This window comes from Lepisma saccharinum, chromosome 12, assembly GCF_977018435.1.
Source record: "Lepisma saccharinum chromosome 12, izLepSacc3.1, whole genome shotgun sequence".
Classification (NCBI taxonomy): Eukaryota; Metazoa; Arthropoda; class Insecta; order Zygentoma; family Lepismatidae; genus Lepisma; species Lepisma saccharinum.
The window spans coordinates 41,972,615-42,116,793 of NC_139240.1; the positions used below are offsets into that span (position 1 = coordinate 41,972,615).

At 38.2% G+C, this 144,179-nt stretch overlaps 3 protein-coding genes and 1 long non-coding RNA gene across 5 annotated transcripts in view; 1 reads left to right on the plus strand and 3 right to left on the minus strand.

The window, feature by feature from the left end:
* The first annotated feature begins 17,254 nt into the window (after positions 1-17,254).
* Rpt1 (26S proteasome regulatory subunit Rpt1) lies at positions 17,255-39,415 on the plus strand. Its single transcript, XM_083132206.1, has 9 exons — positions 17,255-17,432; positions 21,931-21,968; positions 22,278-22,451; positions 23,277-23,416; positions 27,562-27,730; positions 32,470-32,634; positions 34,078-34,269; positions 35,937-36,132; positions 39,178-39,415. The coding sequence occupies exons 1-9, from the start codon at positions 17,360-17,362 to the stop codon at positions 39,333-39,335; spliced, it is 1,305 nt and encodes a 434-aa protein (XP_082988332.1). The 5' UTR covers positions 17,255-17,359; the 3' UTR covers positions 39,336-39,415.
* A 2,167-nt stretch (positions 39,416-41,582) lies between these two features.
* LOC145996450 (uncharacterized) lies at positions 41,583-110,083 on the minus strand. 2 transcript variants are annotated; one of them, XM_083132939.1, is made up of 7 exons: positions 109,976-110,083; positions 53,637-53,703; positions 51,758-51,819; positions 50,307-50,342; positions 46,989-47,076; positions 45,066-45,127; positions 41,583-41,717 (listed from the first exon to the last, which is right to left on the minus strand). In XM_083132939.1, exons 1-7 carry the CDS (start codon positions 110,024-110,026, stop codon positions 41,691-41,693), a joined length of 393 nt encoding a protein of 130 aa, XP_082989065.1. In that variant the 5' UTR covers positions 110,027-110,083; the 3' UTR covers positions 41,583-41,690. The 2 variants fall into 2 exon arrangements, with proteins under 2 accessions (XP_082989065.1, XP_082989064.1); XM_083132938.1 differs by lacking the exon at positions 109,976-110,083 and adding an exon at positions 77,657-77,759.
* Positions 110,084-125,795: 15,712 nt separating this feature from the next.
* Positions 125,796-129,066, minus strand: LOC145996315 (uncharacterized). The gene is made up of 3 exons (XM_083132748.1): positions 128,793-129,066; positions 126,998-127,154; positions 125,796-126,255 (listed from the first exon to the last, which is right to left on the minus strand). The coding sequence occupies exons 1-3, from the start codon at positions 128,971-128,973 to the stop codon at positions 125,796-125,798; spliced, it is 798 nt and encodes a 265-aa protein (XP_082988874.1). The 5' UTR covers positions 128,974-129,066.
* A 12,585-nt stretch (positions 129,067-141,651) lies between these two features.
* LOC145996451 (uncharacterized) overlaps positions 141,652-144,179 on the minus strand; it is a 9,659-nt gene continuing 7,131 nt past the window's right edge. Inside the window, exon 3 of the long non-coding RNA XR_014442772.1 lies at positions 141,652-141,763. This is a non-coding gene — a long non-coding RNA (uncharacterized LOC145996451). The remainder of the gene's footprint in view (positions 141,764-144,179) is intronic.

Sequence of the window (144,179 nt, forward strand, 5' to 3'; positions counted from 1 at the left end):
AACTACCCTACTTTATGCACATCGTCTTTTGAAACTCTTTTTAGTAAAAATTTTAACAATACTCATAATTACATACTTAGTATATAGTAATAAGTCATGTGTTTTGCTGTCTCTGGACATAGCCTCCGCAAAGTTGATGGTTTAGCGGTCTTAGCGTCCCAAAGTTGATGGTCTAGAAAATTTTAAATGTGTATTTAAAGTTAAGTTCATGTGGCACAATTCAGAGTAAACTTTACACGAGAAGCAAAATAATACATTAGATCATCTTAAGCAAAATTATTTGGGGGGCTCTACCCCCACATCGTTAATATTGGGGGGGCTCGAACCCCCCCAAGCCCCATGGAGTCGGCCCCTATGTCCAGAACCGTAACAGTAGAAACGAATGTAAAAACAGAACAGTACAAACGAAGGAGAATCATCTCATTCGTTCTTTTTTTTTTTGAGGGGGGGATGAGGCACTTCACAAGAGCCACTACCTTTCATACCCGAACATGACACATCACTACTACGATGCCAGGGGTCCCGGGTTTGAATCTTGGCCTGGCCATAGATATTTGAGAGTGTCCACTCATGAATTTCATCATATCATCACTCATCCCCATCTTTTATTTATTTATTTACTCAGAGTTTCAGATACAGTCTTATTTGGCCATTTTACACTGAAACAACATAAAGTAGAAACAAAAGATAAAAACAATAACAAGATGGGATAGATTTACATGTTCCTGGTGAGTAATATTTAAAAATTATGTTCTGGAAGGAAAATATCTACAAATTAGCCAAAAAGTGGCACGAAAAGCGAAGTAAAATAAAGCAAATCAAAATTTAAAAAAAATCTGACCCGTTATGGGGAGTGAAAAAATAAAGAAACAGCCAAAAGAATAATGTTTTTGAACTTACCACTCCAGACAATGCATTATATTTGGTCTTGTAAGACCTTTTGGACCATGCTCCGTCAGCCACTACAGTAATCAGTGGAGTGCCATCTTTGTCGACGTCTCCCGCTTCTCTTGCAAGCCTGGCCTCCTCTTGTCCTGCTTCTTCCATCTGTGCCCACGCTGCTTTACTTGTGGCTGTACCAAGTTTTCTGTGATATTTGGCGTAAGTGTTCTTAGCCATGCACGGAATATCCAGAGCAGCAGTGAACTCTTCCAGCTGAGAAAAGCCTCCCCCGGTTGAAAGGATCCCAGACACTGCTGCTGCATTGACGGACATGTATTTATCTGTCTTGCTTGGATCTTCCGTGGATACCTCTTCAGACACACCGCACATTTCACACTGAAGAAAAATTATGCTGGACAACCCATTTCTTTGTTCCTTCACAATTTTCATGTCAGCAACGCCACACTGAAATGGATCATGACGTATGCTCATGATTCTCTGCAGCAAATAGCCAATGTCCACAATCCGCCTTCCCTGGAGAACCTCATTTGGCTTTGGTGCATTTTCACCTGATAATGATCCTTCAGGTGGATCGTTTGCTTCCATAGTTCTAAAAAATTAGTGAAACATAAAAACAATATTACAACAAAAGGACTCACACTCTCTCTCTCTCACACACACACACACACATACACAATGATGTCGTAGTTGTAACATCGTCACCTTTTAATCAAGGGGTCCCGGGTTCGATACCCGGTGGATGCCCATTGCATAGTGGTTCGGATCCCACTTTCAACTATATGTCCAATCCCGATTACCTATTTGTGCATAAAGTTGACTTAAAGAATTAACAATATATACCGTATTTACCGGCGCATAACACTAACTCCCTATTTTGTACATATTTTTGAGGCAAAAGCTTTATCACTGAATATTATAATTAATTTACAGTATTTCAACTATAAAGTAATATGTAGATCTACTTTCAACAAATAACAGATGCAGATTTTTATTCAGTGGAGTAAAGATGACATGGCAACACGGCACACAGCGATATCCTTTAAATCATGGAAACTGCAGGCTGTCACTGCAAGCGGTGTTGGCACAGCAGTGCGTACAGCTTTACTCCTCTGAATAAAAATCTGTATAAAATCTGTTTCTCAAGGTGAATTGACAACGATAATGGATTTTAAAACAGATTCAAAGAGCTTCCAAACAAGACCAATATTGTATTTGTAAGACTTCCCAATACTAAGAAAAAGTTGTTTTTCAAAATTCATGATTACGGTTTTTTGACAAATTTTAAATACGTTTAAAAACTTTCTGCCTGCACCATACCAAAATGTCATCACAATCGGACAAACAGTTTTTTATTTAGAGAATTTAAAAAAGAGCGATCATTTGCAAAACTAAAAAAAACTGCCCTTTTTTAGTTCTCACGACTACTCGAAAAAAAAATTGGTCATAGATTAACGCAGAATTGAAATAGTTAAATTTTGATGTAACTCGTTTTATTGTAGGTCTACTGGTTAATTTTTAATTGCAGTCTAAACTCGAGTATCTATAATTTTTAATCCGATCGTAGGCCGAAATTCGAATGATAATTCTTGAACATATCAGGAGGCAAAGTGCCTACCATAATTTTCACAAAGTCCTCAAGTCCTCAGCTCTTTTAACTAATAGATGACATTATTTTTCATTTCTTAAACCCCACAGTGAGTAAAATAGAATTTACTTGCTTTCTTTCCTTTTTTTTTTTTTTTTTGGCGGCGAACTATACTCAGCCAATACTATGATCGAATTAAAGATAATATGTTAAGGAATATATTTCAAGAAAACAAGAACAATTAGCATATATCCAGACAATCATATAATAAAAACATTACTGTTACTATTTTTACTCTTGTTATGTTTTCTTCCTAACTATTGGAGTAATCGCGTTTAGGGGATAGTAGCCACTAGGCTCTCCTAGGTTATAACCTAGGGGCCGCACAAAAATTAGACGCTAAAGAGGAAATAGTGACAAATTTCTTAATATTGTGAAATTAGCAAAATAAAACATGTCAAGATCTTTTACTTGCTTATTTCATGAATGAAGATGGAAGCAGTTTAAATAATTACATATTAACCCTATTTTCAGTACTGTATTTTAATCGGAGTGCCACAATTCTGTGTGGCAGCCTGCAAAGGAAGGTCACGTAACAATGCTCGAATATAAATTGTTCCTCGAAGAAACTAATGTAAAATAGAATTGAATGTCAACAATTGAAAGTCAAGTGGAGGCATATTGGCGGTGGAAATCAACATCCTTGTTTCTCAGTTTGGCTACCGTAATATAGTGTCGGTTTCTTTCCCTTTGATGTGTGTGTGGGTGTGCGTTATTAGTGTTGTGTGGCGAAATGTATCATGAAAATGACACTTTTAAAAGAAAACAAAGTTCAAGGAATATTTTTTCATCAGATGCGTTTACATTTTCAAGTTTACAAGTGTTATTATTGGAGAGCATGCAATTAGTGGAAGTGTCACGATAAGAGAACCGTTGTCAATAATTGTAGTAATAATAATGTCGGCAGGGTCCAAAGCAAAGAATCGCCTAGCGACCCAAATTTTATAACACCCCCCTCTCCCGATAGCGTTGCGAACGACAATCATGAAAGATGAAGGGATGAAATAGACGATGGGAGAAATACACATGCACGGTTTACCTGAAATTCGAACCAAGAACAACTAGATCATACCTCGATCACAGAGGCCGATTATTATCCGTGTTGCCAATTTACATGGGCCCGTGCTCACCCAATAATATGGAATATTATTATTATTATTGTCACCTTGATTTATGGATTCCATATTGAAATAAACAACTAACACATTTAAAAAATAAGTGAGGATGATTGTTGGCGTGCACACTTTATTCGTCTCTCCTACTATCGCTAATCAGGTGGCTTGTGTTTGTCATTTTCGACAAGCCAGCCTAGTCTGTCGTGTCTAGTTCATCTGGCGCGCGGAGCGGCTGCGACAACAATGAACAAGTGTCGATCAACTCACAAGGAACGAATCACTTGGAGAAAGTGGAGAATTAAAAAATAGTGGTGCTATGTAAAGTATGCAAGGAAGCTAATGATAAACTACCAAGTATTTCCATCAAAGGGGACCATTCTTTAATTTTTCTGTTTTCTTTTTCAACTTCAGGAAAATTCAGTTCCCATGAAACCTCTCAGCGTCGCTGTTAGGAAGTGAGGATCATTTATAGAAGATATTTTGTTTGAGTTATAAATGTTAATAAAGTATCGACCCCCTATTATTATTATACCATATGATCAACAAACATAAATGTGTAACAAAAGCTTAATAGACACGTGTATAATAATGCTGGATCAGGACATTATAGTATTACATGTAATACTAAAACAATAAAAAGACCGCCCTGTTTCCAGAAGAAGATAAAAAGGTTTCTGGCTTTGGCTCTAGAAGACCTGTTTCCAATACCCTTCATTCTGAAGTTTGGCCTTGACCATTGGCGGTGACAAACACAGAGCTATTTGAGGGAGAGTCAAGGAACGGTAACAGTCCCCCTTCCGGCTATTTTGAGGTGAAGATTTCGCGGACCTATGAATTTGCGGCCGGAAATTTTAGCGTGACAATTACACTTTCTTAGGAAACTGCTAAAAGATACAGTTTTACTTACCTAGACTGCTTTTGTTGTTCTCGCCAAACTTTCAAGTGATTTGCTCGCCTCTTCTTTCTTCTCTCTGATAGAAACAACCCTCTCTTCTTTCTTGGCGGTGACATAATTTCTTATTTTATGTTTACAACACAACACTCCAGCGAGACTCGACAAATTTTTAGCTAGCAGAAGCTGTCCAACTCAAATATCCCTCCGCCTGCTGGAAGTTCCAGGCAGTATGGTAGGTGGCAGCACAATTTGCCATGAAAAAAAATCATTGCAGACATGGAATATTATTATGATTGTGTAATAATATGCAAATTTTCCAGTGACCAAAGTATAGCAATCGCTGCATAAATGTTTCATCTAGTGAACCATTTTGTCGGTTTTCTCATATTTTTCTTATGAAATAAGAAAATTAATTAGAAAGGTGTGTCAGCTGTATTTTCTGATATTTTTATTATTTTACGCGTAATATAATTATGCAAGTTACTCTTCGAAGTAATAGCACGCACGGGACGAGTACGAAGAAAAAGGTTCTAAAAGCAGTTGATCGAAATTGTATTCCAGGGCAACGCAATCACTGTAACAATTTTCCATGTAAATGAATGGGACGATTTTTCAAGATGGCGGCCATAATCCATCCCGTTAAAACATTAAAAAATTATCAAAAAATAAAAATACCTGTTATGTAAGTGCAGTCTTTTCATATAATATTAGCATAAAATAAATGAAAACTTAGAATTTTTCATAACTTCCAAGATAATTAGACTGTGAAAGTGTCACATGGTACTTTTGTGGACCCTGTGAATAATGAAAACACCAGAAAAGTATCGACCAGTATTGTTAATAAAATCCAACCAATACATTGGCATCGGTATAAGCTCAGCACTAATTTGAACTTAATATTCATATGAAAATAGTGGGTATCGAAATTGAACCTGAGTTCTTTGTATTCTGTGTGAAGGTGTTCGCACTACCAAACAAAGCTCCTGGGAGAGGTGTAACTACAGCTTTTCTCCTGAGATTTTGGCCTGTGTATGGGACCAGTGGCCACCCAACATCGTGAGGAAATTGGGGAGCTACGAATGAGTAGCGTAACCCGGTCATAGAAAATCTACAACAGCTGGGAGTTCATCACATGTCACACCATAACTGGTTGGTGGGAGTGAGGTTGGCAGTCGGTAGGTAGACACTGCCCGTCACAAGCTATTACGCCACGAACAGTCGTCAAAACACAAATCCAAGGTTTTCGGAAGTTTTACATTCATGATTGTGCTTTCCTCTATTTTGTCCAGTTCCTTTGAAGTAAGCAAGCAAGATATGTCCTGTTGTGGCAAGAATGTATCAACAAAACATATAATGTCATATAGACAACACTGTTGTCATCTCAGAAACAGCTCTATTTTTATTTTATTACAAATCTAATATGAATAATTTTATGTTCGTACCTGAAACTTATATTTGAAACAAAAGTATGACAGAAAATTAAATCAGTGGTGCATACTTTACCACTTACAGAGGTCTAAATGTTGTCAGTCATCAAGGTGGATTGATTTAAATCGTGATTTAAAAAATCAAAATAAAATATATGCAATTTTGAAGGAAAAAAACACTGATTAAATCATTTTAAATAAATAATTTAGAGAATAATGTATGTAAGGATTGTGTAGATATCAGAATCACATTTGGTGAAAGTACATTGATTCCATAATGGCCTTTATTAAGCTCTAAGAAAGGAAAGAAAATAATTATGTACTGTTGGGGTATAGCTCATATGAAAGGAAATGTAATATCTAAACTGCAAACACACTAAAATTCTATCGGCAAAAATAGCAAATATTTTCTGTAAAATAATATACAGAATACTAATCATGTTAAACCATAAATAGTTTCATTATCATTAAACTGGAAATAAAAATGGCAGTTGATATTTTGTAAACTATCATTAAAAAAATTAACAAAATTCAGCTACAAAGACTATGAAAAATATTTTAAGTTACAAAAAGAAAAGTTACTGAAATTATTATAACACACACGACAAACATTTCCATAGTAGGTTCATATATAGAGTATCAGAAACAGAGAAATGTATTGTATATTAGGCACACACAGGAGATATACTACGTAGCGAAAAATGCAGGCTCGACCAGGACTCTAACCTGGCAGCATCGAGGTATACTGAGTTTCAAGGGCAAGAGATCCAGCTGCGGTAGAACTGGCAGAGACGATTCCACGCAGGTAAAACAGTGACAGCGAGAAATCAGGCAAGGCCAGACTGGCTCGGTAGCTCAGTGGTTAGAGCAATGGCATGGTATGCCAGAGACCCGGGTTCAAGTTTTGGTCGAGCCTGCATTTTTCGCTGAAAATTTCTACGTAGAGAAATGTATATTTACAAATAGTTTTCTATTTGCTTTAATCAAACTGTTCAAATATTTTACAGGGTCGTTTACCAGAAAAAGCCTTTCTATTGAAAAAAAACATGTTTTTATGTATGGTGCCAAAAACCATACAAGCAATTTTAAGCATGTTTTTTTTAAAAAATCTATTTCAATAAAAAAATCATCAAAAATGATTTTAAAAAATGAAAATCATTATTTTTATCCACCCTGGTTGTCAACAAATTTTAAAAAAACATTACCTGTGTTCCCACCAAGTATCATTTTCAGCATCAAAGTGTTCTACAGAAACTGTGATTGCAATCATTTTTTAATTGTTGGCAAGTGATATTTGGCATTTTAGTGACGACAGTTATACCTCTTTAACTACTCAAGTATGCATGCAATTTTGAAGGAAGTTTATTATTTTCAAATGAAGATTTGAAACATCCAATCAGTCAATCCAAGGTAAAAGAGGTAAAGTGCTCCCCTGTGCTTAGCACCATGCCATGAAGGCGAAAAGGGGGTGTGGGAGTAACGCCCCACACTTTCTTGATCCGGTCGTGAGTGGGGATGATGTGATCAGCATCATGCCCCTGACCGCCTTTACCCCTCAGGGTTTCCCCCAGGTACCCATGTCATTCGATGCTGGGTGGGTGCCGGGCCTGTTTCCAACGTTAGAAAAGTTCCCGGATTTGAACTGGCTGGTGATCAAACCCGGGACCTTTAGCATGGTAGTCAGACGCGTTACCGACTGAGCCACCGCAGCTCAATCCAAGGTCCAATAAGAAATACAAGGGTTGATCAAATGAAAAGGTACGAAACGTCGTAACAACACAATCGTTTATATAATACCGATGCCGCGATGGGAGAACGTAGCGTGATATGTAGGGGTGCGATTGGAGTCGCCACGCGGCATCGGAGCATGCAGGGGAACGCGCATGCACAGGAGAGAGCAGAGGCTCCGATACAGAGTGCCGTCCAAGTGACGCGGCAGTTCGTGTTCGGACAGGATGGCGTTAACATTGGCAAATTCGACTGTTGAGGAGCAGCGAGGTGTTATCCGTTATCTGACAGCGGAAGGTGTTAAACCGGCCGATATTCATCGCCGGATGGTGAACGTTTACGGGGAAGACTGTGTCTGGCAAATCAGTGAGGAAATGGAGTGCCCGTTTTCGTGCAGGCCGTGAGAGTTTGCTTGATGACCCGAGACCAGGCTAGGGTCACACACGCGGAACTGGCCAGGTTCAAGTGGGAGCAGCTAGACAATTCGCTCTACAGTCCGGACTTATCCCCCTGTGACTTCCATGTGTTTGGTCCCCTTAAAGGAAAGTGCTTCACCTCGGACGATGAACTCAAGGACGCTGTGAAGGACTGGGTCGCGTCACGGCCAAAGGAATTCTGGGTAAAAGGAATCATTCGGCTCGTTCATCAATGGGATCAATGTGCTCAGGCCTATGGAGGATACTTTGAATAAAGTATTCATTTACACCGACAGTGTTGTTTTGTACCTCTTCATTTGATCAACACTTGTACATAACTTTGTTCTGAAGTGCCAATACACTTTATGTTGTATTCCCAACATCGTACCTTATATTGTTTACCTTCTTTTACTTTTTCTAAAACCCTTTCTGACAATGAATCTTTTTATCTTCTTGGCGAAACAGAACATCTTGCTTTGCTCTCAAAATATTTCCATTGTGGATGTTAGTGGGCCTCCCCGATGGCGCAGTGGTAGCGTCGTCGCCTTGTAATCAAGGGGTCCCAGGTTCGATACCCGGTCAAGGCACAAGTGGTTCAAATCCCACTTTAAACTGTAGGTCCAGTCGCGATTAGCCTTTCTGTGCATAAATTGGACTTAAAACAGCATATCAATCAATCAATCATTGTGGATGTTAGTATAGTTAACAAAGTTTCACAAACACACAACTAATTCCTCAAATTGTTCACTGTCAATTCTTGCATGAGGTTTTTTAGAAGCTGGAAGAGAGAAGACTTAGGCCATCACAAGGGAGGAAGTTTGCAAAGTCCACTTATGATGATTATAAAGTTTCCGTACATAGTCTATCAACAATTTGTGTAATTCAAATGCTGAAATTGTAGCAATAACCGTTTTCTATGGCTTACAGCTTGTAGGTTAAAGCAATTACTGCCATCTTTTCCTGCGTTTGATGTTCCTTTTTTAGGAATACTGGGCCAAAAGGGGAGGTTATAACCCCCACCAACCCCCCTTGGGCACGCCACTGACTGCCATTGCCATAACGAGGGGTGTGTGGAATATTTGGGTATGAATTGACAATATAGAGAAAGTCTCCGATTTTGTTAATTTTCGGTATACTAACTAATTTTGGCCTCCTAATCACGAATCTGTTGTAAAAAACCAGGGGTCACGTCTGGAAATTGTACATTTTGATGAAACATTGTTCGTTAGCCCCAAAAACCCTCCACGGGTAGCCCCACAAACCATTGACATTAGCCCCAAAAACCATCCATGGGTAGCCCCACAAACCATTGACGTTAGCCCCAAAAACCATCGACGTTAGCCCCAAAAACCATCCACGGGTAGCCCCACGAACCATTCACACGAGGTTAGGTTAGGCCTGTTAGGTTAGGTTCTATTAGCACTCATTTCACCTCTAAATTCATCGAAAAAATAGGGTTCGTTGCCACGTCCCTCGCGTAAACACATACCAGCTTAGCACAGGGGAGAGACAATGAGATACCTCTGGGCACAGATCAGGGTTACTAACGCTACAAATATATGGAAAGAAACAACAGATTTAACCCACTACTGAGGGTACAACTCGTACTATATTCTTGATTAATTATGTACAAATATTAAATAGCTTTTGAAGTCTTTTCATACAGTAATTTTCTTCTATTTTTATTTTTTATTGATTGTAACCAATCTTCTTCGGGCTTCTTCTTTTTATAATCAATATGGCATCTTCTTCTTATGGTCTCTTCTTATAATCAATATGGCATCTTCTTCTCATGGCCTTTTCTTCTTATGATCAGTATGGCATCTTCTTCTTATAATTAATATAGCATCTTCTTCTTATAATCAGTATGACATCTTCTTCTTATAGCTTCTTCTTCTTATAATCAGTATGACATCTTCTTCTTATAATTAATATGGCTTCTTCTTCTTCTAGTATTTAATAATTAAATTGCCTTCTTCTTGCAATTAATAAGGCTTCTTCTTCTTATAATCGCTAATATTCTTTCTTCTATATATTTACATCTTTATTCCTCATCCTTTCTTTATTCTTTATTTACATCTTTTGTTTCATTCCTTGATTTTTTCTAAGAAACATTTTATATCCTGGCTATCTTGATTATTGCGTGGATTCTTTAGATGAGCTTCCCTTGACGTAAATATCAACCTTTCACCCAAACAAAGAGAAAAGGGTTAGTTAAAGATCGCCGCCTAGCCGGCGCTAACCTTAACTTGGAGCTACAATGTATGCTCCTCCAAATGTGCTTGGGTGCTGCCGTGAAATGGCTCTACACCTGGGGAAAACAACCCAAAAGCCGCACGAAACTCTCAGTTCGTGGGAAATGTAATAGACACAGAATCGAAATTGCAATTCGACTTCGTTACTTTTGTATATTAATCGCTTATGTCATTACTGAATGATAATTCCCCTTTTCTCCTTATTTATATCCTGTTATTATTTTAAACTTATTTATTTATTTCCTTATAATTAGTATTAATATATACAATCGTTATTTCATCACATCTGCTCTTTCCGTTGTCTCTATTTACAATCGTATAAGTTCTCCTGGGTGGTGCCATCTCTTACCCACTTTCCAAACTGATTTATGCAGCATCTTTTATAACCGTTGTTCCTCTTGCCTGCTGCCATCTATGGTCCTTTATTTTAAAGAATAGCAACGCAGTTTGTGTACGTGACATCGTACTAGAATTGAACATGATAAATCATTTTCTTGTAAAACAACGGCATGGTTGGAAACAATGACAGGAGATTACATTTTCGTTTGTAAAACTATGCATATATACCTATACATATCAAAAATTCAATCGGCTTTTTTTTCAAATTTTCAGATGTGACCCCCGGTTTTTTACAACAGATTCGTGGTTAGGAGGCGAAAATTAGTTAGTATACCGAAAATTAACAAAATTGGAGACTTTCTCTATATTCAATTCACTCCACATTTTTTAGTAGTCAGCCCTCATTTTGCCATCTTTTCCTGCATTTGATGTTTCTTTTTTAGGAATACTGACTGCCATTGCCATAACTAGGGGTGTGTGGAATAACAACTTCTGGTTGGGAGAGGACAGGAAATTTTTGGGACCCGAAACTTTCAATTTTTTTACCCACATGGTGAAAATCACAAAGTCTGCACTAATCCCCCCTCTCCCTTTCTGGAGCAACAACTGGTAATTTCAAGAAATGGCAGAAACAAATAGTGCAGAAAATACCAAGAATTAACTTTTAAGTATGATCATTTGGTATTTCTAAACTATTTGGGATCCTGAAAAGCCTGGAAATTATTTCCTGAAGTCTGGATCTGACCTTGACACATGCTGTCATTTTGATTTCTTGATTTTATTAACTACCCTTGTAATGTAAAAACATGGATCCGAAGTGAAATGAATATTGGAAATTAAGGGCTCTTTGATACCTGTACATTGTGAAAGAGACAAAGGAACAATTCAACAAAGTGATCAATGTTTATGGAAAGGAAGCAAGGCGAATCCAGTTCTTATTTTTTAAATAGTGGACTCGTCAACAGAACGAAGATATGTTCAATGTAATGCTTTGTAAAATAATATGAAAAGGTAAAATTAAGTTTCTATGACCGAAGGAAAAGGTATGAAATATTACTTTGTCCCCGTGAGAAAAAAAATATCCTGCAGGCACCCTTGGTGTAAGGGTTAACACACCCAAATGTCCAACTCTCTTCCATGTAGTACACCTTTGACTGCATTTTGCTGACTAACGAGGCCCTGGAGCCTGGATCCAATGCCAGCATAATCCTCTGTAGGGTTTGTGTTTTGTTCTTTCCATATATATATTCATCTATTTCATCTTATCACACCATTCATTCTCATCTTTACGATTAGCCTAGAGGTCAGGAAAGCAATGTAAAAGAAACTATCATATCAACAAAGCCTAATATAATGATTTTCAAATTACTTTTCTAGCACATAACCTTAAAAATTCCATTGCATGTGGATATGACTATAGTAAAAAAGTATTATGTTGAGAGTCTGGCCAAGCTAAGAACAAGTGCGAGAACCACCTTTATGGCAGTGACCTACCTACGAAGAAACTTGCGGTCACCTATGCTGACCCCCCCCCCCCCCCATAGACATACTACTACAAGATGTTACAGCTGCGGGTTAAAAATGGTTGACAGTATGGCGGCACTGGAAGGTCGTTTCCTCGCGACCACCGACGGCAGCACCGTCGGGGAAAAAACAGAAGACGAACGCTATGCGCAAGGACTCGCGGATTGCTCGAAACGACAAAACACTATCGTGTTCCGTACCATTAGCGTTCCGATACTTTCTAACCGCTTCAGCCGATTTGCGCGTATAATAAATTATAAAATTGACTAAACGTAGTTAGAAGTGGCGGAAATTAATTATATGCAATGTTTTCGTTTAAGTACAAACTTTTCGCATTAAAATTGATTTCTATCACAAAAATAAAAGTATACGAAAATTATATGGAAAACGTACTATTACCAAAACTTCCTGAAATTGCACTCTTACTTTAAGTGGAAATATATAATTTCCTCTAAAGGCATTTTTAAAAACATTCTTCATCATACGAAAATGACAGTCTTAAAATAGGTGACTTTTTTTTTCTTGGGTGGAGAAATGGAATGAAATAAGTATACAATAATTCAGAACGATTTATGTCATGCTAATCCATATTTGCAAAAAAAAAAAAAAAAAAATCCTGACTGATCCTTCCGCTATACAGGATTGTATTGCAAGATATTACACCGATCAATAAAACATTTTGTTTACCACATATTAAAACGAAAAAAATAACTGCCTACAGCAACTACGCTCCATTCGATAATAAAAATTTCAATACTGTCAGGGATCAGTTCACATACCTTATGGCCATGGACGTCCGAAAGGGGGGCGGGGCACGCCCTTCCCCCTGGATAATGAATGTCTGACAAAAGGTATATATTTCACACATAATTTTATTTCAGTCAGTAATTTATGTTAATTATTATAAGGGCGTTGAAGAACATGATAATTTCAGACTGAAGCAGTGTTTTTTGAAGGGACATCACTATTATGGGGGAAAATATGACTCCTTTGCCCCCTGGAAAAAAAAATTGCCTTACTTGCCCCTCCCTGGAAAAAATCCTGTGGACGCCTATGCTTATGGCACTGATTAGAAATAGGTTAGTCTGCACAGAAACAATATAATAATTACCAAGAGAATGCTCGGAAGTTTTCTCAAAAATCAAATCAATAAAAAGTACTAGGTTGAATGCTACGAAAAGGTTCAGCCTCTTAACACAAATTTACTGTCATGACACTGACCATTAAGTTGAAGTGAAATTTCATACCTTATTGTAGCAAGTGCAGCAGCACCTACTATACATATATGCTTTTTACACTGAAAGAAAAGTATGAAAATATACTTTGGAAAATTAATAGTTGTTCCTTCTTTCAGCATTTAAAGCAATTGAAAGAATGAAAACCCCTAATATTGAAAATTAATATTTCTACTTTAAAAAAACAGAAAATATTAACAAAAATAATATCTACACACACACATATATATATATATATAAAATGATATCTACAATATCTCTTACATAAAACATCTTATTTAAAAACCAAATACTCATCATTTACTAAATAGCTGAACATGAATGAAGAAATGTTGATTTATTTCCCTCCACGATGAACTTTGTGCCAGCTGATACGAGACTTAAACAGAGAAGTGCCATATTTATTACACTTCCCACGTCCAAGTCCCATACCGGACTTTGCATTTGTATCTCTTCTATCTTGATGTGTGCATAAAACACGCACACAGGTGGATAATTCCTAGAAATTAAATAAATGCTCTACAGTGCCGTACAGTAGGATTCATTTTCTTGCATTTTCATCTTCAAATACTATGTACTGGGAATTGCCCAATGGGTAACATAGTTTCCCTGGTGACACTAACATTTCAGTAGCCAACATGCTAGAGTGCTCACCACATAAATGAGAGTACACTTTGCAAAAATAAAGTCGACCGAAGCTATGGCAAACAAAAATAATGTACTTAATGTACTCACTTTAAGAAATGCATGACTTCATTATCAACTTTGGCTGCTTTATCCTAAGGACATACGAGCACCATTACAAAAATAAAAAATTCATATTGGACCTTGCTACTCCATACCTCCTTTCTGTAGTTATTACGCATAGTTTTATAACATGAGCAACTAGTATTTAATGAAGTACAGCATAAACAGTGTGCAGCAGAGACTACTTACTTTCATACATCTCACTGGACTTGATTAATCTGTTATATCAGTAACTACTGTACTGCGTGTATCATGATACATGCATGTTACTGAACACAAAAATGTTCATCAAAATAGATAAATTGTGGAAATGATCACACTCTGAAGTGTTGTTTTTTTCCCACAGAAAGGTTTCTCCGAACTGCAAAGTTATTCCCACAGTTTGCAGTACTGAAAGCACCTTTTCATTCTCTTGTTATGGTAACAGTTTCATACATCGGAGACACATTTCTTCATTTTTACAGAAGAAACTACTTATGGAAATGAGTTTCTCTAAGGTTTCCAACGTTAGTAGAGGTATTTTCTTTCATCATGGTATCTATTTGACCGGGAAATCATGTCAGTGTTTCCAACCCACCCTTTTTTTTAACTATTCTTGCCTAACCTAACCAAACCTAACCTTATCGGAATGGTTCGTGGGTCTGTCCGTCAGCTACCAGTGCATAATGTACAATTTGCACACCTGACTAACACAATAGTAGGTATTTTTCGGTGAAGGTTGGAAAACACTGATATTCGAAAACAAAAAAAAAACGATATCATTCATAAAGTAAACGATATAGCACCGTTACGTGCGTTCAGCAGCACTTAGATAAATTAGTAGAAAAAGTGTTTGTTTTAGTGTAAAAAGCATATTGGCACCTTGAACTATGTTCCACAATACACAATTGGTAAGTACGAACCATGCAAAACACAAAATATCTGATTTTAATGTGTCTCGGATCTATGAAACTGGTACCTTTATTATTAAGTACAGATGCTATTATATTTCACACATTGTCAATTTTTGCAAGTTAAATCACTCAACTTACCACAGAGCTTAACACAAATTAAAAATGATGATTATTGATTATTATTACCACTTTTTAGAGAGAGCAGTGATATCACATGGTATAGATGATTATTTTTTGAGACATAGAACCTAACAAGCAATGCAAAACAAAATCTTACAAGAGAACGTGACTGTTTTATAAAATAATTCCCACATTGTGAGGAATCATGAGTTTAGGTGAAAATTGCACAAAAACGAGGTTGACCACTTGGTGAAAATAGTAACTGAAAATATGTTGCTTTCAATACAAAGTTGCATTTACCTCAAATGATCCTTAAGCATTAGCTACATACAAATAGAAAAGGCTGCGACTATTTTCAAATAATTACCAGAATCATAACATAAGTAGGATAGGATCATTAGGTTTAATTATCTGATTATTTCCGCGCGTGTGTATAATTATAAAAGTAAGAGAACCAAACCTGGTCCACCTAAACCATTCAAGCAAGAAAATACGAGAGGAATTAAGTTATTGTAGAAGCATAACATCACAGAATAAGTTATACACGTGGAACTTGGCCCTTACAGAACAGTATATAATATTATTACCATTTCATTAAAATTCCTGAGTTTTTATTTTAAACAACAAATGATACACAATTACAATCAGAAAGTTCGATTTCGATACTGAATGCAAGCCTGTACCACAGAGATGAAATGAACGGAATTTGGTTCGCGTTTGGCGATACTTCTTTATACTTTTTGAAAAAAGCTTTGATACGTATTACGCAGTGATTTCATACAATGTTAAATTACGATTTCATTAACTACATTAGGCAACACTTATCGCATCCCCAAAATAATATTCTAATGACAAGAATCAGACGACACAATTTCAAAATGTAAATAGACTGGTCGGCCGGATGAAGCTACTTATCCAAATTAGAAACTAAATATTGTGTAAATGAAAGAGTTGTAGAATACGTACATTCCTGGTACTATTTGTAAATATTACACGTATTCTACTCTCATTCTCGCAATAAAATTTAGTAGAAGAAAAGGTTCGTGAATATGGACACGAATTTGACTTCAGCCGGTTCGCGAGGAACAGTAGAAACACAGAATACTAACTACGGTCAACCAATCTCCCATAAGACTGAAACAGCCCTGCCCCCCCCCCCCCCCCCGTTTGGGTAACAGAATCCCTCCTCCACTAAGTGGCCATCAGGAAAACAGATTTTGTCAAAATAACTGTTCTGCGCTGTGAATGGGGCCTGGGAGATGTCCTATTTCATGCTTTCCTTTCAACATAGTATGTGCCGTTTTGACGTGAGGCAAAAAATTTGCACTTATCCAAAAATTCTTGCTGAAGTTTAAAGAAAACCCTGAAACCGAAAAGCAGACAATACTGTTTATGCAATGATGGTGCAAAAGAGAGATGTAGAAGAAAAGGTTGATAAATAACAATTACTTACGTCACAATGGGAGCGAATTAAGAATGCAGAGAATGTCTCCAATTTCGTTAATGTTTGGTATACTCTAAATTTGGTCCTCTAATCACGAATCTGTTGTTAAAATGCGGGGGTCTGGAAATAGGGAAAAAAGCCGATATAAGTTCAGAATATATTTTTTAAATCTATATCGTATTGTTTTACGAACAAAATGTTAAGGTAGTGTCTGCTGCCACATTCTTTTTCTGCTTTAACCTTAAAAGAGACATCTTTCATTGATTACCAATACCAATTAATTTCGTAGTTCCCTCTTTGCTTAAAATTGTGGTGGTGTTACTAATTATCCCGTGATGTACAGCGAAAGATAGAAATTCGATTGGTAGAGAAATAATAAATATTTTGTTGATAGGATTGACTAAATATAAATTACAACATTAAATAAGCCCATTAAATATTAAAAAGCAACCAAATTTTATTAAAGTATATAGGCAATTACTGACAATTATGTGCTTAGGGATAATTTTGATATCCCGTGCGTGATGAAAGTATACTGTGCTTTTCCGAGCCGAATGTTGGCCGTATAATTATTTTTGGCTGTGCTGTAGTCTGTGCGTTGAAACTTCATCGTAAGTGACAAGGAAATTTTGGACTGAAATTTGAGAGTAAATAATAAAGTACCACAACCACAATGCCAGACTACTTGGGAGATGATATGCGTAAAATCAAAAAGGAAGAGCAGGAGGAAGAAAAAGAAATAAAAGGTAATATAAAGATAATACTGCCGAAAATGTAAGGTGCCTTACGTCATTTTTTTCAAACTAATATGGGTATGAATGAAGATGACCGGACCCCTCTCCGATTTTCTTCATATTTGGCATACTTACTAAGTGAGGCCTGCTAATGACGAATCTGAAGTTAAAATTTGTCGGAAACGTCTAGAAATTGCAAAATAATTGCGAACCATTAACGCTACTCCCACGAGCCATTGGCGCTAGCCCATGGAACCATTGACGGTAAGATTCTACTTTACGTCCGTTTCCTAAGGAATACGTGTCATATGTCGTTGGAAATCTTATTGTATAAGGAATTCAACAACGTAAATCCCAAAGCGAGGAAAAATTACCTGGAGGAGGAAATGGATAAAAACCGATGTTGTCCGGATATGCGTAATTGAACGTACTAAGGAATTTTTTTGGGTAAATGTCTGTTATATCGGAGACACTTTTCTTCAAATTTACAGGAGAAACTACTTACAGAAATGCGTTTCTGTTGCATTTATCAAACTTCGTGGGGGTATTTTGTCACTATGGAATGCTGTACAACAGAAAATAAGCACTTGTGATGTAATAAAGTAGCCTTTTGTGCGAAGCGACAACATTATACCGTTGTTTCCATTATAAACCTGCAGATGGCGCGAGGGTCGAAAGTCACGCGAGAGGAAGAAGTGTTTCCAAACATGCCTTTTTTTTACCAGAATTTTTTTAATTTTTATTTTAACTATGCTTACCTAACCTAGCCCAACCTAACCTAACCTTGCCGGAAATGGTTCGTGGGGCTAACGTCAATGGTTTTTGGGGCTATCGTGAATGGTTTTTGGGGCTATCGGAAATGGTTTTTGGAGCTATCCGTCAATGGTTTGTGATGACATAATGAACACGAAAGTAGGTATTTTTCGGTTAAGATGGTTGGAACACTGCATGCCCACTCCAAATCGACAAAACACAAGCACGACGCGTGATGATCCACAGCTGTGCGCGAAATATTCTATGTTCCGCAACGGAAGAAAGGACCCAAAATAATTACTCGTAATGTGAAAAATTGAAGTTATTTTCGTGTACAAAGCATAATGGCACCTTGAAATAGGTTCCGCAATACACAATTGGTAAGTACGACCCATTTGAAACTGAAAATATGCGTTAGAAATGTGTCTCCGATATAACAGACAATTACCATTTTTTGATGATGAAGCACATATTTAGGGGTGAAATGAGTGCTAATGGAACCTAACCTAACCTCATAGGCATACCTCGTCCCCGTGAATGGTTCGGGGGGCTATCGTGAATGGTTCGTGGGGCTACCAGTGCATGGTTTTTGGAGCTAACGTGAATGGTTTGTGGGGCTATCGTGAATGGTTCGTGGGGCTACCTGTGAATGGTTAGTGTGGCTGCACACACATTCACAATGCGGACACAAAGACGAGCCTGCAGTGTTGTTAATTCCCATCAGTTACCACCAAAAGACAATAAGGATGTAAAGTAGAATCTAGCCCAAAATAATTGCGAACCATTGATGCCAGCCCCACGAACCATTGACGTGTGGTTAGGTTAGGTAAACAGTTAAAATTTGGTGTCGTGGTAGTATCAGGAATATATATATTTGCTTGTGAAACAAAAAATTTCGCGAAAATCGACAGTTTCCATTCCGAAAACTAACGCCTTATTTTGCAATTTCTATACGTTTCCGACAACTTTTAACGGTAAAAATGTCATAGCCTGGAAATGGATTTCTTCAAATTTACAGGAGGAAGTACTTACGGAATTGAGTTTCTGTGTAATTTCGGAAGGTCCTAGAAGTATATTCTGGCATTTTTCAATGTATTTGGCTGCTAAATCATGTATTTTTCAATAATAATGTCCTTCCGATGCACGAAAGCTGTTGCTTGCATTTCCATCCATGTACTTGAACCGGATGTTGCGAGCATCTGATGACGTAATCTCCGGTAAGTGTTTCCAAACACACAGTGAAAAAACTGTGTAAACTAAAGCAACCTAACCTAACCTTACCATGATGGTGCATGGGGCTATCGTGAATGGTTTTTGGGGCTATTCGTGGATGGTTATATGATCCAGAATGGTTTTTGGGGCTATTCGTGGATGGTCATACTATCCCGAATGGTTTTTGGGGCTATGCGGGAATGGGTTTCGGGGGTATGCGGGAATTTTTCTGTTAAGAAGGTTGAAACACTGCCTTGCCGTTTGAAACACATCATATCGACAACGTTAGTCAAGATTTGCCCGCCATTTTGCATGTTCATGAAGCGAGAAAAGAACGAACAATAATTACTCGATATGTTGACAATAGATACTAATTTCGTTAAAAAAAAGCTAAATCCCTTTTTAAACAATCTTTCACAATGCAGAATAGGTAAGTACGAATACCAAGAATTACAGAATAAACAAGTTACAGACATTTTCCGGCTGTGATAGTTTTACCCTTTTAACTTCAGATTCGTGATTAGGAGGCCTCAATTAGTGAGTATGCCTAATATGAAGAAAATCGGAGAGGGTACAGGTCATCTTAGTCGTTCCCTGATTTGGATGTCCGATTTTTTTATAGGGGTTTCTCTATAGAAAAGCTATTCAAATTAGGAAATTATCAAATGCGATGTGTGAAAAAATTATTAGCCCTTTACATTTTTCCACAAGCAGATTAGGCAAAGTAGAAGTTGTGCTCGTGACATTTTTTCATGTGAAAAATAATTCTGTCTGTGAATGGGTAATGCCACAAAGTTCGGTTACCTTGGTACTTCCACGCTCACATTCGTTTCATTCTCGTACAAACATGCATTTTTTTTCCCAGCCCGAAAAAAATATCCTAACAATAGTTGCAACGTAGTAGTGCAAATTTTTATATATTTACTTTCTGGAAAGAAGTTTTGCCACAACTTTGTGATTCACAACCCCAGAATTGTGTTATATAGGATTCAGAGATTATTTCACACTTATCACACAACTTTGAAGTTAATGCTTTCTCTATCTTCGAAGGGCCGGACCCTGTGGCCGACTGGTTAGCATATCGTGCTGTGACACCAAGGGTCCCGGGTTCCGCTCGGGCTTGGTTGTTTGTGAATGTCCATTCATCAATTTTATCACTCATTCCCATCTTTGCAAATTAGCCAAGAGGCACAAAACATGAAGTAAATTAAACTAAATCAATCAATCTATCCTCGAAGGCACATTTCAAAAATAGCTCAAACCCTCTGCTGTTTATTTTATTCTTCAGGATGATTGAGAAGTCTCCATGCATACTCAGTACACTCACTATTCTTTCTTTCAGGTAATATGTGTGATTGTATACACAAATTTGTTTTCCTTTGTAAGTTGAGCGGGTCAACTTATTGACATGTACATCCTTTTCTTCTCTTCTTTTTTAATAACCTTTTTTCCTTCGGGAACAGTGTCACAGCAAAGGGGACCATATTGAACTATATGTATGCAGACTTTTGAATCGTCCTGTATTTATATATGCCATATCTATTAAAGGAACTAAGATACTCTACTCCTCTATGATGCAACTTTGGTTCTATCCCAGGGCTTCTTTGTGGTGTTCTGGTATTGTTACAAGGGTAACGGTTCAGATTGTTTTACGATTATTTTTTTTTCAAATTCTCCTAGCAGGAAGACTAATTGTCGTAGAATTTTGGCAATAATTTTCACACAAAATTTAAACCTTCCTTAAAGTAATTAGCACTGTTTAGATTTTGAAAAGAGATACTTATGTTGAAAAAATGAACTTAACAATTACCTTAAGCAAGCATGCACGCTTCCCATAGACAATGTCTTTTCGGTAACGGTTCCGATTGTTTTATGATTTCTCCTTCCACAAAGACTAATTATCGTAGAATTTTGAAAATTATTGTTACACGAAATTTGAACCTTCCTTAAAGTAATGAGCACTGTTTGGACTCAAAAAAAGTTATTTATGTTGAAAAAAACAACTTGAAAATTACCATACGCACTTCTCATGGACAAGATATTCTCCGACGACAAGGTACAGTAAATATCGTAGAAGCGTGGGAATGAATGTAGAAGTAAATCGGAACCTTAGTAGAATGCATTTAGATACTTTATTTTAATGCTAAGGGAACCAAACCTAACCTGCCTAACCTAACGACAAAAGCATATATTGAACAAATCCTTAAGTAATCGCTAAAACTCCACAGTATGTGTTAACAGACCTACATCGAAATCGAACCATGTAAAAATTGCATTCGTAGCATGATGAAATTGCAACAAAACAAAAGGAACTTGGGCCGTTACGAGTACCTCTAAATTTATTAGAGAAATGTTCTTGTAAATGATTCTAATCTAATTGCATCTTTTTTCATGTTTAGGTTGCACAATAAACACTTCTCTCCCTTGATTTGTACAATATCTAAAAATATCAATTTTTTCAACTGCAATAGAATCAGAATTTTATCATGAATTGAATATATAGAAAAAATGTTCTAATATTTTATTTTTTTCTTTCCCATTTCAGCCTTGGATGAAGGAGATATTGCACTTCTTAAAACTTACGTAAGTGAAAATTTAGTTTAACTTGCTTAAACTTGCTCATTTTGCATTTCATTGTACCATTAATAATTTATTTGCAAAAATACTTTTTTGTATACCATGTAAATGCACACACAAAGATTATTAATTCATGTGAATGTGTGTTAGTGTATAAAAGATTGCTGTTTTCTTTGTTTCCACCTTGAACATCATCTTTAACCTAACTGGAACTGTTATTAAATAAGTCAATGTGGAAGAAACATCATTTGAATTTGTGGTAAAAATATTATTTATTGCAAAATTGTTTCCACTAATTATTTAATCTTATTACAGGGACAAGGTCAATATAGTGCTATGATAAAGACACGAGAGGATGAGATCCAAGGTGTGTTGAAAAGAGTCAATGAGCTGACAGGAATTAAAGAGTCTGACACCGGATTGGCTCCTCCTGCATTGTGGGATCTGGCAGCAGACAAGCAAACCCTTCAAAATGAACAACCTCTTCAGGTACGGACAAAATCTCTGAATTTCATTAGCAACCATTTTTAGTAAGTCAGAGTTCTTACCAGTCTGAACCAATGCAGTTACTCGCATTGATACTTGAACAATATAGCAAGTTAAAGTGTTTTGATTTGAACGTAAAACCTTTGCAATTATTGCATGTAAATATATCAGTTTGGCGGTTATGCGGAGATAGGTAATTAACTCTGATACACTTACTAATTCATTTTTCCGCAATAGTTTTTTTCAGCGATTGATTTCGCCACTCGTCTGGTGGTTTCATCAGGCGTGAACTGTCTTGCTGCGGTTCCTTCTTCCACTAGCGCCACCACAAACCCAAGCGGAAGAAGAAAGAACCACGCTGCCCACAGCAAGGCAGTTCACGCCTGATGAAACCACTAGACGAGTGGCGAAATTGAACGCTGAAAAAAAACTTTTGTGGAAAAATGAATAGTAAGTGTATCAGAGTTAATTTTGCAATTATGCCATAACTCACCGTAGTTTTTGCACTTAAATGAATAAACAAATTGAAAAGCTGAATCAAATGCTTTCTTGATGATACCGTTGATTTGATGGTTGTACGTTTCTTGCACCTAACAAATATGCTCGTTTGAGTTCAGTCCCCCATCACTGGCAAAAATAAATTTGTTCACATATAGTTTTTGCTTTCCCTAAACATAGTGATATAATAAGTAAAAGTCGAGGTACTAGACAGGAAATACAGCCCAATTAATATTTTAAGCTAGAATGAAGATGCCTCACACATGTATATTCCAATCATAAGATATTTTTTTTATTATTATTTTTTTTGCTATGTATTTTATTTTCCAGGTTGCAAGATGCACAAAAATTATTAATGCTGATTCTGATGATCCGAAGTATATAATTAACGTTAAGCAGTTTGCAAAGTTTGTTGTTGACTTAGCAGATTCTGTAGCACCAACTGATATAGAGGAAGGAATGAGAGTTGGGTAAGTGTTGGCGAAACGTTCTTTCTATGTTACAAATGTTGATAATGAAAGTCCTTGCCATTTAATGTTGCAGCCTTGTAATAATGATAATTGGTGAAATTCAAAAGTAAGACTTCCAAATATTTATGGAATATGGTTTATGGTATTGTATTAATTTAAGTTACAATACACGCTAACATCTTTCCAAGATCAAGGTATATCGTAAAGAAATGTAAGAAAGTTGATTGTCTTGTAGATGCAACTACCGCGTGAGGCACCTAAAAGTACCACATGAAATAGTGAAGAAACCAGAAACAGTAGCGATGTGAGGTTTGCGGGAAACAATAATATCAAATGGGGCTCGTAAATCGGAGGTATGGGGTGGGTCGAAAAATATCGACAAATGGGGCATCTGGAGCAAAGTCATATTTTTTTTTAATGGAACGATATACAATAACATGCATAATATAAAAGAGCACACACAGAGAAACACAACGCCGTTGGTCTCATGCATCTACTGCACATAGGAACGAAGATATGGCCATGTGAAAATATGTAAACAAACTAACAAGTGGCCCACTTGACCGTCAGTACCACGGCATGTACAAGTATGAGATGTCGGAAGCCATTGGACAAGATGAAGACAGAACGTGTTAAAGGAAGAAAAAATACAGCGGACATCGTCAGCACCATGTATTTGACAGTGTTACAGCATAATGAAAATAACCATGACAGTATGTCGAAGAACCACTGCGTAAGAAGCGAAAACCTGTCAAAGTGTGTGTTCAAAGTGGTGGCCGTCAGCTGCGATACAGGCAACGAGGCGCCCACGCAAAGATCGTTGCACAGAATGTAGCATCTCGTAGGGAATGTCCCTACAGGCCGCAGTAATGCAGTGTTGCATATCCTCTGGAGTTGTTGGCACCAGTGTTGCCACAATCTGTAAGCACAATTTCCCTTTCCAAGGGGTAAAATTTCCCTTTTTCGCCCATTTTTTCCCTTCATCTAAGAATAATAATAATAATTATTATTATTATTAATAATAATAATAATAATAATTAAATATTGTCGTTGACCCATGTTCGTATGTATGTATAAAATGTTAATCAATTTAACTTTTAAATGCTAGTAAGCCAGGGGTACCGGGTTCGAATCCCGGCCGGGGCATGTCTGTTTGTGAGTGTCCATTCATAAATTTCATCATATCATTACTTATCCCCATATTTGCAATTAGCCAAAAGTGGCAGAAAAGCGAAGTAAAATAAACCAAATCAATAAACAATAAAATCAATAACTTTTAAATGTTTTTTTCGGAAGATTTAGATTTTATTTCTAAACCACGCTAAATTTTTATAGTTGGCAACTGAAGATGTTCATCAGTAAAAAGCAAGACACACAAACAGAGATTGGATTTAGGGAGGCCAATGCCCCTTGTCTTCATCGCACCATCAGAAGAAAATTAAAAATATTCTACGCAAAATGCTGTTCTAGTAAGGCGCACATATGAAGAGTTTGTGTGGAAAATCACATTTTTGCCTTTCCATAAAAATGTTAAGTTCGGCGCATGGATATACGCGTTTCATTAAAAAAGATATATAGTACATACCTGAGCAAATGTTCTATTCTGGTAAATTTCATATATTAGGTGGAAACTTCTAAAACACAGCAAGTTTTTTATTAAAATTTAATCCATTGTTGGTTACTTCTTGCCACTCTGCACGGAATTTTTTAACTTGTCTCTGTGGTGTTTTTTCATCTTCCGATAATTCTCCACGACATTTTCTAATATATTCTGGAGTTGCAGATAGTTTCCTTTGCTTCCCTTGTTCGAATTTCCCTTTTCCCTTTTCACTTAAAATTAGCTCCAAATTTCCCTTCAAGAAGGGAAATTTCCCTTCATGTGGCAACACTGGTTGGCACATCCTGGTAGACAATGTCCTTCAGCTTTCCCCACAGGAAAAAGTCTAACGGTGTCAAATCTGGGGAACGAGCCGGCCATTTGACAGGCCCTCCACGTCCAATCCAACGATTTGGAAATGTATTTTCCACACATGCTGTAGCGCATCTTGCACTGTGAGCTGGGCACCCGTCATGTTGGTACCACATTTCCCTCCTTGTCTGAAGTGGTATGTCCTCCAATAGTACAGGCAGTTCATGTTGTAAAAACTGTATGTATCGGTCAGCATTCAGTGTCCCTTGTATAAAAAAAGGGCCAATGAGATGTTCAGCCACTATACCACACTGCACGTTCACACTCCATGGGCGCTGGCGTTCCACTTGGCGAAGCCAATGGATTTGTCACCGACCAATAGTGCATGTTCCTTAGGTTGACATTTCCATGATTGGTAAAAGTTGCCTCGTCAGTGAAGAGGATACGTGACAAATCGGGTGTGTCGTGTCGTAACATCCATGTGCAAAACCGAACACGGTCCACAAAATCATTCCCGTGAAGTTCCTGACGGAGGGAGATATGATATGGGTGAAACTTGTGTGTGTGCAGAATGCGCAATACATTTCACTGACTCATCCCAGCATCCCTGGCAATTTTACGGGAGCTAACGTGTGGATTCACAGCAACAGCGGCAAGAACATTTGTTGCACCTGCCTCACCTGTAGTTGGCTTGTTCCGCACACGTGCTCGTGGTGTTACACTTACGATGTCTCTTAATTTAATAAATAACTTACCAAACAGACGTCGAGATGGCTTCTGTCCAGATATCTCTCTGCATACACACGGTAGGCTTCTGAGGCATTCTTTCGGCATTCCCCATAAATCAGGATCATGTCCGCTTTTTCTATGTTTGTGAACACCATAATCTTCGCTCTTACCACTACGACTGCTTGCTATGAACTAACACGATCTCGTGGACCTGCTATCAAAACTTGCTCTGCGTAAAGGCAGTTCTGTCAGACACCTGAGAAGTCTTACATGCCGTGGTACTGACGGTCAAGTGGGCCACTTGTTAGTTTGTTTTTACATATTTTCACATGGCCATATCTATGTGCAGTAGATGCATGAGACCAACGGCGTTGTGTTTCTCTGCGTGTGCTCTTTTATATTATGCATGTTATTGTATATCGTTCCATTAAAAAAAATATGACTGCTCCAGATGCCCCATTTGTCGATATTTTTCGACCCACCCCATACCTCCGATTTACGAGCCCCATTTGATGTTATTGTTTCCCGCAAACCTCACATCGCTACTGTTTCTGGTTTCTTCGCTATTTCATGTGGTACTTTTAGGTGCCTCACGCGGTATACATTTATTGTGCACCGACATTGTGTGAACAAACATCCAATTTTGAATATATATTTTTTAATTGTCTGCTTCCACAGTGGACTATGATTTACACAAATAATGGCCTGTGTGTGTGTGTGTAATTCAAAGTTCACAAAAATTATTTTAACATTGTAATTGTTGCTCTGTGAATGTATGCATATTTGTTACGAGTAAATTTTACTTGATTTCATCATCAAGTTACAGTTCAACCTTGCTTATACTTGTTCAGGAGACCGGAGTAAATTTTACTTAAAATTTTGCTTTACTGGGACCAAAAAAATAAAATTTATCAAAAAAAAAAAATTTCACTGCTTATATTCATAGACATAAGTTGGCAGGGACCACTTACCCCCTCCATAAATTTTCAGGTTTATTAAAATTTACCAGCTTAAGGTTACTTGGTATTTTAGTATTATATGGACTACCTCATTGCATTGCTCAAGTGATTTATTGCTTTCTGTAATTGTGTAATTGACATTCATTATGATAAGTACCTAACCTAATCAAATACAGTGTTCCTGTTATGTCCATAAGTGTTCCTTTTGCTTCCACAGAAAACAGGTAGTCTGTATAATACTAAAGTACCGGTTACTTTTGTTAACCTCCTGGGTCCTGAAGAGCAAAACAATCTTGGACCCTATATTTATTGGATAGAAAAGAAACTGATTCTGCCCCTGCCAAAGTTAGGTCCCAATTTATGCCCATGCCTGTATTCTAACAGTCATACAGTTCCCAAGTAACGTTCAAGTACTAGAGACTTCAGGTACGCACATTGGCCAGGAACTGTAAGATCGTTTTTTGCTTTTTCCTAGTAAAGTTCTTATTTAGGATGTGCTATTTTTTTTTAAATGTGAAAAATTACTATTCTTGAGTTTTACCTTACAGGGTGGATCGAAATAAATACCAAATCCATATTCCATTGCCCCCGAAAATTGATCCTACAGTGACTATGATGCAGGTGGAAGAAAAGCCCGATGTGACATACGGAGACATTGGTGGATGCAAGGAGCAGATCGAGAAGCTGAGAGAAGTCGTGGAGACTCCCCTCCTTCATGTAAGTGAAATTTGTATTGTCTGAAACAACATTCAGCACTACCTACTGTAGCAGAGTGTCTAATGCTGTTGCCTTGCAATCAAGGATTTTTTTTTGTTTTTACCTTCTTTTTTGTCACGCTTGTGCATGCTTGAATTCCAGCAGGACGGTGCTCCTTTTCTCCATGTCTCGAAATGCTCTGATACAAATTGAGTAATTATGGGAACCTGCAATTTCACTTTTGTAGTGTTTTTTAAAAGTATTATTACTAGAGAAATCCAACCTGGTAATTTGTATTTGCACCTGTTGATATGTACATGTTATATGCACATTGCACAGTGACACAGCGAAAACACACATGGTTTCATGTTGGCTGTCTGAACTATTCCATGCATAATATGCACCACAGTTTTTGGGGGCAAACATTTTTGAAAAAAAGTACACATTGTACATGAGTAAATACGGTATTAAATCTGAGCACAAAGTGGACTAAAAGTAGGGTGACCGTACGTCCCGTTTTGACCGGGACAGTCCCATTTCAGAGGCATGTTCCAGTCATCCTGACCATATTACTAACAATTCACTATTTGTCAAGTTTTAAAAAAGTCTAGGATTTATCATGAAAACAAGTCTAAATGTGCTTTCATGCTAAGAAAGATGTTTTGTATGTGTTCCGTTATTTCAAGAGCACTGAATAAGCATGCAGTTTCTTTACGGAAGTGAAACAAGAATTTAAAGTTCCTCTGTATTGACACAAACTCAAAAGAAAAATCTAAAGTGTAAATCAAAAATCCTGAGACCTTCTGTAAACAAACGGTCTCACCGATTCGATGTATCACTCCGCGTCAGCTGATTCATGACCACAATCATCTGCTGTTACTCTCATAGTTCGCCGCACTTATTCATTTTATGTAAGAGCCTCTGAATGTGAGAACTTGCTCTCAAAACATCAGACGAATATGCAGCCGCATACATTGTTACTCTCCCGATCATTCTATCTTTCATAACCCTTAAAACTGCAGACAGTGACACACCACTGCACTGGGATACGAACTTAACCACTTCATTTACTGGTTTCTCAGGAAACCACTGACAGAACGTTACATAAATATTGAGTAGAATCTGTTTCTCACCCCTTTTCAAAGGCTGTCCTTGCTGGTGTTTTGAAAACAAGCTCGGAGAACACGGAGACATTCCCGCACGCATAGAACTCTTGCATGTTATTTTTCTAAGGATAAGTCAGGCAATATTACTAAGTTGCACTACTTCCTTGCTGTTCACATGATTATTTTTAGAAAATAACCAATGTTATAGAATATCATTATGTACACGAATCTCTAAGCTCATTGAAAGTTACAATGCATATTACTACAAAATGTTCACACTTATCTTGCCTTGCCATGTCACCAAGTTATTTTACGAAGTGCACTATATTTGGCGGAACAAAAATCGTTATTAGGATGCTTGTCAAAGTTTCCAACCGCAATAAATTTACGAACTTTTTGTCTTGTTTTGATCATCATCATCATCAATATATTTATTGGACTTACAGCAATGCATATGGCTGTTTATGCCCATTATATATTTTATTTACACAAGATACAATATACATAAAATCTACAAACAAATTTCAAATACACTCCTATCTATATCATCCTTAGAAATATACATTACCATGTTATATCATTTTGTCTAAAAAAATGCAAGTAAAATATATTTAATTCACATGCAAGAAAGAAGCCAAATTTATGGGAAATGATTACTGGTGCAAAGAGTTAACCATAAAGGTGAAGCAATAAGTAAAAAAAGAAAGAGCATTGGGTTTAAAGTGAGACGTCATTTGCGGCAGCGTATCCCATACTACAAATTGGCCATTGTTTTACCTTACGTAATGAATCCTGTAACAACGCTGGATTTTCATGTGGATTATTTTACTTCTATGAGTTTGCAATGCTTTCTGCATGCAGGTGGTTTTGTTTACAGAAGGTCTCAGGGTTTGTGATTTGAACTTTAGAGTTGTGCGTCTGATGTGGAATACGGTTTCGGGGAGATTTATCAACGATTGATGAAGATTAAAGCTGCTCTCAAGAAGATTGGTTCTTCTGATAAATACTACAACTTCTGGCATTCCTCAACTTCGCCATAAAAGTCGATCAGAAAGGATGAGAAACGTCCTATAAGTCATAAAAAAGTGTTCCCCTGTGCTTAGCACCACGCCATGAAGGCGTATAGGGGGTGTGGGGGTAACACCCCACACTTTCTTGATCCCCTCGTGAGTGGGGGTGATGTGATCAGCATCACGCCCCTGACTACCTTTACTCCCCAGGGTTTCTCCCAGGTACCCATGTCATTCGATGCTGGGTGGGCACCGGGGCCGCTTCCAACGTTAGAAAAGTTCCCGGATTTGAACCAGCCACTACCTTTTGACAATGGAGGATCATATTTCATTTATCGTTTTCCACGAATCTGTTTTAAGAAATTTTCAATTAATTTCGGTAGCCACTGCCACCATCCTCGTTGGAATTCATTGTGTCGTTGCTTGGCACGTTTCTGCTGTTTCTTCCTAAATCGCCGCTAGGCTGTTGTTGCCTGTATGTCTGCATATGTGTTGTCTGCTGTTCACCGGTGCTAATTGCTGCAGTAAAGAAAGCCAGGTGTGGTGCGCCGGACCGCTATCTATGTTCAGTTCATGGTTGTAGTGCATGATGGTGTGTGTTTCTTTGATTTTTGTGTCTATGAGTGTGTGTGCTTTGTATTTGACATGTACTTTTTCGATTTTATGGTTGTGGAATTTGATATACTTATCAAGTCCAGTGGTGGATTGGGCCATTTTTGCATTTGATAAGGTGCTGCTGAATTCTCTCACTGATGCACTCGCATTCATCATCATAGACACCTGGGTTGTTGAGGGGGGAGAGGAAGTATTGTTTATGTTTGTTTAGTTGATCAGCTATTTTGGAGGTTGGTTTGTGTGCTACTTGAATGTTATAGGGGCGGAGGGCTTTGGTAAGGCAGTTGGATGATAGGGGAATGTAAACCACTTACTTTTGCTACTGGGATCTGGTTGCATTGATGGAGCAGGTTGTCTGACCTGGATTTCAGCTTTGCTGCACCATGTTGAGAGTTGACATTCAGTATATCCATGTTTTAGTGCCAGTTCTGTGATTGTTGCTATCTCGTCCCTCAGCTTCTCTGGAACAGTAGGAGAAGACTCTTCAGAAGAAGTTTACCCATACGTTGGCCTTTTGCTTGGGTGGATGGTTGGATAGTGTATGGATATATTGGTTGCCTGCATCTGGTTTTCTGAAAACTGTGGTTGTGAATTTGTTGCCCCCGCGGCTGATGGTAAGGTACAAGAAATTGATTTTGCCCTGCTTTTCATGTTCTGTGGTGAATGCTATCTAGTTTTTCAAGAACAGGTTGAGATGTTCCTATCTCACGAGTGGTAGTATGGATTTGAGCCCGTTCCTTTGTTTTTCACATGTGTGTGATAGTCGGCGAATTTCTGTATGTTTGCCAGATATGACGGCTGATAGAGCACGTTTTTGTGCATTATGGATAACTTTTTTAATTTTGTAGTTGTTCACATGCAATTTCCACGGGATAAGCTTAGGAAAAACATCACACTGTTTGCAAGCTTTTAGGAATTTTATGTCTAACTGGCAGGCAAGTAATTTACGTTCTTTTCGTTCATATTCCCTTAATTCCTTTACATACAAAGATTCTGAATTCATACTATGGGAATGAGAGACGCGGTGATAGATAATTCAGGTTCTCATATTTTCCGCGAAGCTGTTTTAAGAAATTTTCTATTGATTTCGGTAGCCACTGCCACCATCCTCGTTGGAATTCGTTGTCCTTGCTTGGCACGTTTCTGCTCTGTTTCTTTCTAAATCGCCGCTAGGTGTGCTGTCATCGCCTGTATGTCTGAGTGTGTGGCGTATTGGGCCTAACAGATTCTTCAGGAAAGAGGAGTGGGGTAGTAAACTGATCTCCTTGGGATGTCCTGTTTTTGGGGGTCACCCTAACTAAAAGCTACCTAGAATTACTAGGTTTACTAGAATTACAACAATACATAGTTTAGATATAATGATATAATTCTTTCCATTATTTCATTGTCACAGTAATATTATCTCAAAATTTTCAGATTTAATTAAAAGATTCAGTTTCTACAATAGCATAGGAAAAAGGTATAAACAAATTGTAGGTCATATGGTGGTCCAGTCGGTAGGACATCTAACTGTCGTGTGGGAGCCCTGGGTTCGATTTACAGGATGGGTGATACCAGGTGGAAATTCTTCCAGCAGGGTTGTAGTAGTTCTGAGGTTCACTCAGCCTCTAATAAGTGTTTACCAGGGGAGAGTAAAGGTGGCTGGATGGCCTCTCCGATGGTGCAGTGGTAATGTTGCTACCTTATAATCAAGGGGTCCCAGGTTTGATACCTGGTGGAAGCACATTGCACAGTGCACCCCTCATTAAACTGTAGGTCCAGTTCCGATTGGCCTATCTGTGCATGAAGTGGACTTAAAAAAATAAAATAAAGGTGGCTGGAGTATGGTGCTTCACAGCATTTGCAATGTATAGGGGGTAGCTTTAACTTTATGGGTTGACGACATTGTATTCACTCCTGTGTTTGTCACGATTGTTAATTAGTATGAGATTATATAATTGATTGTTCATTCTGTGTATATGTTATTGGTTAATGTATGTCATTGTATAGTGTTTCTTTTGAATAAGACTTTTTTATTATTTATTTACAGCCTGAGAGGTTTGTGAACCTGGGTATTGAACCACCCAAAGGTGTGTTGCTGTTTGGCCCACCTGGAACTGGGAAGACTTTGTGTGCGAGGGCAGTGGCCAATAGGACTGATGCTTGTTTCATTCGTGTGATTGGTTCTGAATTGGTGCAGAAATATGTTGGAGAGGTAAATATGCTTCATGTGGATATTTCAACTGAATCATCATCTGAAATATGCTCATTTGGAAATATCTTGTAACCAACAAATAATGTGTCCCATGTGGACATATTGTAATTTGATGGCATTTGATTTAGTCTATGAAATATATTTTGCCCATCCTTTAAATGCTCTAGTTTGATTTCTAGTTTTTGTTGTTTGTTGCACAAATTTGTTTCAGTTGATAGTTAAACAAAAAGAATGTGAAATGTTAAAAACAAGTACCTATGGTAGTAATATCTGAAATATATTTTGATGGAATGTTAGTGGCTTGTTTCTCTGTCAATATACATACAGATAAATGACAATGATTGTGTCACCACTGCATTGTGTTTACAGTTATCAAAATCAGTCATGTTATATTGCATTTTTTATTTAGCACTGCTTTTCCAATTTTTTAAAAAATTGCTTCATTACAGATGAATGAAAATTATATAAAGGGTGTTGCAAACAAGAAAAGATAAAAGGTAACTGAACATTGTGTGTTTTGGATACTTTGTTACCTTTTTATTGCAACACCCTGTATAATAATAGATGCAAGATCAAACACAACCTGCAATCTGTGGTATCCATTAGTGCAAGTGCATACATATACCATGACTTGTGTTTTAATTTGCATGGGGTGAATTTTCACTTTCAGTTGGTGTTATCAGAAAATTTGTGTGTAATACAAAGGCATTTTAAATCGAAGCAACTCTCCCCCTTCCTAAAAATAAGCCTATGATTGTATGTAATTAAAAACTCACACTTGTTATTTAAACACTGTAAGGTTTACGTAAATGCTTATGTGTAGCAAGGATAGACATTATCGAATACATTGGAAGAACCCTAATAGAAATTAATGGATACCTACTAGGTCTGAATTGATATCACTTTGAACCAATACTGATAACTTTAGCAGTTCCCATTGATACTGATACATTAAAATTCAGTATAATTATAAATTTTAATCTATAAGTTTTTCCAGTGGAAATGCATCATATCAATCTACCAGGATTTCATTTCAAATTACAGGGTGTCCCCAAATGAAGTATACAATTTTGGATCCTAATAAAAAATAAAACTACGAGAAAGAATCAAGAAATTGTTTCTACAATACATACAAACTGTGTGAACTAGCACAATGTTGCCAGTCTAAAAAGAAACCTCCACAGTTACCAACTATTTTCTCATGACAAACTATTTCCTGTATAGTGCCATTTCATTTTTATTACAATTCATTTGTGTAATTATTTAATCACAAAATTCCTTCATGACATTTTTGTAGACCCTCCAAAACACCCAGACTGGAAAGTATCAACTGGTATCGTTATCAGCTTAGCTCTAATGCAGTTGAAACTTGCATTTAGGAAAAGGTAAGGGATTCCTATGCGTATTTCTTGATCCTGATACAAGGAAATATTGCCATTTCAGGGTGCTCGTATGGTCCGTGAGCTGTTTGAAATGGCTAGAAGCAAGAAAGCCTGTCTGATCTTCTTTGATGAGATTGATGCGATTGGTGGAGCAAGGTTCGATGACGGGGCAGGTGGAGACAATGAAGTCCAGCGTACGATGTTGGAATTAATCAACCAGCTGGATGGATTTGATCCTCGTGGTAACATTAAGGTAGGTCCTATTGGTCTTCTTCGTTGGGCATGTCAAAGTCTTCATATTGGATCAGTATCAACATTTTTTGAACTCCCATGAGGAACCTGATATCAGACATGCTTATAAATAATGTTTACTATAGATGAGCATTAGTTCGGGAGTTTGTTCATGGAAAACCTTTTATTATTATGTATAATCATTAGGGCCCAGGACTTTATTCCTATAAAACTAAATTATTTATGTAATTATGTCATAAATTGGAAAATATGTCATGAAAAATTACAAATATGTCAGAAAAATGCAGAAATATTCCCAGTAAAGCCAAAAATATACACAACAGTACTCTCGAATTTCTCCCATACCCGATAGACTAGAGTAGGGGCTGTAATGTACTGAATGCTACTTTTAGTTTTGACTGATTTTTGTGAAAGGCGAAAAAGGCAAAGAAAGGAGAACGAAACTTCTTTACTTCCTGTGCAACAATGAGAGAGAGAGAACATTTTTCCTCAATAATGTTTGCATGCCTATCAATTGTCGGCGGGATAAAAAAAGTGAGGTATTATTATTGTTCTGTACTAAGAAAAGACAGCACCTTTCTTCCTCCGTTATTTCCATATCCTGCCATCGACGATATGAACTATCCGTTGTGCTAAAGCTAAAAAAAAAAAAAATAATAAACTTACCGATTATGTGCGAAAAAATTACGAAATTATACAGAAATATGTCTTATTACAACAAAATTGAAGAAATATGTTGTAAAATCGCAAAATTGGTGAAATATGTCAAAATATGCTTTGTCAAGTTTGTCTATTTCGGCTGATTTTCATCAGATATGTAAAGATCTCACCCCAATATTAGATCCAAAGCCAAATGAAAAATATGTTGTAACATAAAGTCCCGGTCCCTAATAATCATGTACTGATCCTTCTAATAGTAATATATTAAACAATGTGGTAATTTAAATTTCTTGAGAATGTAATTTCAGATGCACTGTAAGGAACATTTATAACAGAATGGTTATAGATGCTAGAATAAGGAAGTGATTATCCATCCATTGCATATATTCTGAAGCAATCTAATTTTGTTTAATAATTCCATGATTTTGCCTAATTTAAAGGAAAATTCACACTTCAGGAAGTGTTGTGTTGATAAATAGACTACAAATTTTGTGTTGAGGAATTTATTTCACATTTTGCAGTTCATTTTGTGACAAGCTGTGGTAGGAAAATTTACCTCACACACTAATAAACTTTTCACACATTTCAAAAATATGAAATAGGAAGAACATTACAGTGTATTAGTTAGCATTTCATTTTTCTGTCAAAAATGAAATGTATTTCTCTAGCTATCATTTTCATTATGAAATCTACTTTTGCTATACTATATTGGACGACAGTTAATTATAGTTCAGCCTTTTACATAATTTCCAAGATATATAGACTCAGTGCAAATGCTGATCAGGTACCTGAAGGATTGCTGGTTGAATTTCTGACACCATGGATACTATTCTTGTACAAAATATTAAAAAAACACATTGAATGATGTGGGATGTTGCTTTTCCATGGAGAAACATGTTCTCTAGTTTGCATCAAGGAAATTACAGCTTTTATCCTTAAAATGTTAATATTTTTGTCCTTGGTGAAAATACTCTTCTGAAAATAAAAATTCATATTTAAATTTTGCAGGTGCTGATGGCCACAAACAGGCCCGACACCTTAGATCCTGCCCTGATGAGACCAGGCAGACTGGACCGAAAGGTGGAATTTGGATTGCCTGATCTCGAAGGAAGAACCCACATATTCAAAATCCACGCCCGCTCAATGAGTGTCGAGAGGGACATTCGCTTTGAGCTGCTGGCCCGATTGTGCCCAAACAGTACAGGTACGCAGTCTGTTATTTTTAGATAGGTGAAACGTGTAGTATCCATGGGATGTTGGGAAAGTGGTGCACCATGGGTGCAGGAAAGTGATCCCCTCCATACTTTTTTTCAAATTAAAAGGTGGTGGTCGTACAAGTTTGAAAATTTCAGTTTTTTAAAATTTAATTGACAGATTTTAATGTTTAATGTGACATTAGATTTATTGAAGATGCGGTAACTACAAATAACAAAAATATTTAGCCTCCATTTATCCAATTCCTTGTTAATAACAATAATTGTAGGTACACATACAAATCCAAAAACAGACAGAAATTATATCAGTATTAAACCTAACACTCCTAATGAAATAAATAGTTTTTCTTGTATATATGCATTGCATTTTTTTCCTGAGAGCACAAAGACTATGTTCTAATAATAAGGATATCAAAAATGAAGAAGAAAGGCTTTTTAATATAGCAAAAGAAAATGGCTTTCACACTAACAGAATAAACCAAATAAAAAAAAAACAAGTCGCAAAAAAACTAAAGGAAAAGAGAAATACAGACAATGATGAAAAATCTGTTGAAAATAAATTTGTGTGCATTGCATTCCACAAGAGATTCTCGCATAAAATTGCAAATTTTTTTAGAAGATTTAATTTCAAAATTGTTTTTAGATCACCAAGAAGTTTGGAATGTACATTTAATGAATTCAAAATGAGAAACTCTCTACCAGATATGGAAACCACAGGAATATATAATATAAGTTGTTCATGTTCAAAGGATTATGTAGGACAAACAGCAAGGAAAATGGCAATAAGATGGCACGAACACGATTTGGACATTACAAATCTAAACCCAAGAACAGGTTTGTCAGCTCACATCATCGAAGAGAAGCATTTGATTAAAAAGTGAAGGGTTTTAAAAAGATTGACTGGAAAATAGAGTTGAATGTCTGGGAAGCTTCATTCATTGCAGAAGAACACTGAAATAAATTAAATAATGAAAATGGTAACATAGATCCAGTATGAAGTTTTCTTTTTCACAAATGGAGTAAGCCACCATCTTTAAAATTTAATGTAACAGAAAACATCAAGAATCTTTGTGAAAACAATGACGACTTTGAATTACCTGATGATATTTGGGATTCATAATTTTAAATAAAAAATAATGTGATCAAATTTTTTTATCTGAAATAAAAATAAAACAGACTGCTTCTTTTCACAATTAGGTTACTATATTACAACAATGTAACATTGACAACATCCATTATATAATGGATTCTTTTTGTTTAAAAAACTGATAACTATTGTTATAACTGTATCTTTAGTCAAGATAAAAATAAATGTCTGATGAAGGGAGCGTGTGTTCTCTGAAACGTTGCAACGAAAAATATTTTCTTATGCTTGTAATAACCGTAAACTACAAGAAAATTATAATGAAATAAAACCAATTGCATCTAAAAGAAACCCTCCATCAAAAAATATACCTTGAAAATATTCACTGTGCAGGAGCGAGAATGATATTCACGAACATCTCAGTATCCATGTAACCAGTGTTCATCCAATTCACCATATCCCAGAGCTTTTTCACAATTGTTTTTTTAACACAAAAAGTAAAAAAATATATAATAATAGAGATATGTGGACATTTTAACAGCATTAAACCTAACACCTAACTAATCAGGAATGACATGACGTGATAAATAGCACTATATGACACAAATAACCACATGAATGCATCCATTACTTCACTCAAAACAATCTTGATAATAAATACAAAATTTTCCACTTTGTCATGGTTATATGAGGGTCACCAGAACTGGGCAATCATCTCTTAAAACATAATTTTTCATGATCTTCCATGTGCACAGTAGGTGACAACCGGAAGAAAAGTTCAACCTTCCATTTGTAAAGAGCATGCCTATCTACCACTGGTTGGTAATTTTAGACACCAAAGGAGAGTTGATGATGGCTTTTTATGTTTGTTAACCCTTAGATGCAGAGGCTGATTTTCCAGGTATTTGCACTAACGCAGTGTGTTTTCAGCAGGAAATTTGAAATTCTGCAAGCTTCTAAATGAAATTTTATATTTTCGGAACTAAGACCGTTAGAGGTACAAATTATACTTCGTTTTGTTCAGTATATTTTGGGCTAGCTATAAAATTTTCCATAATCAGAAGAAGACAAAAAGGGAAAGTAACTATTTTTTTACCCCCAAGCAGTATACACCTGGACATGAATTTCCAAAAGGTACCCACATAATGCCTCGTATGTTTGCCATTGATGTGGAGAAATTTACGCACTTATTTGTAATACTTTCGGAGAAAAATAATATTTTTCAATATAGAGCAAAAAAAATTGAAGCTACAAAAAATAATTTATCATCTTGCCAATTTTTCAGACATCCAATAGTAACAATGAAATTAAACTGTACTAATTGCTAATTACATACCTCTCGACTCATGCAGATCTCAAAACATGTATCTCCGATCATTATAAAATGTACAGTATGTTAAAAATGTAACATACTACGAGAAAAAGCTGCTGTAACACCTGTGTCACGGCCCGTCCTTTAATAAGAGTTAATTTTAGATGAAGAGAGAAAGGATGGACATCACCTTAATCTTCCCATTTGGTTAATTCCGAGGGCAAATTTTAAGTTAGAGCCAATGGTCTTTTCGTTTTCTTGAAGTATTTTTGAAGCAAAATAATGTTTCAACACATATTTCTAGAATACCTCTGTGTTCTGATTGACCTCTGTGTGTAAATGGACATCAAATAAGATGATTATTAAATTGCAAAGGCAAGGAAACGTTAGAGCTCTGTAGAAATCTCCACTTTGAAAAATGCCCCAGTAGCTTCTTGCAAGTTGGGAGGATTATTTCCCTGATTATTAAAATATCTACATATTAGTAACTGTATTTATAATCACTCTAATATCTATTACTTGAGAAGGTTAGAACAGAGGGAAAAATACATTCTGTAAACAAATAAATAATGTGTAAATATATATTAAGCTACTGTGTCTCCCATGTCTAACTCCATTTTCTTTAAAATACCACTTCAGGTGCTGAAATTCGTTCTGTGTGCACAGAGGCTGGAATGTTTGCAATCAGAGCTCGGAGGAAAATAGCAACCGAGAAGGACTTCTTGGAGGCTGTTAACAAAGTCATAAAGTCGTATGCAAAATTCTCCTCAACACCCAGATACATGACTTATAATTAGAAACCTTGTTTTGCTTGCTTTGGTTTGTGTTCTCACGTTTTCCAACTGTTTTATTTAAGTAAATAAACACACAAAATGTATATTAACTTGTGTAATTATATGTAATCCTGGTAAAAATCAAGTATCGGAGTGTTATTGTGGTGCTAAGGATGAAGCAAATATGACCAAAGAACAGTCTACAAAACATGGTAAAATGGAAAGCATTAAAAAGAACTAAATAATTGTGGTAATTTGTATCAGGTGCATAATCATGTACCAGGTGGTTATAATTCAAGTGACAATGTTCAGAGTGGTACAGCACGGGCTGTAATGAGAGTAGCAGTCTGAAACTTCGTAGATATGCTAATGAAGCAATGCGCTCGCGAATTATGCAAAAAAAAAAAAAAAAAAAAGTTCCAATTCTCACCACCAGGGTAAAAAATGGCGCTGTAAGCAGTCAAAACGTGGAATTTTCCGTAACTCTGACGTCAAAGTCGGTGACATTGCCTAACCATTGCGTGAGCTCCCTGGTTGTTGTTGGTGACGCTTGTTGATTTTTCCTTTAGTAATGTTCATGTAATTCGAATAGTGGAATTGTAGCAATATTTTATTACAAAGAGTATTGTTTTCTGCGATTTTTTGTGTTTTTCCTGTAACTATACCAAGTTTTGACTGCTTACAGTGCCATTTTTGTAACCTGGTGGCGAGAATTGGAACTTTTTTTTTTTTTGCCTAATTCACGAGCGCATTGCTTCATTAGCATATCTACGAAGTTTCAGACTGCTACTCTCATTACAGCCTGTGCTGTACCACTCTGAACACCGTCACTTTAATTATAACCACCTGGTATGTTTTTTTTTTAAAGAGAAAAAACTCTGTCTCTAGGGATTGCAGACAGATCAGTCATTATGGCAGTTGTCTAATCATACATCCTGACATACCAATAGGTCACATGATATCAGGTGATTCAGACCAAAAAAATGCAGAATGTTTCGTGGCATTATCCTATTTGTTGTTCAAATTGTTGTTTTTTTTCTATTCGTGCAAAAAAAAATGCCGAAAGAACAGCAGAAATGTCTGATCATTGCATGGAACGAGGGAGAGAGATGGATTTTGTGAATGGAGCAAAATTCTTGGTGCCATCAATAACAGAAGTGAATTCCATTTACTCCCATCTTGTAACTTGTTACATTTACAATAACTTAATATAATTGAAAAATTGTGTTGTATAAATAAAATTTTACTTGAGGAAGATGTGCCAACTAATCCTGTAATGCAGACTCTTAACAATTATTCTTTAATAAATAGAATAAGTGATGATACAGTGACTACCATCCACCTTGGCATATGAAACGGTAAGCACCTCCAACATGAAGCTGTTTTTAAGTTCTTGAAATGTTGATAGTATGTGCTAGTCTAGTCAGTAGGGTATTTTAACAGCCATGCAGGAGATCTAGGGTGGGAATTTTTCACATGTCCATGCATAGAGCAGCTCCGGGTGTCACCCAGCATCTAATCAATGGGTAACTGGGGGGTAAAGGTGGTCAAAGCATACCCTTTTTTGTGCATTCATGGCACACTACACAATACACAGGGTATACAGTGTACGTTGTATGTTTTTATCTTTTATCAATTGTTCATTTGTAAGAATAAGATAAATTAAGCCAACATTGTCTATATTAGTTATTTGTCAGTACTTATAAATATTTGGGAAATCAGATAAGTACCATTATCAATCCTCCCACCAAATAATAAACTCAATTTAATTGATTTTTCATAAGCTTAGCCAAGAAAAGATTTGCAGAAACGAAGTAGCATATCGTAATTTCTAAGCTGAAATTCTTTTGTTTTTTTTCACTTTCTGCCCTCAAGTCAGGCCTAGTTACTCTACATATCTCCCTATGAAAGTGCACAAATAATATTTTTTTAAAATATAATATTCACAAACATTCTGCCATGTCCAAAGTTCAAACCTAGGATCCTTTCTATGCCAAACAGAAGAGCATCCAACTACATCTGCAGCATCACAAACAGTTGAAACTCACTTTTCATCCAAGTATATATAATTTTACATTATGTTTTGTGACATAACACTTGGTCTATACATAACTATTCGAATATCGTTCAACTTTTTCTGTATAGTTGCAGTGAGTCACCAAAATTGATATGATAGGTGATTTTTTTTTTTTCAAATGTTACATGAAATTATTATATACTTAGTAAGAAGTTTCTTCAGTCCAAATATATTTCCACAGAAAAAATATAGGCTAATGGAACATTAAAAATTATTTTTATTCATGAAAACCAAGTAAATACAGTAATTTTACCAAACACAAGTAAATCAGGTTGATTGCATTATGCCTTCACTTTGTAGGTTCAGTTGCCCAGTGCTGGTTCAATTTTCTGAAATGAAAAGATCTAATTATATATCACTTTCATGCAGGTTTTGAGATTGTTTTTGAAGTCCACTTTATGCACAGAAAGCTTAATCAGGACTAGACCAACAGTTTAAAACGGGATCCAAACCACTATGTGCCTCCACCAGGTATCAAACCAGGGACCAAGGTGATGTTAGCACTGCACCATTGGAGAGGTCCTCTGTATGCAGTTGTATTGATGATTAACATTTCACTGGGTATAAAGGTAAGACCTTTTATGTGTTTTCGGGAAATACAGGGTGTCCCAAAAGTCTCCCTACATGAGAATAATGTTCTTTCGTTACATCCTCGATGTTTGACATGTGACACCAGGCATATTGGACCGTGTGCATCGCAACTGGTAGGAATGCACTGACCAGTACCTGGTTATAACATTGAGCACATTATGTGATAATTCTATTTTGAAGTGACATTCCCTATGTGTGGAGTATTTTGGAAGTGACATTCCCTATGTGTGGAGTATTTTGGAACACCATGTAGTTGTTTACTTATCTGGTTGGTTTAACTAACATTGATTATTTCTACCATTGGACTAATAGCTAAGAGGAGATGAGAGGATTTTGGATGAGACAGGAAATGGGAGAATGATCCTGGCCCTTCTTTGAATGTAGCATTGCAACAACATGTAGTTTACTGTAGTCTGACCTACTTACACACTTACTTAGTTATTTCCCATCCCATGTTATTTCTTCATAAAAACCTATTAGTTTTGGAGGCGCACTGCCTGATGCTAGATCGATCAGTTGCTTCTAAAACTCAGATGGCATTGTCCTGTTGAGTTCTCAACTTCTCTGCAACACCCAATGCCACCAAACAACAAAAAACCAAACACCCACCTGCTGTTTGTGATACCATATACATTTCATCTCCAATCGGTCGCAGGTGAAGAGCGCTCACTTTCAATTTTAATGAAGTGCCATTTTAACAGTATTTAGAATATTGGTGTGTGGTGTTCTTTAGCTGACTTTTACAGTGTCACGAGTGACCTGATCACATTCTAATGAGTGACGTAAATGGCAGTGTGAGAGAGACCACTGTTGTGGAAGGAGTGGTGACCAATTATGTTACTTTTTTTTAAATTTTGATTGGTGCATCATTTAATCAATAAGTCTAGGCTGTTTCTAGTGAGTTTTCGTACCTATATGCTTTTCTCCTGTTAATAGAAATACGAGAAGTATTTAAGTGATTATATATGTATTACAGTATAAGCTGCACCCTAAAATTTGAAGGAGCAAAAAGAAAAAAAAGATGATACCCAAATTTAAGCCAAGGGAAGAAAAGAAAATACCGGTAACCATTTACTGGCAGATTCAGGGAAATATAATTAGGTAGGTACATATTTTATTCGTCAAGTCCATATTTCCTTCCGGCCTCTGTGTTGCTTGTGGCTTTAGCGTAACGAACAACTGCAAGTTTGAAACTTGCATCGTAACTAAGCCTTATTCCCAAGCTTGATGATGCTTTCTTCACACGATCGTTCATATTGGCGACAAACCTGTAGATCCACTTCAGTAGAAATGAATACCTGTATAAGCTTAGAGAAGAACGAACACAATCTTAATAAAATCAAAGAGTACGTTATCAAGAATGCCGACAGTTTTTTCAATGCCCAGTTAGAAACAACAATGCTATTGTTGCATTATCGTTATTTCAAATGAGAAATCAGCACATTTTTAACAGCACATGATTTGACAAAATGTCATAATTTTTTTAAGGTCGCAAATATAAGACTCATCCTAATTTTTCACAATTGAAATTTGGATAAAATGTGTGGCTTATATTTGGGCCAATATGGTATATCACATTGTGGAGCACAGATGAAGTTACCCCAGAGTTCTTCAGGGCAGCTTTGAGCAACATGCACTTTTTGTTAGCTCTGAGAGCTATTTGCTTCGAACAATGTACTGTATTACTTGAAACAACAAAGAATGCCAATAATAAGCAGATCACTAGAATACAAAAAATAAATTTGAACAAAATTAAAATGCGGTGAAATATGCACGAAAAGCAAGGGACTGCTCACTCACGACCGACAATGTGACTCAAGCGAGTGCAACAGATCATGGGTTAAGAAGCTACAGGCCTATAGACAATGATAGAATCAGTCTGCAGGAATTAATAGGTTTGAAATATAAAGTTATGTGGGGAGAAAAGGAACACTCTTCCCAGTATATTAACTGCATTTTCAACACTACATCTGTAACACATATATTAGTTTTAAGGTGTGTGTTGGGGGAAAGGGGTGAATGCATATCAACTATAGGTTGACTTGTTTCTGAGAAGAAAAAATAAATTACAAGTCTCTACATAACTCCATGGATATGTTTTACTCTATTGTGCCTTGACTTCTGGGCGTTCTCTTCATGTTTATTATACGATATTTAGTGTTCTTATGGTGGTTTCTACTTTTTAAATTTACCAACTTTAGTATCATAAATATATTAAATTAAAATATGTAAATTAATTAATATTGTTTTGTTATTATTACATCAATAGTTGAAAAGGTGGTATAAGATTAGGGACATAACAGCACATATTCATTATTTAGCTTAATATCACCAAAATTGGTATAAAAAACTGCCCTGGCAAGGAAATTTGCATAATGTTAAATACCCATCGATAAGAAATTAAATATTTATTGAATAACAAAAATAAAAACATGAGTTCCAGTTGACGAAAAGCAATGTTTGTGATTAATATTTTATGCAATTATCATAAGTTGTAGTGTGCACAAATATGATAAGTATGATCCCAATAAAATCCTTGCCTTCCAATAAGTTCGGCGGAGGAAATAAATAATCAAATATATTTTCCTTCATTAAAATTTACAAGATAATGTTCTGTTACCTGTTGAAGTTTTGATTAAAAATATTCATAGATTCACTAATGGCCGACTTAGATTAGTGTAATATTATTTATCATACAATCCACTCCAGTCACTCAATTTTGGTGCAGAATTAACGAAATATTCACATTTTCATTGGAAACTATCTTGACTTTTGCAAAAACATCATACTAGCAACAAAATTTCAGATAGCCTGATAGGCCCATTCAAATTACCTCTAAAGCTATGAAAATTGATAACTAAAGAATAACAAATATAAAATTGCCAAAGCGCTTTCAATGACAGATCCACTCTCACCACTGAAAATTCCATTCAGGAGTGTTATTTTTTGATCATGCTCTCATCAATTACATCATCATTATCCTCAAGAGGCAGAAAAAGTGATGCAAAATAAGAAAAAAAAAAGGATAAATATATTACTTCAAATTATTACAATATTCTGTTCTTGATATTTTGTTATGTACTTACATCTTTGTATTGGAAAGCACACTTAACCTTTTGATATGCTTTCTCGCATGTTCCTTCACCATCTGAAATAAGAAACAAAAGAAAGCTAATAAGCAAAACAAAAACTAACTATTCTGTTATGCAGATAACATTTTATTGAAAACTACTGATAGAATTTATAGTTATGCAAGGTCGTCATAAACATTTCGAAACAAAATTGAGCAGAAATATATTCTTTGAGTTTAGTCTTTGTGTTCAAACATTAAGGTGTCACGTTGATGGTTGCTGAAGTTCCCAAATTGAGTCTCAGTTTGGCCAAGAATGATCTTTGCGAGTCTCTATTCATCAGTTGCATCTACATCACTCATTCACATCATTGTGATTAGCCAAAAGTGGCAGAAAAGCAGAGCTAAGTACGTATAATATACATTGATTAAGGATAATAAATAATTCCAGTCATTCTGGAAAAGTCTTAAGCTTTCACCTTTTGTTCCTCCTTTTTAAGTGCATTGCATTCAAATATCAATACGTCCCCGATCCATAATGCTGTGACACATGCTACTATGGAATATTTTCTTGACAATAAAGGAGATTTCACACCCAAGTGACACATGACATGTCATCTGACATTGGAGTGATATGGCATGCTACACATGTTACTTGTACTGGTCATTTTCTTCTATAGTGTACATTATGTTACATCTTGACCTTTCTACAGGTTTTATTAACCCAGTACACTAGGTTCATTGCACATTGCTTTTAAAGCTTCCAGTATTTGATAATAATTTTACTTTTACTGAAACTAGGCATTGTCAGTAGTATTTTATTGCCTGTCCTACATTTCAACATGATGACATACTAAATAGGATAGCAATTTTAAAAGTACATTTTTCCGCAATCTGATGTTGAAACAGGCTGATCATCAATTTACATTTTGTTTCCACTATCGTCAAATTTTAATTGTAAAGCTTTGTGTAATGTCATAAACAACATAATTAAAAAAATTCAACCTAATCTTTTTACCCTTTCCCTTCAAAATATAGTGAATAATGATGGTTTGTTTAGGGACTAACTGGATAAACGTTATTAACTTTATATTCCAATAGGAAAGAAACATATTTGTACATATCTACATTAAGATATAATTGAATATAATGTTCAATCGTATATTTATCTTTATGGATAGTGTAGGATTTTTTTTTTAAAGGGATAAGCTAATACACTTTACTGGGTCGAGGTTCGATACCTGGGTGGTATCCTACTTTAAACTGTAGGCCCAGTCCTTATTAGCTTCTTTGTGCATAATATGAACTTAAACCAAAACAAATACCACTTTGAACTTATAACCAGTGGTGGTGATTAGGGGTTGAGGGGAGGGGGTCAGTCCCCCCCCCTCCACTTTTCGCCACTTTTGCCCCTGCACTATGCTAAATCTTATCTACAAAAGGAAATATACTCTCTTTGCCCCCCTAGTTTTGGCACCTTGCCCCTCCGGTTTTGGGACCCAATCGTCACCACTGCTGATAACCATACCGATCCGAATACCCTTCCGATTCCGACCGATGGCTGAAGATTGTAACAATTAACAGTTATTGAAAATATTGATTAATACGAGCATGTAAGTATGATACCCCACTCAAATACATCAGTTTACCAGAGGTTTGGTTTAAAATATTCAAGAATTACACAGAATATTAAAATACCTGTTTTGTAATCACAAAATCCAGTTTTTCACTCAATTCTGGTTCAAAATAAATAGGAACTTCAAATTTTGCATAATTTTGATGATAATTATATTCTGTGAAACTGTCACATTGCATTTTTGCAGACCCCCGTGAAAGGCCAGTGTCAGTGAATAAATTGTAACCAATAATTTCTGATACTGATGCTTTGATACTTTGGCAAAGGTATTGGCTCAGTCCTAAGATAAATGATAAACCATACCTAGTTTATTACATTCTTCCACTGCAGCAAATGTTTCGGCATCAAGCTTTCCATTCAAGCCTTCTATATTAATATCATCATCCACAAGCTGAAAAATTAAAACAAAATTAAAGCTTGGCTCACACTCATGCTGCTTTTACATGTAGCATTACAACCCACTTAACCTTCTTATGGACACATGCTTTTATGTTTTTAGTGTTGTGTAACAGTAATGGATATTTTTGGTTCTTAAAACAGGATATAATTCAATGAGCGATTACCCTTAACGTTTAACATAAATGGCTGTTTATACATCGTAAGAATACCTTTGAATTATCTATTTGAAATCATGTGAATATTTTGATTAAATTCAGGAAAACCAATTTTACACATGTAAAAAGAACGATTTTGTATGCAAAGTAATTTACTAGCTAATTACATGTAATTTATGCAAAATACATATCACGTGAATTACACTGGTCGACATTTTTTCAAAAGTTGAACGATGTTTTGAAATGAATAGGTGACTCTGAAAGGATTTTTCATGCTGAATTCAAATTTGAAAACCGTTTTGCTCCATCATGTCACAATTTTTCACAAATCGTGAAAACTGAATAGCATATAGGGGTCTATTATGGTATTATTGGGATCATTTGGGGTTTATATAATCATATATCAGACACATAGAATAAATAATTTTTGCAAATATAGTAATCAGTGGGACATATATTGAGATTGTAAAATCTATATTATATACTATATTCATGTACATTTTCATTTACACATGTCTAGAAAGAGATATAACATAGTGCATTTCGAATTACTGAGACTCAGGATCAAACTTCATTCTTTTTGACTTTCTGCCTTCCCCGACACCCGAAGAAGGAACATCTCTTTTTAACATCCAACAAAAATCTGCCATCATGGAAACATTCCATCGTCCCTGGTATCTCCGTTCCATCTCTGCTATGTCCTTGTGAAATCTTTCCCCGTGCTCCTCGCTGAAGTGTCCGAGATTACTCGGAAAGAAATCTAGATGTGAGTTAAGGAAATGTAATTTGAGGCTCATTTTACAACCAAGTTTACATAAATTCGTTAGCAGATTTTTCACAAAATGTTCATAGTTAACGTGTTTTTCATTGCCCAGAAAATGGGCAACCACCATTTTGAAACTTACCCAGGCATCCCTTTCCGTAGCAGTCATTATTTCTTCAAAATCTGCATCCAACATCAGTTTCCGTATCTGAGAGCCAACAAAAATACCCTCTTTGAGCTTACCCTCCGTGACGGATGGAAATTTCCTGGCAATGTATTTAAAGCATTCGCTGTCTTTGTCTAACGCTTTCACAAACTGTTTCATTATCCCTAACTTAATATGCAACGGAGGAAGCAGTATTTTAGACGACTGAATTAATTGCCGTTGTGTCACATTCTTCTTCCCTGGAGAGAGAGATTCTCTACTTGGCCACATTTTCACTTTCCAATTATTCTCCCTGTCCCATTCAAGCAGGGGAATTTTGTGTTCCCAGCCTGGAGACCCAACAACAAAGCTATCACTTTGAAATCTCCACAGACAGACCAACCATGTTCTTCATATTTCACTTTCAGTAGCATGAACCTCAAAGTTTCATAAGTTTCCTTAAGCGACACAGAATATGCAACTGGAATCGATGGGAACACATTTTACTTATTTAACAGAACACCCTTCAGACTAGTCTGTGATGCTTTAATGAAAAGTCTCCATTCACTTACATTGTAAGAAATACCATACAATTCTATGACTTTCCTTATGTTGTTACAATAAACAAGGTTTTCGTCTTCAGTAAAGTATGGGAGTAGCTCTGTCTCTCGATGCCTGTACCATGAGAAATGTGTTCCTGGAGACAACAGGTTTTTCTTACTCAGTCGGGAACCAAGAAGTTGGGCACTCTCCTTTGGTAAATTTAGGTCTCTTACGAGATCATTCAGTTCATGTTGTGTGAAAGGTTGCGGAGTGCCTGTACTTGTACCAGGCCAGAAATTGTCACTGTCATCATAGTGTGCACGTTCAACTTCAGTGTCACTTGAAGTGCTGCAATTATCACTACTCGTACGTGGACAGGTACAGGTACATCTGGCCCATGAGGCACGGGCCATTTGGCCGATTGTATGTTGTTGGGATAGCTCACATTGCTCTTGTTCTTAGCACTGAAACCGCTAACATCTATAGCACAGAAGCAGCAGTCATCAATGTGATTTTTTGGTTCCCGCCATACCATTGGTATTCCAAATGGCAATGCTTTCCTCTTGCCACACTTCCACAATCGCAAAGCTTCCACACCATGTTTTGCAAACTTCATGCGGGGCCCAGTTTTTGTCCTGATCACCTACTTTAACACCAAAATATTCGTGGTAAGCAGACCTCACAAATGTGGTGATACGTTGTCTTTGCCTGTTCACTACATAGCTTCCACAAATGTAACAGAATACATGGGGCGAGTTCAAACACTTCCTGGACGACGATGACATTGTCTCTCGACACAACACAGCACGAACTATCGACAATGAGGAAAACTTTATCAAATATTTTGCATTCCCTACTGCTATTTACATATATAATATCTACAATACACTTAACTAAGGTTTTCGGATCACGTAACCTTATACACGGTAAATAAATTAAAAACTGTACTATTTGCATTAGTTGGTATCGAATAACAAAACTTAGAGAAACAAATTTATTGAATCATTCATTGTTACTAGGCGTCTTCAGCAATTTTGTTAATCATATAATGTAATAAGAGGTGTACTGCCATCTATCGGGAATATTATTAACTTCTAATTTCTGGGCAGGAATTACGATTTATACAACAATGAAGATTTCTAAATAACTGAGGGTGATACAACAAAAACAAGGTGACTTCTGAAATCAGCATCAAATGTAGTTTCAGAAACCACAATTAGTTTCCAAACATCAGAACCCATGTCGACCAGTGTTACCTTTCCAACCCTGATATAGCTCTACAAAGCAGGATTAAAACACAGTAAATGGTAATTTACTGTATCCCCCGTGCCATAAATAATAGTTTAAAATATCAAGTCAAATTAAATATATATTTTTTTTGAATATACAATTTAATGTCTGTGCAGTCAGGCCCATGAGTATACAGTATTTAAACCTCGTACTTCACTCCAAGAAAATTAATCATCGTGGAGGCACTTCGGATCCCAATTTATACTGTAGGTCCAGTCCCGATTAACCTTACTGTGCATAAAATGGCCTTATAACACCAACTCAATCAATCAATCAAAATTAGTCAACAAGGATTATTTCATATTAAATTTTAATAAATTACTTACCACCTTTTTCTTTATGGCCACACATTTAGCAAAGCACTGAAATTAAATTTAAAAATATGCGTTACTGCCAATTTACGTTTTTTTTTTAAAAAAAATATTCTTTAGAATGGTAAACAAGGCAGAAATGCAACCTACATTAATTCTGAGTTGCATATGAAGTTGTGAAAGAACTACCTATAGTTGCCTGCAGTTGTATCAATTTAAGTGCTAGGACTGGGGGGCAGATTACTTGGTACTCTATTTGATATACATATGTTGGTAAAATGGCCAATAATTTTACTGATCTGATATTTCTACAAATAATATGTGCTTCAGTGCACATTCCAGTACTCTTTTCTTGTTATTTTTTTATGAATATATATGAATATAAAGGTTTAATTCATGTACTCCAAATTCACAAAATGTTTGGTACAGTCAATAAATAACTGGATTAATGCCGTGAAAAAGCGAAACAAAGTGACAGACCGATGAAACTTACGGGATATGTAGGCCAGGCTGGGGTACAACACATGTCTGCGAGAAGAGTTCCAGACCACGTCCCTAGGTAGCAGCACTGGCAGGGAAGGGAGGTTGTGTATGTGCTATGTACCTCCAAGGTGCCAGTCAGTCATTCAGTGAGGCGAGTCATGGCGTTCACAGTGTCAGGTGCCACAAAGGATGCTCAGCGATCCTTCATACAGTTTTTGACAGCAGAAGGCAACATACCAGGGAACATTTACGAGTGTTTGACTGCTGTGTATGGTGGTGAGTGCATGTCCCGAACACAAGTATTGAAGGTGTTCATGAACAATAGTGTATGCTGTATGACTAATGCCGAGTTTGGTTGCAATCTGGTCCCAGGCAGAAATGGACTCATCCGTAATGGCACTGACTGACGCCTTGGAGGCACATACACAACCTCCCATCTCTGCCAGTGCTGCCACCTAGTGACGTGGTCTGAAACTAGTCTCACAGACATGTGGCATACCCCAGCCTGGCATACATATCCCGTAAGTTTCATTGCTCTGTCACTTTATTTCGCTTTTTCACGGCATTAATCCGGTTCTTTATTGACTGTACCAAATACATTTCTAGTGAACAACGTTTCTATAATGCAAAACCAACCTCAGTCATCTGGTAACACACAGTTATTTATTAATTTTTGAGGTAACAGAAATTACGTGTACAACAATTAACAACAAAGGCAAAAAAAGAAAAGGAATATGAAGTAACCAACATATTGAGTTTGTGAATCTTAAAGTACATAATTATTATAGTTTTTCATTAATATATTGTCACTTACACAAGTTTACACAAATTAATTAAGGAGGTGAATTATTAATTCATTTTACCATCTTATGTTCGAACATGAACAGTTATTCTCAGCTTTTTTACTGTCAATAAAACATCACATCAGTCCATTTCTAGTAAGCATATATTTATCTACAATGATAAAGAAATGGAATACTTACACGCCCATTTTCGTCCTGTTCATTTGGAAGCACACCAGAATTTTTGAGAGATTTCATAGTTCCTGTGAACAGTTCAGTAAGGACTTGAGAATTTTGTTCTTTCCAATAGACAACTGTGCAGATGCATACACTCACAAAATTTGTATCTTATTAAAATGGGTTACTCCTTAAAGCAGTCTTCTCATTTTATACAATACACTGTTTTATTTTGTCTCAATTTTCAAATTATAAAATTAGAATAACTTTAAAAATTTATATACAATTAAGAAATTATAAAACGAGTTAGTATAATGGTTATTACTTCTACGATAAGCAAATTGTGTGAGCCATGGTGGTTTAGTCGGTAGGATGGCTTGGGTTAGATTCCCAGGGTGCGTGATCTAAGGTCGGAATTTTCCTGGCCTTGTCCCTGCATAAAGCAGCTCTGGGGCTCGCCCAGCCTCAAATCAATTAGTACCGGGAGGTAATCTTGGGGGGCTAAGGCAGGAGTGTGGTGCTGATCACATCACCTCCAAAATGGCCGAGATCGAGAATATGTGGGGCCCTACCCCCACATCCCCCTAAATGTGCCTTCATTGCATAGTGCATTGCAAAGCGTATATGCACAGGGGAACTTTACCTTACCTTTACATTAAGAAAATTGTAAATAAATAAAATCCCTCCAAATCAATCAAGGATTATAAATATTGTTGCTAGCAATGTATTGGGTCGATGCACAAGTTCGTAGTGTTTTGTTATGGGTTGGCAACACTACATTGCCAAGAGTTCCTTATCCATTATTCCATTGTTATTGATTAGTTTGTAGTTTTATGTTCGTGAAAACACTGTATTCTAATTCTGAGCACATTTTGTCAATTTTGCTGACAAAACAAGGAGTGAAGTGGACAAAGTTGAACATTTCCGGCACATTCTGCTCTTCGAGTTTAACCGAGGATCAAGTGCATCAGTAGGAAGTCTTTCCTAATGAAGCTGCTCTTGAAACTTGGCTAACTGATTTATTCACCTCAAAAACAATTTGTGCTGTGTACGGGGCTCATGTCATATACTGAAAACACAGCAGTTCTACAGGGTAGGCATCAAACTCCTCTGCACCGTTCGTAGATGGTCATTGACAATGGAGGCGACTACATTACTGACTGAGTGATTGTTATTGTGACTGTGTATTGTTAGACTACAATAACAATGTGTCATCGTACCACCTGTGTACTTGTGTTAATTCATTATTGTATTCCTGTTAACATATGTTATAAAATGCTACGAACTTATGCCTCAACCCAATACATTAGGAAATTAAAGATAAGATAAAAACACATATCTAATATAGATTTTGCAAGTATAATTATTTTTTTTGTTTGGGTTAAAAAAGTAGTTCGTCTTTTAATATATATTTGGCCATCATTATTAACATATGCATCTTCACTGTTCAACTTTTCATTTCTCGGAAAAATTTGCAAACTGAGCCTCAAAAGTATACGGTTTCTGAGAGTAAGTTTTGCAAAGAGGACTCAATTCAAATTATAATGAATCAATACTAGGTTTATTTCTTCTAATTGCATGGTAATTTTTATATCTGAATTTATTTTAGTGGTAATCTCAATAGTTTCAGCAAAGTGTATAATAAAAGCCTTCTTGTGATTTGTTTTATCGTTCGGCAGTTCAGCTAAGACAATCTTAATTTGGAAGTTAGTACTGCCGTTTCTTCTCAGACATATTTTGCAGTTGCCTGACTCACCAAATGTGATATTTGATTAAGGAGACAATGGAAAATATGCTTATTATGTTAGTGAAATGGTTGCTTCAGAAGAAATGAAATATGTGAACATTGCTTCTATATTTACATCTAGAGCAGAATATATATGTCCCCATGCATCACACCTACCTGAATCAACAGAGTATTGTTTCTTACATTCCTTTGCATATTTTAATTCACTGAATCCAGCTTCACTCTGAAATAGGATGTTTGATTTTGTTATTTCACTGTCAGCAAAAAGTTTCAATTTGTTTGATATATTTATTTGATTGAAAGTCTTGCTGATACCTTATAAAATACATCCTCAGTGCTCATGCCAGAATTATAAATTTACCAGATTAGATTTTAGTCACAACAATTCTTTTACAGTTAAAAAAAGAAACTGCATCATAATCTGTAATATGAACACCATGAAATTCCATTGCTGACAATGCAATGACAGTCATGCATAAAAAAGAAATCAATTTTGTGTCCCCCGCCCCACACCCACATATTACATGTTTTGCTTGTCGAGGCAATCAGCTGGCCCCCATGGTGGAGTGGTTAGCACATTGTGCTAAGATGCCAAGGGTCCCTGGTTCGAATCCTGGCCTGGGCATGGATGTTTGCGAGTGTCCATTCATTAATTTCATCATATCACTCATTCCCATCTTCGCAAATTAGCCAAAAGTGGCACAAAAAGTGAAGTAAAATAAATCAAATCAATCAATCAATCGAGGCAATCACTGAAATAATCTAAATGTATGTGATAGCAAATAGAATCGAGTATGATTCCTATTTTTTCATGCACAAAGAAATATAATTTATTTGTGTGCAGCAGTTTATACAATGCTGTTTCATATCTATGATTTTTGTCTTGCAATAATAAACAATATAATTAAATAACCCATGATGCAACAGTCCTTGAGGGCCAGCACCCACCAACTGACTGTCAGCTTTGCTCCCACATGTCGCAGCTGAGGTGGGCAATCACTCAACCAGTTACAGGGTGATATGTGGTCAGGACAACGAACCCCCAGTCGTTGTAGGTTTTCCATTAACAGGTTACACTACTCTTTTGTATACCCTTTCCCATTTATCTCTGGAGCAAGGCTGCACATAGTGTCAGAGGACGGGAGTATATCGAGTGGTAAGAGTGAAGCAGTACAAGCTGCTGCGAGGACTGGTGCAGTCGCTTTGCCCATCTGCATGCAATCGAGTTCCCTCTCAGGGTGTCCTTGGTGGGGCTGTTTCGCGTCACTACTTGTGCAGAGACTTTTTTGTTTGTCTACTCCAGAGATAATTGGGACAGGGTAGAGCTTCCTAATTTCCTCACAGTAGTTGGTGGCCAATGGTCCCATACACTGGCCGAAAACTCAGGAGAAAAGTCAGGAGACTTAAACCAGCATGCATCTCATACCCTAAGCCCAAAGTCTCATGTTTTAGACCACATGGCAACAGTGCGGGACAGCTCTTACTGTAATATGCATGGAAAATATGGGTATAGATCTGCCCCATATATGGAGTTATGGAGTATTATAATTAGAGACCAGATTTTAAAGGGAATTATTTTTTTAATTTTTCAACAGGATCATGGAATAAATCACAATGTTGATAATTATCTTCCACCACCACGGTGGCTCAGTCGGTAACGCGTCTGACTACCATGCTAAAGGTCCCGGGTTCGATCCCCGGCCTGGTTCAAATCCGGGAACTTTTCTAACGTTGGAAGCGGCCCCGGCGCCCACCCAGCGTCGAATAACATGGGTACCTGGGGGAAACCCTGGGGGGGTAAAGGCGGTCAGGGGCGTGGTGCTGATCACATCACCCCCACTCACGACCGGATCAAGAAAGTGTGGGGCGTTACCCCCACACCCCCTATACGCCTTCATGGCGTGGTGCTAAGCACAGGGGTACACTTTACTTTACTTTACTTTTTACAAGATTACATGATTCCTTTTTCAGCCTACATTGCCCTATTTTCCTTTTTAAAAAATATCTTCCTTGGTCCCTTTATTGACAAGATATCAAATACTTTGTACAACTTTCCCCAAACAAAACATTAAAAAATTGCCCATTTCGTGCATCTTAGAGGAAAGATAGAACAAGCGCCTTCTCTCTTACCTTCCCTCCATGAGTGTTGGGAGTACGATGCAGCTATTGTTGCAACAATGCAATCTGGGCTTAAGCAGTAACAAATGCATTGTAAGCGGCACACCTGTTGAGTTGAAAGTGTACTTATCTGCTAGATTTAGACTTTAATTGTGAGGTTTTTAGAATAGTTTTAACTTTACTGTGTAACAGTGATGACTAGAGCCCGGAAGTTCAGGCATTTATTTTCGTTAAAATAGGCAGGCAAAAAGGCATTTATAATGTGGAAAATTGGCACTAAAAATGAAAAAAAAAAAGGCAAAATAAACCGAAAGAAAGGCACATTTGGAAGTTGCTTACTTTCATATATAATTTCTGGCAACATGTTAAAATCTACATTGGGAAGAACGTTTTAATTTTCTCCATCTTGATTACACATAACTACAAGGTGTTTTTTTTAAAAGTTGTCAACATTCATTGATAGTCGGGGCCTCCCCGATGGCGCAGTGGTAGCGTCGTCGCATTGCAATCAAGGGGTCCCGGGTTCGATACCCGGTGGAGGTACATGTGGTTCGGATCCCACTTTAAACTGTAGGTTCAGTCCCGATTAGCCTTACTGTGCATAAAGTGGACTTAAAACACCAAATCAAGAACTCAATGCATTGATAGTCGTCTGTCAGAGAGAATGTTTTTCATAATAGAAAATGATCTTTCTACTTCGACAGAAGTTATTGGAGCATACATAAAACAAGCTAATGTAGCTGGACTCATTTTGTTAACAGCATTTTCACCTTTTAGAATATCACAAATTGTTTTCAATTGTTTCAAGTCCTCATTTGCACTCACTACCCGTTTGCACTTTCCGCAACAGCTGACCCCTTTTCTCCTGACACTTCCACCATCTGCTGCATAGATTCCTCGAAGATTTTCATGGATGCTATAAGAGTCTCACCTCTTTTTTTCTAACTTTGTAGTTGTCTCTGGCAATGCACCATAATGTGCAAAAATAAACGACAGTTCATTCTTCAGTTCTGAATAGCACAGGAGTTTCTTCACTTCACGAATTGAAGCCGCTTCATTTTCTGGATCGATCACCTCACTGATTTTTTCAAGGTTGTTAGCATAATATATAGCTGCTGATATCCAGGTTCCCCATCTCGTCAAGACTGGTTGTGGAGGTAAACTAATCTCAGGCGCAACTTCCTGAAATTTTCGGGTTCGAGAGGGAGATTTCAGAAATATCTTCTTTGTGTTCGAAATCAACCTCTCCACTTCAGCAGTCAATCATGCACAAGGAAATGTTAACCGAGAGGCAATATCCGAACTCATCATGAAATACTTTTTTCTCACACTTTTCTCCTTCAGCAATGTTGAAACATGCGTAAGTTCAATATTACTTAAATAAGGAGAAAATTATTCACATAATAAACGTAAGAAAAATGAAGACCAACATTTTTTTTTAAAAAAAAATGGTCAAATTTCATTGAAAAAGGCAAAAAAAGGCATTATAATTAAAAATAGGCAGTGGGGTCCCAAATAGGCAAAATGAAGAGGCTTCTAAAACATTCGAAACAACATAAAAAACGTATATCCGGAAAAATTTTATCAATATAAGCAGTAGATAAAAAGAGGCATTTTGCCAAACTTCCGGACTCTAGTGATGACAGTATTGAGTGCCAATGAAATGGCAAAGCCAAGTATTAATGGCAGCAAGCTATGGAAGACAGTAAGCTGTTTGAAGGAAGATTTCATCAAAACAGATGGTAAGATTATTCGCTGTACTTTACCTTAAAAAAAAAAAAACTGAAAAAGAACTAGAGTTTATATTTTTTACTCCACTAAAAATATTATTTTAAATGAAAGCACAATATAGCTATAAATTATACAATTCATGTATAAAAAGGAATACATTAAATTTCTTACATTTTTTACTTTACTTCATATGAAATTCATGTATAAAAAGGAATACATTAAATTTCTTACATTTTTACTTTACTTCATATGAAATTTAATGTATCCCTTTTTATACATGAATGGTATAATTTATAGCTACATTGTGCTTTCATTTAAAATAATATGTTTAGTGGAGTGCAAAAATAAACTGTAGTCCTTTTTCATTTTTTTTGGCAATAATTTTCCCTTTCTTTTGTCCCTTTAAAATCCGGTCTCTAATTATAATGGAAGTAACGTATTAATTTTCCTGTAATTGTGTTCATATAGTATGTAAATTATATTGGTACAGTAAATTACTGCTAATTCAGCCAATCCTTGTATAGAGAGGTGCCACATTAGCAAAAGTGCATAAAAACTAAGTTTTTATTAAATTATATGTTCAAGTTTACTCTACTGTGCGGCATGTAAATATGTAAGAGACAAACATATAATAATGTTAAAAAAAATTGAAAGGCTGTAAGGGCACACTAAAGAGTTTTCTATTTAGAGCATAGACTGTGGGATTGGAAGTCCCTTCAGTCTTTTATAACAAAAACATTGAATTCATGTTTTGGGGGAAAAGGAAGATACAGTAGCATATTATCATATCAAAATTAAGTACTCAATTATGCATGAAACTGGTTTTTACGAAGTTCTATTAATTTTGCAGGTAAGTGAGTACTTCATTCCAGTGTAATAAAGAATATGGAACTTTTAATAAAACAATACTTATTTGCTTAATGTCATTAATCACAGATTTCCTTCACAGAATTTGGAGAGAAAATAGGATGGATGATTGGTAGCTTATCTTCATGAGATTCTTGGTCCCAAAATCTCCAAACTTTATTCATCCAAATACTGTAAAGATAGTCAATAATAATGTTGGGCAAAATTTATGTACCGAGCACCTTAAAAATGTTGAACACTGTCATACTAGAAAAACGTCACAAAAAAAAAAAAAACCTTTTTGAATGTACGGATATTGGCCCACTGAGGCAAAGTTCATTCTCACAGTGGCGGAGTGTGACCTTTCCAACAGTGTAAGCCTATCATGATGAAGGTTATTTCCCGTTGTGCTTATTTTTGGGCTGACATGGTTAGTGATTTATCCACACACATCGACCCCCCCCCCCCCATTTTTTTCAGAACACTTCCCTGGAATTTTTCACCAAATTAAAAAAAATTGGATAAATCTCTGGAATTGGTGATTTCTTTGCTAGGCTGTGTATCTCCTACATTTCTACTGATAATTAAGTCAGTCTTATTCCTATCACAATGAGTAAAGTAACGATAAAAAATATGCAAAGTTAGATAAAATTAATAATAATAATAATAAAGAAACGAAAACAGAAGGAAACAGAAAAGTGCAGCAGAATACTTTTTACAACCGCATAACTAAGTATCAGCTTCGTACCCTGAATCACAAAATTGGCGAACTTTACTTTTCGTTTCTGTTGTTATGCCTGCTAGAGAAGGAAGGGGTGGGCCTACCTACATCTACAAGTTTCTTTTTGGCAGCAAAATCCTTGCTGGATAACGGCGTCTGCACCAAGTTCTCCACCCCATCGCACAATCACACTCATTTTATTCCATAATGCACTTCACTATCACACAACAGCACAGGGCCGACAGTCCACTTTGAATAGATGGAATTCGCAAAAGCAATACCTCGACAACAAGAACGGGAAAACAAAAAGAAACCAGATCCAAAATTGGTCACTGCTCAAAGCAGTGATCTTTCGGTCGGATATAAAAAAATTCCCTCTCTTGCCTTAAAATTCCCTATATTTAGTAAAAAAAATACAATATTAATTATAAAAGAAATGCTCACTAATTGTAGGGACATATCCAAAAATGTCTATCAAAGGACATGTAAGTGCTTTCTTAGGATACTGTAAAAGCAAATCTAGCACCTAAAAGATCATAAACAAGCTTTTCGAACGCTGTTCGGAGAGTGTTTGAATCACGGACTACGTAATTAATAATATTTTGTTCACATTTGACATGAGATTTGTAAAATTGGTTCAATCGTCAGCTTTCATTAACATTTATTTTTGCACTTTTTAGCTCAATTATTACCAGCTGAGTTCATACATAAACGGAAAACAGAGATCTTAATATTTCTGATGTTTATGCTCTCCTATAAGCTAAAAACAGAAACAAGAATTTAACACATCAGTGTGTATCTATTTTTCCCGTATCCTGCTCATTTTTAGGTTTTCCTTCTTCCCCTTCATGTTAGATTTTTGCTTCAGAATTCCCTGTTCCTGGAAAAACCTCCTTGAAGCACAACCAGCTCAAATTTCCTTTGCAGTCAACCATTCATACCCGACAACGCTGGAGCCCCTCCTTTTGCAGGACCTGTCTCTCGCTGGCGTGTATTCAGTGAAGCCAACCCAAGCATAATGGTGCTAAATTTCGCACAAGTTTAAAAAGTCGTTTGTAAGTTGGGGATATAAATAAAACAAGAGCGCCACTTTTCGTTGTGGTTGAATTTTCTCAAACTTTTCACGTATAACATCGAACCCATGCTGTTGGTTGAACCATTCGAATTTATATTTATATTTTTGTTATAAATTAATATTAATAATATGAAAATCACAGAACAATTTAGTAGTATGTAGCATAATTTCGGAGTTTAAACGACACCTTGGATGTCCAGAAGGGGCAAGGCAAGGAGAGACTTCCTGAAAAATGAATGTCAACCATTTTCACACATACAATTTAATTTCAGTCACATCAAATTGTTAGTTATTGTTAGGGCATTGCAGAAAAATGTTAACTTTAAATTGAATTAGTATATTTTGAGAAGAGAAATATACCTAGTTTACCCCCAACCCCTGAAAAAAACAAAAAATACTTTGCTTAATCCTCCCTGGTGGAAAGAAATACTGTGGACGTCCATGAACAACACTTTTTCTAAACATAGGGTTTGCCACGCTGCTGTAAGCCTGTGGCTGTAGGTTTACAAACCTAGGGTTTGGCCCGCTCTTCTCCCTATATTCCTTGCTCTTCTCCATCCAGATACGGTAGGCACTGCTCCTTCGCGGTCAGAAATTTGTAAGGCAACATTCAGACGGCTTACAACTTTCCGCAAGCAAAAGGCGGGAGTTCCCATGTGTCCCCTGGTGCTGAAGTGTTGCAATCTAACAAACAGGATCTCGAAGACTGGTATCGGGCCGAGTTGAACTTTGAAGTTTTTACTAATTTTGCCATATAATTACATACATTTTACTAGAACTAATAAAGTGTACCCCGGCTTACATGGACGCTCCGCGCCTGCATTGTCACATAGACACATGCACATGATGATTGCAGAAGACATTTTGAAATATATAATATTGGCAAAGTGATGACAAAAAAATATATGCCTGTTGTTATCTTGTTATATTTTCCTACTTTGTGTCTCTCTTCTATGAACATTGCTTACCATGATGAAGAGAATGAATGGTAATTAGTTGCAATTGATCTGCAGCAACTGGTGACTTTTCAAAGATGCATGGTGCAAGTGATGTTCTTTCTTGCACTTACAATGACCCCCACCACTAGTAATTGCAGTTTTTTTCCTTCGCATGACTCCAGAATTATAAAAGTAGATATCACATAGTTGCTTTCTAGGTAGAGGCAAGATACACTATAAAATATACCACAATTACAATTTTTTACCCTTGTTTAAAAGCTGTTGAAAGACAAACATGATAACCGGAGGTCACTTGAACGGGAGTTTACATTTACTACTTTGTCCCACCCCCGAGTTCTTGATTGCATTGCAATTTTATAAATTGCATAAAATTTTCTCACAATTTCAAGAGGGGCTGGAGCCCTATCAGCCCACTCTGTGTATGCCAGTGCTTGGAAGAACAAAACACAAGAAATCCTTCACGGAAACAACAGGTAACAATGAGTGCTTCACGCACGATATGGCTAACCAAATTAACTGCATGAAAAAAAATGTCTGAAGTCAGTTGGAACAGTGCACATGTGTTTCCTCCAAACCACAAGCATTAAGAAAGGGTAATTTAAGTCAAATACTAAATTAAAATACTCAAAGATATAGCATTTACAAAAAATGCTTCCATGCTATGCTTGTTGTAGCATACTAGCAGACGATTTTTCCCAAGCGGAGACCCTACATCTCCCATAACAACTGAGAGAAGTATTTATGTGCAGGCTGGCGAAAATGTCCTATGAAACAAATAGCATGTTATTTGTTATAGCTTAACAACATGTGGAAAGTAAACTCTCCTCATCAAGTACTACGTTACCCTCCCCCTCCCAAACCGAGCCTCGACTAAACGATAAACCACGGTTAAGGTCTCAAGACAGCCAACACTGATTGGAGAAACAGACACAGGTTCTTATCGAACTACTGTAAGGTGCACGTCCTTGAGGCAAACACTCCTGGATATCGAGAGCAAATTAGCTTTTCTTCTCTTTTTCCTTGCATTGGATGACTTCCTGTAATAAGTTGCAAGTCAATACGCAATACACTTGCTTTACTTGAGAGCGTGAGCGATACCAATGCCCACGCCGTGATAGCTATGAAATTATCAGGTGTGTAAATGCGTCAGCGTGGTGTGTTGTGCACGTGCGAGGGGGTGGGGGGGTGGGATGGGGTGAGGTAGGGAGCAGAGAGACATGCACACGTTCATCGAAATATTAGACTCACGTGTCAAACTCTTAACCCACACTGCTGACATACGTGCAGGAGTGGTTAGCAGAGTGCACTACATCGCCAAGGACACGGGTTTGATTCCCGGCCACCTGGGAATGGGTGTTTTTTAAGAGTGTCTCTTCATCAATTTCACCATATTGTCACTCATCTGCATCTTCGTGGTTAGCCAATAGTGGCAGAAAAGCGATAAAAACAAACGAAAGCAATCAATCAATCAGTCTTAATCCCCACCAACCCTTTTTCATACGTAGCACCAAAAAAGTGTCGACATGAAACCCTCCCACTAATTCTTAAACATAACTCAGGTCTTCTGATGGCTGTTAATATATTTGGTCTAGGAATTAATTCATGCACCTGGACAAGAGATGGCGTAACGAGCTTATCGTCCCACAGTTCCGTGTATTATCCACACATGCGTTGAAAACTCCTGTCAGCGTGCATCGTTCGTAGTATAGGGCAGTTGATTGACGCGTCAACAACAGCATTTTGTAATCAACTGAACATGGCGCAGTTCGTGCCAGATAAAGTGTTTTTGCGGGGTGTTCTGCTTCATTACTTTAACATGCAGAAAAGTGCTACCGAAAGTCATCGTATTTTGGTGGAAGTGTATGGTGACCATGCGTTAGCTGAGCTAATGTGTCAGAAGTGGTTTGCACGGTTTAGAAGTGGTGATTTCGGCCTGGAAGACCAAGAGCGACCTGGACAGCCCAAAATATTTGAAGACGAAGAATTGAGAGCATTGCTCGATCAGGATTCGTGTCAAACGCAGGAAGAACTTGCAGAAGCATTAGGTGTTGATCAAATAACAGTTTCCAAATGCCTCAAAGCCATGGGAATGATTCAAAAGATGTCACATTGGGTTCCACATGAATTGAAAGACAGAGACGTTGAAAGATGAAAAACCATTTGCGAATTGCTGCTTCAAAGACAGAAAAGAAAGGGGTTTTTGCATCGCATTGTTACTGGCGATGAGAAGTGGATCCATTACGAGAACCCGAAATGAAAAAAGGCCTGGGTGAAGCCAGGTGAACCAGGTCCATCACAACCGAAACGAGATATTCACTGTGCAAGGGTTATGCTGTGCATATGGTGGGATATGAAAGGTGTGGTGTACTATGAGCTGCTGCAACCGGGTGAAACTATTAATGGAGAATGTTATCGACAACAATTAATGCGTTTGAAACAAGCTCTGGCCAGGAAACAACCAGAATGGGAGAACAGACATGATAAACTTATTTTTCAACATGATAATGCTCTCCCACATGTCGCAAAACCTATTTAGAAAATGTCGGATGGGAAGTTTTACCCCACCCGCCGTATTCACCAGACGTTGCTCCTTCGGACTACTACTTGTTCGATTGCATGAATAACGATTTGATTGGACAGCGGTTCACTTCTTCAGAAGATATCGAAAAATGGGTCTCTGACTGGATCGCTTCAAAGGATGAGGACTTCTTTTGCCACGGAATCCGTAACTTGCCTGACAGATGGGCGAAAGTGGTGGCTCGCGATGTACAATATTTTTCTTAAGGTATTTATGTATTTTGTGTTTGAACTACAGCTTCAATGTGTGCGTAACAACCACACGAATTAATTCCTAGACCAAATATTTTTAAAAAGAGAAGAAGAAAGCACTAATGATTTCCCAATTACATTCGTTTCATGACAAAAAATTTGTAAAAAATTTATCAAGCAACTAACATGCAGGCCTCTCCGATGTTGCAGTTGTAATATCGTCCCTCGTAAACAAGGAGTTTGGTTTCAATATGTGGAGGCACATAGTGTTTCGGTTCCCACTTTAACCTGTAGGTCCAGCCCTGATTAGTCTGTCAGTATAAGAAGTAGACAAACAACTTCCAAACAAACGAATATAGCTGCTGTAATTATTAAAATGCAAACTGATATTTATATATATGAATATATCTGCAACCGCATAACTAATGTATTTGTGTTTTTTGGTTATATAGAGTTACTTTTCTACCACTTCTGGCTAATGCGACGATCAGGATGGATAATAATTAAATGAAATTGACAAAGGGAACTTTACAAAAAACATCCATGTGCAGGCCATGAATCAAACCCTGGAACTTCGGTGTCAAGATCGAAAATCAACTACGTAATGCCTTCAGCTGTTGAAGGGAAATCCACACTTCTCAGTGAATATCAGCAAATCTAAACACTCCCTACCCCAGGTTGTGTCTATCGAGTTCGTTCAAGGTCTTGTTTGAATCTGGTTCAAGCGATAAGCAGGTGGGCAGTGTGGATGGAAATGAGGCCTCGGACATGTTTCCTTACTAGCCAGGACTGCCTTGCGTAGCACGGCATTATCAGATTAGATGCAGGAGTTCTTTCTGAGCTGGCTGTACACAACACACTGGAAATTTTTTAAGCCTTTTAACATGAGAAGTTTTATTTTGCTTCAGTGTTTGATTAAACTTCTTAAATCTATAAAATTTGTTCTTTTATTTCCTTTAATTTTAGCAAATTGAGTAATATGCTATAGCACGGTAGCCTGTATTAAGCAGCTATCACAACTGATGATGCGAAACAAAGGAAACCTAGACCTATGCTGGGAGTCAAGCCATAACCTTCATCTTGTTATAATAAACACAAAATTCATGATTTATGTTACCCAATCTGGATAAATTATTATCTTACACAATAAGGTTGAGTTCTGGTATGTAAGGATGACAATACTCAGTCAACAAGGTAATGTTACCACAACGTTGTGGCAACGTTAGCCCCTAACGTTGTTACAATGTTCAGTGTATTTTGATACAATGTTGTGAAAACATTGTGTCAACGCTTATGGGCAATTTATTTCAACGTTGCTGCAACGTAGGTTGACAACGTTGTGGCAACATATACTGAACATTATGTAGCAACGTTAGGTATGTAAGGGATTAACATTGCCACAACTGTTTTGCAACATTACCTTGCTGCCTGTGTAATTTACGAATATAACAACAATGCATATTTAAAATGTGGTTATTTCGCATGGTAAGCTATTGCAATCTTGCCAAGGAATTTTTGTATATAATACATATGCTTAACAACAGGGCTTTGCAGCTTATAAAAACTTTTCCTGCTCCACCAAAATAGGCAATTGTTAGTCTGGAGAGTTTGATGAATTAACGAATCTCTAACTACACCCTGGTAATCAGTTCCTTTTTGCAGTACTTAGCTCCTGGGATAAAAATATTTATCATGGGAGTTTCACTTGTATTCACCACATTTCATTTTCTGATCTTCCTTACAACTTCAATATTCACACATGTTTCGAAGGATAATAAAACACATTTTATCAAGTTATCCTTATTTGTGTTACTAAAACTTGTTTGTTTTGCATTTGAGTCGCTGTAGTCGAGTGTACGCTGTAGGAAATATAAGCTTTGGTGGACAGTGCACACACAAATTCAGATTAAACAAAACACTCCGATCTGATGCTTGTGGCGCTCATGGTGGTGACCATCCAAACTAAAGTGCATTCAGCGGAATGTTTTTTTGTAACGTTATCACAACGTTGTTTCCCTACATACAACATTCTTCATAAATACAACATGCATACAACGTTATCACAATGTTGTTCCCCTCATGAGTGGTGGTGATGTGATCAGCATCACGCCCCTGACCGCCTTTACCCCCCAGGGTTTCCCCCAGGTACCCATGTCATTTTTAATGTATATATATTTGGAAAGATTTTAATATATTTCATTTGGTTAAAATTTAAGACAAAAACATTTACATATCTAAGAATTCATAATAATAACCCGTGGCGCAACAGCCAATGAGGACCAGGGCCTACCTATCGACTGCTGGCCTCACTCCCACATGCCGAGGTCAGAGATCACCCAACCAGCTATGGGGTGACATGGGGTCAGCATGACAAACCCCCATTGTTCTTGTAGGTTTCCATGAACGGTTTACGGTACTCATGCATAGCTCCCCAATTTCTTCACGATGGTGGGTGAACACCGTTCCCATATATAGGATGAAAGCTCAGTAGAAAAGTTGTTACGCTTCCCCCAGGAGACTTGAACCTGCATGCACCCTGGAGCTGGAGTCCAAAGCGTGATGCCTTAGACCACACTGCAATGGTGAGGGACTAGGAACACTTCATGCATACATATATCTACTATTTTCATTTCAAATAATTAATTGTTATTGACACTTCATCAAAATGTAACATATATATAAATAAATAAGTTCAACAACCAAATTGTAAATTGAAAATTAGCTCTAGCTTTCATTTCACAGATATTGGTTAAAATAAGGGAAATTTGCAAGTTACAGAAATTGCTACTTTAACATTGCAGCAGTATGGAATTCTGAAAAGTCCTTTTCTTTTGTCAGTCGCCAAACTTCATTGTACTTTTGTATTCTAAAAGTGAAGTCTCCAGTGCAATTTTTAGTAATTTTAAATGTGGACACAGTGGCTACATCTGTTGGCAAGTGAAAGTTTGAAAATTTTTAACTGAAAAGAAAAAAAAAATGTCACCAGGTTGTATCAAGAGTGATTCATTGTGTTTGAGTTTTTTAAGTCCACTTTATACACAGATACATTAATCAGGACTGGACTTACAGTTTTAAATTGAATTCACAATGTGCCTCCACTGGGTAAAAGTGTGAGGAAGAAACATTTCCTCAAATGAATGTAAAAAACCTAATTTGGAGGTATTTATAAACTTTCACTCAAAATTGAAAAATAAAAATGTCTTTCTGGTGTCAACTTAATTGTCAGGTAACTCCTTGTTCACCTCTGCAACTAGATCATCATCATTTAGTTGTAATATATCCTCCTCTTCCTCCATCTTCATGTCCTCATGCTTGATATGGTGATTCACTTTCTTCAGATTTTCATTTGGCCTTCCCCCTTTCTTTGCACTTGTTAGGCTCTTCAATAGCTTTTCTGCTTTTTCCCGTGAGATTTTTGATTCTTCTAATGCCCTGTCAAAATAATGTCGATACCATTCCTGTTCATCGTTCCTTATTTCCATCTCCTTATTGAATATCTTTTGTATTCTCCCGTTGTACATTTCATGCATATCTTGCATTTTCAGAATGTACATTTCATGCATATCTTGCATTTTCAGAATAAACTTTTCATGGATATCTTCAATTATAATTTTTAAGTCTGACTTGTGTACATACTGAGGAACGCTGGTCTTGTTAATGACTCTGCTCTTACTGCTTATGCCTTTCTCATTCTCATTGAATGTGGCCTTTCCGGAAGTCTTCATTGTGCCAATCTAGCAAACACGAATTTCGATGCAAACATACAGTTCACAGCGAATTGCTAGTGAACCTTCTCGAAACTTGATGCAAACCACAGACAAACTCGAGTTGCGCTATATTGCGCAACAATATTTCCAGCTCAGATGCGAGAAATCCCCATCAACCCACTCCCGATAATCCAGTATAGGTCGATTTAAAACACAAAGTTCTAGGGGTGTGCGGGACAGATTTGTTTTGGGTCAGGACGGGAAAAATTTGCACCCGAAGCTCTGGAAATCTCTAGTTCTGCACGTCATTTTCACCTTAAGTGATTGTTTTTGCATTTATGGTATAAAAATAACAATTTCCGTTAAGTTCCACACACTTACAATGCAGAAAACTAGGGGTGTGCGGGATCCCGAAAAGTCGGACCGGGATAGGGGAAAAAAATCAAGATTCCGACTTCGGGAAATGATTTCCCCACTTTTCGGGATCCCGACCAGTTGAGAAATACCGAATGGTCATTTTAAAAAGTCATTAATTCTCGATGTTTTCTGCATTGTAAATGTCTGGAACTTATCGGAAATTGTTAGTTTGTATTCCTGAAATGCAAAAACAATAATTTAAGGTTAAAATGAAGTGTAGAATTCGAGATTTCCACAGCTTCTGAAAATTTCGAACATTTCTCGAATGTCGGGATTTAAAAAAAATTCCCGTCCCAACCAAAAATATTCTGTCCCGCACACCCCTACAGAAAACGTTGAGAATTAACGATATTTTAAAATTACCAGTCGGTGTTTCCCGAAAAGTCGGGAACTCATTTCCCGGAGTCGGAATCGAGGCGGGAAATCTTTTTCCCGATCCCAGTCCCGACTTTTCGGGATTCCGCACACCCCTACAAAGTTCCGAAATTGTAGACCGCACCATTCGGCCACAAAACTAGTGACATTCAATAATAATCGCCAGGCGCAGAACACTGAGCAAGTTCGGAAAATGCGATGTGATGACAGCAGAGGATACGAATGAAAATGCAGGCAAGTGCTTCTGTTACAGATCATTAGGGGTGTGCGGGACAGAGTTTTTTGGATCGGGACGGGAAAAATTTTTCAAAGCTCTGGAAATCTCGAATTCTCATTTTTACTTTAAGTGATTGTTTTTGCATTTCTGGAATAAAAAGTAACAATTTCCGATAAGTTCCAGAAACTTACAATGCAGAAAACGTCGAGAATTAACGACTTTTAAAATGACCATTCGGTATTTTCCGACTGGTCGGGAACCCGCATACCCCTACAGATCATAGAATGCGATTACAACAAATCACCGATCAACTTGTTTAACTGGAGTTAAATAAGAGAATAGCCGGTTAAACTCACAGCTATCCTTCACTGACTCAAATTTGCGCGAGAGGGGTGGGGGGGGGGCTAACATGGAATCATATCTCTTCCAACCTTACACACAAATGCTAGGTACGCCATTAACATAATTAAAAAATCACGACGCATCACATGCTTATTACAGGGAACTGGACAGAAGGTATTCAATGAAACACTCATGTCCCGGCCGGAATATTTAGTCCACAAAAATCGAGGGGAGGTGCGCGTGTGTGTGTGTGAAGTGAATCGACCAATCGACGCACTCGGCCATAGGGGCTTGAATGTAAATCTTACTGAATCCAAGTAGCTCGATGCACATAATAAGTGTTCTGGAGAGAAATGAGCAGAGCGGCATAGGTAAATGAATTTTTGAAATAACAGTGAAGTTTTCATTATAAGAATTGCGCAGAGAAATGGTACATAATGGTATAGAGCAGTGGCAACGATTAGGGGGCAATTGCCGCCCACATTTTGATACTTCTGCCCCTCCACTATGCTTAACCTTATCTACTAAGGGAAAGTAAACTGTCATTGCCTCCCAGTTTTGGCACCTTGCCCCCCCCCCCATACCTAGTTTTGTAACCCAGTCGCAGCCATTGGTATAGTGTTTCAGGGGTAAGAAACACACTAAATATTCGTCGAACAAAAGGAACAGCAGTAGACTTTATAATTCAGAGCTATTGCTGAAACTCCAACATAGTTTAATTTAACATATAACACACAGGTGGCTGTGATAGAGGTGCTAAATTTTGACGTCATTTTTGTATCACATTTCAAATGAGTCGTCTCATTGTCCAAGGCAAAAATCATGAGAATTAATTTTCCTTCTTCATCCCTATCTGCAGGTAAAAGCACACAGGCACATTCCTAGTATAGAACTTAGAAGCGATTTTAGGATTTTGGCACCCAATTTTATGCGTATTAGCGTAATTACGGTTCATTTTCACGATGATAGTATCCAGGTTGACCGATTCCTATGTAGTCACTAATTACGTAAATGTGAACTGAGAAATTCTAATACCTAATAAAATTTATGGAGGAATCGGTTGTAACTCAAGGGATCTGGAGCACAAATTCACTTACGCCATTTCTGTAGGTGGTAACAGAAAATGTGCATAGGTTCTTAGTTGAATCTTATGTAATTTTTCACTATTTCTTCAACACTGACACGATATACGTTAGACACATTGTCATTGCACTGCATCATTACATTATTCAGCCATAGTGTAATCTCAACGAACACGCACATTTCAAGTTGTAGGCAGGCTAATACAGCGTGTCCGAAAGGTGGAAATGTTGAAGTGAATTTGAAGTTGTACTTACGGCAGTGCAGTTTTCTCTACATGAGATGCTGGAAATGTCCTCCTCCGACTTGAAGACATGTCTGCACACGACGCTGCATATTGTTAAACACTTTATGGAGGGTTGCTGGAGTTATCTGTCCAATGTGCTTGGCAATGGCTCTCTGCAGCTCCGTCAGTATGTGAGGATTGTTTTCGTATACCCGTACCTCAGTCCGGGGGACTGAGATCTGGAGACCTAGCAGGCCAGAGTCCACGGGAGGTTATGCGATCACCAAAAAATTCTTCCGAAAAACGGAGTGATGCCCCAGCCGTGTGTGCAGTTGCCCCGTCTTCTTGGAACCAACCCTCTTGAATCTCACGCTTATTGAGTTGAGCCACAAAGGGTTCCAGAATGTCAGTGCGGTAACGTTCTGCGTTGATGGTGTGGTTGAAGAAAATTGGCTCAATAACACGCTGTCGACTCAAGGCACACCATACCCCGATCTTCTGATCGCGTAGGCATTTCCTTCCACTCGTGGGGGTTTTCAGTGCTAGACACGGGTGTTCTGAATGTTCACGTATACTGAAAGATGGAACCATGCCTCATCAGTAAAGAAGGTTACATCAAGAATGTCCTCACTCACTAGCATTACGAACAAAGGTCTGAAACCAAATTCAGTAATCAAATCGGGCCCTATGATCCGCCTCTTTTAACTGTTGCACTACGGATACTTTGTATGGAAAATGTTTCAAGTTTATGCGCAGAATGTCGTGCACTGTGCTCTTTGTGCCACATTAGCCTTCTGCGATAATCGTCTAACAGATTTCCTTGGACTCCTCTGTATCATCTCGTTGATATCCGCCACTGTCTTTCCTGAGGTTCTGAGGGTAGACCACGTCGAGGAACGTCTGCAACATTGTCCGTTTCACGAAATTTCGCAATGAGGTTTTGCACAGCTTTCCGGTGCGGGACCTTCACATTTGGAATTTTTTCCGCAAACATTCTTTGAACAAATCCGGTAACTTTTCTAACGTTGGAAGCGACCCCTGCGCCCACCCAGCGTCGAATGACATGGGTACTTGGGGGAAACCCTGTGGGGTAAAGGCGGTCAGGGGCGTGATGTTGATCACATCACCCCCACTCACGATCGGATCAAGAAAGTGTGGAGCGTTGCCCCCACACACGCTGTACTTTCCACAACAACGAAATTTGTGCAGAGGAGTATGACACAGCTATCGGAGTAGGTCGATCATGTTATAATCTGATAAGAATACACACTCACGAACATGAAAATCAATATGAACTAACTAGGACATATAACATAACTAACTCGTACATATTTGCCATAATGGCATTTTTTCGGCTAAAGGCAGTTCGTGGGTACCGGGATACTTGCAATCTATTTTCCATTAATTTTCACCCAGCAGTCTATAGAAAGTTGTTTTTAAAAGTAACAAAAGTTGTGTTGCCCGACTTTTATTTGAACTTCGCAGTCAGCGACACGAACAAGTTCTCATACAGAAGGAGGTTTAATATGCGTTGCAGTCAGAGAAGTAGCGTCCGCACCAGCATTTTTTTTTTTTTTTTACTCTTGAAATTTATTTAATATAATTTTCGCATAACTGTGTACTTTTACGTTTAAAATTAAGTGATAATTCCTGGAAGTATCTACGGTCATCAGTGCAGTCCTGGGCCTAAGTTTGAGGGGGCAGAACATGAACTTCAGGTCCTTAACATAAAATTTAATTAACCTGAAAATTTCGTGGGTCCCTCTAAAGTTACGCCCATGAAGTGACGTGCTCAGGATTTTCGAAAAGGGAGGGTTACGTATACTTTCTTTAGTAGTCAGCCCCCATTTTGCCATCTTTTTCTGCCTTTACGTTCATTATTATGAATACTGGGCCAAAGGAAGGGGGGTTATGACCCCACTAATTCCCCTTGGACATGCCAGTGCGCCCATGTCCAAGACTAACACTACATTTTCATGGGACATAGCGGGTGACAGCTAAAAAAGGGTCATTCATATAGTCTTGGCACTCGGCCTCGATTTATAATCATTCCTCTCATTCTCGTCCCGAAATACATATATGTATGGGGTTGTTCCTGAGTAAACAAAAAATGATCGATCAGACAATTCGATTATTGATGGCGGGGAAAGAACTTCCGGTTTGGCGAATTTTCCAATGTAAACAAGTGGAATGTGGATCGTCACCGGGCTTATTTTCTTATAAAAGATCGGAAACAAAATGGATCAATTGAAATGTTTGCGTGATATAGAGAAACAAAGGTACCTAGAAAAGAGTGGCAATTTCCCGGATCCTTTGGATGCAGATTATAAGGGACAATACTAATATTTTCCAAGGCAAGGCTGATCTTCTACCATCAGTTGATTTGACTTTGAAAAGACTTTTCCAGGTTGAAATGAAGCTTACACTAATTATAAACATTGAAATACTTAAATTACAACAGTAAAATAAATAATATCAATTACTACGGTTAAAATTATTGTTATACACTAATAATATACATATACATAATTAAATACATTTTATTCGAATTTTATTATTATTGTTGTTGTTTATTATGTATTATCATGCTATTCGATTCACAAGCCGAGTGAATATCCAGCACAACTATTTTCCTTTAATACTTTTACATTTCATAGTTACTACACTGAAATGAACAGTCATTCTATTTTGTTATTAACTTTTGCAAGCGTCGTTCAAGAAAGGACTTTAGAAGTTAGAAAAAATACTCACAAAGTTTATATTGTGTGACCTCATCTAAAATTATAATTTTTCGAATTCTGAAAACTATGGAACCATGTATTCTTTGAATTAAATGGTAGAATATGAAAAAATATCCTGGTTCCTGTATTTTTCACTCATTGTTTTGGATCTAATGCATATTTTACATTGATTACTCTGTTCGAATACTAACCAAGTGAGCTTTATTTCTGTTATTAACAATAAAAATAACAAACTTCCTGCTGTTTTGCAACTTGAAATGAAGAATGCCAATTTCCAGAGGTGGAGGAGAAGGGGTTGACTGATCTACCGACGCCCACGCAGAGAGCGCTTATCAACAACCAAAAGGCAAATGCGTTATATATAATATGATTAATGATTATAAATAATTCCAACTTTTAAATTTAATCAACACGTGTGCGTTAGACAATTATAATTTTCGAAACACGTAAAATATTTTAATTTGATTTGATGAAGTGCCGACCTACTCCCTCGTGTTTGTGTCCAATCTTTTCCCTTTACTGCCAAAGTCCACTGATCTTTCCGTATCGGGTCTGTCTGAAAACGATGCATAGATACCTGAGAACAATTGTTTGTTCCCTATCTCATGTTGAAACCAAAAGCCACACAAATATTGTCGCCTTTTCTGAAGACATTGCCTTTACACCTTTGAATTCAATGTTATTCTTTTAAAAACCGGAAGTGCAGTCCCCGCCAGCTCCAAAGGAAGCACAGAAATGTAAACATCCGGTGAATAGCTACCTATCTCTATACATGTCTTATTCTCTAAAAGCTCGTAAATACAAACCTCAAGTAATTTCTTTGTGAGGTTTCAAGAATCTTGATTGTCAATATCTAAATCTAAATACAGCACTGGTAAGATATTCGGTCTGTAATGATTAACATATCTTACCATACTGGTAGTCAGGACTACAGCAAGGCATTCCAACAGTCGATCATGATATCATACTGGCCAAATTATCACCCTACTTTAACTTTTCCAACGATTGCCACTAATTGCTACCGCAAGTGTAGACGTCACCGCACGTCATTGAGATAGGTCTAGGTCTTCTAGCGGAGGTAAAATTTATACATTCTGCCTCTCAATAATTAATGTTAAAGGAAGAAGAAAGTTGATTTTTTTTTTATTGTGCCCTGTGCCCTCCCTCAATAGATCGAAGTGAAAGAAAAAAAATTTATGTAGTGGTAGTACATTCCTACAACCGTGCAAAGTTTCGTTGAAATCAGACTGATACTTCTTGAGTATAAAATTATAACATTATGTAAGGCAGCAGTGTTGCCAGCTTCGGAACACTGTGCGGAATTTTGCTTCTAGCATCGGGCTTATGGACGCTGGGTGGATCAAATTTGGAGGGAAGCACTACAAAAGACCACTCTATGAAGATATGTAATGCTCGTGCCGCAACTTTGGGAAGAAAAAAAAATATTACGAGGCTCGGAAAATTTTACGTAATTACGGAAAATTTCGAACTTTATACCTTTGATCCAGTTTCCCCTCTGGACCCTTAATTGTCGGATGTTACTTAAAATGTTGCTTTTTGATCATTCTTGCATTTATAATTTAAATTGTTCAAAAAATCCAGTCGTTGAGAAGTTACAGCCTTTTATCTCAATTTATCCAAAGTAACAAAAGGGCTTTTCGAACGGCGCTTGTTAATAATAGTAACAATGTACGTATTGTTTTGTAATTCGAGTATATAATACCTTTAGAATTAACTAATGAACAAAAAAGACAGAACTGAAATAGTGTATAGATTTCAAGAAATGTAGCGTTAATTGCTGCCGTGTGCTAACACATGGTCGGGGCAAGTTTCGACAATCGGGCCTTTGCCCCGCGTCCCTTCTGAATTCTTAATTGTCGAAAGTTGCTTAAAATGTTGCCTTTTACTCAATTCTTCCTTGTAAAATGTACAATTTACAAAAAGGTGCAGTATTTTAGAAGTTATAGCCACTTTTATAAATCTATCCCATAATAATACGACGGTAACGAAGGCAAACTAAGAAAATAAGGACTTTTACAAACTTCGCTTGTTAATAGTAGCAACAATGGATATATTGTTTTGTAATTCGAGTATGTCATACCTTCATATGCATACTAAAGATAAAAATGAGATCTGAAATACCATGTGTAGTTTTTCAAAAAATGGCGCATTAATTATTCCCGCGCGCTGCTTGTTGAAATATCGACCATCCGTCCTCAGCGCGTATACATTTAGTGGCCGAAATTTCGACCATCCGGACACTAAAATATCACAAACCATGCAGGCACGTATCCAAGGAGGGGGCTTAGGGGGCTCAAGCCCCCCCCGAAAGTTTTCGGTTTACACTAGATAAAATGAGGTTTTTGGTTTCTTGTGGTGTGAAATAAGATAATGTGACGATAATTTAAGGGGATAAATAATTATCGAGGCAATACGGGGAATGTTCGGTATACTTGTTATTGTTAATAGTGCGTATCCAAGGTGGAAATCAGGGGCTCGAGCCCCTCCCCCCCTTTAGGATTTTTTCCTGTTCACACTACATAAAATTAGGATTGAATAACGTGATGATAATTTGAGAGAAATAATTATCCAGAAAAGACGGAGAGTGTTCTATAATCCTGTTATTGTTACTAGCGCGTATCCAAGGTGGGGATCAGGTGGCTCGAGCCCCCCTCCCTAGGAAAATAAATTTTTCAGTTTACACTAGATAAAATTAGGTTCTTGTTTTCTTGAATAATGTGACGATAATTTAAGGAGATACAATTATCGAGGCAAGACGAAGAATGTTCTAGAACCCTGTTATTGTTAATAGCGCGTATCCAAGGTGGGAATCAGTGGGCTCGAGGCTGCCCCCCACACACACCTTCAGGAAATATTTCTGTTTACATTAGATAAAATTAAGATTTGGCTTCTTGAATAATATGACGATAATTTACGGAGAGAAATACTTATCAAGGCAAGACGGAGAATGTTCTATAACCATGTTGTTGATAATATTGCACGTAAATTTTTCCTGAGCTTTCAGTATTGTTGCAGCAAACTTGAGCACTATGTAGAGACTTGTCAGCATTTGGAAGCTGCACAGCAAAGGTATCGCCACACGTAGAGCGATTCGTTGTAATTTTTAATCTCTGGAAGGCGCGAAATGGAATGTTCTTGAATAAGAGGAGTCGAACCACTGGCAATATTTATAAATCGTTTATCTGCGCAACGTTCTAGAATATAATGAGGATATAAATACGCGTTAATTAGAACCATTCCTAAATATAAATTCTTTGACCGAACCTTGGATCCAATGAGAAAAATGGCGTTCTCTCTGACATTTCCTTTTAAGCGTTCAATTCAAGGACTTGTTCATGATTTATTTGATCGATTTAAAGGTGCTTTACTTCAGTGTCTAATACGAAATTATAAAAACTTCTGGTGAGTTGATTTTTAAAAATGTGTCCGAGATAAAGAGTGGCGTGCCAACGATTTTCGGCAGGGAGAGGGGTTACGCATTCTATTTTTGGTGGTCAGTCCTCATTTTGCCATATTTTCCTGTTTTTGACGTTATTTTTTTAAGGACTGTGTCAAATGGGGTTATGACACCACCAACCCTCCCTTGGGCACGTCACTGGAGATACCTAAATGATGAAACATTTGATCATATTGGGAGAAGAAACATTAGGTGTGTTGGGAACGGAAGGGTTTTCACTGCGCAATAATTGTTTCGCGATCCAGCTGTATTCTATAGAAGACTTCCTTTGTTTCGTGCCGATATATGACAAGACTGCGGAAGCTGTGACATACAATTTTGAACACTTGCGAGTGTTTAGGCCTGAATATGAACAATTTGGTGGGTTTCGGCTTTTAAAAGAGCTGCAAACATGGGAGGACAAGACACATTAGTGGTGTTCAGGTTCGAATCAGAGAAATATTCGAGAACTGTCTGCGTCCAGTTCGGAGCACACAGTTTGAATCTCGTGTTGTCGAGTGGATTGATTATCCATCCCGTGCTTCGTAAAAACACTTTTGGTTACCTGGTACACAGATGTTTCGATGCCTGATGAGAAGAAATGGACGAACATAAATACTAAGATGGTTCCGGCAGACAAGGTCAATGGAAACTGAGGAGTCGAGTGGTAAAAAATGTTCCGATTTCACGTTCAGATTAAAATCACAGGCTTAAACAGTGGTGACGATTTAGGGGATAGTTACTTCCCATTTTTTTGCCTCAATACTATGGCCTCTTAATGCTAAGCCTTGTCTAACAAGAGAAAGTAAACTTTCCTTGCACCCCCTCCCCACCCACCGGTTTTGGAACCAAATTGCCACCACTGACCTTAAACATATAATTGTGAGGTTCTATCTATACCCCTAAACAAATGTGTTCAGCCCCCCCCGAAAGGAATTCCTGGATACGTGCCTGAAACCATGGCATATGATTAAGAAGAAAATATCGAATGACGAACATAAAATGTCGGTGCTTGGTATAGTACAGGCGGGGGAACCACAATCCCGCCTTGGGTGCAACAATATGTAGCAATAGAATGTTCAAAAACGATCCACAGAATGTAGAAAACTTATCCTTCCTGGATTTTCTAGGGATATCCACTGTACGGACAAATGAATATCTACTGACGGTTTCAGGTTATCTGTGGGATATCCATAATTTTGGCACTAATATCCAGACGACATCCATCAGCTGTATCCTGGACATTTGTGTGCTACCATATCGTATATGGACAGGTTTAACGTATAATTAGATCCCGCCAATAATGAGATGGGAAAACGCAAAAACAGTGATAAAAGTAAAGTATTTTAAGGATGAATCTTGGGTGCATCTATTAGGTTTAGTCAAATAACTTACTTGGCTGATGAAGATAGCAAAGACAGCTGCTGCGAGAGGAAGTATCTTCATATTTACTAGTATATTCTTGCAAGTTTGTCACAAACTGAGTGAGGCTCAAACGTACAAGATATAAAGTGATACGTTCATATTTTGACGTTTTTTCACACTTCCGCTTTAATAATATATTTTTTGCAAGTATGGGAATTTGTCAAGATATTTATCAGTTTCCTTAAAGCTGTCACAACATCCTGTGAGGCCAACTACAACGACACTCTCCTAGAAAAATCGGCCATTTTTCATTCGGCGGTGTTGTGCAACATTTTCATAACAGTGTTACCAAGACCATGCTGATTTACGTTATCAGCACTGACATTTTTGTCCGCTAGGAGTGTTTTCCATATCCTCTTTCCGGACTTGTATGAATGGACATAATTCAATAATGTGTATCTAGGATTCCATCACATTTTCATGTCGACCAATTCTACGAGAGCGTGAGTACGTTGAAAAGATTAATGTTAATGAACACTAAAAAGGTACGAATGCAATGTTGCTCGATGCGCGGATGTTGCACATGTGGTGAATGTAGAGCGGAATGCATATGATGTTTAACCATGTCAGTCAGTATAATTCAAACTCAGTATCAGCACAATAGGTAGCTATGGTGCTATATTGAAAAGGAAATTTCAATTTACATATGCTGATGAATAGTGTTTATGTTCAAACAATAATAAATATTTTTATAATTATAATATTGATAAAAAACTAGAAACAACAAAAATTACAAGAGCATTTATAACAATGCTATACATAAGAAGAAAATATCTCTTTGTTATCTCATTCCGGGATAAAGCAAGTCTTTGTATCCACAATTCTGAGCTTCAGTTTTCAAAATTCATCATCTGACCAAATCACATCCAAACGTAGAACATATAAGTGTCACTCTATGCAACCTTCCTCCAAGCACTCATTTGAGGAACTGTCACTTTTACAAGCCTGCCCGTTAAGGAAGATGAAAACAGATACCTATTCACTGCTTCAAATTCAACATGCCCTCTTTTATACATATCAGTGTCATTCCACAACTTTCGAATCTTTATCAGATTATATCATGATCAAAGTTCATTCAAGTCATAAAAGGCTTCTATATAACTTAAACATCCAAGTTATTATATCATTGCCAAGTTTAATGCTTTAAAAGCAACAATTATTGTAGAAATATATCACCATCCCATATTGCTATATCTGTCCTTATCCTTGTTCCATCTTCAGCTCCCCTCTTTTTTTCTCAAGTCACAGACAACTAGTTCAAGCCAAATTTTTTAGTATGTGCAATCTTCAATTGTTTTTGTTTTATATTTTTGCCCATAAGTGCTTAACAGCTTGAATGCTTGTGTAGTAAATGTACATATTTGCTCTGTTATAGCTATTTTACTATGTATATCACAATATACTTATCTAATGATTACAATTACCATTTTTTGAATGTTGATACAAAATACCAAGTATGACATCATATTATACATTGAACAATTTTAAAGAGTTGACCTTTGTATATAAACCTTGATGCCAATACAAATGTACACAATTTCAATAAATTTAATTATAAATTTGAATGTATCATATCTTTCTTGTCTGAAAGAACACATATGATTGAAGATATTTGTTTTTCATATTGCCAGTCAAAAATAACTGTTATGACTAAATTATTATAAATATTGCACAAATGTGGAACTTTGAACTTAGCCTAACCATTTTCAAATGTTGTTATGACAATGTATTAATTTTATTGTCATAGTACTACCAAGCAAATTGTGCATCACCACGTTTATACTCTTTGTTTTAAGCTCTGAGAGCTTCAAGAATTGAAACAAAATGTCAAACAAGCTGCTAACAACCTCCGCACCTGCATCGTCCCACAAGAGACTGTGTCAGTGGCACAAGTACGTTTTTCATTCATGGGGGCCTACAAAATTCGAGGTCCACACCACAGACATAAGAAATTTCATTTTTAGAACAACACATACGAATTTCCTGCTTTTGTCTGCAAAATAAATATTTTTATTTCTTTAGAATATTATGGTTATTTGAAAGATATGTTTCTTTAACAGGTTTTATTGGGTTGGTGCGAATGAAATGTCCGCTTTGACGTCTGGTGGGAAACTCACCTCAACAACACAACACAGGGATTGACTGAGGTCACGGGTCTAACGTCATAAACTCTGTATACGTCCAGCAAACAGGCTGGAGCACCCAGACAGTCAGGAGGCAGTGTGTTGATGAACAGGGTCATCTGAAAGTGCACCATGGAGAACACACAATTGCGAGTGATTTGTCTTTATGAATTCAAACTGGGACATTCTGCTCAGCAAGCCGCCAAAACCATTAACAGTGCATTTGGGTCAGGAATGGTAAATGAACGCACCATTCGCCGCTGGTTTGTCAAATTTCGTTCCGGTGACACAGCATTGCAAAATGAACCCAGTGGCCATCGACCAACATCATGTTCGGATGAGCTCCTCAGGAACGCCGTGGAAGCGGACCCTCGGAAAAGTGTTCGTGCCATTGCAGACGACTTAGGCATACACCATACCACTGTCGTTCGGCGGCTCCGTGCGATCGGTAAAGTGAAAAAGTTGGACTCATGGGTACCACATGATTTGACACCGGTCAACAAGACTCGCCGCCTGGAGGTGTGCAGTTCTCTGAGTGTAAGGAATAACTGGGATGGTTTCCTGCATCGGATTGTCACTTCAGATGAAAAATGGATCTGCTATGACAATCATAAACGATCAGGACAATGGTTGGATCGTGATCAACGTCCAGGGCGGCTTGCGAAACCACCTCTCCACCCACGGAAGGCGTTGTTGCTGGTATGGTGGTCTATGGCGGGTGTGATCCATCATGTCTCAGGCGAGGTGAAACCATCAATGCAAATTGTTACAGTGCTGAACTCCATGAAATGCACCACAAACTTCTCCGCAAGCATCCAGCAATGGTCCACAGACATGGTGTCCTCGTGTTGCACGACAATGCTCGCCCACATGTCGCGCAAAGGACGGTGCAGGCTCTCCAGGAGTTGCAATATGAAACCCTCATCCAGCATATTCTCCCAACGTATCTTCCACTGACTACCATCTCTTCCGGTATCTCGATCACTTCCTGACAGGGAAGACCTTCGCTGATGATCGGGCGATGCAACATGCCGTTGAGGAGATCCTTGCGACGCAGACTCCAGACTTCTTTCGCCATGGAATTCAATTGTTGGCTGAGCGATGACAAAAGTGTGTGTCTGCAGACGGCGATTATTTTGATTAACCAGGAATTGTAGTTTTGAAATTTTTGGCCTTTGGCAATGACGCACCTGGGCCGGACATTTCATTCGCACCAACCCAATAAAAACATATTTCCGGAACAGATAAAACCCTGAACCTTGTTCTAGGCTAATTCGAAATTTAATGAAACAACAAACCAGAAGTTCGTATATGAAAATTGCGAGCAAACGTCATCTATTCATTTTAACGTCTACTAAACATCTCCCCTCCATTTCAACTGGTGAGTTCATTCTCGTTTTTGTCTCGAGTTGTGTCCTTTCTTGTTCTCGTCTCGATCTCGACTCAAAACGTTGACAGAAGTTTTCTTGTGGTCCAAATTATGCTGAGATAAGCTAATCGGGACTGGATGGAAATCCAGTTTAAGGTATAATTCTAACCACTGTGCAATTTGCCTCCCGGATCGATCTCGGGACACCTGGGGTAAAAAAAAAATCGTTATCTCGTATCGAGTCATGAAATATATACAATGTGTCACGGCACAAAGTCTCATAACGTATAGAGCGTATTAATGCAAACAATTTTTCTCAATAACGTTTTTCTGCCTCATGTCTCGTTTCGACGCTGCGAATCCTCGACATTCCGAATTTTTGTCTTGAATATATGACACCAGGCAGCACAGATCACTATTATAACTACTTGATTGATTACCTTTGTAGTGACGCTAGAACGCATGCCCGTGTAGCGGGTGGAACCTCGCCGCTTGACTGGGAAATCGTACCCCTTCAATTCAAACGCACAGGCAGTGATCGGAAGTAGCGCGCTACTGTAGCTAGCTACAAAATTTGTAGCTGTAGCGAAGGTACAAAATTCTTGTAGTGTGTAGCGAAATTTTCGCTACAGCTATATTTCCTCTCGGCATTTTGAGGTAAATTTTGTGTGTGGCAACAGTGTAAAAAAATTACAACAATGACACTTACCTGTGTATGAGGTTCACAACGGCAATATGGATAATCCAAATATCCAAGATTATAGATACCCACGTAATTTTCATTACTATGTGAAACATTCGTATATCCAGTGGCAGTATATGGAAAATCCTAATGTCAGATACTCAGATAAAAATATACTAAGATGTCCAACATGTAGATTTCCACCCTTGCAATGGACATTCCCAATCCGAATATGAAATATCTTTTAAATCCAATCATCTTATGGATAATGACACAGAAATGAGACGTGCAAAATATTTTATTCTTATTATAAGGATGTTGCAGGAACATGGTAACTTCAAACTGAAGGAGTGTTTTTGAGGTAGAAACTCTTTGCTGGGGAGAAATATGCCTCGTTGAAACACCCCCCCCCCCCGGATCCAAAATAATGTCTGGCTTGTTCCTCCCTGGAAAAATCCTGAGGACGTCCATGCTGTAAACGACAGCAAAGCGTTATTGCTGTGTAATATACAAGTATCTTATAAAAACTAAATATGCTGACCAAGGCAGTAATTTATTTTATTAAGCCTCGGCTGGATGTTTCTCTCAACAGCTGAAAACTGCTTCTCCTTCTATTGACAAAATCTTCTAACATATGCTTCCAATTTCGATGATACTCTGCAAGGCTTTTCTAGAAGGATACACGGAGGGATGTAATGATACAAAAATCAATTTGGGATTCTAGTTTAGCGTACAAAAAATTGGAAATTCAGCATTAATTGGATCTGAAACCAGCTTTAAATGGGGCGTTTGAAGAGTTTAAAACCATTTTAGCATTTAAGTTCAACATTGTGCATCTTAGTGTCGTGAATTTATATAGATAATTCTAAGCGTTTGCACAATATCTTCAACAGAAATTACATAATTTTATTAAAAAAAAGACAAGTATTTAGTTCCCACGCCTTCTGCAAGTTCGAGGATTTTCCGCTTATGTCGCTGCTGTCGCTTCTGGGCAAGCAACCCTCTGAATGTGTATTCTCCCATCTGCGGCACCGGTCATGTGCCGCTCGGAGCGGAGGAGGGGGAGGGGGATGGTTTCACACCGCAATTTGTAAACTTATCTTGCTTTGACATCTGGTTTATGTTTTGTCCGCGCAAAGAACTTGGAAACTCAGGGAAGTGCATTCATTCCTTCAGTGGGTGGCTACTTTCAAAATACAAGACAGACAGTCTTGGAAGTCGAGGAAGTGAATCGCCTTCACTTAGTTTACACAAATTACGTCGGTTCGTACAAGTCTGATCCGAAACAAGAAAGCCAGTTACTTCGTTGACTTACTCTGTGATTCTATCCGATTTTTTTTACATATCTAGGTTATATGCATCATTATGGGAATTGAAGAAAATGTAGGATGGAAGAGGGTGGTTCAGAGATTCCCATTTTCGCATTTTGACTTTTGTTTTTACCTAATACAATAATTATACTTATACTAAATCATTTGCGCCGCGCTGAGACCCAAGAACTGACATTTTAATTTATTGAGGCTCAAAATAAATAACAAAATAAACATTTAAATTAACGTTCATCATCATATTATTATTATTATAAAACGTAAAGCGCAAAATTTAATAGGACGACAATGCTCTGTGTGAGTTTGGTGTGGAGTAACAAAATTTTAATAAATTTATTTCCAAATCATGAATTTCATTTGAAATTAATTATCTCCCTGATCGCATAGTGGTAACGTTATCACCTTGTAATCAAGGGTTCCCGGGTTAGGGTCCCACTTTAAACTGTAGGTCCAATCCCAATTAGCCTATCTGTGCATAAAATAGGACTTAATACAAAAATTAATGTAAGATTATGTAAAAATTGACAATTTTGACTGACGTGTCGGCGTTAAATGAACCTAAAAATTAAATGACAAATTACACAAAAATAACAGAAAAATTACGAAGGGGAAAATTTATGTTACTGGTTGGAAGATGTAGAGGCTGGGGAAAATGAGACAGGAGACACTTACCTGGAATCCCCTTTAATTTGAACAGTGACTTGACATTGGTAACATTAACTAAGGAAGCATTCATTCATTAACTGACATTCGAGCCTATAGGACTTATGACATTACGGTGCATCACAGTCAGAAATCTGGAGAAATCTTAATATTTAGTTACAAGTGGGATCCAAACCACTCCTTCGGAAGAGACGTGTCTTCACCGGCTATTAAACCCGGGGCCCTCTGATTACAAGGTGTTACCTTGAAGCTACCTGGGAAGCCCTCCTTAGTAATGCATAATATTTGAATACAATTGAATTGTGTTCCTTTTCCAGCAGTTTAGCGAGTAAAATTTTAAAATTTCACTTACACTCGAAACTAGGGCGACTTTTTTTTCGCCTCATTTGAGCTGGAATGATACTTGGGAGAGTCTAGAACTTGTAATACAGAAAACTAACTTTTATTTATAACTCTTTTATCTCTGTGTGTGTAAAACCATAGTATTTTTTTCACGATTAGGTCTCTTCAGATATAGAGCTTCCTTCATTTCTTGCCCTTCTCTTTCTCTCTCCACTTGCTCGTTCTCTATTTCGCTTTCTACCTTTTGCTTCTGTTTCTCATTCTCTCATTCTATAGTTTTTTCTGTATGCCTATCTTTTTGTTTCTCTTCCTTCCTTTATCTCTTTGTCGTTCTGTACTGTTTCTTTTCTTTGTTCCTTTTCTCACTCCACCGTGAGAAATGTTTATCTTCATTTCTCTCAATCGACCCCTTCCTCTGTTATTATAGTCTGTTTTGGTTGGTTTTCCTCTTCCTTTTCCTCTCTTTTAGTCTGTTTTGCCTCTTTATTCCCACTGGAGGCACATGGCACAGTGGTTCGGATCCCACTTTAAACTGTAGGTCCACTCCCGATTAGCCTTTCTGTGCATAAAGTGGACTTAAAACCACAAATCAATCAATCAATCAATCTTTATTTTCACTTTCATTCTCTATCCTTTGGTTTTTAAGCATCACGCTCCAGCCTCCTTTAGCCTACCCCGCCCCTTGGGGTGTCGTCCTTCAATGGTACCTGTTTATTTGAGAATGGGTGAACCCCAGAGCCGCTTTATGAAGAGAGAAGGCCGCAAAAATCCGACCTCACAAAACACGCCCAGGAACCTAATCTTAGTTTCCAGCAGGCCAGTGAGACGCCCAGCCGACTTTACAAAGGGAAAACTTCCCTGTTATTGTCCTTCAATACTTCTTTTTCTTCTTCTTCTTCTTTTTTTTTTTTGGAAATCAACTTTAATCTCTATTTTTTCATTCCAAAATGAATAATTTCGGAGAATTACCTTGGCTTTTCTGTCACTTTTGAGCCGAGGACTATTTAGGGGAGGGAGATCCAGAGGGCATTGCCATACGCAGAGGGGGTGCTAAAGGAGCTACAGCCCCCCCCCCGAAATTTTTAGAAAATAAAAAAATTCAAATGAAGGTAGTAATAAAGTCGAAAAAACTCAAAATGAACCCCAATAACCATTTTTGTGTTTGAATTACTTTTAAAACGAAGGATTAAAATGGTAATTTGAGCTCATACGAAATGAAAATAAAACACCAACACTGAAATGGATTTACGGCAATGTATTCTATGATTCAACCAAATATTTAATCTGCCTCTGTTCAGTAAAGGTTAGATTCATGACACGGAACCCGCATTCACATTCAATTGTAGATATTGGTACAATTTCAATTGAATTCATATAATCCTTGACCTTGAGTGAGGTGAAAATGTGTCTTGGCTGACATGATTCCATAAATAACACGTTCTTAATCGTCTAAATGCCATGTGTGTGTATTTAATAGGACCATATTCATATTCAATAAATATTCGATCCTTGATCTATTTGACATTCATTTCTCATTTCATTTTTTTGCGATATTAACTACACCTAAGCTAGATAAAGAATATGTGTTGTTATATCCCTGTACTTACACCGTCTTTTTGCCTATTCAAGTAATAATAATAATACATTATTAATTAATTTACATATTTAATTAATGTCATTAATCTAATGTGAATACTTTAATTTCATCATTTATATTATTATTATTTCTGAGACTTGGTTCGGACTCTCCCCCCCGAAATATATTTCTTGATACGTGCCTGCTTTTGACTAATCTTGATTGATTGATTGATTTGTTGTTTGAAGTCCACTTTATGCACAGGAAGTCTAATCGGGACTGGACCTACAGTTGAAAGTGGGATCCGAACCACTGTGCCATTTGCCTCCACCGGGTATCGGACAGACTAATCTTGAGTAATAAAGGTCCCGAGTTCGGCGGTTATGTACAGAATGGTATTTGAAAGTGAAGGGGAAGTGCTCCATCTGCTTGCTAATGTTTGGTTATTGTGGGGAGACTATATATGTACAATTTATAATATATCGATGCTTCAAGAGTAGTTGCCGGAAATTTTGCAAATACCTCACTCTTTACGTGCATCTATCAATATCTCCAACTATTAGAGCACAGCCAATTATGATTGTGAACTGATAGCAAAACGTTTGTTTGTTAAACTTGTTTTAAGACCAATTTATGCACAGAAAGGCAAATCGGGACTGGACGTATAGTTTAAAGTGGGATCCCATCCACTCAGTGGGGTAGCGCAGATTCAACGTAAGAGTCGCTCATATTAGCCTTCTAATACTGAGTGAGTAATATACTCAAGCAACAAACTTATCCTTCAGTAAAGGGGGTTGAACCGGATATCTAGATTGTCGGTAGTAACCTATCACAAGGTAAATTTCAATCTGCTACGAAGAAATAACTGCAGACTCTAGTCTTGAGTGATAGATAATAAAGCTGCGAAGGAACTCTATTCACTGAAAATTTGTCACTCCATGAAATGCAGCTTGGAAGGACTGAAACCTCCCCCCCCCCCCAACAAAATAAAAGAAGGTTGCCACAGGTTAGTAGACCTCAACATCATTATTCATAATTTTAATGCTGCCATTCTTTTTTCGATAGACCAGTGATCATACTTTCTTAAATACTTTTTCATGAAACAAGAACCTTTTTATTAATAGACCATCAGTGCTCGAATTTTCCTTTTTTCTATCCCCAACGCGAACAAGGAAATTTGCAGCGAGGAATTTTCCCTTCGAACACTGCAGATCAAAAAATCGTAACACGTTGGAAAAGAAGAACTAGTTCGACAGAAATGTCCACAAAATGCCAAATTGTAAGAAAAATGAACTTACAAAATTACACAAAATAATGGTCACATTTAACTCATACGTTGTATACCCTGCGTGGCAGAGGATGGGATAATGGTCTTTACAGCAAAGGGATAATTTACTATGGGTTTACTGAGGTTTTCGGTCCCTTTGAAGTAAAACGTAACAAGTGTAGACAATATGGAAAATTCATTTCAGCTCTTATTTCAATATGAAAAGAATTGGGACCCCCCTTGAAAATATTAGGTGGGAAGTTACATTTTAAATATCACGTGTAAAACTAAAAGGTTACGAATTAACAATTTTGATGTTTATTGTAAAATAAGGATAGACTGGTTGAGCAACTGAATATTTCTACTGGATTCATAACTGTAGACAATTGACACGCTACACTACGTTTACGACAAACTGCGTAGATACAAAGGAATGAGATGAGGGATATTTTCCTATCGATGGACATCTGCGAGCAAGTAAGTTAATTCTGCATTTCGGAGGGGGACCCATATGACAAGTTACTGGGGCCCCTCTGGCTGAGATAATACGTCACTGCTTGTTATCGCAGACGTCGTATATGATGTTACTGGGAACCAGATTTCTGTTTCGTAAATCGATTTTTTTATAAGCGACACTATATGTGGAATTTCTGCGATTATATAAAAAATTCAAGAACGCATTGTGGGGCTCCTACACCTCGCCCCCCCCCCCGCGTTGCGGGGATTGCGGGGGTGGCTGCTACGCCACTGGAGCCACTACGTCTCCACCGAGTATTGAATCCTGGGTCCCTTGATTACAAGGCGACGACGTCACCACTACGCCATCGGAGAGGCCCTGATAACACAAAGTGTGTAGCTTCTTGTACGAGAACAGTAACAACAGAATCCTGATTCCAAAGCTGAGAATTTATATTTTAGGTATTTTACTACATAATCTATGTTAGTTGGCCATTTTACTGTAACAAAAGGAATGTACCGACGGAAACAAGAAGAAACATGCAGCTTCACAGTGCATAGGCTGGTAATCTCAAAGGACGATGTGTAAGGTTTTTTTCAACTAAGGAAAGGAAAACAGTTATTCTTCAGGGTTTCGGCACATCTGTCAATGGCCAGTGGGAACGACCATTCATTCTCCCCCTCTCCCTGCCAGATCGTAAAAGCAGCGAGGTCGGGTTGCTGAAACTGGGTAACGATGGTAAGAATATGGGAAATTTGTGACTGGGAAAAAGAAGAATTTCTTGAAAGCGACGTCAGCGCCTCCCTCGTGTTCCCTTGATACTGTTGTTAGAACGGAACTAACGACACTCGCGAAATTTGGATTTCTTTCAACATCCAGCCGAGGCTTAAAAACATAAACTAAACGTAACGTTTCAACCTTCTAGCAAGGTCTTCTTCAGACTCTGTATCAAGTACAAAAGTAACAAGATACAAAAACAGGGCATTATACAGGGTGTTGCAAAATACCTGTTACAACGCTTGGGAGGTGATTCTACAAGTAAAAACAAGGAAAAAATGTCATGTGAAAAAATGTCGAAATCGGCACCGTTTTCGAGTGACAGGCGTGCGAAAATCGCCTCACACCATGTGTAAAGTACAATAACTCAAGAAGGAAGAAATATATCAATGTCGGAATAAAATAATACAAACAAAATCGTACCTGGTGAATACAATGGTGCATCAATTGAGGCCCAGTGTAAATTGCGCAAGGGGACTCTCAAAGAAAGTGGGGAATCCCCTGATGGAAAATACAAGAAATTTACTACTATCTTCTGTGCTACGAAGAGCGAAGGATATCCGGGAGGCGGGAGTGAGCGTGGCAGAGGACTTCTCGTACGACACGCGCCAGCACAGAAGGGAACTCAAGACATTCATGACCCAAGCTCGCGAGGAAGGCTGCAAAGTGCAACTCAAATACAGGACATTATATATAAACGGCCGGCCATGGACTCTGGAGGAGCTACGAAGGAGGCAAGAGGAGACGACGCTGGACTGCAATGTGGCAACGCCGAGCAACCAGGACGGGAGATCGACATCAAGTGGACAGTTTACCTCACAGCAGGAGGGCCAAAGAAGGAGTGCCTCGCAAAGAGACCCTCGCCTCAGGGAACGAAGACAGGATGACGGAGAAAGGATCCCACCCGCCACCCGCAGGGGGCGCGGAGGGTTGCACATATGATGGCCATCGCCGGACGTAGAAGAAGAGGAGGAGGGGGCGTCTAATTTTGGAAACTTGCAGGCGGCAGGAGAGAGTGACCAAACCGACAGAGAAGGTAAGAGGGTCAATGACTCTAAAGAGGGGGAAAGTTTGTGCAGGAACAGTTTATTCGGGTCTCAAGGGGAGGGTCCCAAGGAAATTTACCCGAACGATGATCCCAGGCTACGGGTGGTAGTATGGAATGTAGAAGGGCTAGCAAAAAGATTTTGTGACGAGAATTTTAGGGAGTATGTGGAGCAATTTGATATACGGTGTTACGTAGAAACGTGGGGAAGCTCTAATAACATGCCAGAGTCATGGGGGGAGGGGTTCTCAAAAATCACGCGTAGAAGGGCCAGCAGAGGGCGGTACCCGGGGGGCTTGGCAATCATTTTCAAACAAAAATGGAAAAAGTTTATAAAACAGATATGTATAGATAAGGAGGGAATCCTGGGAATCCATTTTGCAGCGGGGTCCCTGAACTTAATCGTGCTGGCAGTTTACAGACAACCCCCAAGCTCCAAGTTCTATTCAGAGCAACATTTTGACAATTTAGGGGCAACTATTCAACAACTGACGGAAGAACATCCTGGGGCCAATTTCTTGGTGACTGGTGACCTAAACGCCAGAATTGGGGAAGAGGAGGTATCCTGGGACGTCTATGGGGGGCAAGATAGTGACCAAACGACTCATGACGGCATGTACTTAGGTCAACCTAGACAAAGCAGGGATAAAATAGTAAACGCGGGAGGGAGGCAACTCCTAGAACTATGCGGGTTACATAAGCTCCAAATATTAAATGGGAAATTTTTCACAGACTGTCCGGGGCACTTCACATACGTGGGGGCGGGGGGTAGTAGTACTATTGATTATGCTATTGGCTCCCTCGAACTGTTACAAAGAATTAAGGGTTTTCACGTCCAGGCGCAAACGCAATCGCATCATATGCCACTTGAAATCGACGTTCAGTGGGATACTCATAGTAACGTAGACACTCCCAAACTTGCGTTGGAGCCCGAGAAAATATTACGCAAATACGTGTGGACTAAAGAGGGGGAGGAACAATACAAGATAATTATGACCGATGACGTAACAAAAATGTTGCAAGAGCGTTTTAAAACAGCCATCGAGGGAAATAATATACAGGAAGCAGTGGGATTAGGATATCATATTCTCGAAAGGGCCGGAAGTCATATGTTAAAGGGAGAGGGGAAGGGGGGCAAACATGTTAAGGGGGGGTGGTACAACGAGAGATGCAAAATAATGAAGAAAAGGTTGGACCGAGCTTTGAAACTCTACAGAAACACAAATAGCGAAGAGAGCAGAAATAACTACCTCATGGTCAGAAGAGCGTATAACAACATTTTAGAGCAAGAAAAAGAAAAATGGCAAGTTGAAAAATTCGAAGAAATTAGAAAGGCAATCTCGGAGAGGAATATTTCGGCATTATGGGGAGTTCTACGTACATTGAGGGGTCAGAAAAACAACTGGGTGCATATTGAGCCACATATTTGGGAATCTCACTGTCGTTCTTTACTGGGAGGGGAGGGGGAGACATCTCGAACAGAAATTGCACGGGAACGTTACTTCCTAGGGGACTACATACCGATACTTGATGAGGATATACGAGTGGATGAGCTAAGAATGGCGATTGGGAAATTGAAAAAAGGGAAAGCGGCTGGATTGGATAATATCGGAACGGACTTCTTTAAAGCAATTGGGGAAGACATTAATATGTTAGAAAATATCCGTAGACTACTAGATAAGGTTTTCAAAGAGGGACATTTCCCGAAGGACTGGGCCACATCAATAATTTGCCCTATATATAAAGGCAAGGGGGACAGGAGCGAAGCGGGCAATTTTAGGGGTATCTCTTTGCTTCCAATATGGAGCAAAATATATACGCATATTTTAAACCGTAGAATACAAAAGTGGTCAGAAATATTTGATAAAATTTCCCCTTTACAAGCAGGATTCAGGAAAGGGCATAGTACCCTAGATAATATATTCATATTGCACACATTAGTACTTGAGCGAATTAAAGAGAAACGAAAAAAGTTGTACGCGTGCTTCATTGATTACGAGAAGGCGTTTGACAAAGTTCACAGGGGTATTTTGTGGGGGAAACTGCAAGAAAAAGGAATGTCGGCGCGCATGATAAGGGCGCTACAAGCTATTTATGAAAACGTACAATTTTGTGTGAGATGCGATGGCCACAGAGTATCATCATTACAACCCTCGCATTCCGGGTTAAAACAAGGATGTATCCTGTCGCCAATTTTATTCTCTCTCTTCATTGACTGGGTGGCGAACGAAGTATCATGGGAGCAGGGCGCAACCCCATCTATAGGGGAGCAAGAGATACCTGTACTCTTGTATGCGGACGATATAGTCATCATGTCGGAGACAATAGAGGGGCTACAAAGGGGAATAAATAGCATATACGAGGGGTGCCAAAAATACAAAATGACAGTTAACATTAAAAAAACTAAAATCATGGCTTTCAAAAATGGGTATACTTTCAGCAAACAAGAAAAATGGAATTACGGGGGGGAAGTAATTGAGCCTGTCAAGCGTTTCACGTACTTAGGAGTAACATTATCTATGACTGGAAGTTGGACGCAACATATACAGACACGAAAAAGCAAAGCAAAGCTCGCAATAGACCAAGTAATACGTACCATAAGTAAAGTACCGCAAATGCCGTTCTCAGTGATTCAGGGTTTGTACAAGTCAATAATAACAGGAACTTTGAACTATGGGGTGGAGCTGTGGGGGGCAAGAGGAGGGAGCACAGTCGCAAGCATTCAAACAGAATACTACAAAAAAGTGTTGTGTGTAAGTAGAAGTACTGCCAATTGTGGGGTACTTAAAGAATTAGGTCTAAGCAAAGAGACAGTACAAGCTAGGATGAGAACTTTAAAGTATTGGCTTCAGCTAGCCAGGGGGGGTAACACGACACTTAAGGGTAAATGTCTGATAATGCAAGTAAGAGAAGAAAATACACGGAACTGGGCGAGGGATATAAAAAACATGTTGAACTCTATTGGGATGGGGTGGGTTTGGGAAGCAGGAGGGAGGGTAGATACATCAGTTGAAAATCAAATTAGAGGGAGACTTATGGACATAGACAGGCAAGAAACACTAGCCGACTGTCAGACGAAGACTTCACTAAGAGATCATTTGAAATCAAGGGATTGGGGGAAAGCAAGATACATAAACTTGGTAGGCAAAAAAGTAAGGGGAGGGATAGCATGGTTCAGACTGGGGGGTTGGAAACAAGTAAAAATTAAGAATGAAGCAGGGGAAACTATATGCTCTTTGTGCGGGGAGGGAGAGACGGGCGAGCATCTGCTCTCTGCCTGCCCCTCTACGCGTGATTTACGAGACAAGTGGGTTGAGAACGTAACAGAGAGGGAAATAATGGAAGTGGTAGAAGACAGAAGAGGAATCATAAGTGAGATAGTGCAACGAGTGGGGAGATATTTGTGGGAAGTGAGGGAGCGACGAGGAAAGGCGTTAGCGGTCAGCGATAAGAACGAAGAAACCGCACAAAGTGAACCGAGCGTGTAATACGTGTACTGTGGGTCTAGCAGTGTGCAATGTATATGTGTTTTGTTTTGTTCTGTTCTGTTTTGTTTTCCACATTATTCAACAAAGTAATTCAAATTCAAGTAAGTCTCCAGACAGGAGGCCGAATGAACCGGACACACAACTTTATTTGCATGTGCAATATTTCGATTGTTAAAATATACTAATTATGTTTAATTTTTTCTTTTGTATCTGATCAACTGCTAAGAGATATTTGTATACTAACGTAAAGAAGGTACAATATTAATACACGACTTTGAGGGAAGAGAAAGTGTGTGTAATGTAAAATTAATGTAGTGCGTACAGCGTACAGCTCGCACAAGGAAAATGTAAATAAATACAAATACAAATACAAATACATAATGTTGAGATCGGAATGTAGCCAGTAAAAAATGGCGACGTATGTCCACATGTCCCACTACTGCTGGGACACCGTCCCACACCCGGGAAATAGGAAAATAACTGCAAATCTCCTGTTGTACACGGTTCACATTGCGGTTCGAAGAAAAGAAACCAATTTGTCGCATGTCTCACTACTGCTGGGACACCATCCCAAATGGAAAAAAATACTGGAAAATCATAAAAAAAAAGTTTTCAATCCCTTAATGTTGACACACTACTTTGCAGTACGAAAAACAAAAGTTAAACAATGGCCACATGTCGTTAGGCTGTACATATACTACAAGAGAGCTCCCCAAAGAAAGTGGGTAATCCTCGAAGGAATGAAGACGGAGAATGGCGAGAAAACGCACACAATGGCATGTAACATTTCCAGGCACAGCACATCTGGAAGGGATTCCACTGAGAAGCGCACAACCTCCGCACATGCAGACCGACGGTATGAAGTACAGCGATATCCAGCATCTTCACTCGTACCTTTCATTAAAGGACACTATGTGGTGCTGATAGGGGCTCACACAAACACCGGTATACTCAGAGACGTTGTTGAAAATGTCCGCCATTGACTTCAAGACAAAGATGGCATCGGCGAAGCACTGATTGTCTGGTACGTGCAAATACCTCTGGCATGTCACCAATTGTCCCAGCAGCGGCACTAACACGAGCAACGAGATCCTCAGCACTTTCCACAGGGGTTTCATACACGAGCCTTTTCATTTCTCCCCACACAAAGAAATCCAGTGGTGTGAGGTCGGGGGAACGAGGTGGCCACGGTAAAGGTCCACCCCTGCCAATCCAACGATCGCCGAAAATATCGTTGAGTAAGGCTCTGGCTCCCCGGTCGAAATGTGCGGGGGCGCCGTCGTGTTGAAACCAGATACGTTGTCTACCTGCCAGTGGCACGTTTTCCAAAAGTTCAGGTAATACGTCATGTAGAAACACCCGATAATTCCCACCACACAAAGTAGATGGCAAAATGTACGGGCCTATCAAGTGGTCACCTACTACGCCACACCACACATTCACTGCGAACCTATGTTGATGATGGCGCACAATGATTGCATGCGGATTGTCCATATCCCAGACGTGGCTGTTGTGGCTATTGAACATGCCGTCCCTGGTGAACATTGCCTCATCGGTCCACAAAACTATTGTTGGGAACTCTGGAATGGAAAGAGTTTGTTGCACGTACCATTGGCAGAAATCCATGCGTAGGGGAAAGTCCGTGGGCAGTATGTGGTGCACCTTATGCAATTTGTATGGGTGCAATCCCTCCTCTCGAAGAACGCGGAACACATTGCTATGGTGGGTTTGTTGAGTACGAGCAATGACACGTGTGCTGGTGTCAGGACGGTCTCGTATCGCGTCCAACACGTCCTCTTCAAATTGCACAGTGCGCACAGTGCGGGGTCTTCCACAATCCCACCTACGGGGTAGTAGAGATCCAGTTTCACGCAGTCGAGCATCAAGTCTTTGAAAGAGTGCATGTGCTGGTAATCGCCTATTGGGAAAACGTTCGTGATACAAACGACGTGCTTCACGGCTGTTTCGGTTTGCCTCTCCATAAACGAGATGCATATCAGCAAGCTCGTGGGTAGAGTACTCCACCATTGTCTTGTTCGAGAACTGCCCAGAAACAGGGGCACTTTCCCTCCGAGTGACGGATCACAACTACCGTGATTAGCACCCACGTAATGTCACACAGGTGTCCACGCAGGTGTTGCAAACCGAGAAAGAACAAGGGAATACGTACTCTACGTACAGTATTCCTTAGCGCAATTCAACCATACACACACGCCAGACTAAACTCCACGCTGCGAGACGCAGAACAAGACAGGAAAAACAACGGTCGACTACAGTCTCTACGTAGTATCCACCAACACTAATACGTAACAGGTGACCTACACTCACAGCGCCTCTAGTGGAGCTTTCTGTACCAATTAGCTGAAATCAATCTGAGCGTAATTTGACGGCATAGCGTCATTTTCGAGTGAATTTCCTATTTCCCGAGTGTGGGACGGTGTCCCAGCAGTAGTGGGACATGTGGACATACGTCGTCATTTTTTACTGCCTACATTCCGATCTCAACATTATGTAGAAAATAGTAGTAAATTTCCTATATTTTCCATCGGGATTCCCCACTTTCTTTGAGAGTCACCTTGCGCAATTTACACTGGGCCTCAATTGCTGCACCATTGTATTCGTCAGGCACGATTTTGTTTGTATTCTTTTATTCCGACATTGATATCTTTCTTCCTTCTTGAGTTATTGTACTTTACGCATGGTGTGAGGCGATTTTCGCACGCCTGTCACTCGCAAACGGTGCCGATTTCGACATTTTTTCACATGACATTTTTTCCTCGTTTTTACTTGTCGAACCACCTCCCAAGCGTTGTAACAGGTATTTTGCAACACCCTGTATATACACAAACATTACTCCCTCCAGACTATTTAGAAAGTTGTTTGGAACTTTCTAGCTGGTGGCTTTCACTTTAGGTGAAAGTAAAGTTGGCAAGTGAAAGCCACCAGCTAGAAAGTTCCAAACAACTTTCTAAATAGTCTGGAGGGAGTAATGTTTGTGTATATATAATGCCCTGTTTTTGTATCTTGTTACTTTTGAACTTGATACAGAGTCTGAAGAAGACCTTGCTAGAAGGTTGAAACGTTACGTTTAGTTTATGTTTTTAATAAAATAAATTACTGCCTTGGTCAGCATATTTAGTTTTTCATAATCATGGAAACAAGGCTTAATGGTGTTATAAGTATCTTATAACTCGCAGTGAAAAAAACCAGCGATCCATTCTTTAAATGCATTACGTCCTCAAAGCCGCAGAATTTACTATTATTCAATCGCTTGGTATGCGGTTTTCTACTATTCATTTTTGCTGTTTAGCGTCGCTTTTCTTCCTATTTTGGCTAATCGCGACGACGAAGATAAATGGCGAAATAAATGAAGGGATACTCACAAAGAACATCCATGCCCAGGCAGAAATTCGAACCCGGAATCACTGGAGTCGTAACGCGCTGTTCTAACCACTCCGCCACGGAGGTCGCCTTCGACTTATACACCAACGAAACAATACTGGAAGGAGTCGGTGGCTGAATACGTGAACAGCATTATTTATTGTAAAATCTGACCGGCAAGAAATTATTGTTAGAAGAACAATAGTTCGACATGCACTTTCAGGAATTACACTTGTGTTTACACGACAATTTTCTCAATATATTTATGATATTGTAAAGACTACGTACGAGTTATTGAATTTCCTTTTGCAAATTTCCCTATTTTTGCGTCGATTTTCTGCCACTTTCGCTACCCGCGACAAAGAAGATGAATTGTTCATTTAGCATTTCTCTGATCTTGGGTCGTTTTTCTGCCAGTCTTGGTTAATCTGAGGAAGGATGAACTCTGATCGGCAGTTTGAGGAGTGGGGGTGCAAGAGGATAGTATCCCCCTTAACTATTTCTTATTTTATTACTTTTTGTTGTTGTTGTTGTTGTTGTTGAAATCCACATTATGTACAGGACGACTAATCGGGACTGGAGCTACAGTTTAAAATGCGACAGGAAATACTATGTGCCTCTGTGGGTACCGAATCCGGGACCCCTTGATTACATGGTGGCAACGTTTTCACTGCGCCATCGGGGCGGCATTTACAACTAGGAAAAACCTAAACCAACGTCCCAACTGTCTCTCTTTTACACCACCTGAAACGCAGAAGCATACACCCACTTCGCAGCTATCTCCATGGGTCGAACAAACACCTTGTCACGTACACAAACTGCATTGTTGTTGTTTGAGGTAGAGGATCATAGATGGCAGCATGCAAAAAAAACGACGCATGTATTTGATGATGCATAAAGCAGTTTAGAAAGTGGGCCAGAGATGGCAGCACTCAAGAAGAGGTTTGCCGTTGTGAAAGGAGAAGGAGCAAAGAGATGATGTGGTGAAATAATGATTGTAGATATTAATACTAATTAGAATGAAATAAACAATGAACTTAGCACAATAACAGGATATAAATAAGGTGGAAAGGGTAATTAATATTCAGTACTAGCATATGTGATCATTATAAAAAAGTAAAGAAGTCGAATTGTAATTACGATTCTGGGTCTTTTACGGTTCCCACGAACTGAGAGTTTCGTGCGGCTTTTGGGTTGTTTTGTCCCAGGTGTAGCGTCATCTCACGGCAAGTACCCAAGCACTTTTGGTAGGCGCATCTATTGCAGCTCCAAGTTAAGGTTAGCGCCGGCCAGGCGGCGATCTTTAACTAACCCATTTCTCTTTGTTTGTCTGGGATTTGGATTGTTTTGATTTGGATAAGATCGATAAAGAAGAGAGATAAGAAAAAGTACACAATATGTAATAATTATAAGAAGAAGAAGCCTTAATAATTGCAAGAAGAAGAAGCCTTAGCAATTATAAGAAGAAGAAGCCTTATTAATTACAAGAAGAAGCCTTAGCAATTACAAGAAGAAGAAGCCTTAGCAATTACAAGAAGAAGAAGCTTCAGCCATTACAAGAAGAAGAAGCCTCAGCGATTACAAGAAGAAGCCCAAAGAAGAAGATTGGCTACAATTAATAAGAAATAAAAATAGAAGAAAATATTGTACGAAAAGATTTTCCAAAGTTATCTAATATTTGTACATGATTATTCAAGAATATATTACGAATTGTACCCTCCGTAGTGGGTAAAATCTATTGTTTCTTTCCATATAGTTGTATATTCGGAGTGTTAGTCACCCTGATCTGTACCCAGAGGTATCTCATTGTTTCTACCCTGTGCTAAGCTGGCAGATGCTCACGTGAGAGGACGTGGCATTCATTAATGGCGACCAACGTGTGGGGCACGATACAGACAAGAGGTTGAAATAACGCAACGAATAAGAATTTGGAAAGATAAGTAAAGCAAAAATGGAAGAAGGAAAATATATATGTTAAGGAAGGAAAGAAAGAAGAACAAAACACGATGGAGATGTTGATGAAAACGATGATGGAAATAAAAGAAAGTCAAGATCATAAGGTTGGAAGGTTGGAAGAGAAAATGGAAGAAAGTAGCAAAGAAGTTAAAGAAAGGTTAGAAGAGATTGCAGAAGTATGCGAAGAAAACAGGAAAGCATTTGAGAGAAAGATAGAAGAAATGATAAGGATGTCAGATGAAAGACATGAAGAAACCAATAGAAAGATTGAAAAGGAAGCTTCAAGAGTGAATGAAGAATGCCAGCAGAGAAGTACAAGTTTAGAAAACAAAATTTTGGCAAATAAGAAGCAGATAGATATTAACATCTCTAAAATAGATGAAGTAGAAAACAGAGTAGAAGAAATGAAAATTGTGACAGAAGAAACAATAGTAAATGAAACTTTGAAATTTAGAGAAATGATAATTAGAGAACGACAAGAAGTGAGGGAAGAATTAGAGGAGAGCAATAAGAAGATGCAAACCCTCGAAAGTAAGATCGACAAAGGAAAGAAAGAGAATAAAGTACAATGGAGAGGAATAATCCCTAAAATAGAGGATATGAGAATACAAGATAAGCCAATAGGTTTCAAGCGAGAAGGAAATGATGGAAAAGAAGAGTATGAAAAGAGGAGAATAAAAGAGGAAAGTAGTAGCGACGAATCGACTACAGAGGAGGAAATAAAGCATAAAAGGAATCATCAGAGGAAGAAGAGGAAATGGAAAAGTAGTGAAGAAGGGAGTAACAATGGAAGATGGTTGGACAAAGTAAACGGAAGTAATTTGGAAGTGGGAAAATATAAGACAAGAATCCCTAAGCCTAATGAATTACAACACTTGCCCAAGTTTAATGGAAATATATCTGATAAGTGTCCACGAAAATTCCTGAAGGAACTAACAACTAACGTGAAGCTATTGAGGATACCAGGAAATATGATACTGGACCTTATCGAAGGATGTTTTGAAAAGTCTGCGGCAGGCTGGTATCAGTTAAATCAGCACAAGTTTGGAACATTCGAAGAGTTTAGTAAAAGATTTTTGGAATATTATTGTAGTGAGGAAATTAAGGAAAGGCAACTGGAGACATTGAAAAGAAAATATATAGATTGGTCCAAGGTTGAGAGTTTGGAAGCACACACATGGGAAACATTAAGGAGCTTCCGAAATTTGAATGAAAAATGGAATGAGGAAGAGTTGGTTAGACAAGTGATACAAACGCTACCAATATGGACACAAAGAGCGGTGGCTGTAGTAAAGATAAGGAAGGTGGAAGACTTGATAGATGACATCAAGTACCTCAGAACAGATTACATGCTGAAAAAGACTCAAAGGTCATGGGATAAGGAAAAGGAAGGTAGATATTATTCTAAGAGGCATCATCCTGAAGAGGAACAACGTCCCGAGCAGAAATTCCGGAAACAAGAATTCGGGATTAGGAATATAGAAGTCAGAAATGCATATAGAGGCAGAGGAAGAGGATTCTTAGAAGATAACGGAAACGGCAGAAGGCGAAATAATGTTCAGGAAGAGCAAAGAAATTATGATAGAAGGAATACAGGATCGTGGAGAGGAAACCGCGGATATAGAGGAAGAAATGATTATTGGCAAAATGCGAATCGAAGAAACTCAGAAAGGATGGAGATAGATGAAAGGCAACCTAGAGGAAATAATTACAACGAGAGGAACGAGAGGGGAAATAATGAGATAAATGAAGAGCGAAGAGAAGCAGTGAAATTAGTCAGAAGCCAGGTGCAGAACGATGTAGGAAATGCTGGGTGGCAGCAGATAAATGGAGTCGAGGAACGTGGAATCGGTCGAGAGGCTAAACTTGTAGAGCTCTCGCAGCAACTCCCAGGTGTGAGAGCAAGGGAAAATGATGAATATATGAAGGGAGAACATACGATAAATGAAGAAGGAATTCTGAAGTTATTTTTAATTGGAGAGCCGAGTTTTGAAAACTTAAAACCTGGAAGATCATTGTATGAGGAAGCAGAAATAATAGAAATTAAGGTTAAATGCTTGATCGATTGTGGGAGTGTTGTCGAAGTAATGAGCTATAAATGTTGACAAAGAATTAAAGATAAATACCCACAAGCAAAATTAGACGCTTCTGAAAAGGACAAAGTCAGTTTAGTTATGGCTGCGGGAAATGAAGAATACAAAATTCGGGGTACGGTACGCATCATGATGAGCATGAGAGGAGCTAATTTCGAAGTAAAATTTCTGGTGATAAAGGGTTTGAGGTGTGATATAATCCTAGGAGTACCATTCTTAGAAAATTACAATGGGCACATACACATAAAAGAAAAACGGCTAAATCTAGAATCAATGGAGAACATGAAAGTAGATATCCCTATGGAGGATGAAATAAAAGGTTCCGAGAGCGAAATAGGCATTAGGAAGCAAAGTCTTGTATATCAGAAACATGATGCAGTGTATAAGAAGAAAGACTACGACGATATAATTGAAAATGAAAATGTAAAAGGTGAATATGAAAAAGAGGTCGAAATAGAGGACCATAAATACAAGGCATCGAAAGAAGAAATACAAGTCAAAGTGGATGAGTGTCATTGGATCTCGGAAAAGGAAAAAGAAGAGTTAGGATATATTTTGTTGAGACATAGGGGAATACTTAGCCAACGCCCAGGAATGACGGATGTATACACCTATAGGATTGAGGTAGACAGCGAGTCCAATAGTGTCAAAGCAATATCCTATACCCTTTGCAAAGAGAGAAGCTGTAGAAAAGGAATTGAAGAAATGGTTAAGTTGGGGGATAATAGAGAACTCCAATAGCGTACACGTAAGCCCAATGCACGTGGTAGACAAACCGGACGGAGGTGTGAGGCCCGTACTGGATTTAAGGGAGCTAAATAAACACGTGCTACTTCCCAGAAATCAAGTAGAAAGAATAAATGAATTACTACACACTTTTTCAGGCAGCATATACTTCACATCATTTGATATGACTTTGGGATACTTTCAGGTAGAAATAGAAGAAGAGTCTAGAAAATATACAGCGTTTCGATATGGATCAAGGTTATTTCAATTTAGAAGGCTCCCATACGGTCTAAATTCATTAGTATCAGCTTTTATGACGGCTCTAAACAGAATATTTAGTATAGAAACAAGAGAATGGCTAGCTATATATGTTGATGATATGTGTATACATACGAAAGATTGGGAGACACACATAGAAAAAATAGATTGGGTATTAAGTAAATTGGCAGAAGCAGGATTGACTGTCAAATTGGAAAAATGCTCTTTTGCAAGGAAGGAAATACGTTTCCTAGGTCATGTAGTATCTGGAGGTGAACTAAAGATGTGCCCAGACAAAAATGACGCGATAAGTAAGTTCCCAAGGCCAAACACAAGGAAACAACTTCAAAGATTCCTGGGAGTATGTAATTGGCGATCGAAATTTATACACAATTTCGCAAGCAAAGCCAAGCCATTATATGAACTTCTCAGAAAACATAAAATGGAAATGGGAAGGAGATGAAGAGGGGGCTTTCCAAAGACTTAAGCAAGACCTTATACAAGCGCCAGCTATAAGTCAACCTGACTTTGGGAAAACGTTCTTTTTAGGCACAGATGCATCGAACATTGGATTGGGAGCATACCTATTTCAGAGAAACGACTCCAAAGAAGAGAATGTGATACAATATGCTAGCAGAAGCTTGAAGATCTTCGAAAGAGCGTATACGATAAGTGAGCTAGAGTGTCTCGCGATAATATTTGGAATAGAAAAGTTCTCTGCATATCTGAAAGGTAGAAGATTCAAGGTGGTATGTGATCATAAGAGTCTAGTTTGGTTAAATTCTGCAAGACAGTGGAATGCAAGGCTGACGAGATGGGCGATTTTACTGCAACAGTACAGTTTTGATGTTATGGATATAAAAGGAAAGGAAAACCATGTTGCAGATACTCTAAGCAGAGCACCTTTGAAGAGAAATCAGGAACCAGAGGAAGTGATTAGGCTCGAAATCAACGCTGTCGCTGAGGAAGAAGTAAATGGTATTAAGGAAGAGGAATGGCGAGTTGGAACAGAGGAAGATGAGGAATTAAGGGATATTATCAAGGTGTTGGAAGGAGAGGAAGAAAACAAGGATATCTAAGATAAAGAGTAGATATAAAGTTATAAATGGCATCGTTTTCAAAGTTAGCTATGAGAATCCGAACCAAGTAAGGATAAGTGTACCACGAACCTTGATAAGAAGAGTACTTGAGGTTGTGCATGAAGGATCTGGCCACTTCGGAGTTGATAAAACGTTGAGATTAGCTACGAGATTTTACGTATGGAAGACTATGAAGAGTGACGTTGTTAACCATGTAAGAAATTGTACAGTTTGCGTACAAACTAAACCTTCAAAGATAAAATTCAGGAAAGAAGAATTACATATTATCGCTAAATGGCCATTAGACATGGTTTCTATAGATCTAATAGGACCATTACCAAGGTCTAAAGGATTTTTGTATATATTGACGTGTGTGGACGTATGTAGCAAATTTATCATGTGCTATCCTTTAAAGAAAGCTACAGCCAAAGAAATAGTCAAGAAGTTGGATGAAGGATTCATCAAACATTATGGTAGCCCAAAGAAAATGCTGACAGACAACGGGACTCAATTTACTTCAGAATATTTCAAGGAGTATCTATATTTCAAAGGGATAAGGTTGATTAATGTAACAAGATATCATCCAAGTTCCAATCCAATTGAGCGTTACAATGGAGAGATTGTGAGATTACTTAGAATGTACTGCCATGATCATCATACAAGGTGGTGTGCAGTAATTAACAGGATAGTTCAATTATTAACAATTACTTTCAAGGGCTCGTGAGATGAAAATAATGAACGTTACACTTTTATCTTATTCCTATTTTTTACAACACGTTATATTTGATTTTGACACATGACAATTATCTTATTTCTTTTTCAAAATTAGTCTATAGTTATAAACAGTGTGGTATTTAAGAAATTTCCCGTGGGGGGGATTCTACTGACTGTCTAGAGATAGCATGAGATAATGCTTATACACACACACGCGCGCGCGCGCGCGCGCGGAGATCGATATTTGTATTATTAACGTAGAGTTTCGATGTGAATAAATCTCCCTGTGCTCTTGCAGGATATCTGCTTAAGGCATCAGCCACAATATTGGCGGAACCTTGAATATGTTCGACAGTAAACTCAACACTTTGAAGTTTTAATAACTAACTAACTCTCTAGCCTTCTTAAACCCGAAGGTTCATGGCTGCAGCAACACAGGCCTTCCATCTGTTCCTATCTTGAGCAAGTTCTATATACTCTTTTCCATCCCTACCGATTTCCTTTAGGTCCATCTCAACGTTGTCCCTCCATCTTCGTCTTGGCCTTCCTACAGGTCTCTTACCATCTGGTTTCCCAACAAGAATCCTGTAAACTCCTCTTTCCTCTCCCATTCGTGCCACATGTCCTGCCCACCTAAGTCTTCTTGATTTAATTATTCTAATAATATCTGGACATGAGTACAAATTATGTAGTTCTAAATTATGTAACCTTCTCCACTCACCTGTCTCCTCGTCCCTTTTAGGTCCAAAGATTTTCCTAAGCATTTTATTTTCAAATACTCTCAATTTATGTTCCTCTTTCAATGTAAGGGACCAAGTTTCACACCCATATAATACTACAGGCAAAATTACTGTTTTGTATATTTTAACTTTTAGTTTCTTAGATATTAAACGAGAAGACAAAAGTTTATGAAGAGAGAAGTAACATGCATTTCCTGAATTACGCCTACTTTTTATTTCCTCTTTAATATAATTTTCATTTGTTAATATTACTCCTAAGTATTTGAATTTGGAAACTGGTTCAAACGAGTTGTTATCAATAATTAGATTTTGATTATTACCTAACACTTGGTTTCGGCCTGTAAGCATATATTTAGTTTTCTCTTTGTTAACTTCCAAACCTATCTCTTTAGCAGTTTTGAAAAATATTTTAGCATTATTCTTAATTGTATTCACATCATCCCCCAGTAAGTCTACATCATCTGCATATGCTAACAACTGAGTCACACCATTTAATTTTAGTCCTTCTTTAGTTTCTTTTACCTTCCTTACAGCATATTCTAAGGCAAAATTAAAGAGCAATGGAGATAATGCATCTCCTTGTTTTAACCCATCATGAATTGTAAATTTGTCAGACATATTATTACCCACACGAATTTTACTTTCTGTTTCACTGGTGCATATTTTTATCATACTAACAAGCTTCTTAGGTATTCCAAACTCTACTAATATATTATATAATTTATCTCTTTTGACCGAATCATATGCTTTTTTGAAATCAATGAATAGCTGATGGACATTTTGATTATATTCCCACTTTTTTTCAAGTGTCTGTCTGATGTGAAAAATTTGATCTGTAGTTGATCTGTTACGTTTAAATCCACATTGATAATCACCTATAATTTCATTAGCATATGGGGTTAGTCTTGTTAAAATAATGTTAGACAATATTTTGTATGTTGTTGAGAGTAGAGAAATTCCACGGTAATTATTGCAGTTCATTTTATCACCTTTTTTAAACACAGGAACAATTATGGATTCTTTCCACTGTTGAGGGATTTCTTCTTTATTCCATATTAAACAAATTAATTTATGAATTTGAGATATTAATGAATTTCCACCATATTTAATTAACTCAGCTGGTATTAAATCAATGCCAGGTGCTTTGTTATTCTTTAGCCTTTTAATAGCATCTTTAACTTCCGTCAAGTTAGGTTCTGGAACTAAAGGTTCTGCTGTGTGGACTTCATTTACTTCTGATTTATCTCCTACATGGACATTTAAAAGGTCATTAAAGTAGTTCTTCCATCTATTTAGAATATTGCATGGGTCAGCTAGAAAATCACCGTCTTTATCTTTTATCAAGTTTACTTTAGGTTGCCACCCCTTTCTAAATTCATTTACACCTTTATATAAATCTCTGATATTTTTATTTTTGCTGTTTGTTTCAATTTCGTCAATTTTGCTTTTCAAGTAATCTCTTTTTTTACTTCTAAACGTGCGGTTAACTTCTCGCTTTATTCTATTATAATTGCCTAGATTTGTATCATCCGAGTTATTTAACCATCTAAGTCTAGCCTGATTTCTTATTTCTATTAGATTATGACATTCATTATCAAACCACGGCTTACTTTTTCTTGGTTTATGGTATCCTATACTTTCTTTAGCTGCTGATTCTATTGCATTACGTATGTGCTCCCAATTCTTATTTACGTCTGTTTCATTTATATTTTCATCATCACTTAAATCCTGCAAAACATCAAATCTATTTGACAGTTTAATTTGGTAATCTTTCTTAATTCTTTCATCAACAAACTTTCCTGTATCAAATTTTATAACTTTTAGATTTTGTTGCTTATGATTTATCACTGAGAGTCTTTCTCTTAATTTAGCAATTACTAAATAATGGTCACTGGCACAGTCAGCACCTCTATGTGTACGAACGTCAATTATACTAGTATGCCTTCTCTTATCAATGAGAATATGATCTATCTGATTATGAGTTTTACCATCGGGAGAAGACCAGGTATATTTATGGATATCTTTATGTTTAAAAGTGGTACTTTTCACAATTAAATTCTTTGAGGTTGCAAAAGTAATCAATCTTATACCATTATCATTACTTAATTCATGAAGACTTTCTTTACCAATCGTGGGTTTAAATGTCTCTTCTTTGCCAATCTGTGCATTACAGTCACCTAACAGAATTTTCATATCATACTGAGAAAATTTATCAAAGACCTGTTCTAACTCTGTATAAAAATCATCTTTATTATTATCATCTTTATCTTCCGTTGGTGCATGTATGTTTATTAAAATAATTTTACACCACCTACCCTGTAAAACTGCATATGATATCCTATCATTAATAAATTCTACTGTTTTAAGAGCCAAGATAATTCTATTATTTATGAAAAAGCCTGTTCCAAAATTATGATTTTCAGTACCACCATAGAAAAAAGTATAATTTTTAGTTTTACAATTCCCTTCTCCTGGCCACCTAACTTCCTGGACAGCTACTACATCTAATTTATACTTCACTATCTCATTAACTGTACACTGAAATGCCCCAGGCCGGTAAAGGCTCAGAACATTCCAGGTGCCTAATTTAATATCCTTATTCCTAATGAAGATCTTATCCTTAGTCCAGGGACCTCCCAAAGTAGTCCCCACCCGGAGATCCGAACGGGGGACTATTTTACCTCCGGAATATTTTACCTTGGGAACATCCATGGCCTTATATTTCTGTTTCTTGACATGTCTTTTTACAGTGCAGAGTTGTCAGCTCTACGCCTAACCCCCAATATGAATGGAGGAACTACTACACAAGACAAACACAAACATATTAGACAGCACAATTACTACACAAGACGAACACAAACACATCAGACAGCATAACTACTACACGAGACACACACAAACACATCACAACTATAACACAATATAAACACACACACACCACAACTACAAGTTTTAATGCCCAGCGGTTTAGTCTTGGCTTTAAACTTCTAGCAGACTGTAGCCATGAAAGTGACTGATGGTCACAGTGAATAACAAAAGTTCTTCCACTAAGGTAAACACTAAACTTTTCTACTGAAAAGAGGATAGCAAGACATTCAATCTCACGAGTTGAATAAGTTAATTCTGTACCACGCAATACTCTACTAACATATTGTATTACTAACGTTTCATCTTCATCTGATAGCTGCCATAAAACTCCTCCAATTCCAACTTTGCTTCCGTCAATGTTAAGATGGAAAATTTTACTAAAATCCGGTTGAGCTAGTACATCAGGATATGTAACTAGCTCTTTCAAATCATTAAAAGCTTGGTGATGTTGATCCTTCCAGTCCCACTTGTTATTTGATTTTAATAAATCATACGAAGGAGCAGCTATCATTGCAAATTTGTGAACAATTTTTTTCCTCCAATTTACTATTCCTAAAAATTTCCTTAGAGCCTTCTTGTTTTGAGGAACTGGAAAATTCCATGATGGCTTGGTTCCTTTCAGGATCAATATGAATGATTTCTCCAGAAATCACATGGCCTAGGAAATATATTTCAGATTGGAAGAACTTACATTTCGACAATTTAATAGACATATTAGCTTCCTTCAGAGTTGATAGATCATAACGTATATGTTCTAAGTGGGTTTGAATTGATGGGGAGAAAATTAAAATATCATCAATATAAACAATCAGGAAAGTATCATCAATATAAACAATCAGGAAAGAATTTGTATGATTGCCAAATATATTATGCATTCTATCAACGAACACACTCACGGCACTTTTTATTCCAAAAGGCAAGAAGTGGAACTCCATCAAAATACCTCTATAAGAAAATGCCGTAAACTTAAACGACCTTGGTGTTAAAGGAATCTGAAAATAACCACAACTAAGGTCAATAGATGTGAAGTATTTTGCTCCCTTCAATCTTTGTAGTAATTCTGAGATAGGTTATACCTGTGTCATCGGAGAAATTACGTGTTGGTATATGCATACATGTACAAATGTATTTTGTGATGAATAGAGGATAGGGGTTGCAGGGTGATATCTCGACAATTTTAAATGGTAAATGGGGTCAGTCCACATTTCGTTTTATGTCACTCAACTTTAAAAATAATAATAATAATAAAATTAAAACGAAGAAAACATATTTTTAATAATAACTGAAAAATTGCTGATTTAAATTTGCCTTGACAGGAAGATAAAGCCAAGTCAACTTTATGATCAGAACAGCTAATCGGGACTGGGACACCCCCACCCCCAGAAATCTAGTCTGGGACCTAACTTTTGGGTATCTAAATCGAACTTGGGCATAACTTTGAGAGGGGGAGGAGGAGTATCCAAATTGTTCTACACCATAAAATGAGTGCCCAAGACTACTTTGTTAAATTACTGTTACATTTGCGAAATCATAAAAATTATTCATTATCTTGCTTTTCAGGTCCCAGGAGCTTAACATAAGTAAGCAAATTTTTTTTTGTAACAATGGGGGAAACATGTGTGTCTTCGGACAGTTCTTACTTGAATCTGCACACTGATTGGCTTCATGGATGTACGATGATTGCTTGCTGAAATATACTTATTTTATTAATGTACTACACTCTTGCAACAAAGGTCTAGGAGCGATATATCAGCAAATCCTGAAAACTTTGACCTCCTGTAACTGTAAAAGTATAAGGCCCAGAGAAGAAGAAAATAATAGTTTCTTATCTAGGTCAAAGCTACAAGTGTACAAAATTTCGTTGAAATCCGTGTCCGTGGGTAACATTTCGGTTCTTAATTGGGCGAATTGTCATGGAATGAACCAGCCATGAACCTAGTGATGTATCAACATGGCTGCTTTGAGTACCCCACTTATGAACTCTCTTTTTTTACTTAACCCTTAAAACCCCAAGCTTTTTGCACACAGAAACGACCAAGGTGGGTCCACTGGACTTTCTATGGTTTAGAGATCATTTTTTTCTTTATTTATGCAACATTCGATTGTAACTTCAGAAAACTGTGCCTAAACATCAAATATGTAATATTTCTATAACATAAAACTGTTATTTTACTGGCAATTAAAACATTCTTCTGTCATAATATAATGACATTTCTGTACGATACTATGTAGTTTGTATTCCATAGAGATTTGTCATTTTGCACTCGCTTTTCCTGACACTTATAAGTTAACCTTGTGGTTTAAAATTTCAACTGAAGATAGAAAACAATAATTTATTTCAGGATGAACTATATTTTATGAAAAGTAATTAAAAATTAACTTACTGCTTACATAGTCTTCGATTGCATTTGTTATTCAATCGTAAAGGTATTATTCTAAGATATTTCTGTTACATACTTCACTTATAACCTTTTGTAATGTTATAACATTTTACATTATATATTTTTCTCATATCGTTGAACATTATTGTACTTTTCTCTTTTTTGACATAGAAGGAAATATACCCTTACACCATTATATGTTACAGCAAGTTTTATTTCAAGGCAAATTTCTACTTGCAGCGAACACAAATGCGTTTTCAGTAGAATATCCAGTAAACAAATTTCTGTTGCATTTTTCACAGGTTTGTTTGTTTCTGTTTTTTTGCTCCTTTCGATGGACACACGATACATCTTTTTTGACATATCCTTGCTTACTTGAATCCTTGCCTGTCTTTATTTCAGATTGGTACAAAAACCTTTCTTGGGGCAGTTGGATATTCTTTGAAAGTCCAACCTGTATCATTTTGCTGGAGATGTGCAAGCATCAAACTGCGTCCCAGTTATCTCAAAAACTTCTGTTTGGGTTAGAGTTCTCTTAATTATGTTTGAAACTACCCTCGCAGAAACTTGATTTGTATGCTGATCAATTTTCTGAAGCATGCCATTACCAAAATACAGTTGAAAGCAGTCCTGTTGTCTATCAAATGGTGGAGGCACATAGTGGTTCGGATCCCACTTAAAGCTGTAGGCCCAGTCCCAATTAGCCTTACTGTGCATAAAGTGGACTTAAAACACTAATTCAATCAATCAATGTTGTCTATCAACTACTTTCAACGAAGGTAAAATTCTTTGTTCAGCTTTGATTTTGTAGTGTTGATAATCTTTGTTCTAGATGTCTCCTGGATATTTGCGTGCTGTATGGGCAGGCTCACACATAGATCCCATCAATAATGGGATGGACAAACGTAAAAAAAAAAGAACAGTATTTTCAGGATGAATATTGGGTACACCTACAATATTTTGTCAAATAACTTACTTGGCCGATGGAAATAGCAAAGACAGCTGCTGCAAGAAGAAGTATCTTCATATTTACTTGTATGTTCTTTGCAAGTTCGTCAGAAACTGAGTGATTAGGCTCAAACGTACACGGTATAGACCGTGTTAAAAATGTAAACATTAACATTGGCGAGGTCTTGCCCGGTCTCCCCGGAACTTCCGGTTTAGGCCAGTCCCCGTTGTAGCCCGTGCAGATTCACCGGCATACGAAGTAAGAAATGAGCGGTTGTTTACATCAGTTATGCGACGATAGTCAAGAAAGGTATTTGTTAAAGTTCTACTATGAAGGAGTGGACGTCTGAGGGATTTAGGGTAAACCTATTATGTGGCATGCCACTTTCACGAATTTACTTCAAGCAACAAGGGATTTTTCAGACTGAAGCGACAAGAGATATCGGGATTTCGCACAGAAGCATTCGATCTAAAGCAAACCATTCACCAGTCACGCTTGCTCAAATAACAGGCCGGGGCAACACAATACGTACACGGTATTGATAAAACGGCCCAGTCCGAGCGACAAGCGACACCTGCAATTTGTCGTTCGGAAGGTGTTGTTTATTTTTTAATATTGATTTCCAAGAGACACGTATCGCTGCAGTCTGAAAGCTTCCTTTCGAACCAATTCACCTCAAGAAAATAAACGTGTCGCTTGGACTGGACTGTTGTTTTCTCAGTACCATACATCGTGTCGCCTCGCTCTGTTGTACTCGTATGCAAGGTGAATTGTTTACTTTAGAGTAAAGGGGCTGTTGCTTGTCGCTTCGGTGTGTAAACTCCGTGCCACTTAAAATAAAGTGAATCCTCAGTGATCAATGAAATTTTTCGAACCGAAGCGACACGACAAGCTGCACGTGTCGCTCAGATTCCCAATGGCGTGTATTGTGTCTCCTGAGACTTGATTTCCCATGAGCGGTAAATGCTTATTTATAGACTAAATGGGCCTGTGTCGCTTGTCACTTCGGTATGAACCACTGCTGTCGCGTGTCGCTTCGGTTTGAAACCACACTAAGAGGCGTGCTTTTAACCACAACACAATACGCAGATAAACGTTCAACAAGCTTGTAACAAAATGCAAGTCGTAAAAATCCTTTCCGGGTACCAATCCTTTCTCGTTCTGCTTGTATCAACAGGTTTCGTCTCTCTACGTCCTTCAGAAACCTACGAAGTGATACTTGACTCAATAAATTTGTTCCCGATCGAACTGTGCAACCATATGCTGACACCCTATTTCCTTGTAAAAGAATATCCACTTTGCCCTTTCATATTAACGTCCATAGCATCGTAAGCGTAACCGGATGTTCGAGGGGGACCAGACGAGTGCGCATGCTCCGCAGTAGCTCCGCCTTTAACACCGTCTATAAAGTGATACGTTCATTTTTTGACTTTTTTCAGGCTTCCGCTCTAATATGATTTGCATGCATGGCAATTTTATAGATATTTGTTAGTTTCCTTAAAGCTGTCACAACATCCCGTGAGGCCAACTGCAAGGACACTCTCTACTAGAAAAATCGGCCATTTTCCATTCAGCGGTGTTATGCAACATTTCCATAACAGTCTTACCAAGACCATGCTGACCTACGTTATCAGCATTGACATTATTGTCCGCCAGGAGTGTTTTTCATATCCTCTTTCCGGAAGTATATGAATGGACATAATTCAACAATGTGTATCTAGGATTCCATCACATTAATTCCCGGCCACCAATTGTACGAGAGCGTGAGCATGTTGAAAAGATTAGTCTCGATGAACACTAAATAAAGAGGTACGAATGCAATGTTACTCGAAGCGCGGATGTTACATATGTGTATTTAGGCAGGGATTTCAATGTATTACCAAGCAAATTGTCCATCACCACGTATATACTCCTTGTTTTAAGCGATGAGAGCTTCAGGAATTGAAACAAAATGCCAAACAAGCTGCCGACAACATCTGCACTTGCATACGTAAAAAAGTCCATTCTTCAACCCGGCAGAAGGCGCCCTCTCCACTAGGACGTTAGGATGATACAAAATACCCACAAGCAAAATTTTTCTTAAGTCCGAATTTCAATTGTTTTAAATCACGCAATTGATAAAAATGGGGGAAAAAAGGACGTTAAGTAACAGACTGAAACGTACGAGCTCGCGTTGGGAGAAATTCACCCAGGCAATGTTTCTACCGTATTTTTCTATCATGAACTGGGATCGAACCATGAGACTATCACGTATCCACAGATACGCTTATACTCGCTTAGCCAACTGCTCCCCGTTAGGGGATGCAAGAGGTATCTAACTTTACATAAATTACTGAACACAATTCATTTTTACACCTTCAAGACTGAGGTCGGCACTGGGTGAATTAGAATAAATGGGCTTACCCCTGTCTCGACTAAGAACGCAAATGACAATAGCTTCGCCTCCAAGATGTTCCTCCCCTGGCTGTCAACCAAAAATCCTCCTTTCTCCCCTGCTCTCCAGACTTATCATCCTTCCCCCATGCGATGATCTTTGATGTTTCATTTACCTTTGTTCGAGAGCGCTTGAACATTTCCACTGACATTTCCGTTCTGAGTCCTGAATGACAATATGTTACGCGCGAACAAAAGCCTGAGGCGACACGATACACAAAACGGTCCAGTCCGAGCGACATGTGCAGCTTGTCGTGTCGCTTCAGTTTGTCTGAATTTATTTCTGACGTGTCTCTTGTCGCTTCGGTCTGAAATCTCCCTAAGGGAGAATTCACACCAAAGATACACGAGACATGCGACACGCTGCAAGAGACACGTGTTGCTTGCAAGACAACACTCAATAACACCATTCGAACCAAAGCGACACGACAAGATCCACGTGTCTCATGTCGCTTGCGTGTCGCTCGGACTGTGCCGTTTTCTCAATACCGTTCATCGTGTCGCCTCAGTTTGTTGTTCGCGTAGGTATGCGTAGTGAATGCTTCGTTCCAGCGAACTATATTTAAACTCTAGAAGTGAGCTTTACCGGAGGCCTTACAACATGTTTGAAGCTCTAATTTGTTGATATAATATAGTATCGATATGTAGCTACAATGTTTTAAGATTTAAACACAACGTTCTTTTCACTTTATCAAGTTTTTGATACATCGTGTAGAGAGGCCTTATTTTGGATATTTAGGACGCGATTGGTTTTATATATATATATATATATATATATATATATATATATATATATATATATATATATATATATACATATATACATACATACAGGGGGGCTCGAAAAATCCCGGTCGCCAGGTCGCCATGGCGACTAAAAATTTCAGCTTGGCGACTGTGATTTCTTACTGTAATATTGCCGTTTTTTAAGTTTCAATGTAGGAAACTTTGAAGATTCTAAGTTCAAATTGCAGTACAGCGTACTGATTTTTTTTATCAACGTCGTGAACATTCCATAGAATCAGTAACAATTTCTTACTCTTCGTCCCCAACCCCCCACTTCCTGCTTTCTCACATGATTTAGCGATGTTTTGAATAGGATGATGCTCAGCTTCTTATAGATTGATTGATTTGCTTTATTTTACTTCGCTTTTTGTGCCACTTTTGGCTAATTTGCGAAGATTGTAATGAATGATGATATGATGAAATTGATGAACAAACACTCGGAAACATCCAAGCCCAGTCCAGGATTCGAAACCGGGACCCCTAGCGTCGTAGCGCGATGTGCTAACCACTCCGCCACGGAGGCTGTCTCAGCTTCTTATAGTATGCACAGTTGCTAGTAGGTGGTTTCCTGGCGCCTGATTTTCAGAGCTGGCGCCTAGCTCTGAAGAAGATTTTTCGAGCACTGTATATAACCTGCTCATAGATGCACTTTAGTCCAAAATAGATTAGTCAACTTGGACTAAGGGCATTGACTTATATAAAAAAAATACCGGGTCATGGTTTCAAGAAGGTTGAGAATTATTTCCCTAGTGTTTAGGTCTTCGCTTTATCCAGGCTCGAAAGTCTAGCGTATACAGTTTGAGGTGAGTGCATATTATTGCTCCGTTTCTCATGCACAACATGCCTCTCCCGAGTTTCAATAACTTGCACAAATATTACAACGAGATTTATATGTAACAATGTCCATTGTTACGGTTTTTTCGGGTGACTAAAAAACTGATTAATGCAATTATATCGGTATCATCATGAGATCTGAGCAAGAAACAAGTGTCGCTTGCCGCGTGCAGCTTGTCTTTTTGGTGTGAAACTATCGTGTCGCTTGTCGCGTCTCTCTTCGGTGTAAATTCTCCCTAAGAGAAATATCCATAAAAATAGTCATCGAGAATTTTCCAGGCAATACTTATGCCTCCCACTGTACACCGAACGGCAAACGTAGTAGTAAGCGAAATGTCAATCACCATTTTCATTCATTTTGCTTTCCGCAATTCAATGATCATGAATTGAAGTAAAACTGAATTAGGTACATTGCTTTAAAAGCATAGGATATAAGGTAACGATAAAAAGTTCTTGCCGTTCTAGAGCAGTGATAAACAAAGAGCAATACAGTGGACGGTACGTACCTTTAGGTTTCGAAGTAATCTCCATCAGCATCCAACACCTTTTGCCAACGTTCCTGCGGCTGCACAATACCCTGGTGATAAAACTCGGCGGGCTTGGATGCAAAGAAGTCCGTGAGTGCGTTCTGCAGGTCTCCCTCATTTGCGAAGGATCTCCCACGGAGGTGGTTGCCGAGGGAATGAAACAGATGGTAATATGTTGGTGCAAGGTCCGGTGAATATGGTGGATGGCACAGTGTCTCCCAGCCAAGTTGCTGAAGGGTCTCCCGGGTCCTCTTTGCCACATGTGGCTTGGCATTGTCGTGCAGGAACAGCACACCCTTGCGATTCACCACCGCAGCAATGCACCCGTTGCAACTGCTGAGAGTAGAGGTCAGCAGTGATGGTCTGACCAGGTGGAAGGAGCTCGTAATGCACCACTTGCCGACAATTCCACCATACAGAGAGCATAACCTTTCGTGGGTGCAGAGGTGGTCCTGAGGTGTGAGGAACAGGGTCACGTGGCGACAACCAATATCTGGTACGCTTGGGAGTGTCATAGAGGACCCACTTTTCGTCACCAGTGAGCAAGCGATCAAATATGGGTGTGTTCAGGTGCCGAGTGAGCAAGGGCAAACAGGCTGTCACTCGTTGTTCCTTGTTGGCTGTCGACGTGTGGGGTACCCACTTGCTTAACTTGTATGACTTCCCATAGGCGTGGCGTGCCGGTAACAGCAAAATATAAAGAATTAAATAACCTGTCTTAAAATATTATTACATACATAAACTGGTAATATTGTCGTAAGGTAAATATTGCAGACTGACATTTTATCTGGCACCGGCAAAAGCGAAGAGCAGGACTCTTCCGGTATCCTCCTGAGGCAACACGAGGAAAGGTACCTGAGTCCACCCAAGGAAGACTTCGTGTCGCGGCAAAGACTGGTACGGCGGGAGGAGGAGGCGGGTTATTGCCATGCCTGTTTAGCCGCCCCAGTTGCCGGCGATCCTTACCGGATACAGATCAGTGTCGCCATATTCAATTGACAGAAAAGAGCTAAGTCGCCTAATCGGGCCTATCTTACTCTGAAGGTGTCCACTCACACTGGGGAACGATGGCGCAGTGGTAGCGTCGCCGCCTTGTAATCAAGGGGTCCCGGGTTCGATACCCGGTGGAGGCACAAGTGGTTCGGATCCCACTTTAAACTGTAGATCCAGTCCCGATTAGCCTTACTGTGCATAAAGTGGACTTAAAACGCCAAATAAAAAAAAAATGTCAAATCACACTGGGGAAAAGCAAACTACCAAGTGATATTTTGTATTTACACTAAATATCAGCGATTACGAAAATTCCTCTTTGTCCTTTTTCGACATTATGGGCGAGAAGGAGAGGGATGAGGATGGTCAAGGGGCCCGCTGTCCTAAAAAATGTCAACCTAAAATTCTATATTTCACACATATAATATTTTCGGTTACAGGAATTAGTAATAATTGTTGAAAGGGCCGATTGAGATTGACATACGTTGTCGCAGGAATGCGATAATTTCGGATTGAAGCAATGTTTTTTAGGTAGCAGAACTGTTTTTGAGTGGAAACATTACTTACAAGCATAATTTCCCGATTCTTATCTTAGCACGCTCTGAAGTGTCAGGTGTCGCAGGTTCGAATCCTCAGCAAGAAATGGTTATTTCAATGTTTGTTGTTATTATTTTACTTACAGAATTATAAAAATTAATAATTACATACACAAAAAAATAATAATTTTATTCCAATAATTCACCATGCATCCTCATCGTCACGATTATCCTATAAAGCGAAAGCCTTAAAGGTCGCAAGGGACGTAAAATATACGTAATAGTAGTGGTGTCAGAAATGAGATTTCTGTGGATTTAATGATGGGAGTGGGGGTAGTTAGGAAACAGATGAAGACTATCTACTCTACATACGTCTTATTTGAAACGAAAAGTTTCGCGATTTGGGCAAATCTGGTTTCAAAAGAACTAAGATGGCAACAGTAGTACAACTGGACTTCTTGCAGTGTAAGGTTCCGAAGGAAATATTGGCTATTGGGGAAGCGGCGATGCTGAGAGGGAAGGGGGCAAGGAAGATGGGGTGCTTCACGTGTTACAAAAGTAAACAACGATTGGCGGGAGGGACTGCGCAGTGCGAGTTTTGTGAGTGGTGCCTTTCGTCTTTGTGTTGTTTTCGGGCATTGTCAATTAATTAAGCGGAATGGAGCTTGCTCCGAGTTCCGAGGTGGCGGGTTCGTCCTATCTGAACAGTGTGTGTAATTGTGCGAAAGAAGATATTTCTGTAAGTATCAAATTACGTATTTCTTTATTAGGCTAATGTTTATTGTGTCAACAACCAATGTTTGTGATTTCACTTCAGTGCTTAAGCCAACATTTTTTTTCTGATTAATAACTTTACCAAAAATCTAGTATTGAATTGCAGTCGTACCAGAATAATAGTATACGAACTACTTGGAAGACATGGGAGGGGGGGGGGGGCATGAGGTGGGGAGGCACTCAAGACCTACGGCTCCTCCCTTAAATGTCCTACTGATAACCGGCAACACTTTTAAAAATCCCACGCCACGCCACTGCTTCCCTATCCCATGCAGGTGCAGTCTGACTGTTTCAGCGGAAACATGGAACCTTTCTGCAAGTTCATCACACGTTAGACCACTGTCCTCCTCGATGGCTGCTTTCAGGGCCTCGTCATCCAACACATGTGGTCGTCCACTGCGAGGTTCATCCGAAATGCTCACATCTCCGAACGGAATTTCTGGAACCAATGCCTGGCAGTGCGTTCGTTCACGGCATTCTCCCCAAATGCCTGGCAAATGCGGCGACTTGATGCGGCAGCTGACAGGCCCACTTTAAAGTCATACAACAAACACACGCGAACAAGCTGCTTCGATACCTCCTTTTCTCTTCGACACTGGACGAGCTTTGACTGCTGTGTGTGCGCAGTCGATGGTCAGACTAACTCCCGATCGCTTGGCAGGCACGTGCGTCATTTCGTTTCCTCTCTGTGAGCGCATGATTAATGGGACGGCAAGAACTTTTTTGGTTACCTTGTAGAATATAAAAAAAAGATAATTATTTTGATTTCTTCTTATTTAGCGTCATTTTTTTTCATTTTTGGTTAATCGGGACGAGGAGGATGAGTGATGCTATAAAGAAAGACTCACGGACTCCAGTCTTGAAGAGATAGGTAATAAAGTGACGATGGGACTTTCCTGAATGGTAAGGTGATCGGAAGGGCTGGGTCCCTAAAGAGTCTTTACGGACTTGGTGTTTAGTTTTAATGTTAGTGGACCTCGATATTATTAATAATCATAATTTTAGATGGCATTTTTTTCCGATATACCAACGAACACGTGCATATTTCTTAGATTTCTTCATAAAACAAGGCGTTATTTTTTAAAAATAGATCACCAGTGCATGAAAAGTGTGTGTGTGCACTGGCGTACCCAGAGGGGGGAGTGAAGAGACACAGTCCCCCGAATTTTGTAGAAAATATAAAATTGGAATGAAGGAAAAATCCTTAAAATGACCCCCCATGACCATTTTTCAATTTGAATAACTTTTAAAAGGAAGATTTAAAATAGTAATTGGAGCTCATATCTCATGAAAATAAAACATCAACAGCGGGGTATTACCGAAATTGATTTACGGCGATACATTCTATGAACCAAGCAAATATTTAATCTCACTCTCTGTTCAGTAAATGCACTGAACCCGCGTTCACATTCAGCTGTATAGATATTGGTACAATTTAAATTGAATTCACATAATCCTTGAGACAGGTGGAAATGTGTTTTGGATTTTCTTTGTAGATGTGAAAAGATTCAACTAGTGACGCATACATACTTTCGCTTACATTAAAGTTCACCTGATATGTCTCCATAAAACACGTCCTGTGTGCATTTAAAAGGAGTACATTCGAAAAGAGACCCAAGTCTTCAAACCGGCTTTCATATTGTCCACCAAAGAACGTCTGGTTTTCCTCCAACTCCTGAACTACCGTTCTCCTACATGCTGAATCAATCGTTTTCAATGTTTCAACAGTAGCCATGTCAATTTCTTGCTTTGCTCTAAGAACCGAAGGATTTAGGTTTTGCATATACAATGATAGTACTTTCAGTACTTGTAGAGTGTCTTAAAATATAGCAAATTCTGTCATAAATAACTACTTTGTTACATGTTTTACCAAAACAAACCTTGCAACCTGAACCTCCCACGAGTCGATCGGAGACCATTTCGACTTATTTTTTTAAAGACATCACAAAACACTACAGATCTCAACAACCGCTCGAACATTCCATTCCAGGATGAAACCTTTAACACATTTAACAAGATAGAAATGTTATACAAAAATTAAACAATTGTTCTACAGTTACAGTTTTAAAAAATAAAATAAAACATTATAATATATGCAGTGTTATATAATTACAAAGTGTAAGACAAACAAGGGAGGTTATCTAAGTGTCCCCCTCCGATTTCCATGAAACTTGGCAGGTGTATAGAGGGGCCCAAAGGAAGAAATACCAGTTTTTTTTTTGTTTCAGCTAAAAAACTGTTTTAGGGGGCAAAACCCCCTCAAATGTCAAGATGAGGACTCCTGTGTCCTCCGATTTTCATGAAACTTGGCAGGTGTATAGAGGGTCCCTATGCCCCCTGTTTCTTCCTATGCAATGTTTACGTGGTTTCGGGATCAGATCCCCTTCAATTTCTCCTCATCTTGACATTTGAGGGGGGGGGGTTGCCCCCTAAAATCGTATTTAGCTGAAACACAAAAACACGTACTTGTTCTGTTCGCCCCCCAGCCCCATACGCCTGCCAAATTTCATGGAAATCCGAGTGGCACACAGGGGTCAGATCCCCGCGTCAATTTGTCTTCATCTTGACATTTGAGGGGGGGGTTGCCCCCTAAAACAGTTTTTTAGCTGAAACAAAAAAAACACGTATTTCTTCCTTTGGGCCTCTCTATACACCTGCCAAGTTTCATGGACATCGGAGGGGGAGACTTAGACCTCCCTTTTAAGTGTATTAATTACAAATCGCGCACACACACTATATATATATATATATATATATATATATATATATATATATATATGTATGTATGTATGTATGTATATAAGCAGGTAACAATATGTTATAAACACATTCTTACTTTACAAAGAAGCGCTCATGTGGGATGGCAAAAAGGATCCGGATCCAAAAAATCCGGATCCGAAAAATTTTTGGAATCCGGATTCGGATCTGGCCATCCCTAGTACACAGTCGCCATAAATTCCGTAACGAAATTTTTGTATGCAAGTATGTTGTGATAAACTTAATTGAATTCAAGTGGAACACCATAAGTACGATATAGTTTACAAGTGGGTTGGAAATAATGATCCCTGGTTGAGATGTGTCATTCATAACCAGAGATTTGATGTCTAAAACGGGAAGGACGGGAGACAGGCCCGTATCCAGGGGGAGCTCAGTCCCCTTGACATTAGGTAAAATTATTTTATATTCTAATTTGTTTGCAGTGAATAGTGAAGATGTAGACAGCAGATATTATTTGGCTCACAACTTGATGAAAGATAAATTCATAGAAAATGAACAGCAGCTATTATATTAGTTCGATCTTGTTTATGAGCCGGTCTAAGTAGGAGCAAGTATTTAGAAAATTCTCTAGAGTAGACCAGTGGTTCCCAAAGTGTGTGCCGCACCACCTTCGGGATCTGTGGCTAGCTTGTAGGGAAGCAGCGAAATGTTCCAATATTTTCACAGAAATGATATGATTTTTCTAAATATGTGCTTATTTAGTGCTTTTTACACATAAGATGTTTCTAAATTCGAAGAAAAGAAAAAGTTTTGGAATCCCAGTTCTAGACTTTTGAAATTTCTTCCTTCCCACAGTGGCGATTGGGTTCCAAAACTGGGGGGGATGCAAGGTGCAAAAACTGGGGGGGAAGACAGTATATTTACATTTGTAGATAAGGTTTAGCATAGTGTGGATGCAAACGTGTCGACAAGTGGAGGGGACTGCCCCTCCTAATCGCCGCCACTGTTCCCAACCCATGTTAGCCCGACCCTGTGGCCGAGTGGTTAGCACATCGCGCTGCGACGCCAAGGGTCCCGGGTTCGAATCCCGGTCGGGCTTGGTTGTTTGTGAATGTCCATTCATCAATTTCATCATTTCATCACTCATCCCCATCTTCGCAAATTAGCCAAGAGGCACAAAACGCGAAGTAAAATAAACTAAATCAAATCAAATCAAAACCAACCCATGTTAGAGCCTCCCGTTTGACATAAAACTGTGACTTTGATGTCATCATTCACATTCCTTCCACATCTGGGTCAAATGTCAATAGATCCCACGTTTTGGGAATCAAGAGGAGTTTTATTCTGTCTGCTGGGGGTGGAATGTACGGTAGGAACTATGATTGAAGTGAATATTGCTCATTTTTACTTGTATGATATAAATAATTGTCATGAAAAAAAAATATGGAGTGTGCATTAAGAGATGGTGTCACTACCGGTCAATTAACACTTCAAGATATGTTTTAGAAGATATACAAATACTAGTTTTTTTAAATATCTCTAAATTTTATTTTTTACATTAACTTAATTACCCCGACACATACAACAATTCACCTTCATTTAATACTGTTAAACTTTAGAAAAATGAACTTGCCTTATAAGTCCCCCCGATAACCTGCGAGTCCTCCCCTGGAGACCAATTCTGGCCACGGGCCTGGCGGGAGAAAAGATTCTACTTTGAAATGACAAAATTCTATTTTTCCGTTCCATCACATTCGAAATGAGCCCAAAACGTGGCCTAGAGCTTTGTACGTATGTTTCAGAATTATATGTTTTTAAAATAACCATAAATTCTAAAAAAAAAGTAAAATGTATTTATGTAAACTTTCGATTAAAAAACAGGATATCCATGTGTGTTGTTCTAAAATAGAGTTTTCCATGCCCCAACATTTATATGTTTTATATGTATATACCAGGATTGCCGGTTAATAATTCTTAATTGATCCGAAAGAAAATAAGTGTATCTGGGGAGAAAGGTAACACATGCTTTATTCAAAGTATCCGCAATCGCTAGCTATACATTGTGCCCATCTGTCCGTCAAATTGTGGATGCCCTTCGAGAAAAATCGTTCACATTTTGAGGTGATCCAGTCAGCAAGCCATTGTTCGACATCTTAGTAAATTGTTGAAGTGTTGCCGAGAAAGTGAGCGAGACATCGATGAAAACAAGTGGTAGTCCGAAGGGGCTAAGTCTGGTGAGTATGGCGGGTGGAGCAAGAATTCCCAGCCAAGTGCAGAAATGGTGTCTCCCGGAAACACAAACGCTCGCCCTTATCATCTTTGACGCGTTTAAAAATTCGCGAAATGCAAAATAAGTTGTGATTTAAGTAACCTATATGGAATTTAGAGCAATGATAATAGTTTCTTTCAGTTATTTTATGATTAATAATTAATATTATCCTCGCGATCTTGTTTACGCGTGCAGAAGACACACATTGGTTACTGGCAACGTCTCCTTCTGCTTACGGTTGCTTTCTGAGAAGCTCTGAAGGCCCAGCTTTTCTGTGAGGATTGAGGCCCGATTCTCCAACAAAATTTCATGCTTCGCCATGTGATCCTTTGGTTGTACCGTCCAGCGGACGCAAGCATTGAGTCTGGTGCTTGCTTCGGAGCTGTTGAGGGAGTTTGTGGCCGTAAAAAGTTGCCAAATCGAGTGCGATGAAAACTAAATAGGGCTAAAACATTAAGTACATTATATATAGGGACATTGAATTTTCGCGATGCGCGAAATCGCGAAATGTGAAAAGAAGATGCAATTTTGAAAATTCTGCACGTAACTACACCCCCAATGATGAAATATGCATGAGTTTTATTCGCAAAGTAATGCGAAATGTGTGCTTTTCCACGAAATGGACGCTTTTTCGCAAAATAAACGTGAAATATCATCAAATTAAGTAGAAAACACGCAAAAACCGGCAATCGAGGTTTTGCGCGCAAACTGTCGATTTGTAACGAAACGTTTGCCTATAGTTTCCTACCACTTGCAGTTGAAGAACGTTTTATCTTCGATCATCAGGAAGACGCTGCAAATTTTGATTTTCCATGCATATAATCTCAGTTCGAAAACTTCACTCCCTGTCAAGCTGCATTCCTTTCTTCCCCCGAATGTCTACTCAACTTCCAGTTTCATTGAACGTGCTAGCTGCAGCAGCGATAAGATTAGTCTGTCCCCGCACATCAAGGGAAACAATGGTGTCATTTGTGTTCAGTCATGAATGAATTTTGTTTATCATCATGTGATTTTCAACATGTGTTTGTGTATGTGCAGTAGTGATTATTTTATTTCTTGGACAGCAAGGATATCCTTTAAATACATGCAATGAATAAATCACTTGAGATATGCAATTTAGAAATGAAGTGATTTTGTGTTGATGTTTTATTTTTGGTTGGACAGCTAAGTACTTGTGTATGTGTACAGTATATAAAAATGAAGTAGTTTATCAATGTATAGCTCTTTTGTATGTTGTTTCCTCTCATAATGAAAAAGTGTGTGCCAATTTTTTTTCCACCGCTGGTCTATACCGCTGATCTAACATTTTATTTACCGCTCTGCTCAATTTTTATTTACCATAAATTTGGCTCCCTAATTATATAATATGCTAATAGTGCAATCAGTGCTTGCATTGCTTGTACTATATCTTCGCCACTGACAGGTTGTGGATAGCCTTCCTTGACTCGGCGAAGAGGTAAGGAAGGCGGACGAGCAAAGCACACTTACCTATCTTGGACTCTGCTGACGACACCGGCAATAGTAGCAGGCGTAGGTTGTCATCATCTGAGCGGTTGCGCGCAATTGCCCCGGGTAACAGGTGTAGGCTGTTTGCCGATTTTCCCAGAGAATGACGCGGGTCCCGTCGTCTCTCCGTTCAATTATTCAAATAAATATCTGAATGGTAGCTCGTTGAAGTGAAGTAAACAAATGAACCACTGCAATGGGCGCTGAATTTTAACGTCTATGTTGCGGATAACACCATATTTCCACCCTGTGTTTGTTACTGTGCCGTCACAACCAATCGCTTCCAGTTCATTAATGTCAATATCATTATCTTCCACGTACTTAAGGAGTGTGGGAGGCGTGTCGCGACAGGTTTGTTTGATGTGAGGCTTGCTCAGTATATCACATGACGGTCAGAATAACTGAAATAAGCAAGCTTAATTGCGATTTTGGATTGCAAACATAAATAACACGCAATGGTTATCTCACTTACGCGTATTACATTTAGTAAAATACTGCGTATATTTGTAAAGCGGTAAAACCCCGATTTTTCACGAAAGTTCGAGAATCTTAGTCCTAATGCGCGAACTCAAAATGAAGCGTGTGATTTCTAATTTTTTTCTATTACCACGCATCAAAAATGATGTACTTCGACGCTATTAAAAGGCAAGAAACGTTACCTGTATATTTTGAGCGTAAAGGTAAAATTTAGTGTTTTTTGTAATTTTTTCCAAACTTTAGGCCCTTTGCGCGAACTGAAGATCCAACGTATGATTTTTTTCAATATTTTCCCGTTGATTAGCTTGCAAATACGCAACTTTTGAGCCCTATTAGAATTCGATACTCGAAAAATCGATTTTTTTCGACCCACCCTAATGTTTAGTGCTGATGGCTTAGTTTTAGACCTCAGAGGGATTCTAATAAACCCTAATTAGAACAAATAGACCAGGATCGGGGGAACAACCACGAGGACCTCAATGGACTTCACAAATGGATAAAAGGGGAGGGAACGCAGTATTTCTGCCCGAACCCTGGGATGTTACAGGCATGCTCTGCCGAGCTATAAAATAGTAAGTAGTACCAGTGAAGTGCAGCGCTACGAGGATTGTAGCATATGTTAAAATATATATGGGGGTAAAAACTGGTTGATAAGATTTGAAAACATGCCCCCCCACCTCTAAAATAAGTTCCGACGTCCCTGATCTGGGGCCCGTCAAGTATCTGAGCGACGCTCGTTGAGCAGACAGATCATTTACTTGACGCAGTTTGCTCATTGATCAAAATATCAGTGCCTTTAAATAATCTGTGATAAATGTGGCTGCGTCGAGTGAACAAGATTTCGGTGTTTAAAAAGCTGTTTGTTAATTATAGAAATAGAATAGTTGATGTGAACAAAACAGTCGAAATTTTCATTTTCACATTGTTGCACAGCTTTCCAAAACTACGGTGTATATTTAATATTTGGAATAAACAACATTTTCATTTTAATACAATTACAAAAACTGGAATATTACATTACCTTCTGTTACATGAACTTCCTCTCTAATTACGCTTTATCGCAAGCCGTTCATCATATTTTTGTCCTCATTGGTCGCCATGCCATTTGCGGCTCGCCACCCCGCCATCCTCATACAGTTTTCCTCTTCTTCCCTTTGCCTCACGAGATCGAAACACAAAAACTCTATATTCTGTGGCTCAAACCTGTGGCGAGCAAGGTTCAAGTTCGCTCAGCGATCAAGTGAGCAGCGCTCGCGGAGCAACGCTTATTTGGCCGTCGAGTAGCTGAGCGATCACATTGCTCGCTGAGCGCTCAGATATTTGACGCGCCCTAGAGCGGTAACGTTTAAACACTCCTCCTGCCAGTGTCGCCGTTAGGCTACGGCCAGACGAGCGATATTTACTGCCAGAATTCTGCCGTAAATGTCGCAACTACAATTATCGCAAGTGGGTGGTCACACGGTAGCTGTAAATGTCGCTCTACTATGCGTTAAATATAGCAACAAAATTTCTGCCCCGGCCAGACGAGCGACATTTACTACGAAAAGCATTGTGTTCAAAACGTGTCTTGAGTTTGCTGAAAGAAATTGCTCCATTCATAGTGGCATGTAACAATGAATTGCCAGTCGAAAGCAGCTCTGTGCTTGCTTCTGATTCGTCGTCGTCGGCAAAAGCGTAAGAGACAGTGGTGAATTCATCCTATTATTAGTGAAAGATCGTACAAAGGAAAGTTTGTGCTTCTTCATAGGAAACTGAAAGACTATCCAGATAAGTTTTTTGAATATTATAGAATGTCTACAAGCTCCTTTGAACTGCTACTTGCAACTGTGAGTGGTAGCCTGAAAAGAGAAGGTACAGTTATGAGGGACTGCATAAGTGTGGAAGAGAAACTCGCAGTTACATTACGGTAAGTTTAGTTTAATATTACTGAAAGTAAAAAGGTAATACATACTACACAGACATTGATAAAACTAGAACATAACAAGATAAAATGTTCTCTACAAATCAAACAAAGATAACACTGACTCTGATTCAACATCTGATTCAACGGTAGTTCTGGATGATGATGATGTGCATGAAGTTTGGGGAAGCAAATTTGTAGGGGAAACTGCTTGAAATGAACCCCTGCGTTCAGCAGCATCATCGTAAGACTTGAGCAACTGCATGACCTTTATCTGAAATTCTAATTTATCTGAAGGATGTAGTGTTTTCACAGTTGGTAGCAATGATAATAGAAACATTTTGTCAGGATCATTTTCATGTGGGTCGGGCCAGTTTTTTCCAAGAACGTCCAACAATTCCCTCTCAAATGAATCTCCAGATCTCCTCTTTCGTTTAGCAGGTACAGCTTTAAAGTGTTCCGTCGAAGAGGTGGCATTGCTGGTATTGGTCTGCGAGAGTTCTTCCTCTGTTCTGTGGTCAATTTGGTCATCAGTTTGATCCATGTTTCCGGACGTCCTGCAGAACAATATTGAAAACAAAAACATTCATGTTACAAAAGCATAATACAGAAGAACAGATCAAGAGACAGGCGGGGCATAAGTGTCCAGTCATCAATTTCATCATATCATCACTCATTCCCATCATCGATAATGCAGTGTAATGCAAGGAGTGAAAATATAAACCCAGTCCATCAGGTTCGTTCCCAAACAACATTAAATAAAGGAACGTAACGTGGACCGAGTATTATTCCATGTCGTGAACACGAGACATTACTTCCGACAATCTTCATCTCGTATTTTTCTTTAGCATCACTGCTCAATTTACAGAGATGTATACTCGTGACTGGCATACAAGCCGAAAAATTGCAATGTTGGTTGGGTTGTCTAGTCACACGGCGCATGATGGTCAGACATGGAGGGCTTGCTTCAGTGCTTCTTCAATAGGATCGTTACGACCCAGCAGTGTCCGTGACTGTACATACATACAACTTTGTTAGGTCCAGAACCTCCACCCCATCCCCCCGCTCTCCAACAAGTTTCAGATCAGCTGCGTCTCTGATTTTCACATATGAAATATAGCAACCCTAATCACAACAAAAGTTAACTCCCCCCCTTACGTGAACTATATATACGCCCATGCTTCAAGGAAACAAACGCAAACTGCTGATTTGAAATTTATATATTAATGTACTGGAATGTGAAACAAAATCTATGTCCAACAACAGTTTAGTGTAGTAATTAAATAAGGTAGTACTTACTGCCTAGATTGCAAAGTCGGAAGAAGAAAACACATTTGTTTGTGGTAAACGTAAGGTTTCCTTGTAGTCGCACCACTGCCACTACGTCCATCTTGTGATTTCACAGATCTTGTAAATGCATCTTTCAAGCTTTTCCAACGTTTTTGAACCTCCTTACCTAAATTAATCATAACATTCATGAGAAAAATTCGAACTCTGTTCACACAATTGTTACAAGCAAAATGCTATGTCACAAATGTAACTTTAAAGGTACAAACATTTCAAAACTAGTGGCGTCTCCTGTGTACGTAACTAAATAAACAATTAAACCTGTAAATGATCAGTCATGTCTTTGAAAACGCTTCTCAAATCACTAGTTTCTACAGTTGGCATGTGGCGAAAGTACAATAACAAAGCTATTTGGATTTTAGTTTGAACATGTATTTTATATTGCGTTAACCTAATAAAATCGCCACTAGCTTTGAGATGGTTATAGCTACAATATACCAAATGACAGTGTCTGAAAACAATTTATGCATTATTGTAACTGAAAGCAACTCTGTAAACACAACGAACATACTCATCTCAGTTTAAATCACAGGACATCAACTAGATGGTACTTACACATTTGTTTTTACAATTAAATTATTCTATATTTAAGATCACTTCCTGCTTTTTTTCAGATACCTGGGTTCTGGATGCTCTTTCCGGACATTGCATTTCGATTATCTAATTGGTCGTGCCACAATTGCTGACATTGTCAGAGAAACCTGTGTGGCCATATGGCATGGTCTTCATGCTGAATACATGAAACAACCGTCTGTGGAGGACTGGCTTCTGATTAGCCACAAGTTCGAAAGCAGAGCTAATTTTGTGTTGGCGCTATTGACGGCAAACACATCAGGGTTATTAAACCCTGGAACAGTGGGAGCGAGTTCTTCAATTACAAGAAGTTTTTCTCCATAGTACTAATGGCAGTAGCTGATTCTGAGTATTGCTTCACGTACATAAATGTTGGAGCTTATGGAAAAGAAAGTGATTCAAATTTATTAAAGGCTACAGATTTGGGGGAACAAATCTATTCTAACACATTATCTTTACCAGAGCCCAAGACATTTTCAAGTGAACATGCAGGTGATCCAATTCCATATGTGTTTGTAGCTGATGAGGCCTTCGCACTCTGCTCAAGTTTGCTGAGGCCATATCCTAACCAAAACCTACGGGAGCAAGAAGATTTGTTGAATGTGCATTTGGCATATTAGCAAATAAATGGCGGCTGTTCCATCGCCCCATTGATGTTAGTCCGGAGTTTGCCGATTGTATTATCAAAGCATGCTGTGTACTACACAATTTTGTTAGGAAGAGAGATGGGTACAACTTTGAGGATACACTTTCATGTCCACTAGAGAGTATACCTGCTCAGGGAACAAGAGGAAATAAAAGTGGTGTTCGGATGAGAGATGCTTTCACTACCTATTTTTGTTCTGATCAAGGATCACTTCCCTGGCAAAACGATTGCTTGTAAAGCTGTTCTCAAAATGTTCAAAACTTTTTCTATACTATGCTCCCCCACCCCTGCATGGAACACACCATTGGCATTGGCTGTAATTATTTACTTTCATTTAACCCACTTATGAGCATTGTAATACATTATACTATGTTTTCATTTACTATCAATATCATTTCATTTCGTCTTGTTCATTGCAATGTTTGTAGTAAACAAAAATCCTAACCTGCTAATTGACGTAATAGTGTAAAAAATAATAACTATGTACTTTGTATTTTCAATACATTTTGATTCGTTTCAAGTACTTACCTATGTCGTTTCTTTCTTCAGAGGTCATATCTCCCCACTTCTCACCAACCACATCCATTGTCACTTTCATCCACGCATCCATCTTCATGTTTCTGTTCTTGTAGTCCTCACAATTCGTGTCAAACAAACAGGGATACTTTTGGACTTCAATTATTACATGTTCACTGTCAATATAATCCATAGTTGTACAGTTCGACAGTTAAATTACCGCAGTAAATGTGGCAGCTACAAATATCGCTACGCGTGGCCACGCTCACGCGGCAAATACTGCGGAAAAAATGGGTCCCGGCGCATTCCTTCGCGACACGACCTTGAAGACGCGCCAAACTGGCTACAATTACTGCTGCTTCTGGCCACTCCCATTTACGACCTAAGGGTGCATTTCTTCAGCTACATTTACGCAGAATTCTGGCAGTAAATATCGCTCGTCTGGCCGTAGCCTTAGGGAACGCGAGGCCTCTGTATTATGAAGAAAAAACCCACAAATATCGACATCATCCGTTTTTCGTAAACTTCTGAGCTAGAGCGAACATGGTTAATCGTATTATGTAATTATTACCTATTTTTATAGGTACTATCCCCTTTTACCACCAACGAAATCTAAAATTTTACTTTTGCTGATTGAGACCTTGTTTCTGCGCTATAAGCCCTAGAAAAATATCCTTTGTTTGCAGCCATGTACTGAAAAAATTAAATTTAAATTTGAGATCACCATTGCCACTGGCACTCACGGCTGCGACTATATCACCAACAACAACACTTAACACTAAACCCCAGGTTCTCACCATTATTTCTGATCGTGGCGGAATTCGAAGCAAACGGTATTTAGAGGTAGTAACAATTTTTCGAAGGCACCCTTCCGACTTCCCCTTCTTTCAGTTTTTTTATAGTGTTTTGGAATCCTGATTAAAATTTACGAAATTTGCCCCGTTCCCAAGACATTTCATTTCTTCCCATAATCGTGATTCTACACATTGAAACTTGTTGATACTTTGGCATAGTTGTAAAATCTGGCAGTGACGAGTGAAAATGTAGAGAGCGCATATTACTTTGCTTAAAACTTGATAAAGGTTAAAATAATAAGAATAAATATCACATTCGTTCGTCTGATTTACGAGCCGAAGTCATAGTAGCAGGAAGTAATTAGAATATTTTCTCTGCTTCAGCTACGAGTGGGAACAAGGGTGTGTGTGCAAGACATTGGAAAATAAAAACTGTATACATTTGAATGATATTTCTACATTTTTGTGTCCTATATTAACACAATTAACTCCCCTTCCCCCCACAATTTACCTTCATATAATACTGTTAAACTTTTGAAAATGGACTTGGTTTATAAAGCCCCCGCTGATAACCATGCCCCCCCGGAGATCAATTCTGGCTACGTGTTGAAGTGTGATTTTTTAAATATATTCGTTTGTTTCTTCTGAGAAATAAATCTGTCCGCAAGCACTTGTTGAAACTACTAAAATGTTTTTTTTTTTTTAAAAAAAAAAACAACAACTGATATTTACCTTCCATGTTTCCTTCCGACAAGAAGTAGGAAATTGTAAATTTCCCCTTTATTTTTTTTAGCGAGAGTGCTACGAGCTCTGTTTAAAAAATCTGAAGTGCTTGGAAAATCACCTAAGGGACTAAAAAAGATGGACGCCAGTTCTGTGTTGCTAATTGTTCACCTCAAAATATCGGGAAATTACCGATAAAATAAACAAATCTGCGGTACGTCTAATTTCTAGTTTCGTAATTTTACCTTGCTCTTCTACCTATTGAGTTTATCACGACGAGGAATGTGGATAGTAAAAGTAGGAGGTAGAAATTATTTTATTTCGCACTTAAAATAGAAATTTTTCTTTCCCAGTGGTTGGCAACTAGGGATGGACGATATCGGAAATTTGATATCGAGATATATCGTCACGAAAATATCGTCACACACGATACAATACGATATTTTTTCCGTATCGTGATATCGGCGATATATCGTCTCCACGATATATATCGTATCGGCGATATATATCGTCCCCATGATACATGTCGTCTCGGTGATATATATCGTCTCCAAGATACATATCGTGCCGGCGATATGTATCGTCCGCTTTTCGGTGAAGCATTTCCCGTCACAAACAGAAGAGTATTTCATGTAATGACAACCAAGTTCGGTTCGTCACATTCGGATGAAGAAAACGACGTTGTAAGATATGTACTTTGTACATACGTTAGCAGGGCAAGAAAAAATGGAAACGCAATAATTAGTATGTAAATATATTGTACAAAAATTAATGGTAATTACCTATGTTGCAAAATCAAAGTAGTCTTGGGATCATTTTCCATTACAACCAAAAAAAATCCAAAAATGTTCTTTCCATTGTCACAAGATTATTTCAGATATCGTTTGCAAAATTTGTTGATCAGTGGTCTGGAATTCGTCGTTCTGGCTATAACTCTTGTCTACTCTTACGGTGGGCGGCTTTAAGAACCTTTTCTCGAGCAGGCCTCGTCTCCAGGAAGCTACCAACTCGGGGCAAGCCCCGGCACCTAACGACCTGTTGGGTGAGGTGAGTCAAGCAAGGACTTTTAAGAAACTTTTCATGCTCCCACAAATTAGGCAATAGTTAGTGTGGAGCAGAGACCTGCACAAGACCTGGAGCAGACCCGTTCGCGAAACATCGCTCCTAAAATGCCATGCAACCTGCGCAACACCCTCGCTTGAGCAGCTTGTCTGCCCACCTGCCCAGATCGTTCCTGGCAGGCATTGTAGACCCGCCGGGTACCCGCAGTCTTAGGTCTCAGTTCGTTCTTTCCATCAACTGCAGGCCCCTCCCTCTGCATGACGTAGTTGCTTCGAGTAGGAAATCCACCGGTCGCACACCTGTCTGCAAGTGTTGCCAACTGCAATAGATTTCCACTACTTAGAAAGGGAACTCAAAGCCACATCGCCAATGAAATGAGATTTAAGAATGTTGCTACTTTTGCCCCCACACCCATTGAAATAGGTTTTCCGTGGTATAGCCAGGCAGGTTCATGGGGCATTGCCGTTATCCTCCCCCCCCCTTTCCGAGGTTCGGTAAACTACTTTGTTAAAATTGTTTGCAGTGACGAGTGAAAATGTTGACTGCAGATATTATTTTACTCAAAACTTGATAAAGGTTAAATTCACAGAATACAAAGAACAGATAGGCATAAAATGATTTCATTTGATTTACGAGCCGAAGTCAAAGTAGCAGGTAGTAATTAGAATATTTTCTCTCGGCTTCAGCTATGAATGGGAAGATATTGAAAATATATTGTAAGTATTTGAACAATATTTCTAGATTTTCTGTGTCCTATATTAACTTAATGATTAGGCTACACACACATATAATTCACTTTCATATAATGCTATTAAACCTTTGAAAATGGACTTGGTTTATGAAGCCCTCCCTGATAACCCATGAGCCTTCCCCCAATCAATTCTGGCTACGGGCCTGCAGAGGCGCAACCACGAATTTTCTTTTGGAGGCGCAAGTACCTGGATAAACATGCCAACAACAACAACAACAATAACAATAATAGTAATAAAATAACATCAAAGACATTATTATTCTCATAAATCATGCAAAAAGGGGGTTGGTAGAAGTCGGTTCTAACGCATTTGTGTTGAAACAAAGAATTTGAAATATTTTTTTCAACACCTTAATTTCACATTAGCTAATAATGGAAAACAAGCACACAAACTCGTTTTGAAAGAAAGTGTATGATAAATGCATTCCGAATGTTCATATGGCATGTAAAATTTTCATGTAAAATATTTTCTTTTCACATATGAAATATGAATTTAAAATTTTGGGTGCGTCAGCACTAAGGCTATTTTGCACCCGTCACATTATACGGGGTCCAGCCCTTTATCGTTACACATAACAACTCTAACGTTGCACAACTAAAATCATAAAATATTAAAATCTTCTGACTTTCGTTAAAAGCTGAGGCTGTAAAGGAGCACTCACCACAAGTAAGGACAAAACACAGGACAACATAAACAAAATTATCCTGGCCATGGGGCCAGTCGCCAGAGCCTCGTTAGTCTGCAGTCCAGGGTGTACTACGTGGAAGACATATGAAACATGGAGCGACGTAAAATAAGAAAATACATATGCAACATGTTAACACTAAATTGTGTACGTATTCAAAGTTTCTTTAATGCATATTTAAATACATTACATAATCAATTAACCAATCTCATAACAAACCAACATGGATAGCAATGTTGGCATTGGGCCGCCATGGCATTCTCTGTTTTAAAACGTTTTTCATTTAGATCGTTCGGCTCCCAGGTCCGACCTCAGCTACCCCCTAGCTACGGCATTGAACTTGATGAGATTGTATAATATACTTTAATATATTTGTACTTTCATAAAATTTGAAATCAAGGGAATTGCAATTGCCCCTCCGTTCCCCTCTGCAGGTGCCCTTTGTCGTCTGGAAGGAATAATACAAGAAAAATATGAAAACTAATTCCGTCTTGAGTATCCTTTAGCCTAGTTTTTCTTGTACTTTAATGTTTGCCCCCCTTGCCCAACCCCGCTAGACTTAATTTTCGTCGAAAGTTAATGAGCAAAGCCCCCTGTCCCCTGTGGTTGCGCCACTGCGTGCCTGGTTAAGACACCATGTAATGAAAAACGATTAGTTTTCGATGAGGAGCTTTTTTGTTTGCCCGATCATTCATTTAAATAAATGAAGCTGTAATATTGCGTGCATTTCCTGGCAATAAGATAAAAACTGCTTACAATGAACTGAAATCGCTAAGTATATACTGTAAATTCTCCTTAAAACAGAGAGCTTCTCCTAGGAGTTCGTAGGTTTTTGGAGCTACGTAAGTAGGCAACACTGGCTGCAGCTGTCCACGTGGTGAAGAAACGCCTGGAGCGACACTCTGCCGGAGGGCTGTTTCCTTCCAGCAGGTTTTGCAGGCGCCCGGGTCTTGTTGAATGCCCAGGTACCTTGTAAGCGCAGAGCGCCTTGAAGACGAGGAACCCGGTTAAAGATGCAAGTCGACTCGTTGCCGTGAGCAGGCGAGCAGGTAAACCTGTTCTCGCGGGGCAAGAAGCACGGATAGGCAAAAGCTAGACTTTGCAGTACTCTGGGAGAGTTCAATGAACTCTCCAGCCCTCATGCTGGCAAGGGGTGGCGCGGAGAGTTACGACGTCGAGAAGCACCAGCGCCGCGCGCACCTCGTTCTACAGGCTGCTGCAGGCACGTATCCAGAGGGGGGGCTTAGGGGGCTCGAGCCCCCCCCCCCGAAAGTTTTAAGTTTACACTAGATAAAATGAGGTTTTTGGTTTCTTGTGGTGTGAAATAAAATAATGTGACAATAATTTAAGGAGAGAAATAATTATCGAGGTAAGACGGAGAATATTCCGTAACCCTGTTATTGATAATAGCACGTATCCAAGATGGGGCACAGGGGGCTCGACCGTCTCCCCAGGAAATTTTTCAGTTTACGTTAGATAAAATTAGGTTTTTGGCTTCTTGAATAATGTGAAAATAATGTAAGGAGAGAAATAATTATCGAGGTAAGATGGAGCATGTTTTATATCCCTGTTATTGTTAATAGCACGTATCCAATGTGGGGATTAGGTGGCTCGAGCCCCCCCCCCATTCAGGAAATTTTTCAATTTACACTAGATAAAATTAGATTTTTGGCGTCTTGAATAATGTGAAGATAATAAATTTATAAATCTGAGAGAAATAATTATCGAAACAAGACAATAACATTATTATTGTCAATAGCACTTATCCAAGGTAGGAATCAGGAGGCTCGAGCCCCCCTTCAGGAATTTTTTCTGTTTACACTAGATAAAATTAGGATTTTGGCTTCTTGAATAATGTGATAATTTGGGAGAAATAATTATCGAGACAAGACGGAGAATGTTCTATAACCCTGTTATTGTTAATAGCACGTATCCAAGGTGGGGTTCAGGTTGCTCGAGCCCCCCTTCCCCAGGATTTTTTTTTTATTTTACACTAGGTAAAATTAGGTTTTTGGCTTTTTGAATAATGTGACGATGATTTAAGGAGATAGACAATTATCGAGGCAAGCCGAAGAATGTTCTATAACCCTGTTGTTCATAATCTTGCATGTAAACTTTTCTTGCGCTTTCGGTGTTGTCGCAGCGCACTTGAGCACTATGTAGAGACTTGTCACCATTTGGAAGCTGCACAACAAAGGTAGCGCCACACGTAGGGCGATTCGTTGTAATTTCTAATCTCTGGAAGGCGGGAGAGGGTACGTTCTTGAATGAGAGAAGGAGTCAACTACTGGCAATATTAACGAATCGTTTTATCTGCGAAACGTTCTAGAATATAATGAGCATATAAATACGGGAATTCAATTTTTCGGTTGATCTGTACAAAGAATCGGTTAATGAGATTTCAGAGGTAAGTGTGACAATTCATACAGTAGATTGGTATTCAGATCAGTCAGCGTCCTCTGGTTGCTTTATAAGATATAGTGATTCGAAAATGAAGACATTGACGGCAGCAGAACTTCCGGGGCCTCAGTGTAGTGCTAGTTCGGTTTGAGGACCGAAGAGATGAAGGCCACTGTCTTTCTCTCCAAAGTGAATATTTCAGCAGTACCGGATATTGGAGTGGTTTATTAAAACAGAAATAAGCTGCATAGATCAACTGAAAATCAAAGTTTTGAGTGATGATTTAGTTTTGCCAGAACTAAATTTCGTATATGCAGTCCGAGAATTTCATGGTATAAAAAAATACTTTTGTTTAAGCCTACTGGGTTCGAAACACATTCAAACACTGAACTACCATAAAGAGACAGCCGAAAATTTTATGAATGTCGAGAAGAGAAAGCAAGATGTTGCATATGTAAACATTTTAGGTGGAAATTGCAGGACCCAAATCTACCAGTCTACCAGGACCCAAATCAGGGCTCTACCAACTGAGCCACTTAGCCATCCTTGACTTCATTTTTCGTTAAAATGTCTACATAGTACATGTCCTGTGTATATCAAATCGTAAGGTGTTGCCTGTATAGTGAACAAGCACAGAAAATATAGGAGAGAGAAGAAAACTGAGGAGCATTCCCACCGGTTGAGAAGAATTTTTTCTCTGGTCAACAAGAGCTACTACTTCGAGGTGACAATGACAGTGGCCTAATAAGGAGATTTCACACCGTGTCGCCTGAAGATTAGGTTTGTGCGGCCATTTGTGTCGCTACGGTGTGAAACGTTGCTGTTGATTGGCCCATTTTAAATCGACATGTATCGCGTGTCCCTTCGGTCTAAAACCTTCCTAAGTCTTGAAAATCCAAGTCACAAGGATGGAAACATTAGGGCCTTGTTAAGGTTAGGTGTGAAGGCAGGCCGACGACAGCACCCTAAAGGATCATATCCAAACCTGCAGGAAGAACGCATCTTACTTCAATCTCCAATAAGGAATGATAAAAACTTCTGGTGAGTTGATTTTAAAAAATGTGTCCGAGATAAAGAGAGGCGTGCCCAGGATTTTCGGAAGGGAGAGGGATTACGCATACTATTTTTGGAGGTCAGTCCTGATTTTGCCATGTTTTCCTGTCTTTGACGTTCCTCTTTTTTTCTTTTTTTTTTTATAAAAAAAAAGAATACTGGGTAAAATGTGGTTATGACCTCACCAACCCTCCCTTGGGAACGTCACTGGAGATAATGGGTAAGCATTTGATCATACTGGGAGACGAAACATTAGATGTGTTGGGAACGGAAGGGTTTTCACTGTGCATTAATTGTTTCGTGATCCACCTGTATTCGAGAAGACTTCCTTTGATTCGTGCCGATATATGATAAGACAGCGGAAGCTGTGACAGGCATTTTTGAACACTTGTGAGTGCTAAGGCCTGAATCTGAACAATTTGGTGGGTTTCGGCTTTTATAAGAGCTGCAAACATGGGAGGACAAGACACGTTAGTGGTGTTCAGGCTCGAATCAGAGAGAAATATTTGAGAGCTGTCTGCGTCCAGTTCGCAGACCATAATTTGAATCTCGCGTTGTCGAGTGGATTGTCCATCCCGTGCATGTGTAACAGCTTCGTAAAAACACTCGAAGACACCATAGATATTTTTATGCCTCATGAGAAGAAATGGACAAACACACATACTGAGATGGTTCCGGCACACAATGTTAATGGATGGAAACAGAGGAGTTTAGTGGTAAAAAATGTTCCGATTTCACTTTCTGATTAAAATGACAGCCTTGCAGTGGCGACGATTTAAGGGATAGTTGCTCCCCATTTTTTATTTTCTTGCCTCAACATTATGGCCTCAATGTTAAGCCTTGTCTACCAAGAGAAAGTAAACTTTCCTTGCAACGCCCTCCGCACCCCCCCCCCCCGTTTTGGAACCCAATTGCCACCACTGGTCTTGAACATACAGTTGTGAGGTTCTTACTATACCCCTTAAAAAAATTGTGTTCAGCCCCTCCCGAAAGGAATTCCTGGATACGTGCCTGGGCTGCTGCGTTTCGCTTCCCCACTTCCCTTGTCAGCACGTAGGGCGCCCGCCGTAAGACCTTACACTATGAACGACAGACATGCGAAGTAAACTAAAGCTTATCTGCGAACGCTAAAAAGTTGAGTTGTAGTGACCTATGCGGAAAATCACATATTCGTCGTTCTGGCTGACTATGTACGAGATCCAAAATAAATTAAAACATTCCACGTTATGGTAATTCCCTTGCCTGAATCACGGTCTTGGCTAGCACTCAAAACGTGGTAAAGATATACATACAGGGAGGTTATTTCAGTCGTTCACCGCCAGAGTGACGGCCGTTCCGCGGACTCTTCATGCAACAGGTCCCGGCAAATTGCGTTCAGGAAGTCCGTAACAGAAACCGCTTGTTTTGTAATGTTTCCACTTTTCACAATTACAGTTACAATTACAATTGAAATAAGCACGTACCTTGTCGCAAGGATGCTGGAAAAGGTGCCCTCCCAAATACAAATATTTCTGGCACCTTATTTCTGACATCTAATCTTAGATTAGTCAACGCTACTTTATTCTCAGTTGTCGCGACAGCGCCTGCAGCTTATCGGGGGTTGGGTGAGTTGTCAGCCGCGAGACGGCGCTTCATACTGCACGTGTCGGCAGTGATGCCAACCGTAGGGACATGTCCCTAAGCATAGGGACTTTTCACTAAATTTCGCCCGCGTAGGAACGTAGGGACAGATTTTGCCAAATGAGGGAAAACGTAGGTACTTTTTTCAATCTTGGTAAATGACATTTTATGAATTAGTTTATCTGGATACTTTAGCGAGGAGGAGAAAAAAAGAACTAATTAACAAATCTCCATCAGAATTTTGGAACATGTTATCGGTTACCAAAAACTTTCAAGGCAAGTTCCTTTTTGAAAACATTTCCACTCTCGCGAAAATAGTGCTAACATTGCCGCATTCTAACGCGGAAACGGAAAGAATATTTTCAATGTTAAGTGATACAAAAACAAAAAAGGGAAATAAAATGGGACCAAAATTGTTAAAGAATGCAGGAAATACAGCATCACCAACCAACATCTATCTCTTCACAGCAGCAGCATGTATGGCTTCAAATAACATAATCAACAGTAAACGACTCAACGTTATTCATTAGGGGTGTGCTGGATTCTTTACTTTAAAAAGTCGTTAATTCTCGACGTTTTCTGCCTTGTAAGTTTCTGGAACTTATCGAAAGTTGTAAGTTTTTATTCTAGAAATGCAAAAACAATCACTTAAAGTGAAAATGACTTGTAAAATTCGAGATTTCCAGTGCTTCGGGAAATTTCGAACATTTCCCGTCCAGAAAATTTTCCGACTTGGTCGGGAAATTGCAAATTTTTCAGTCCCGAATGTCGGGATTTAAAAAAATTACCGTCCCGATCCCGTCCCGACCCAAAAAATTCTGTCCAGCACACCCCTATTATTCATTAAGGCAAGAATTTACAATACCGGACCCTTCTGTAATTTCTATGCTACGTCTTATACTCACGAAATAATTATTCGTGATTATTTATCTCAAGTTAACATGTTGGGGTGAGGGGGAAAAAATGTTCATTAACGTGTAGAAGTTGTAAAATAAGCTTTTCAATTCTCGCAATGATTCTCCGTATACAAGTATGGTAGCCATATTTGTTGATATGAACAAATTAAAATTAGTTACGCTGTCTACAGCGTTGCCACACTGTTGATTTCATACTTGGAGAGCATGGATCGTGTAAGAATGGCGGAAGAGAACAGTAAAAAAGTTGTTAATGTTGTACAGATTGTTAGGTGGAGTGTGCAGGAGGATGGCTGTGGGCTAATTAATAAACTTATGGATTTCAGTATATTGCCCAAAGAACGTGCTTACATGTGACAGCGACAATCACGATGTAGAAGAACTGATTTGATTACAGGTAAATTTGGCAACAGTACATCAATCATAAAATTGCAGGATACGAAAATGGCGTCTTCGATGATGAACGTGCTACGAAAATAATATTTTTTATCGGTTCGTAATCACAATTACCGCAAAACCATTCAGGAATAGCCCCACTGACCATTCTCGGTAAGTTTAGGTTAAGTTAGGTTAGGCAAACATAGTTAAAATTTGGGCTCGAAAAAAACATGCACGGGTAGCCCAACAAACCATTGACGGATAGCCCCACGAACCATTCAGGTACGGTTAGGTTAAGTTAGGATAGGCAAACATAGTTAAAATTTGGGGTCGTAGTAATATCAGGAATGTATATTTCGTTTTTTAAGTATTGGAAACACAAAATCTTCCGGTAAATAATAAGCAATCGTGCCGATCGCGGACCACTCAATGTCACTTATTTTGCAATTTCTACACGTGACCCCCCAAATTTTAACTTCAAATTCGTGATTAGGAGGCCTCAATTAGTGAGTATGCCAAATATTACAAAAAATCGGGGAGAGGTCCTGTATTGTAAATTCGCTCCTTCATTACCCATACAGCACAACATGGTTTCAGATACGTTAGTAACACATAAGTCGTGAAACATTGTAACATTGCGGCAATGTTGCAGAACATTACAAAAATGTTTCGGGTAAGTTTCAGTAATGTGGAAATGTCCGCGAACATAACACAACATTGATAATGTTACAGAAACATGTAAATGTAACATTACCGACATTACAGAGACATTTCCATTAGGTTGCATAATATGTCAGTTACATTACTGCAATGGTATTTTACATTGTGGTTATATTGCATGTATTCATGGATGGCATATTTGAGGGGGGTTATTGGGGTTAAGCCTCTTCAAAAATTATTACAATATTAGCTTGTAAATCATTTCCTGAAAATACAATTCACAGGATTTTACTTAGAAAACTAGGTTTAGGCAAGATATCTAAATGTATTTATTTTACCTCTCATGAATTGACCACATATCTTAATTGTAGCAATTAATATAAGGGGAGAAAAACTGCATAAAAGTACTGGATATTAATTCATTAATATCAATTAACAGATAGAGCTAAAAAAAAAAAGAAACTCAAATGAAAATGAAATATTGACAACTAAATCACTAAATTCTAAAATAACATCAAATTTGTATAAAATGGTGTTTTACATGCTATAATAAAACTCTCCCTGGTTTGTAACACCATGTCATGAAGAAGATTGGATTTGAGTGATGTTATCAGCATCATGCTCCAGTCACTATCCATCCCCTTTACCAATTGATGAGAGGCTGGCAGGAAGTAAAACATTTTGCAGAATCATGGTCATCTGATAATTCGATTCTGTCTGCATTTCTCAGGGATAACAGGGATAATGTTCAACTTTCATGGTTTTTCAACCTACACAGTGGTCAAACTATCAGTATTACACAGGAATATTCCAAATTAGATTTCAAATGTTACAAATTGAGTATGTGGTTTTAAAGTATATAACTTCCATATACTAAAAATTACCATGTTTAAATTCTGGTATATTCTGGTGTAACATATTGCTGTTTTGTAATATTCCTGTTAATAACAAAAGAATCAAGACGTGACTTCAGCCTTTCATCTCAAATAAAATAATTAAATAGAACACTTGCATGTTTGTAGTTTATCAAAACCTTGTACGTACCTACTTTGCATTCTAATAATATTAATTGTGAAGTATTATGTATTATTCTCTAAACTTGAAATACCTCTGGAGATCATGTAAAGGGTCCTAAAGTAACCTGAATTGGAAGACAATGTCTCTTATACTTACATAACTGGAGAATGGAGACACACATTGACCATGAAAAGAGATTCAGTTAATGAACCAGTAAAAAAATTTAAAAAACTGGGAAAAACTACCTGTTCACAAGAGAAATGCAAAATGGATAAAAGCTAAACTTCAGGAATTTTTGTGCAGTAACATTACAAAAATGAGAAAACGCCAGACAATTGTTATGATGTTTGGCCGGTTTGAGCCTACACTGTAAGAAATATAAATGAGAGCCTTGTAATCAAGGGGTGTCTAGTTCGATACACAGTGGAGGTACATATCTGTGTATAGTGTGTTTAAAGCAACAATAACAACCAAACAAATATAAATAAACATACTTTGATACAGTTATGATGCCAGCGAGTGCTCAGGCACAATTCATGTCCAAGGGCTTCCCCGATGGCATGGTGGTAACGTCATTGCCTTGTAATCAAGGATCCCAAGTTTGATATTTGGTGGAGGCACATAGTGGTTCACATCCTACTTTAAACTGTAGGTCAAGTCCCAATTAGACTTACTGTACATAAAGTGAACTTAAAACACCAAATCAACCAACCAACCAAGCAATTCATGTCAGCATTGAAGTTCAAAAATTACACATACATTATGTGGTTATGGTTATTATGAAAAAAAAACATTTTTTCATAAAATATATCCTTTATTTTTATTTTTGTTGTTTAAATACACTTTTTTCTGTAGTTCAGAAGAATTCCATTGCAGGTTCTGCAATATACCCTCATGTTGGAGTGGAATAACATTCAGTTCCTTCCTGTAAAGGAAATACGGTCATGTGTAACATCAATTCGGAATTAACATTCTAGTCAGAACTTTCATTTAAAGAAAAATATTTTGCATCAGTAAAATAACAAGCCAGATTTTTTTAACTTCTAGTTCCCATATACCAAATATTCTTAACTTCAATTTTATTTCTAAAATATATTGTGTGTGATAATATCTGCAAAAGAATACCTATGCCACACTAGGGCTTCTAAACAAAGATGACTTTCATCAACAAAAAAGACCAACTTCATCACAGAAAGAATACTCCAGCTGCCTCCATGATGGAGTGGAGTAGTTATCACAACATGCTATGATGTCAAGGGTCCCGGACCGAAGCCTGGCATAGGTATTTGTGAGTGTCCATTCATCAATTTCAGCATCCCCATCTTTGCGATTAGTCAAAAGTGGCAGAAATACAAAGTAAAATAAGCCAATTCAATCAATCAACAATCAGGAATATTGCACAAATTTGGAAGACATTTAATTTGAAAATAAAAACGTTGCAACAATGTGAAAAGTGATCAATAAGTTATCGGGAAATTGTGATTTGACCAATGTTTGAAGATGAAATTTTGGCATTCTGGGCTGTGCAACAAGCTACTGCATAACATGCCAAGTTTTCTTGTGAGATGATAGAGTTGCAAAAAATCTAGCTTTTTGAATGAACTGTTTCTTTTTTCAATAAAAAGCAGGCCTTTTTTTTAAAGAAAAAACAACAGAAATTTTGGCTTTTTACCAATTGCAGCTAACCTATTTCACTTGAAGTTATTATTAGGAGTTTACAGGTTTGTACTCATATTTTACAACTAGCTACAAAAATTTTAAATGATGCAGCAGCAGCCAAGAGACATATATTGGCCAATCTCAGTGGGCACATATTGCATAGTGGTTCAGCTACAATTTTAATCCTAGCTTACCGAGGAAGACGGGGAGGGGGGTTTGAGGTCCAACCACCTCTTATTTTTTAGATTTTTCAACTGTCTGAAAATAAATTACATGGTTCCCTGGAATGTTCCTAATATTTCTGTATTACTTCTGCTCATAAAAACATAAATGTAATGTAATTAGGAGGCAAAATGCACTTGGGGGACATATCATGCGTCATCTTATTCGAGATACTCATGCCAGTGACAGTGTACAATTAGTTGGTAATGATGGTAATTATTGTAATAATTATATTTAATAAACAACTGCACTTCTACAAACAAAAAATCATTAATAAAAATCATGGGTTTTGCGAGTTTTAGGGAATGATAAAATATATGTGACACACTCATGTAATAATTGGTTATTATTTTTTATTTGTGATAGTAATTTCTGTAATTATTATAATTAATAAATAACTAGCCATATATAATCAGCAAAGGAAGCAGTGATTCAATAATAAAATGGTTTCAATGTGACACCCCCACTACCATGCGTTGCTTCGGTCTGAATGTTCTTTCTCTATACTTAACAAGATTATTAGCTACTTCATCCAAGATTAAGATTTAGTTTAGCCTGCAAATCAGAGAGAACAATTTGCAAGTACTGTTGTTGGAAAAAGGCCAGATTTTTATATAAGGTACCTTTCATAAAAATAAATGGACCTCTGGAGTGGAATAAATTAAATGCTCTTGCCTTGTAATAAGAAGGGGTCTGAGGTTCAATCCTCAATGGAGGCAGAGTGCTTAGGATCTAATTTCAAACTGTAGGTCCAGTCCCGATCTCTTAAATATTTTTTTGTGATTTGCGGTCAGTCTTATTTGCTTCTGCTTCAGTTTTAATGCCAGTGCATTTCAACAAAAGGTCCGTTGCACCCAGGGGTTGACAACTAATTTAAATCTAATTTCATATTTGACAGCAAGCCTATACATAATTGAACTATGTATTACTCTTTATGATTATGCCATAGTTTATATATTAATATTATGAATGAAATTCTTGGGATCAGGGCATCGACTTTTAAGAAATAAATTTAGTAGGCTGTGATCTCAAAGGTGAGAACCACTGCAACAAGTAGCAAAATTATATCACTAGTTGCTCCGTGTCAAGGTTTAGCCGCCATTTAACCAAATTATACATTATGTACTGGAAAGCCAGAATACAAATGTATTTTACCGAACACAAACTTTAATGTAAAGAGATTTCATACAAGATTCTCAAAAGATAGAGGAGTATATTATTTTTTGCTTCATGTAAATTATCCTATAACAAACTCAAGCATTGAAAATCATATAATACTATTAGGTTGCATTAAAAACACACACAAAACTACTCTAGTTATGTGAATATTTTTATACTACATAGATATATTTAACCCTTAGTACGCCGCACGGTCTGACGAAAGTAAGCCCAGTGTCGCCGAGGCTTTGAGCGGGAAATTTGAATTTGTATACATAATGGAGAAAAATCGTAATAACTCT

Bases quoted from the DNA above. Each gene is read 5' to 3' on its own strand.
- LOC145996450 (XM_083132939.1), bottom strand. From the start codon at position 110,026: ATGAAGATACTTCTTCTTGCAGCAGCTGTCTTTGCTATTTCCATCGGC. The intron at 53,704-109,975 runs GTAAGTTATTTG...ATCCTATTTCAG, and splicing joins TTGCTATTTCCATCGGCCAA to AGTGAAGCTGGATTCAGTGA. The intron at 41,718-45,065 runs GTAAGTACATAA...TTTTCATTTCAG, and splicing joins GTGCTTTCCAATACAAAGAT to AAAATTGAACCAGCACTGGG.
- LOC145996315 (XM_083132748.1), bottom strand. From the start codon at position 128,973: ATGGATTATATTGACAGTGAACATGTAATAATTGAAGTCCAAAAGTAT. The intron at 127,155-128,792 runs GTAAGTACTTGA...TGATTAATTTAG, and splicing joins TGAAGAAAGAAACGACATAG to GTAAGGAGGTTCAAAAACGT. The intron at 126,256-126,997 runs GTAAGTACTACC...ATTGTTCTGCAG, and splicing joins CCGACTTTGCAATCTAGGCA to GACGTCCGGAAACATGGATC.
- Rpt1 (XM_083132206.1), top strand. From the start codon at position 17,360: ATGCCAGACTACTTGGGAGATGATATGCGTAAAATCAAAAAGGAAGAG. The intron at 21,969-22,277 runs GTAAGTGAAAAT...ATCTTATTACAG, and splicing joins TTGCACTTCTTAAAACTTAC to GGACAAGGTCAATATAGTGC. The intron at 27,731-32,469 runs GTAAGTGAAATT...ATTTATTTACAG, and splicing joins TGGAGACTCCCCTCCTTCAT to CCTGAGAGGTTTGTGAACCT.